The sequence below is a fragment of the Podarcis bocagei genome (assembly GCF_964188305.1).
Source record: "Podarcis bocagei genome assembly, chromosome: 2".
Lineage (NCBI taxonomy): Eukaryota > Metazoa > Chordata > Lepidosauria > Squamata > Lacertidae > Podarcis > Podarcis bocagei.
Genome location: NC_138126.1, coordinates 26,161,430 through 26,286,105, shown reverse-complemented (window position 1 = coordinate 26,286,105; position 124,676 = coordinate 26,161,430). Strand labels below are relative to the sequence as shown.

General features: G+C 44.9%; 4 protein-coding genes across 7 annotated transcripts; 2 read left to right on the top strand and 2 right to left on the bottom strand.

Moving 5' to 3' along the window:
* Positions 1–18,433: 18,433 nt before the first annotated feature.
* Positions 18,434–33,867, bottom strand: SLC25A20 (solute carrier family 25 member 20). The gene is made up of 9 exons (XM_081184340.1): positions 33,638–33,867; positions 28,102–28,194; positions 26,513–26,640; positions 24,042–24,132; positions 22,214–22,331; positions 21,525–21,597; positions 20,443–20,552; positions 18,933–19,057; positions 18,434–18,838 (listed from the first exon to the last, which is right to left on the bottom strand). Exons 1-9 carry the CDS (start codon positions 33,752–33,754, stop codon positions 18,776–18,778), a joined length of 918 nt encoding a protein of 305 aa, XP_081040466.1. The 5' UTR covers positions 33,755–33,867; the 3' UTR covers positions 18,434–18,775.
* A 21,251-nt stretch (positions 33,868–55,118) lies between these two features.
* On the top strand, positions 55,119–91,782 carry ARIH2 (ariadne RBR E3 ubiquitin protein ligase 2). Of its 4 annotated transcripts, none has more exons than XM_081184253.1 (15): positions 55,119–55,209; positions 65,146–65,492; positions 72,896–72,963; positions 74,904–74,967; positions 76,937–77,084; positions 77,782–77,903; positions 78,872–78,981; positions 80,959–81,076; positions 82,483–82,533; positions 82,649–82,670; positions 82,887–83,038; positions 83,898–84,041; positions 84,541–84,609; positions 86,352–86,435; positions 87,591–91,782. In XM_081184253.1, the coding sequence occupies exons 2-15, from the start codon at positions 65,244–65,246 to the stop codon at positions 87,660–87,662; spliced, it is 1,473 nt and encodes a 490-aa protein (XP_081040379.1). In that variant the 5' UTR covers positions 55,119–55,209; positions 65,146–65,243; the 3' UTR covers positions 87,663–91,782. The 4 variants fall into 4 exon arrangements, with proteins under 4 accessions (XP_081040379.1, XP_081040380.1, XP_081040381.1 ...); XM_081184254.1 differs by lacking the exon at positions 55,119–55,209 and adding an exon at positions 55,221–55,371; XM_081184255.1 differs by lacking the exon at positions 55,119–55,209 and adding an exon at positions 63,707–63,871.
* A 644-nt stretch (positions 91,783–92,426) lies between these two features.
* On the top strand, positions 92,427–121,333 carry P4HTM (prolyl 4-hydroxylase, transmembrane). The gene is made up of 9 exons (XM_081184175.1): positions 92,427–93,636; positions 95,534–95,615; positions 107,425–107,615; positions 108,295–108,391; positions 113,732–113,894; positions 115,603–115,788; positions 116,500–116,590; positions 118,393–118,516; positions 118,989–121,333. Exons 1-9 carry the CDS (start codon positions 92,929–92,931, stop codon positions 119,204–119,206), a joined length of 1,860 nt encoding a protein of 619 aa, XP_081040301.1. The 5' UTR covers positions 92,427–92,928; the 3' UTR covers positions 119,207–121,333.
* Positions 97,222–104,069, bottom strand: LOC308581680 (secreted frizzled-related protein 5-like). The gene is made up of 4 exons (XM_081184428.1): positions 103,674–104,069; positions 100,135–100,304; positions 99,276–99,362; positions 97,222–97,823 (listed from the first exon to the last, which is right to left on the bottom strand). The coding sequence occupies exons 1-4, from the start codon at positions 104,015–104,017 to the stop codon at positions 97,507–97,509; spliced, it is 918 nt and encodes a 305-aa protein (XP_081040554.1). The 5' UTR covers positions 104,018–104,069; the 3' UTR covers positions 97,222–97,506.
* Positions 121,334–124,676: the final 3,343 nt, after the last annotated feature.

Here is a 124,676-nt window from a genome sequence, read left to right as displayed (position 1 = left end):
CATGTTTGTACTCAGTTTGAAGGTAAGGAGGTTTAAATAAAAGAGAGCGAGAGGTTGCACATTTTGGGAGGAGTGTTTTGTAAGCATTGCTACAACTGTCTGAAGCCTGTGCTGTCACCTTACTAATCCCCTGATGATGATAAAACACTCTCTGAGAAGTCTGATGAACACACACACAAAACAAAGCATCAGAGCCAAAGAAAACAATTTAGAAAGGTGAGGGAGGTCAGGGTACAAGCTCTGTTCTCTTGACATCGTCTTTGAATTCATATATTAAGTTTGTGACCAGGGGTGTTGCTAAGGCAGCTGACATGCTGCCTTGCATATACGTTTGGACTCCAACTCCTATCATCCCCGAGCACTGGCCATGCTGGCTGGGGCTGATGGGAATTGCTTGGTTGGGGATGGCTAAAAGCAGCAGCAGAGAAGTTCTACAATGATGAACAAGCTTAGGTTCTCCCTCTGGGACCAGAGAGAGGAGAGTTTACTGAACAAAGGACTGAACCCCATTGCTTGCTTGCAATGTATTACTTGTAACATTTATCTTATTGTAACTATTATTTAAAGTTGTTCTGCAGTAAAGATTTGAAGCACATTCTTGTGGTGGAGAGAATTCATTCCTACACAAAGTCTTGATCAGGGATTCTGCTGGACAACTCTTAACAGTCCCCAATCTGCGTCTTTTGCTCTGGGCCCTAATCCTGCTGCCCCTTCCCTCTTTTTAATCAAAGAATAAATACATTTTCCTTACCGGGCATCTGGCTGTCAACCACAATGCTGGTGACCAAACTACCGTCCATCTTAATTTTCGGGGGTGGGTGAGAGAGTGATAATGGTGAAACTTTTTCGGGAAACCATAGGTCAATATAGGTCCTGTACCCTACGTCCACAGCAATGCTCCTGTTTCTAACTAGTTTGCTGCTGACATTTTAATCCTAAACATCTTAATACTGCTTGTTCCGTGTAACAGCATCATCAGGCGCTTATCTGTAATATTTGATATCTTGTGGAAATTCAACAAAAATACTCCTTGCAAAATAATAATAATAATAATAATAATAATAATAATAATAATAATAATAATAACAACAACAACAACAACAACAATAATAATACTGCTTGCTCAGAAGCCTTCGGGGAAGTACCCTGGAGTTTTCAACCTGAGCTTGCTGGAAGCATTTCAGTCTGCAGCCTCAGGAAAAAAGCAGAGGTTTTCATTCTAAAGAGAGCAAATTGCTTTCTCCATCCAAGTCTCTTACACAGCAGCCAGACACTTGGCCAACTCTAATGTCTGGCACCAGCCCCGTCTTGGTCCAGTTTTGCTTGTTTGTTGATTATTTCTATTTGTATTTTGTATATAAATCTGGTTATTTATACAGGGAAATAGACATGTTGCCAGTAAATATGAGCAAGGCTCTGAAGAATTGTGCAGTGTGCTCTTTCTGTGTATATGTCCATACATGGAGAACAATGAGGTACGCTAAAGCAAAAGGCTAGAGCATAAACATCACTTTTTCTGTTGTGTCCTTGAAGGTCATTTAAACACAAAGCCAAGCCCACATTTTATTCCTCTCCTTTGGTCCCCTTGTTAACAAGCATTACTGCAAGGGTGCTAGTGATGTGCTGAAATCTGTCCTCCGGTTTCTCGTAAGTTTCCCCCCTGGGGAATAAAATACTATTTTTTTCCCTGCCACATTCTCAGAGCACTTTAGAATGTCTTCAGAATTGTACTGAGTGCAGAAGTTTGAGCTTAGCTTAGCCTTCTGTAATGGTCGTGGGTAATTTTTTTCTTTGCAGTTAAAAAATATTAATAAAAATCCTTGTGGCCTCCTTGGCTGCCCATGCTTCCTGGTTTGAAAAAGTTCCATTTGAGGAACTATCTTATGATATATTCACCCAGGTATTAATTGAAGCACAAGCCCCCCAGAAGGCTCTAGAGTGTAGACCACTGGTGAGATGATTTGCAAAATGCAAGGAAGGACGCTTGCGAACACCTTTCAGACTCCCCAGAAGTAAGGCAGGCATGAGATGAGATTTTGATCAAAGTTTTCTCTCCACTTTAGTAATTTTTGGATGTGATTTCTTTTATCGATAGACACGCACACAGAGAGAAAGAGAGATGTGGGAAGAGGGGAGGGGAGGAGAATAACTTTTTAAAAAATGTTTTTATTACATATTTTCTTGGGTTATAAAAGTACATACAGCGTCTCTATTTTCAGATCGTAAAGTCCATTCAACAGATCAGTTATATTGGATGTGAGTCACTAATGTAGACAATAGACAATATAAGGTTGGGGAAGAAGAGAGGTGGGGAGAGAGAAAGGGAGATAGAAAACTTTCATTCTTTTACATAGTATAGTAGTGTCAGGTTTTTGAGTCAGTGTAGGTTCTATTTCTATTCATTTATTAGTTTTCCTTGGTGGTGAGAGAGGTTGGGGACCCCAGAGCATGGCTGGTTGACTTCAGTTGGCTGCAATGAGTTTTGTTTGCCTGTGTGAGGCAGAGGGGTTCTTATGTCAAGTTAGCTATACCCTCCAACTTTTCTCCGATGAAATAGGCATGTCCCATTCCATAATGATAATTTTACTATTTATATCCCACACATTTTATTGGATTGCCCCAGCACTCTGGGCAGCTTCCAACATATATAAAAACAGAATAAAACATTAACATAAAAAAAAAAATCTTCCCTATATAGGATTGCCTTCAGACGGCTCGGGTTGGATAACTCCATACCCTCCAGCATTTCTCCAATGCAAATAGGAACATCCCAATGAAAAGCGGGACATTCTGGGATCAAATCAGAAACCAGGACAGCTTCTCTAAATCAGGGATGTCCCTGGAAAAAAGGGACAATTGGAGGGTCTAAATTAGCCATATCAATTCAAATGCTGTTGGTGGGTTCTTGTTGTTGTTGGGCTGTGTATATAATGAAGGGAAACAAGGGTGAAGGTGTCCTCTTTTGTTTGTCCCCATGATAGTTTCAGTTTGTTGCCCAGCAGCAGTCAAAGCAGCTTAACCCCAGGCAAATCTCCCATCCTGACAATTTATGGGACTCAACTTCCTTAGCTTCAGCAACAGAAATGGGTGTACTGTTAGGCCACATGCACAAAAATTACACCTTTGTTTGCCAGAATAACTGTCACTTGATTTCATACTCAAGTCACATATGCAACCAAGCACCCTCACATATGTATTCTATTTGGGGGGGGGTATATGTTTTTTAAAATACTGATTTTATAACAGTAGCAAAAAGCCATTATGAGTTAATGAATCCCTGTGTCCCTGTGTATGGATTCCTGGAAATGTAATTCTGAAATCTCCAGTCAGGCCTTGGTTTTAGCTCCAGGACAGGCTGCCTCTGCTATTTGAGTGCAAGCAGGTGGTGATCTGAAGACCAATAAGCATTGTCAAAATCAAGATCAGGTAACTGATCTGGCAGGCAAGGAGCCAAGGGCCAGAAGCAACAGAGGTGGTCATAGATGAGCTGCAGATCAGGCAGACAAAGAGCAAAGGGCCAGGAGCAATGTAGTCATTTAGGGTAAGCTCCAAGACAGCAAGAGCAGGCTGAAGAGGCTGGGTGAAAACCTTTATACTCAAGACAAATTGGTCAAGCTGGTAAGCTGGCTTGGCTGCAAGGGCTTTATAGGGCCTGTTGTGTCTCAAATGGGTTAGAAAGCTGATTATCCGACTGCAGCCTTGAGGGCACTGTTCCCCTCAAGACCTTGTCTGAAAGTCCAGAATCGTGGGAGTGGAAGAGGTGAAGTGCTGGAGACAATCTGCTGGAGGCCTTGATTCAATCCCCTTAGCGTGTGGTTAGAATGTTGACCTTGAACCTTTGAGAACAGGCTTATTATCTCAGCTGAGTGACAAAGCACTACGATGCTATGCAGTCAGTTCTACACAAGGTCAAAGACGGAGGCATACTTCCCTCAGGGCTATGTGGAGTCTATTAAGAGGACTCTCTCTCTCTCTCTCTCTCTCTCTCTCTCTCACACACACACACACACACACACACACACAGAGAGAGAGAGAGAGAGAGAGAGAGTATATAAATGTTCCTGTTGTATCAGCTGAGGAAAGAGCAGAGACAACAGTCTAATTGGAAGGGATCCACTAGTGGGAGGACCCAGATAGAAAGAGTTGTTGTACAGTCAAACGCTAAATGAACCAAGCACCATAGCCCAGGCAAATGTGAGAATGGGGAACAAGAATGGAGATGCACATGCAAGAGTCGAAAAAGTCAAGTATCCTGTCTTGCTCTCCCAACCATAAGGGATGGCTGGCAAACATGTTGTACCATCTTCTGAGTGCTCCTCCTCCATGATCTGCCTATGACTAGCCTCCATTTCCACCCATGTTGTTATGTACTGAAGTTCTCACCCTGGGCCAGCAGGGGGATACTGTAGATAGTTTTCACTCAGGTCCACATATGCAAATAAGGGATTGAAAGTGACGTTCAGTGATTGGATAGTTACAGAAAGTTGTTACAGTTGCGTTGTACTGGAGCTCTATATAAGCAGGCTGGCTGAACCCTTCAGTTCAGTTCTGTTCTGGCCTGTGAATAAACAAGAGCTGTTTGAAGAATCACTGTGTCGTTTGATATGTTTACCGACAACTTAACACATGTGCTGTATTATTTTGTTGGTTGATTTATGTTATGCAAGGTCTGGTCTCATTCAGACTTTATTTCTCCCGTGTTGCCCGTAATCACTTTGCTATTTACTCCTTTCTGCTTGCACTTCATCAGTTTGCAAGAGCAGCCTTGAACTCCCTCTTCCATTTCTAATCTGTAGCACATCAACCGGCAATGACAGTAATCTTGGACAAAGTTAGCCTGCTAAAATCCCCTTGAGTCCACTGGAATTTCACTTGCCTAACTATGTGAAGGGTTATAAACAGACACCCCAACACAGCAAAGGAATTCTGCCCACAGAAGCAGACTTTCACACATGCATGTATGTCAGTATGAATATATGGATAGGAATTAACCCTGATTCCTGCATTGCAAGATGTTGGACTAGACGGCTCTTTAGTTCCCTTCCAACTCTGCTGTTTTATGATACTATGCATACTGAGTCAGACCATATAGTCCAGTACTGTCTATTCTAATTGGTAGTAGCTCTCCAGGGTTTCAGACAGGATGCATTCCCAGGCCTATTTGGAAATACCAGGGATTGAACCTGGGACCTTCTGCTTGTAAGGCAAATGCTCTACCACTGAGCTGAGGTCCTTCCCCACCATCTGATCAACATTCAAAATTGCAGTTCTGTATGCCTCATTAAATTATTGCTTATATCCTTTAATGCGTTGGGAGGTTTTCAGCTGGAGATTATGCATTGCAAAATTCCAAAAAGTACAAATTTCAAAGGATAGCTGAATTTTGGTTCAGGAAGAGTGCATTAGGTAGGTATATTTAACATTATTTCCAGGTCCATATTTCCCGTCTACTCTGCCTTTTGGTTCCCATGCTTTAATCACGAAGCGGGAGACACTGACTCATTTCTATGAGGGAAACATTAATAACCTCGCAATAGCCAATGGAAAATTGGCAGACATGAAGCAGACTCAGTATAAAGTGCTTTCTGGGTGTTGTGTGGAGATTGTGCCAGATCAGGAAGAAGAAGAAGAGGAGGAGGAGGAGGAGGAGGAGGAGGGAGGAGGAGGAGGAGGAGTGTGTTTTGGGGCCCAATCCAGTCTGCCTCTCAGTTTAATCTGGCCCCTGTGGCAGTCTATCTCCTGGAGTAAAATCCTAAAAAAAGCTCAACAAGTTCAATCCTAAAAAAAAGTCAACAACTTTGGTCGGCCCTCACGCGTGTTCACTTCATCAAATCCAGCCCTCTTTGAAAAATGTTTGGGCACCCCTGCTAAGGAGTCTCAAAGCGGCTCACAATCTCCTTTCCCTTCCTCCCCCACAATAAACACTCTGTGAGGTGAGTGAGGCTGAGAGACTTCAGAGAAGTGTGACTGGCCCAAGGTCACCCAGCAGCTGCAGGTGGAGGAGCGGAGATGCGAACCCGCTTCACCAGATTACGAGTCCACCATTCTTAACCACTACACCACGCTGGCATGTGAGAAGTTGCTGATTTGTCAGTAGTTCTGTCCCCACTATTTCCTTTGAGCCATAGCCCCCTGGTAAGCTCAGCAGGAAATCCCACAGAGAGTACCAGGGGAAGACAGATGAGGGCGGAAGCATCTGCCAGCAGCAATTCTCTCTTTTCTGAGACACAAAACAAGTCCTCCCTTCTTTAGCTGCTCACAGCCTATGCATGCAGCATGTGAAAGAGGCAGCCTAGCACATGAGTGAACAGTTCCCCTGTGCAAAGTCCACCCCAATTAAGGAAGATTGATTTAGGATCAGAAAAGAGGAGTTGCATCCAGTTTAAACAGGTAATAAGCAAAAATAAAACAGCATAAAGGCTTAAATGCCTTTTTTTATTTGTTGTTGTTTATAACGTTTTTATTCATCTTTAACTGTTTAACACAGTTGCATTGATATATATCTTTGTTTACATTGGAGCATATGACATTCAGCAATTACATAAAAATAAAAATTAAACAATAAACATAAAATCTTAAATCCTAACTAACCGAGAAGAGTTACAAGCAGCATCTAGATCCCCATAATACTCACACACATGATGTCACGCAGGGTTCCCAAAGGGGTTCAGTTAGATGATCCTCAGGGTCCCTTCCAACTCTACAATTCTATGATTCTATGATTCATGTGGGTGGTATTTTAAAATACAATTTTAAAAAATCATACATGTGGCACAGTGCATTACCATTGCTACAACAGGCAGAAAAATCCTTAGGTGGTTCTCCAAGACGCTCAAAAAATTTCAACTGGTCCATTGGTAGGGGTGGAGTTCGGGAACCAGTGATGTAAGGGAAAGCTTCAGGTATTCAGGAAAGTTGAGAGTCTGAATGTGGGAATATTCCAAAAATTGGAAGAAGTTATAGGGCCAGTTGCAGGGAAAATTGATGAGACAGAGGATAGACCTACCATTGTATATTGAATGGGAGGCAGCTTACCCATAATCATGTGGCTTCTTAAAGGTTTGACTCCTCCTCTGGTTTGGAAGGTAAGGTCAAACAGGAACAAGCTGGAATTGTTGTTGAGCCTGAAGAGGAGGGAACCTCCCACTACTTTTGACTCTGCCTTCAGTGAGAGAGTGAGGTTAATTCCGGTTACGGTATGTCACTCCTGTGGTTGCAACGGTAATTTTTTGGGTTTTTTTAATGCAGGCAAAAGTGGCTTCTTTTATCCTCAGTCATCAGCTGGATTTTCAACTAGGCTTAATATTTCTTAAAATTCTTCAGCTAGTCCCCCCTGTATTCCTTATGTTGTTTTTCAGAATTTTCCAGCCAGTTAAGTGATTTAAGTACCTGCTTTTCTTCTCCATGCTTCAGCTACATTTCTTAACGTTGTTTTGCTATACTTTAAAACAAACTCCGATAAAATGGATGTTTGTTTGCTTAAAGCAACTTCAGCCACTGAATTTCATGTACCTCTCCTTTGATTTTGGAGGGGCACATGTCCAATTCCAAGCATCAATTCCAGTATACCTGTTAGTACTTACTTTAATTACGCTTGTGGCACAGCTTGCTGTTCAATTTAATGATAATTTAGGAAGCACTTTTCTATCATTATAGCCATCCCCACCCTACCCTGAGAATATTAGCAAGTGTTCCCTGGAGCTTTGCTTCCAATAGCCACCACCTGCTGCGTTTTTAGCATACATAATAAATCAGGAGTACAGTATCTGTAGGTAAATGAATGGCTCAGAGGTTTTATAATGGAGCATGGAGCTTCTACTCCTTTGAATGCAGCTCAGGTCCCTAGCTAACAAACATCATTTCCATCCATCTATTATTCAAAGAAATGTGTTTAGAATCTAATTAAGTTACCTAATGAAGGAGGTAAAATATCAGTAACTACTGCTGATTGGCCACAATAGTCTGGAAACAGAAGCACAGGCTCAGAGCATCTCCAAAGCCATGAAAAGCTGGGAGAAAAGAACAGGGAGATGAATGAACTCATTTATATCCTTCCTTGTGTTCTGAACAGGCTTGCCATTATTAAGATGCAGAATACTGAATTAGACAGACAGTAGAAGTGATACTCAGGGACCGCCCTAGGGTTGGAAGCATCAGTCAAAAGAAAATGATGTTCACAGAGAGCACAGTAGGACCAGTTTGTCAACTGGATAAGCTGGTATTGGTGTTTGCAAGTACCACACAAAGCCTGGTGTTCTTGTTGTCTTCAACAGCCATAGGTGATCCATTGGCCTTTTCAAGGTTCACAGGATAAGGTTTCTTGTGGCTGTTAAGTAAGTGTAGAGCATGTCCCCAAACATTTCAGGTAGAGTGTAGGGTGAAAGAGGAGAGCGCAAAATATGGTTTGAAGCTCAACATCAAAAAAACAAAAGATCATGGCCACAGGTCCCATCACCTCCTGGCAAATAGAAGGGGAAGAAATGGAGGCAGTAAGAGATTTTACTTTCTTGGGCTCCATGATCACTGCAGATGGTGACAGCAGCCACGAAATTAAAAGACGCCTGCTTCTTGGGAGAAAAGCAATGATAAACCTAGATAGCATCATAAAAAGCAGAGACATCACCTTGCCGAGAAAGGTCCGTATAGTTAAAGCTATGGTTATCCCAGTAGTGATGTATGAAAGTGAGAGCTGGACCATAAAGAAGGCTGATTGCCAAAGAATTTATGCTTTTGAATTATGGTGCTGGAGGAGACTCTTGAGAGCCCCATGGACTGCAAGAAGATCAAACCTATCCATTCTGAAGGAAATCAGGCCTGAGTGCTCACTGGAAGGACAGATCGTGAAGCTGAGGCTCCAATAATTTGGCCACCTCATGAGAAGAGAAGACTCCCTGGAAAAGACCCTGAGGTTGGGAAAGATGGAGGGCACAAGGAGAAGGGGACGACAGAGGACGAGATGGTTGGATAGTGTTCTCGAAGCTACCAGCATAAGTTTGACTAAACTGTGGGAGCCAGTGGAAGACAGGAGTGCCTGGCGTGCTCTGGTCCATGGGGTCATGAAGAGTCGGACAGACTAAACAACTAAACAACAGCAACAACAACAACAGAGTGTAGGTACAGCCTGGAAAATCAACTCTCATCAACCCTTGCTAGCATAGCCAATGGTCAGAAATTATGGGTTGTAGTCCAACGGGAGGCTCAGGATAGTGCCTCCTTGCACTAGAGCATACCAAGGTTTTTCCTCCCTGTTCTTGCATGTTCTTTCCTGAGAGCTAGGCTTCCAGAGAACAGGGTGAGTAACTGGAGCTATAAAGTGAAACAGTGTAAAGAAAAGTGGAAAACATGGGGCATTGATGCTGTTGTGTGGTGTGTCTGCTTCGCCACATTCCCCAGATGTGAGCTAAGCACATGAGTTCAGCCTCTCCAGCTACTGGCTGCCCAGTGTTTACTGCTTTTTAAGCGTTAACAAATAAACCAAAATCGTGACATATGAATGTCCCCCTCGGAACAGAAAGCTTTTGTTACCTTGCTGATGTCTGGGTGGCGCCTCTTCTTAGATTTAATAAGGAACTCCAGTCTCCAGGCTTATTGGCCAAGTACGTTCTGCTGCCACAGAAACAAATACAAATAAATCCCTGTTTCTTCTCTTCTTAATGGTGTTGTGCGCAACCTTTAGTGTTGCAGTTTCAGTTTGTCTCTCTGTTGACATCTAGTGCCCTGTGCTGAAAGAGCTTCATTGAGGCATGTCACCCAAAGGCATTCCATTGCATTTGGCTTGCTTGTAATATTTACTTTTGCAAATCTTACTCAACAACTTTCCTTCTCTGTCACCTTCTATAGGCATTTGTCAGCAACAGCATAACAAAGGGTTATCTGTATAACTCTTTTTGTATAGTTTGCTGAAAATTATAGATAATCCGCTAACACAGGAGTAATGTAATAGGAGTACAGTGGTACCTCTGGTTAAGTACTTAATTCGTTCCGGAGGTCCGTTCTTAACCTGAAACTGTTCTTAACCTGAAGCACCACTTTAGCTAATGGGGCCTCCCGCTGCGCCACTGACACACAATTTCTATTCTCTGAACAGAATACCTGAAGCGTATGTAACCCAAGGTACCACTGTACTGCCCTTTATCAAAAGATCCCAGGGCAGTGTACAACATTAAGAACACATTTTTTGGAGCACAGTAATAAGAACATAATAAAAAGCATAATTATGTTCTATATCATTGACTTAGATGATATAGATGTGAATGTCAGTTGCTTACCATCTTGAACTTGTCAAGTAAAAAATTTCTGTCCCTAGAGGTGTTCATATGCTACATTCAACAAGTGTATGATCTGTGTTGAGCTGTGCATTTGTACAGCCTCCCGCTGCCGCCGCGCCACCGACACGCAATTTCTGTTCTCATCCTGAAGCAAAGTTCTTAACCTGAGGTACTATTTCTGGGTTAGCGGAGTCTGTAACCTGAAGCGTATGTAACGCAAGGTACCACTGTAATAGAAATGTCAGGTGAATTGGTACTCTGGAGTTCTAAATTCAGAAGGGGAGAAGGCTTCGTTTTAGCAGGAGTTTCAATGCAAACCCCTTGGCTTGATCATGAACTGATTTCATTCACTGAATTAAATCAGGCTGAGCAGGATCAAACTCCCTGCTCATCAGCAGATGAGTCCCTGTGAGGAACTGCTGCTTACAGTCAACACAAAAATTATTCCCGCCTTGCCCATTAGTTGACGTCACCTGCCCATTGGAGCATTATCAGCTGATTGGCAGGTGGGCCTGGTGTTGGGAGAAATGGCCTAATGGGCCGAATTGGAACCTCTGATTGTCAAGTTTGGCTTGCGGGCAGGAGGTTTCTTACCCATGCACTAATGCAGGGATGTCCAACCAGTAGATTGCGATCCTGGTAGATCACGGGATCCTTATCGTGTACAAAAAGGTACGGGGGGGAGCTAAAAAACTCTGGGTAATCCTCTCCCAAAAAAGCTCAACAACTCTGGGCAATCCAACCCCCCCCCCATGCATAATCTCCTCCCTCCAATGACAATGGGTAGATCACTGCCAGTTTTCTTATACGTACTGGGAGTAGATCACAGTCTCTTGGGAGTTGGACATGCCTCATGCCTGTTAATGGATTGCATAATGGCTGAACCTAATACATGTCCCAATCTACTTTGTGCATTAGGGGGGTTGTTTTTCTTTCTGCCACACAAAATATATACCGGTCTAACTACAGTGTCCTCTGACGTAGGCTTGGTTGTTTGGAGAAGAATTTTGCAACACCTTCAATCTGTCCTGCCCCAGTCTTTCCTTTAGCAAGCTTTTCCTGATTTATTTAAGATTAAAGCTAAACTAGATACACTAGGGATGGACATATTTCTCTCTCATTTTGCTAAGCTTAAGTTCAGTTTTCCACATCTTCACATCAGTTCAAATTTGTACGTGTTTGCAGGCACCTTTCTCCTAATACAGGCATTTCCCTACACATTTTTTTTCTTCATATATGCCTTTCTGCAAGAAAACTCCCAAATACAGCATATAGTTTAAATGTTGGCTGTTGACAGTGAGAGGGCCCTGTACCGTAGTCCCAACCCAACCCAGCAATTCCTGCATCTGCATTCTTTTGTTAAAGAAGAAGAAAAGAGGTTAGGAGTTCTGGTCATAGGATTCCCCTCTCAGATGAGAGATAAATCATTTTACCTACCTAATGCCCTCTTCCTGAACCAAAATGCAGCTATACTTTGAAATCTGTACTTTTTATAATTTTGCAATGCAACAACAACAAAAAATATGCATGCACAAAAGTGTATATTACGAGAAAGTGCACACACAAAAATGTATATTGGTGGCAACAATGAAAAAATCCATTGATTCTGTTGCCTTAGCTGCAAGTTGTTCCTGTTATGATTAACTGAAGGCTGATTAGCTATTACTGCCAGATTCCTAAGCAGAAACAAATGCCACAATATCTATTTTATGAGGTGGGGGAAGAGTGCTGAGACAAGAGCTCCAGCTACTACAATAGAGACTTCCGCCCTACAAAACTTTGGGGCCAATAATATGCTTCCCCCAAAATATAATGGGATAGGAACTAATATGTGTTCTGAAAATAGGCACATCAAAAGAGGGCTGCTCCATTTCTTACATGGGACCACATCTAAGCAGTAAAAAAAAGCACTGACTCACTTCTGGTCTCCTTGAAATACAGTTTTGTTTCAGGTATGTTGCTTTGCAAGTCTGCTTCCATCAATATCACAGGGTGTAGGGCCACCACTGAAAAGGCTCTTTCCTTGTTACCTGGAAACCTGATTGATCTTAATGGCATGGGAGAGAACATACTACATGAGGCACACCATAGTTCATTTCTTATTTTGATTTATGGGGTGCTTTGCCATATGAATATGCACAAAGTGGATCACAACAGAACTTTGTTAGTATTTATAACACAATGCTTCACACTAGATTTTTGAATTAAAATTGTAGCTGATCCGCAGATGTTTAGTGGAGATAGGTGAATAACAAGAAAGCTGAAATCCAAACAGCCAATTGGATCGTTCTGAACTCTGGGTCACTTGTCATTAAAGTCCTATAAACACAGGTCCTCAACACAATTTCCAGACTGGCGCTACCTCTTGTTTTTCTCCACCCCACATTCCAATATAGAACCGAAAGATCCCAGCAGATACTTATTCAATTGACTGAAGCAGCAAACAGTCAAGTACATCGTGTTGCCATGCAACTTGTGTCGGCTTCCCTGTGGATGGGTTTGGTTTTTTTGGTTGTTGTTACCTTGGTGACAACCAGCTGAATAGTCGCGGCACACAAAATTGTCTCTTTCCTCCCTAAGAGTGAACATGGGCTAATTCTGTTCTTCAGGGGGGTTCTAGAAGTGAGCAAAGGTGGAGGGATTTCCAGCATAAGATGATAGCAGGTACTTTGCTTCCCAAGTCAAGGATGTCTGTAAGCAACTTCACTCTCCCCTCCCCACTTTGAAATTGCATGTGGAAGCAGCATTTGGTGGAAAGAAAACTCTGCAAATCTTTTGAGCTACCGGAATCTTTCTCAAGGTCTGGAACGAACAACTGCACTGGAGAGCAAATTTCCCAGAGGCTATGGATGATGTAATACACGTCTGAGTGGAAAGAGCAGGCCTTTGCAAACCATTCCATCTGTATCACTGACCTACTTGGGCTCAGCCGAGTTCTCAGCGACCTGGGAGGAAATAAACTAGATGTAATGAATGCGCAATCACACCTGACTGGAGGGAACCAGATGGTGTGAGGTGCATTTAATTATTCACATCCATGCTACAGAAATGTGGGCTAAGTGACTGCCCCGGTCTTTCCTTGTTTTATCATCTAGGGCTGCTCTAACAGCGTCTTTCCTTTGCGGCAGCTGTCTGCCGCACAGCACAGTGCTCACTAATGGTGCTGGGACTTCAGCCATCAGGGCCACAATCTTATTATGGACTTTTGTGAGCCTGCTATGTGGGCATCCTAATGCTTACTGGCAGATGATGCATCATAAATGGAGCTTGGGGTCTTGGGCATCCTCAGGCTCTGCACATCACATCGCTGAGCCGGCAAGACTGCAGACAGTACCTTGTTTTAACTCTGCCTGGCAGTCTGAAGGAACAAAATGTTTACAGCGTGGAAACAGGACCTTGTTCTCAGAAGGCATTTGCTCCTCCCACATGCAAAAATAGGAGCGGCACCATGTTTCCTGGCAGAGCCGCAGGCAGAAACCAGCCAGGTAAAGCTTCCCTTCATCTTTGTTTCTCCGTTGCATCTCACAACTTCTCTACCAGAGGCAAGGTTTTTTAAAAGGAAAGGAATCTCTGTGTGATTTGTACTTTCATTTTGTACTTTCCTCATTGAAAATCGCTTTCATCCATCTCCAATTTTAGTATGAATGTATGACTATAGGATGGTGCTGGAGGAAACTCTTGAGAGTCCCATGGACTGCAAGAAGATCAAACATATCCATTCTGAAGGAAATCAGCCCTGAGTGCTCACTGGAAGGACAGATCGTGAAGCTGAGGCTCCAGTACTTTGGCCACCTCATGAGAAGAGAAGACTCCCTGGAAAAGACCCTGATGTTGGGAAAGATGGAGGGCACAAGGAGAAGGGGACAACAGAGGACGAGATGGTTGGATAGTGTTCTCAAAGCTACCAGCATGAGTTTGACCAAACTGCGGGAGGCAGTGGAAGACAGGAGTGCCTGGCGTGCTCTGGTCCATGGGGTCACAAAGAGTCGGACGCGACTAAACAACTAAACAACAACAACAACAACATGACTATAGGAAGAACCCTGCTGGATCTGGCTAAAGTCCTATCTTGTCCAAAATGCTATTCCTACAGTGACCAGGTATATGCTTCTGAGAAAACCCCAGGCAGGACAGGAGTGCAATAGTTCTCTCCTACTGTTTTTCCCTGGCAACTGCTATACAAGAACATACTGCCTGTAATCCTGGAGGGAGCACAATAGCCATTGTGGCTAGTAGCCACTGGCAGCCTTATTCTCCATGAATTTGTCAAAACCCCATTTAAAGCAATCCAAGTTGGTGGCCATCATCACATCTTCTGAAAGCGAACTCTGTAGTTTTAAAGTGGCACTTAAGGGGGGGGAAAACATAATTTGACTGGTGGATATGAAAATTAAACTGTAATATCAATTCCAATGCATGTGTTCATATCCTTTACAATTCCTTTTTCAATTCCAACATTAAGGAAAGACTATAATTTCAGCAGAACAAGAAGACTGAACCAAGAAACTGTAATCTCTATTAGACATTTGGAGACAGGTCCTGCTGTCCAAGCTTGCAAATGATTTCGAGCACGTCTTAAGAGACTGTCCTAACAGGCACAAAAACCTTTATTAACAGGTGCAAACTAGTTAACAGTATGCCTGTACTGCAAACTGGTTATTTCTCCACCCGCCTGCAGTGGTGAACTAGTACTGAGTTACTAAAATGGAATGTAAGAAATGGATGTAATTGTAATGAATGAAGCCTTAATGGGTTAATTTCATCAAAACAGAAGTTTTATATTCATTCATTCACCCAGAGTGCGACAGCAACAGCTCTGCCATAAACTGAGTGAGGCGACAACAGCAGACCATTTAGAGAGAGGGCTGGAGGTTAGCACTAGACAACCTGTTATCGGGAGCTAATTATGCACAGTTGGTTAATTTACATGCCTTTCTGGTTGGTGTACTTCCCACTTCCTTTTCCAGAATTCTGGGCAGCCCTTGCCTTCTAGAAATGGCTATCAGACTAATACTACATACAAAGTGATGGTGTCAGAACGAGCTGTTGTCATAGTGGACAGTTCTCTGAAGCTATGGGGGGGAGCATATTAAATGCTAGGAAAGAGAGAAAATAAAACAGCAAGCACCATTATGCCACCGTATAATAAATCTATAGCATGGCTACATTTGAAGCACCGTATACAGCAAGGGGTGGCTTTACACATGTCATTAAACTCCCAATTCTTATCAGCCCCAGCCAAGATGAGAGTCCAGGCATAATGGGAGTTCTGGTTCAGCAACATATGGCAGGCAACAGGTTAGGCACTTTTGGTATATGATACTGGTCACCCAACTTGAAAACGAGCACAGAGCTGGAAAAAAACCAACTATAATTATCAATGGAAATGAAAAGCTTCACTATAAACATTTCAGTTTTTTGGGAGGGAGGAGGGAGAGACTTAATAAAGAATATGGATGGAGTAGAGTGAGAGAATCCTTCCCACCACCATCACTTGCAATCCTAGAGACTCAGGGTCACTCAATGCGGTTGACTGGCAGCAGATTCAGGAGAAACATGTTCTGTGCCTTCATGTTCTGCTTGGGAGCTTGCAGGAAACTGTGACTGAGTGCTGTCAATAGCAAGGCTGGTGTCAGCCCCTAGCATCCTTGGGCAGGTGTGCCAGGGCCATGGCTCGCCATCAAGGCCCACAACCAATGCCTGCTCTAATCCCACGTTAAAAAGAAAATCCTCCGGGTGCTCCAAGCAGCCATTTTAATCCCTTCAATGGTATATTCCAGAGCAACAGCACTACAGAAAATTCAAATGGCAGCTCAGCTCTTGACGTCCGCAGTTGTTTCCTGCTGCTGCAAGGTTACCGGTAAGTGCATTAAGGCCTGCCAGGGAGCATTTTGAACAGGGCTTCCTCAAACCTGAAGCTTGCTTTAGTTGGAGCTTTGGTTTGATGCAGCAGGGCACAAAATCATAGAATGGTAGAGTTGGAAGGAACCCAAGGGTTATCTAGTATTTTAATGTTTGATGTATTACAGTATTTTAATATTTTTTTGGAAGCCGCCCAGAGTGGCTGGGGAAGCCCAGCCAGATGGGCGGGGTATAAATAATAATTATATATTATTATTATTATTATTATTATTATTATTATTATTATTATTATTACCCCCTTGCAAGACAGGAATCTCAGCTAAACCATCCACAACAGATGGCTATGTATTGTTTTAATTAGCAAGGCTGGTTCAAGGACTAGCAACCCTGAAGAGGGGATGTGTTTTGCAAATGTTCTGAGAAACCTAGCCCATTAAAGCCCCCACCCCCCAAAAAGTACTGTTCCGGGGACAATGAATTACTAATATTTAACCAAATGACCTAAGCACCGAATGATGCAATATACTGCAAAGGAAAGCAATCCTTTGTCTTAGATAGGAAGGAAATGACCAGCTTAATGTGTTAATGATGGGCACCATGAAGTAATTTATTAATGTTTTACAAGAGATGAAACCACCATCATGAAACTATGCACATGATCTTTATTTTTTTAAGGGAGCAGTTACTTTTTCAAAAGCTCATAGGCAGCTTGTGCAGGCTTAATTATCTTACTTTGGTAGAGGAGTATATTCCAGAGAGAGGATTTCTCTTTGGAATGCCTCAAATATACAAGACACAGTGAGAAATGAGCAGAACGACTGACAGCCAGACAGCCAATTTTTAGTTAAAGCAGGATCTCAACTGTCCTGAGGGAGACCTTTAGTCCCAGCAGAGTTAAAGTTCAATTTGTGTGTTTAACAACAGATTCTCAGAGACAGCAACAAATACAAAACTATACACCAAGAGAACACGAGCAGCCTTTTGGGGTTCCCTGGAGAAGCTAGTACAGGATTTGCATTCCAAAAGAATCTCAGCCATTACAACAAGACTCTGGCTCTCATGATGGCACAGACTATTTTTAAAATAGCCTGGCTGATGTCTATGAAAAGGAAGACAAGTCTCTGCCGATGGTGTAGTAACTCCAAAACGGAAAGTAAACAAGAACACCAAGACCAAATTCTGGCTGAGACTCAGCAAATGTATAGTCCTGAACAGGATAATTTTATCCCACTGAAACACTTTGCAGATCAATTGTCCTGCTTTTACTGCCTGAGCATGGGATGTGCTTCAGCTAAAACACACCAGGCATGCAATAAAGTCCTCTTGAGGTAAAACGGTAGTGGAAACAGTCACTCTGAAGTTGTCCCATTTCAGGCTCTTTCAACTTCCAGTTTTAAAACCTCTCTTGACTTTGAAACCACCGCAATACAAGCACAGGTACCACATGTACCAGAATTCATCATTTGGCACCTCAGATATAACCATGAGGTTGGCACTTGTGAAGCTGGTATCACCAGTTACCAGAAAGGACCTATTGAAAGAGTATTTTAGGGGGAAAGGGGGCTTGAAACACCTGTGTTTCTGTGCTGACCGCACTTTCTAGCCAACTGCGACAGCATCTCTGAAGAAACCTGGAAATTACTCCCTTATACCTGTAATTTATCAGTTTGAGTTTATTAAACATTAATACAAGATTCTGAAGCTCTGTTAATTTTATATCTGTTGCGTCCAGTTCTTGAGCGTTCAGTGTGTGAACTACCGTATTTTTCGCTCTATAACACGCACCCGACCATAACATGCACGTAATTTTTAGAGGAGGAAAATCCGTAGGCATGCCACCCATAGGCATTTCCTCCATAACACGCACAGACATTTCCCCTTACTTTCTAGGAGGAAAAAAGTGAGTGTTATGGTGCAAAAAATACGGTAGTTCAAACCAGCATGCTGCGCCACTGAGTGTGGGTCATACACCTCAAGGTAACAAACAAGAGACTTAAAACCAGTACCTGCCATGACTGAGTAATGTACAAGCCCCACTGAAGTTCCTGGGACTGCTGAAGTAACATCTGTGTTCATGTGCAAGTCTCATTCATTTCCATGCTGCTTACACAGGAACTTTAGTGGCAGACTGTGTAGTGTCTGTAAACCAAAGCTAAACAATCTTCTTACGTGATTGCATGCACTTAAGTGTGAAGTTTATCCTGAGAATTAAATGCACAGTGGCTAGATCTCCAACCCCACCCTCCACCTGGTACTATCGCCACCATCCATGCAGTTCTTTACTAAGATTAAAAAATGGGAAATTAAAATATTCCTTCTTTATTTCCAAAGGAGGCAAATTAGAAGAAATTTGACACCTATTAATAGCAGTAAGGTTTTCTACGAGCAGCTTTACCCCTATGGTAACTTTGGGTTCAGAAGGCAGGTTTGCATCTCAAACTCCCAACGGGGATGAGAACTGGCTCGAGATTCCGAATGGCAACAACAGCCTCCTCCAGAGGGAGCGAGTAAGGCAAAAACCGGTTATTAAAAAAATAAGTCATTTATACAGCTTATTTTGCTTCATCGTTCCATTTTGCTCTTCTAATGCGATTGCCTCCTTCCTCTTGTCCTCAGGTTCCCTTAGGACCACGTCCTTCCGGTCTTCACAGACTTGGAGCGAGCCAGTTAAGGAACTTCATGGCGACTTCAAAACCAAGGAAGCAGGCCTGGAGGAAAACACACAGAAAAGAATGAAATGATCCAAATGGGAACGGGGCTAAAAAAATCTACCATCTGTCGATGAGCCCACTGTTCACTTACTGCGTTGGCTGGGAAAGCCCTGATCATCACAGCGGTAAATCCCTTGTACAGTGACGCCACTCCTTCCTCTCGAATCAGCTCCCGCAAAACGTCTCTGAAGCCATTGGGATACTTTCCCGGAGGAGCTGTTGAGAAAGGTAAAAGCATGCAAGTTATGGTTTAAGTCATCTCATGAGCCCCAGTCACTGAGAAGCCCTGGCCTGCTAAGGCAGCCTTGTGCTCCCCCTTCCTCTCTGTTTGCCCAGCAATCACTCTCCCTCCTTTCTGCATACCCTCAAATGATAACTACCGCTATGGGAGCACATTTTCTGCAGTTATAAGTACTGAGTGGAGTTGAGGGTTAGGGAACCTGGCTCCTCCAGCACGGCCAGGAATGGCGGAAGCTGTAGTCCAGCAACAACTCAACATCTACAGGTCCCCATCTCTAGTTAGAGACCGTGATGTGAGCGACAATGTCCCTGCCTTGTGGGGTGGGGAGAAAGGGAGCTGTTCCTTGAAATCAGCCTTGAAATTAACCACTTGCCACTCACTCAAGGGCGAGTAACTTGGCAGATCCACTGTACAAGCCACACTGTGGCGAAGAGGCTCAGGCAGGCAAAACTTTCAGAACTTGAATGGCTTGTTGAGAAGGCAAGGCATGGCTGTGGTGAAGATGCTGAACCAGCTTTATAAAGGAGTCCAGGAACGTTCTGGCCCACTTCCCACCTGTCCCAGTGACTAACCCAATCTAATGAGAAATCATTAGAGGCATACCAATGGCCTGAAAATACCAACTTCCTTTATCAAACATGGATGGGGAAACTTGCATGATGCAACACCAGGCAAGCAGCTATTTGCCTCACCAGAAAGCCAGCACAAAAGTTTCCTCTGGAAAAAACTTAACAGAAAGCCTCAAGGAGGCTGCAAAGTGGGACCATACCCCATTTTGGTTCCAATAGTGAATAGAGTTGCAGCTGCAAAGCCAACAATTAGGAGGGGAGAAGAGTGAGAATTTGTGCCGCACCAGCAACCCAATGGCCACAATGGGAAAGGGCAGTCACTGCACAGCGAAGAAAGATGCAAATGTCTCATCAAGCTCCGGATTAAACCAGAGAGTGTGGCACGGGCTGTTGCTCAGGAATGATGCTCAGAGGAACTCACTGAAGAAGACAATGTGTAAATGAAACCTGAAAGAGCTAATCCTTCAATGTGCATTCTCTTCCTAAGAATATTGTAGAACTACAGTGGAACTCAGGGTGGGGAGAGCCATGGATAGTGTTAGCCACACCTCCATGGTTTCTCTAATTACTCCAAGGTGAAATTAGCAATGAGTCACTCAAGGTGCATGCAATTTTACTGAGCGCTCATTGTTCCAATTTGGTTTCCCTGCTTCATTCTCAGGCAGCCACCTCCCAAAAACAATTCTGACAGGGGGAACGACTGGATCTCTTTGAATCATGCATTTCAAAAGGTAATGGAAGACAAAATCTCCCAAGAGCCCACCTTTAGGTTAGAGACCAAGCTGACTCACCTGTCTGGAAACGAGACTTCAACACATCTGGAGGGATCGCAACAGCCCAATTAAAAATCCCTGCCATGCCACCTGCAAACAGAATCCTGGGTACACTGAGGTCACGGACACTGCAGAGAAGATTAAAAAGAGGAAGGGAGAAAGAGAAAGAGAGAGAGAGAGATTCTTCAGTGTCCTCCATCACCAATTCCTTCTGTTGTGAATGATCACAAGGTGCTTATTCTGCATAAATTTAAGCTTTATCTGCATTGGCACAGACCATGGTTTTTGTTGTTGTTTTTTTGCATTTTATCATTATTTAACACTATTGTTCACAGGGTGGTGGTGGTTCTCTGTTTCTGCATTCCAAGGGCAACATTTCACATATCTGTAACCCATGAAAGTGCAAACCGTAGACTTCAGGGGGTCACAAGACTTACTTTTCTTTTCCGTTCCTATTTATGAAGATCACAACTTCTTGGGACCAGAAACGCAACAGACACCAAGGCAGAGAGGATAGGCAGCAGGGAGGTTGGCATAGTGCAAGGGCACCAGTAGGGCCAATTCAGACTTTCCCGTTGGTGCACCTGCACCGCACCAGGCTCCCCACTACCTCACCCCCTGTAGTATCACAGTTCTGCTCCACCCAGCAAGCTGCTTTTGTTGTTGAGCTCCTGCAGTGCACTGAAAAAAGGAAAACTTTCCTGCTACAACTCAGGTCAGAGAAAGACGTTCTCTCATAATTATTATGTGGATTCCTGCACTCTGCCCCTGTGTCATACTACAAGGCACATACGACGACGAAGCTACTTAGGCTTACTTTACAGTAAAGTTTACTGTAACAGAACATGTTAAGGGTTTCGATCACTTCAAATCCTTTATAGAAATGTAATCTTTTTAGTAGTAGTGCATTTTTTTAAAAAAATGGTTTTCCTTGTAAACAAATGCAACAAAACTAAAGAACACATAACTAAGTATTTGAGCATTTCCCTGGAAACACTTGTCACTGGTGTTTTTGATAATTAAGAACACAAGATTATCCTTACTCAGCAGCAGGAAGAATTTCTTAGATGTACTGGTGGGAAACGTAGGGTTTTACTCACCTCTGCCCTTCAGGTGTCAAAATATGTTTAAGCCACTCATAGGTCATGAAGTACATCCCACTGGCTGGAACATCTGGTAAAACAAACGCAAATTCAGACTTAGAGAAACCAGAGGCGCAACCGGGGCCTGACTTGCAAGGAACATTCTCAAAGGAAGGAAATGGCACAGAACGTTCCGCAGGCCCCAAAGCAGAACAAAGTGGGCTTGACTCCTTGATTTGAGACAGGGGCAGAGCTGGGGAGAAGGGGCGGGGGGGGGGAGAGGATGGAAAGACAATATCATCTGTGATTATAAATCAGATTATAAACCAGACAGAGGGCCTTCTCGGTAGTGGCGCCCGCCCTGTGGAACGCCCTCCTATTAGATGTCAAGGAAATAGACATCTGAAAACTTCAGGGAAGTTTTTAATATTTAATGCTGCATTGTTTTTAACACTTGATTGGAAGCTGCCCAGAATGGCTGGGGAAACTCAGGCAGATGGGTGGGTATAAATAATAAATTATTATTATTATTATTATTATTATTATTATTATTATTATTATTATTTACAAAAGGAGCCATTCGGTGCCAACCACCCCCTCCCCCTTTAAAAATCTACTTTTATTATTATTTTAACAAAACTTTAAGAGAAAAAAACATTTACAACATTCCACAAACAGGGCTTTAGGGGCACTTGACCAGCAATTACCTCTCATGAGGGTGAGCACCGTTCCTTTGTAAACACCTCGAATGCCAGCCTCACGATAAAGCTGTTTGGCACAGTCCATAGGGCCTCCATATTTAATTTCACCAGAGGCTGCCTGGATCTAAAGGAATTAAAGAACGATTTTCTCATCAGCTATAACTACACGGTTGTACAAACGCCCCTAAGTCTAGAAGTCCTCAAAGGCAGCTCTGCAAATTTGATTCCTTCCTCAGAAGTCGACTGTGAGATATGAGCCGCAGGATGTCAAGTGATGATTGCGCACCAAAGTGGCGGAAATTGAAATCCACTTGAAATACGGTAAATATTTATTGCATATATTTATTCCATAGGCCATCACAATTGCATAAAAATACACAAACGAGAAGGATAAGACAAAGTCAGAATGAAAATCAACTTCAAAATTTATTGTGGTCGCTCTTAATTTTAGCGTGCTCAAATTAATGAGTCGTTTCCGCAAGCCTGGTGTGAACATTCCATTCAAAAATTCACACTCAAGTTGAAATTGAACAAACTATCAGCTGCTCTGCCTGTATCCTTCTTCCCCTTCCAGCTCTTTAACATCTAATTTCCTTACCTAATCCAAAAAGGGCCTGCAAAAACTTCCATAAAGTGTATCATTCATAACAGTAATCAAATGCAACATTTAGTGACTTCGCCTTGGGGGGTAGTCAAGCTGTAAACGGATGTATATTTGGAAATAAACTGGTAGACTTTTTATATGGGGAATGAGAAATGAACCTGCACATTCAATATGTTCAGATAACCACAGGCTGGATAATGAGTGTGCTACTATGGGAGCTTTCAATAAGGCCTGGAGGTCCAAGGCTCTTGGGAAGCCAAGAGCAGATATGCCTGGTGTGAGCTACCCCCATTTCCCTCCCTGATCCAGGGAAACTGATCTTGGGGAAAGGGGAAGAGACTATTCTGGTCTACAAGATAGGGCCCATCAGAAGTGAGAAGCCCTCTGGAGAGAGTTACTTGACAGCCAGGAAAGTGTCAGGGTGCACCGCAGGCCCTTGACTGTTGCCTCTCCAAGAAGAGAGTTCAGATGTAAGAGAATTTCACCGCAAGGAACTCCAGCAGGGGGGAAGGGGGCTGTAATAAAGTTGAAAAAGTGCTGTCACTGACACAGAGGCAGGTTGCTTCTTTAAGAAAGGCCACAGGCCAAAGCTGAAGCCTGAGGACCAAGGAGAGAATTACGTATCAGTGTCAAATAGGACAGCAGTAGGCATAGAACTCTGGCAAATATTGTAACAGGCCTGTCAACCCTACTGGGAGAACACTGTCCTAACCAGTTCAGCGTAAACATACTAGGAACCTCCTGCAAGCTAACGCAGGATGCACAAGCCTCTGGCCAGATGACTGGACCTCTGTTCTGCCCATTGCCATCCTCCTGCTCCTGCAGTCGTCACTGCACCCCCCCTTGTAGCACTCATATGAGCAGTATCATTAAGAAAATATTGCTGGTGGGAATGTGATGTGCCAACGGTTAGTAGTTAGAGGTGGGGCAGAGTTTCCTGGCAATTTTAGCATCCTGTCTCATTCATAGCTATACACACTTCTGCACATATGTCTTTTTACACACACACACACACACACACACGGATATGCTTAGACAAGTGGACTGGGGGACATCCAAAACATTTAGAAAACTTTATATTTACATGGTGTCCTGCTAACCTCAGACCGCAGGCTAGAGGAGGACACCCAGTGATAAGAAGGAAATATAAGGATGCAAAGCTTTTGCTAGGGCGCAATAGCCAGACAAGCTTCCTGAAAAGGTTGGGTGGCTTCCTGAAGCCCCTCTTACCTGTAAAAGGCACTTGATTCTCTCTCCCGGAGCCATGATTACGGTGGTGAACACCCCAGAAAGCATGCCTGCAGCAAAAAGCTGGGGATATCTGCATAGGGATGAAAGGACATTAATCATGGGCTTTGCATTTTCCTAAATACAGAGCCAGGAAGAGATGTAGTGATGACTCCCAATGTGGATGTTTTTTTAAAGTGAACTAGACCAGTTCATGGGGGGTAAAGGCTAATAAATTCATTTATCAGGCTACTGGTCATGATGGCTGTATCTAACCTCCAGGATTAGCGTCAGTAGGCCTCTGAACATCAGTTGCTGGGGGTCAGAAGTGGGAGAGGGCTATTGTGCTCATCTCCTGCCTGTGTGCGTCCCAGAGACATCTGCTTGGCCACTGGTCAGCCACCTGTAGGGTTCTTGAGTCCTTACTAGGCCTTGCCATGCCACCGTATTAAATCAACAACTGCTCAGTAACGCGGCATTTTAGACTCTGTTCTTTCAAAGCCCCTTCCATTTCCAGAACAAAAGAACTAAAAACGCCAGCCAACTATTAAAAATACCTGTGCATATTATCAGGGCTGTTCCCTGTCAACATTAAAAATTCCAATTATGTGCCAAGAAAACCAACGTTCTGAGTAAAATGTAATCATGTAATTAAATGATAATTTCGTCGTCTTTATTCCCCCCCCCCAATTTACATCTCACCAGGTGCTTCAGAAAGAACCTCAGAGCAGCTAACAACAATTTTAAAAAATAACAAAAGCCAATTAAAAATATAAAGGCAGCATGAGCAGTCATTACAGAACCATAGTAGCAGCAGATTCAGATAGATCGCTACAAATTTGGAACAATATTTGCATATTCCCCCACTTTACCGCAGGGGTGGGGGGAGCCTCAGGCCTCATGTAGGCCTCAGTCCAGCCCTTGGGACTCTATCACGGTCACATCTTCTCTCTCAAGATCACATACAGTGGTACCTCAGGTTAAGAACTTAATTCGTTCTGAAGGTCTGTTCTTAACCTGAAACTGTTCTTAAACTGAGGTACCACTTTAGCTAATGGGGCCTCCCACTGCTGCTGCACCGCCATGTGATTTCTGTTCTCACCATGAAGCAAAGTTCTTAACCTGAGGCACTATTTCTGGGTTAGCGGAGTCCGTAACCTGAAGCAGGGTATAAATAAATATGGGCGGGGTATAAATAAATAACTTATTATTATTAGGGTGGGGTTCAGTCCTGCAGGGAATGTGCTAGTGAAGGAGACCTCTTTCCCCCACCCCTGTGAGTCCACTATGAAGAAGAAGAAGAGTTTGGATTTGATATCCCGCTTTATCACTACCCTAAGGAGTCTCAAAGCGGCTCACAATCTCCTTTCCCTTCCTCTCCCACAACAAACACTCTGTGAGGTGAGTGGGGCTGAGAGACTTCAAAGAAGTGTGACTGGCCCAAGGTCACCCAGCAGCTGCATGTGGAGGAGTGGAGACGCGAACCCGGTTCACCAGATTACGAGACCACCGCTCTTAACCACTACACCACACTGGCTCCCCAGAAGGCAAGAACCTCCTGCCTACCTATCACCTGATATCATCACGACACCAGAGGATTAATAGGTGGGCGGCTGCACTCAGCTGTTAAAGCTGGCCCATGGGAAGCAGGGGGAGATAAAAGATCTGGCCCACCAGGCCCAAAAGCTTCCCCACCCCTGGATTGGACAAATTCATGGAGGAGAAAATTTACCAATGGCTACAAGCCATGATGTTACCTCCAGGGTCAAATGATCCTGTGTCAGAAGACCAGTTGTTGGGGAACGACTATCGGGGAGGGCAACTGCCCTCACATCCTGCTTGTGGGTTTCCCATGGTCATCTGACAGACCACTGTGGGAAACAGGTGCTGGACCAGGTGGGCATTTAGCAGGGCTGTTCTTACGTAAGTCTGCAAAGAGCTGAGGTATGAGACAAATTCTGGGAATCCAGCATGATCCGGATGCACTTAGCTATTTGGAGAACTGAGGGCGTACCAGAAAGATGTGTACGTCGCGGGAAGGTCGGGTTATGTACATCACCAAGTGTAGGCTCAGTGAAACAGTCGTCTCGGCATATAAATGGGGTTTATGTGCTCAGGCCCACTATTATGAGGAGGTGTTACAAGCCTGCCATTATGTAACACACACCACACTAATCTCAAATATAATCCTTCCTAAATAGATGCAAGTTTTGCCTGGGAAGGAAACTATGCAGCAACAGCCCACACAGTGTCTGTTTTCAGCCGGTGCAATCAATCCCACGCTTCCAGGAGCCTTAAAGCTTGCCAGATTTATTCATTTCGGGAAAAAAAAAAAAAACCCCTATGTATATTTATAACGGGGAGGAAAAAAATAACACGGTTCTTGGCTGCATTGCCGGAATGTGCAATTTTATACGTCACAGTAGCCTGGAATGCCTCGACAGCCTGTTGCTAGATTATCGGAAGTCACTCACGTCAGAACGTCATCGGGTGTTCTCTGCTGGAGTTTTTTCCCCAAGCCAAATCCAAAGAAACACACAGCAAACATGGGGGTCACACCAACAATCGGAGCCGCCATTCCTTTATACAAACCACGGACTCCCTGCAAGACACAGCAAGGCAGTGGATTACTTTAGCTTTTCTGCAGCCCTTCACAGGGGATGCTATTTCACCATCGGATATCAGCGGCAGACCCTATTCAAGACAGCACAAGTAGCTGCTGGGTTATTGTGAAGGGACGCTAAATTTATCTGCAGCCATACTTTCTTAAGAAATGTGTCAGAGGCTCTGTTCACGCATCATGGTAAGACATAAACCATGGTTCATCATGCATGAGCCGATTGCATCCGCTTTGTGCTGAGCTGTACAAACCGCACTATATCTGAGCCAGGGGTGGTGGTTCCTTTCACTCAAACAAATCACAATGGTGACCTAAGAACAAGGTTTGGCAGAAACAACTTCTCCCATTCCCAGTCTTAACCAGAACTTGGCATTCCCATCTTAACAAGGATTTGAAACAGATTAAGAGGGGATCTAGTTGGCATTAACCACGGCTAGAAGTGGTGCAGATGTAACATTCAACCACTGTTAAAGAGGACGGGGAAAAGAAGGGGAAATTTGCTGCAGAAATTGGAAGAGGGAAGAGGAGGAAGTAGAGCAGGGAGCTATAGATTTCAGAACTATAATTAATAACAATCCAGTAATGGAAGGGTTACGATATTCTTCCCTATTTTCTTCAAGGTAAAGGAATGGCAAAAGGATCCTGGGATATCATCCAGAAAGCCCCTAAAAGCACTGGTATAAATTACACATAAATAACCACACATGGCTACAGAAAAACCATTGCGTGTACACAGATTGTACATGTGTTGAATGTAGCAGCCATATTCACACATCAAATAAACCATAGTTTATCATGATGTGCATCAGCTGCAATGAGCTTTAGATTTCTGCACTCCTCCTTCCACCTTCTGTGTTGCTGGAAAGAAGCATTCAGGAGCATTTAATTTCACTTTTAGTAAGCCATTACTTCCCATTCCAGCCGAACCTGGGATTGTAGATGGACACGACTGTTTCAAAACAAGCCAAATCCATAGGTTATGAAGCTGGTTGGTTTAATCAAACCAGAGTTAGCATAATCCATGATCCCCGGTTTGGACAAAAAGGGGAAGTTGTGTTTTACCAAAAGCAAAATCCTTGTTCCAGTCACAGAAGACAAGGGGAGCAGGGAGGAGCCTAAGGGTCGCTATGGGTTGGGCACAACACAATAAACCTTATCATGAAGTGCAAACCAGGCCACTGTGCAAACAGCCCCGAAATGTAAGGTGTCACATCTTCACAATTATATGTGCTTAGGAGTTGGACAATTACTTTTTACCTTTACAGTATATCTAACTAGTTCTCCTGTCATAAATAATTTCCCACTGAGTCACTTCAGCATGAGTCATTTGGTCTGATAACCCAAGAAGCTCTCCATCTTCAGCAAGACATCATTCTGACACAATTTGAATTGGAGAAGCAAGTGATGTTTCTGACAGGCGTGACAACTGAACTGACACAATACCTCGGCGACGAGAGTCTTTCTGAAGCAGTCAAAGGTCCCAGAGTAGAGTGCAGGCTGTCCAGGCAAAGGTTTCGGTTGAGTCTGTAGCCTGACCTGCAAAAGAAGTTGAAGGGGGGAGGGAATGCCATGAATGCAAACAGTCTCTCTTATTACCAGGCCCTTTTTATTAGGAAATTGGTTTCTAATAGAGACGGCTAGCCACCCACCCAAAGCTCTGGTTCCCTCAGGCACCTTTCTCCTAACCCATCATATGCCCCTTGTGTTTTCTGTCTTCAAATCCACCCCTTACCTGATGAAATAAGAGTGCTGTGTAATGGGATTGAGGGGTGGGCAGGCCTAATAAATTGGGACTGACAGGCATTCGGCTAATTATACGGCTGAATATGAGCTGCAGAGAGAACGTACAAAATAAGCCAAAGAGACAGCCTTCCTCTGTCAAGGTTGGGCCTAAGGGCAGGATCTCCCGAAACTCAGACCTGGGAGATTAAGGATTCATGTAGATTTATTTCTGGATGAGGCGGCTAACATGTTCTGTATTACTGAGATCTAAGGTGGTGAACTGGGAGGAGATGATCTCTCTCAGCTGTGCTCACTTGGGCAGTATTGAACTAATACCAAAACAGGCTCAATGGTCAGTGAGAACCTAGTCCTCTCTAGGACTCCCATCTGTCTCACTCAGCTTCCTGTCAAGATGAGTGCCAGCTTTGAATGCCTGGTGTTGGGTAATCAGGGCAGATTAGGATTTCCACTGATGTACCAACAATCACTACGGGTTCAGAGTCCCCCAGCCTGACGTGATGCGGGTTAGTGCTGAGGACCCTAGGAAGGTTAATCATCATCATCATTATCATCAGTGCTTTTTTTCTGGGGGTACACATACCCCTAAACATTTTGTGAATCTAAGTTTGGCCTCACTGAGGGGCAGTATTTCAATATGAGGAGGAAAATGAGAGTACCGCTAAACATTTTTTTAAGAAAAAAAGCACTGATAATAATAATTTTATTATTTATACCCTGGCCATCTGGCTGAGTTTTCTCAGGTTGTCATCCTTGTCCAGGCTGCCTTAACTTGGTTTTTGGAATCACCACAATGCTTTCTGTTCTTTGCAACCATTGTAAGAAACTAGCTCATTAAAATGCCCGATTACAGTGAAACCTTGGGCGAAGGCACGTCCGCAACCCGCAACGTTCGCATCTTGAAATGCCGCGTCTGCACAGGCGCGATTTGGCACTTCTGCGCATGCGGCGAAACCCAGAAGTAACCCATTCCAGTACTTCTGGGTTTCCCGTGGTCTGCAACCCAAAAACATATAACCTGAAGCGGCCGTAACATGAGGTATGACTGTACTTTTGAGAATATTTGACCCATCTGTTGAAATGAAACCCCCCAGAGAAAAACTTCTTGAGAAAACAAGAGCTGAGGTTTTACACTTTCACTAGTCATTGGGCTTCCTGAGACTCATCCGCCACCCACCTGACGAGGTTATGTCAGGCAAATTCCAGAGCTACTACTGATCACTACTCTCAGCAAAAGGACTTGCAGCTCAATGCTTTGATTGCAAAAGTCCCCACGTTTAATCCTCGGCATCTCTGGGTAGGGCTGGAGAAAAACTCGTGCCAGAAAAGCAATTAATTAAGAAGCCTGCGAATGCACTGGTAAAACTGCATATTAAGATTTTGCAAACCCAATTATCAATGCTAATAAACCAGGAAGTTGAGTGGAAAATAAAATTGATAAAACAGAAAAACTTTGAATTTGCTAACAAACCAGGGAAACTAATGGTGTGGTAATTAAAAGAAGAAGCAAGGTCTAATTTATTTAAAAGACCATTGTAAACAGTTAAAATCTTTGGCAGGGATGTAAGGATACTTGTAATGTGGAATTGTTTTAATGATAATTATGGTTATATAATAGCTAGATAAGGGTAAAAGATGCAGTAAACTTAATCTTAAAAAAGGAACCTATGGAGGGAGGGAAGGTGGTCGAAGGGTTCAAAAGAACTCAGTATTTTAATGTTTAATATGTACAAAAAATGTTTTTAAAAAACTTAATATTTTCTTTTTGACAAAAAGAGAAAGACTCATGCCAGAAACCCTGGACAGCTGCTACCAATGGTCTGATTCAGTATTATGAAGCTTCCTTTGTATTAAAACTATTGATTTTGCCTGGGCTAGGGCAATGTATCAGTTCAGTTTGTGGAAGTTCTGGGGTACAAGAACTCCTCCACTGGTCACATTCGTCTCAATTCTGTGTGTGACCAAGCCAGCATACAAAGGGCAAGTCCTCCACGCTCCTTTTGATATCTGCCCTGTTTAAAACAGTATGCTAGAATCTCCTGGTCTAATGATTAGCAGGAGGACGCATACAAAGGCAAAGTCCATTGTCCTTGGTTTCACAAGGATCAAGAACTTCCAACTCATCCGATTAAGACATAAGATACATTGGAAACGGGACTATAAAAAACAGGATTAAAGAGGCTTCATCCAGGTTGCAAACCGGCGAGGAGGAGAGACAGAACATTATAAACTGGTAGATGGGAAGGCACCGTGACACTGCAAGCAGAAATATTTTGCTGTTAGCACAAATCTGGACTAAAAAAAAGCTGGAAAAACCCATTTGCACACATTTGCTTTGTGCACACAGGTCATGGGGATGGACGCCGGGAAGCTATGGAGAGCACAGCCTGAAAATCCTACTTATTACCCACTCATACATTTATCTCCTCTAGAGACCTCAAGGCTGTATGTGCAGCTCTTCCCTGCCCTATCCATGGTATTTTCACAACAATTAGGCAAGGTTGTATGGCTGAATAGGGATTTGAACCTGGGTATCTCCTGCCAACGTAGTATTTTCTGCCAACCTAGCAGTTTGAAAGCACGTCAAAAGTGCAAGTAGATAAATAGGTACCACTCCGGCGGGAAGGTAAATGGTGTTTCCATGCGCTGCTCTGGTTCACCAGAAGCCGCTTAGTCATGCTGGCCACATGACCCGGAAGCTGTACGCCGGCTCCCTCGGCCAATAAAGCGAGATGAGCACCGCAACCCCAGAGTCGGTCACGACTGGACCTAATGGTCAGGGGTTCCTTTACCTTATCTCCAGGTTTAATCCTGCACAAACCATTATAATACAGTGGTACCTCGGGTTACAGACGCTTCAGGTTACAGATGCTTCAGGTTACAAACTCCGCTAACCAGGAACTGGTTGCTCCAGGTTAAAAACATTACCCCAGGATAAGAACGGAAGTTGTGCACCAGTGGCAGCAGGAGACCCCATTAGCAAAAGCACGCCTCAGGTTAAGAACGGACCTCTGGAACGAATTAAGTTCTTAAACCGAGGTACCACTGTACTCTTCAGCTGCCCTCTCCCAGTTTCTGTGATCTCAGCAAGCATTACCCATATACTTTCAAAGCCTATTTTCACACCTGTAAGGGTTAGAACTTTAGTTAAGAAAAGAAAAGCGAACTAAAATTCTGAGAAGCTGCTGCATTCAGTACCCTGTACCAAATTCTCCTCTACTGTAGAAATCCCAAGGTCTTGCAAAATGACTGGCAACAAATATCTTTATCAAGATTGGCCTCCCTAATGCTTCTCCTCCCAAGGCAGGCCACAGTATAACCCATGACCACATTTCAGAGAACAGGTATATCTTGTTCTACCTCCATGGTTTGTAAAATAACTAGGAGGACCAAGCTGAAAGATTTCACCATATGCCCCATGCACCCAGGCTACATGGTTAAGAGACCTCTAGTGCAATGCTATGTTGAGCCATGCAAAACAATTGGTAGGATATTTTTTACTAATTTTTATTGATCTGCCATTGGCTCCCAGTACGTTTCCGAGCACGATTCAAAAGTGTTGGTTCTGACCTTTAAAGCCCTAAACGGCCTCGGTCCAGTATACCTGAAGGAGCGTCTCCACTCCCATCGTTCAGCCCGGACACTGAGATCCAGCGCCGAGGGCCTTCTGGCGGTTCCCTCATTGCGAGAAGTGAAGCTACAGGGAACCAGACAGAGGGCCTTCTCGGTAGTGGCGCCCGCCCTGTGGAACGCCCTCCCATCAGATGTCAAAGAGATAAATAATTACCTGACATTCAGAAGACATCTTAAGGCAGCCCTGTTCAGGGAAGTTTTTAATATGTAACGCTGTACTGTTTTTAACACTGATTGGGAGCCACCCAGAGTGGCTGGGGAAATAATAATAAATTATTATTATTATTAAAGGTATGTACACACTAACACATAAACATGTGAACAGAAACAGAACCACACACAAAGCAGATTCTCTCTCTCTGTGTATGTGTGTGTGTGTTAATAGATAGCAAAGTTTTCAAGATCAGTCTGTATAACCCAACCACTTGTTGCTGTTGCCAGTTCACAGTTGCAGTGTTCAGCAGTATTATTATTATCTATTGAATCTGTATACCGCTCTTTATCCAAATATTACAACATAAAAAGACAAAATGAGAACACAAAACGCACAATAAACACCCATGCTGTATCTGCTGGGAAGTAAGGGCCCATGAATTTCATTGGAACTTACTCCCAGGTCATGGGGGGGGGGGGGGACTGCAGCCTAAATGAGGGAGGAAGAAAATTAACTATGAATATGGACCACAGATCTTACCACTGGTATTTTACTGGTTGCCATTTTTATTGCTTTTTATGACAGGCTTTCACAAGGTTGCCACCCGCCCTATCACAAGTAACCAGCTTGCAAAATTACAACTGGCATGTAGACAAGGCCCTACCTGCGTGCAATTAAGCTGGCACTCCTAGCAGAGGCCAAGACGCATCTTCCCTCCCCCTTGCAAAGGGCACAAACATTTCCACTGCAGTTCCCAACACCAGCAATGCTCCATTACTCTTCTAACACTTTAGGAACTTTAGGAAACGTCAGCAGCAGCAGCGGCTCATACTGTCCATGTTGCTTTCATAACTTTTTATTTAGGTACTTTTGCATTTTATTTACTAAACGCACGAGTTTTGTAAGCCGCTTAGAGGACTTGATTGGTGGTACAAAAAGTTGTCATACATTTAAAAAATAAATATTGCATTGCGAGGAGGCGAGCCCGAAAGCCACCACATTGCAACTTCCAACATTCCCCTAAGAACTCCCTGTAGCCTCAGTGCAGGGCGCGCTGAGCGAAATAGCGAAGTTCGAAACTTCTCCGCGGTGCATGCTGGGAGTTGCTTCCAAGTCTCCCCCTTCTGCTTCGCGCGATGCATGACGGGGGCTGGAGTTCTTTTGAGCCCGCGCCGTTCGAAATGCCATTCATCCTTGGGGTGGGGGTGCAATACCGGGGGTGGTAATCCATGGACCAGTCTATCCGAGCCTTTCTCAAACTTGCATCCCTAGACGTTGTTTTTTTATGGACTACAACTCCCATCATTCCCAGCCAGGACGGCCAGCAGCAAGGGATGATGGGAGTTGTAGTTCAAAGACAGCGAGATTACCCCTCCCTCGCGAGCCTCCACCCGCGCGGTGCGCCCTGGGGCTTGTAGTCCCCAGGTCCCTCTCCTTCGCCCCGCTCCTCACCTTGATGGTGTCCAGTGGGTGTCCCACGAAGACCAAGCAGACGCCCCCGAAGCCGCCTGCGAAGAAGTTCTTCAGGGGGCTGATGGGCGCCTGGGAGGGCCCCTTCTTCTCCGCCATGGCTGCTCCGGAGGCGAGGTCGCCTGTCCTGCCCCGTCCTGCCCTGCCTCTTGCTTAACTACTCCGAGCGACCTTTACCCTCCTTTTCCCTCCCGCAGCCCGTCCGGACTCAGAGCACAGAGAGAAGCCTCCGGCGCGCCTAGAGAGGCCGCAACTGTTCCGGCTTCCGTCGCCAACAGCAGCAGCAGCAGTTGAACGTAGAGATAGCAAATGTAGAGTAGGGGCACTCCCAGCCCCGCCCCCCAAACTTACTGGCGTTGTTTTGAACGATCCTGTATTTTGTAGAACTGCCATAGAGTTCAGTAGGATTACTACTACAGTGGTACCTCGGGTTACATACTCTTCAGGTTACATACACTTCAGGTTACAGACTCCGCTAACCCAGAAATAGTACCTCAGGTTAAGAACTTTGCTTCAGGATGAGAAGAGAAATCGTGCAGTGGCGGCACGGCGGCAGCAGGAGGCCACATTAGCTAAAGTGGTGCTTCAGGTTAAGAATAGTTTCAGGTTAAGAACGGACCTCCGGAATGAATTAATTACATAACCCGAGGTACCAATGTATACGGGATGCGGGTGGCGCTGTGGGTTAAACCACAGAGCCTAGGACTTGCCAATCAGAAGGTCAGCGGTTCGAATCCCCTCAATGGGGCGAGCTCCCGTTGCTTGGTCCCTGCTCCTGCCAACCTAGCAGTTCAAAAGCACGTCAAAGTGCAAGTAGATAAATAGGTACAGCTCCGGCGGGAAGGTAAACGGCGTTTCCGTGCGCTGCTCTGGTATGCCAGAAGTGGTTTAGTCATGCTGGTCACATGACCCGGAAGCTGTACGCCAGCTCCCTTGGCCGATAAAGCGAGATGAGCGCCGCAACCCCAGAGTTGGTCACGACTGGACCTAATGGTCAGGGGTCCCTTTACCTTTATCATGTATAGAAGTGGCTGTGGCACAATTCTCACGAATCACTCTGCCTCCGTCCTTAGCCTTCTCCTCCCACTCCCTGCACAACCACACACCACAATATGAAAATAATAACAGACAACTTTGCAGGGAGGCTTGACATAACCCTTTCACTCCCAGCTCCAGCCCCACTTCCCACAGTTTAAAATGTGGAGGCAGTAACATCTGACAACATTACAGAGTTGTAAAACATATCAGTCTTGTCACTCCTCCAATTTTGGGGAAAGGCCGTTGTGGTTCGGGACTTATCCACACTTAAATTTCCTCCGCATTTTCCCTAGGACGTTTTAAAACTCCATATCCAAGTGCTTTTCTTCTTCGTTTTCCGATGGAGCTTTTCAAACCCGTTACTTGCTGCTGAACAGAGCAAATGACAATCCACAGAAATCCCAAATTGCCGTTTGTTGTGCTTCAGCTTTAAACAGCAGGCGTTTGTAGTTAAAAGCTCTGGGGCAGGGGTCAGCAACCTTTTTCAGCCATGGGCCGGTCCATTGTCCCTCAGACCATGTGGTGGGCCAGACTATATTTTGAAGAAAAGGGGGGGAGGGAGAACGAATTCCTATGCCCTACAAATAACCCAGAGATGCATTTTAAATAAAAGCACACATTCTACTCATGTAAAAACACCAGGCAGGCCCCACAAATAAGCCAGAGATGCATTTTAAATAAAAGGACACATTCTACTCATGTAAAAACATTCTGATTCCTGGACAGTCTGTGGGCTGGATTGAGAAGGTGATTGGGCCGCATCTGGCCCATGGGCCTTAGGTTGCCCACCCCTGCTCTGGGGAAGAAGAAGGAGAAGAAGAAGAAGAAGAAGAAGAAGAAGAAGAAGAAGAAGAAGAAGAAGAAGAAGAAGAAGGCAATAGGACATGAAGCAGACCGGTTCCTGGAAAGTGTGGGGCAAAAGGTAAATGTGGATCAGCGCTCAGTTGCAGAGCAAATGCTTTTGCATGCAGGAAGGTACCAGGTCTGATTGAAGAGGAGGCCGTTCCTTCTCTTCTTTGCTCCTGCCATGCCTTGTTCACTTGGACAGGGCAATGAACAGGCAGCAGTGGCAAGTGGGCATAGCAAGCTGAAGAGGCTCAAGAGGTCGTCCTTAAGGCTTTGGCAAGTGCCCAACAATGCTTTGTAATCTCGTGAAAACTGGGAACTCTTTTCCTTATACTCCCAATATTTGTTTTACATTGGTACCTCGGGTTACAGACGCTTCAGGTTACAGACTCTGCTAACCCAGAAATAGTACCTCAGGTTAAGAACTTTACTTAAGGATGAGAACAGAAATCGCACGGCGGCGGCGGGAGGCCCCATTAGCTAAAGTGGTACCTCAGGTTAAGAACAGTTTCAGGTTAAGGTGAAGTTCTTAACCCGAGGTACCACTGTATTTTATTTGGAAAGCATATTCCCTCCCCAACCCTTCCAGGGCATCTGAGTTACTCAGAACAGCTTACAATAACTAAAAACAAAGCAATCCCATAAAATAAACGAAACAGTCTAAAAAGGGAGGCATGCTCAGCACATGAAAAGACTCCAGAAATGAAGCTCTGCAAGGCAAATGTTTGCTGGAACGGAAAACTTTTAAACAGTTGGCAGAAAACAGGATTTTTTCAGGCTGCACGGCAAGGTTCTGGTTTGTAAAGCTGACTGCATATTTTATCTCCTCCAGGGAGTCTTTTCCTTCCTCATTTCCATGGCTGCCAGCTGTCCCTGCATCACAAAATATTCCTATAATATTTTATGCAACTTTAATTTGCACGGCTTAACAGAACACATGCATATCATTTGCCTGTTGCATTTATTGTGTTGGTATCTGCCGTTCCACAAAGGAGTCTAGGACGACAAAAAATCTGTTCCTTCAAAAATAGGGTAGATTAGAGATACTAGACAGCATCTTAAAAAGCAGAGACATCACCTTGCTGACAAAGGTCTGTATAGTTAAAGCTATGGTTTTCCAAGTAGTGATGTATGGAAGTGAAATATACTCACAGTCGAGAGTGGATTTCATGCTCTTTATTCAGCTCATAGTGGTGAGGAGGAATGGAATTTTCCCCAAAGTGTCTGCTTTATATACATTATTTACACAATGGGCTGCACGTGATTAGCTAATTCTGGAATTCTCCTGTAGGCCAATCAAGTTGTGGATTCACTTCCATCTGGAGCTGGATTGGGTGGCTCCTGCAGACCAATCATACTGCTGCATTGTTCTAGGACCAATCAGACTGCTGCATTTTGGATCCTATTCAACTCAGTACATAACAGGAAGTGAGAGCTGGACCATAAAGAAGGCTGATCGCCAAAGAATGGATGCTTTTGAATTATGGTGCTGGAGGAGACTCTTGAGAGTCCCATGGACTGCAAGAATATCAAACCTATCCACTCTGAAGGAAATCTGTCCTGAGTGCTCACTGGAAGGACAGATCCTGAAGCTGAGGCTGCAATACTTTGGCCACCTCGTGAGAAGGGAAGACTCCCTGGAAAAGACCCTGATGTTGGGAAAGATGGAGGGCACAAGGAGAAGGGGACGACAGAGGACGAGATGGTTGGACAGTGTTCTTGAAGGTACCAGCATGAGTTTGACCAAACTGCGGGAGGCAGTGGAAGACAGGAGTGCCTGGCGTGCGCTGGTCCATGGGGTCACGAAGAGTCGGACACGACTAAACGACTAAACAAAAACAGAGATACTAGCTAGGCTAGCATTCCCTCCAGGTGCCCTCCAGATGTTCTAGACTCCAATTCCCATCAGCCCCTGCTACATGGCTAGCAGTCAGGGATGATGGGAGTTGTAGTCCAACAACAGCTGGAAAGCACTGTGCTGTGGAAGGCTGATAAAAGGCAATTAGATCAATGTAAATGCAAAATAAGAGGACACTGACTCCATTTCTGTTGGATTATCATGCATCTAATATTCATTTCAGTTTTATGTCCTGCCAATGCTCTGCTTTAACTTCTGATGTAAATTGCCAGTTGTGCGGAAATACAGTCCATAAATGTTGTAGCTAAGATGATTGAAAATAAGTATCGTATAGTTTCCTCTGGGATCATAGCTATAGCCATGCTAGGAGGATGTGGCAAGTCTATGAACTATGTATTTTTGGCTAGAAGAGGTACATAGGAAAGATATGTGGGTACTTATGCTGAAGGGCCTCTTATTGGCAGATAAGGAACATTGTAGTTGGCACCTGTAGGGGAATAAATTACAGAGTGGGAACCAAGGCCAGCCCGAAACTTTTTGCTGGATGCTAGCAGAGAAGAAGAAGAAGAAGAAGAAGAAGAGTTTGGATTTGATATCCTGCCTTTCACTCCCTTTAAGGAGTCTCAAAGCGGCTAACAGTCTCCTTTCCCTTCCTCCCCCACAACAAACTCTGTGAGGTGAGTGGGGCTGAGAGACTTCAAAGAAGTGTGACTGGCCCAAGGTCACCCAGCAGCTGCATGTGGAGGAGCGGAGACGCGAACCCGGTTCCCCAGATTACGAATCTACCGCTCTTAACCACTACACCACACTGGCTCTCTCACTGCAGAGCAGTGAATGTCCTGGTTCAATGCATCTCCAGCTAAAAGCATCAGGAGCTGATGGTAGGAGAGGCTTCTCTGTCCCTAGAGAACCACTGCTACTCTGGCAGTATAGCCCTGGGAGGCCTTCTTCTACATTGTGCCATCATGAATCATATGCATAGAACGGGCCTTTTCTGTGGTGGCGCCCTGGCTTTGGAACTCCCTGCCCTAGTCTGCAGTGTTGTCATTTCGATGGCAGACCGAAACATGGTGTGTGTGTTTTCTTTATACAGTTTTACGGATATTGAATATGTTGCTGGTGTTCGGTGGAGATATGTATGATCTGCTGTAGTTTTTATGTTTTTTAATTGGGATTTTTTTATTACTGCCCTATTTTAATGACAGTGTTGCTCCCATGTCTGTGATCTTCAGATTAAGGGTGGGCTATAAATAATAATAAACAAACAGACAGACACCACTGCCTAGATCAGCCTTAACCAACTTGGGGCCGTCCAAATGTTTTGGACGGCAATTCCCTGCAGCTCCAACTGACTGGGTTGATGGGCATTGTAGTCCAAAATATGTGGAGGCCTAGACAGACGGATAGTGGGACCTGGTTGGCAGAAAGCAGCGCTCGATGGTCTCTGTTTTAGCTTTTTCAAAGGTGCGAGTGCTTCATTTCAGCATGGCCCCAGAACTTACAAAACATGCTCAGCAATGGAACGTCTGCACAGAGAAACACACTTAATTTCTAAGATTGTTCTCATGGACATTTATCACTTTATAACAGGAGAAATGCCAGGCCTCAAGCTGAAAGCCACAAACTTAGACCTGGAGGTTCTATGCCTCAATAAATCACACAGAGATGTGTTGTTCAACAGTAAGGGAAAAGCACTTTGTACGTGCTTAGAAATTTACTGTATTTTTCGCTCTATAAGACGCACCAGACCATAAGATGCACCTAGTTTTTGGAGGAGGAAAACAAGAAGAAAAAAAATATTCTGAATCCCAGAAGCCAGAACAGCAAGAGGGATCGCTGCGCAGCGAAAGCAGCAATCCCTCTTGCTGTTCTGGCTTCTGGGATAGCTGCGCAGCCTGCATTTGCTCCATAAGACACACACACATTTCCGCTTACTTTTTAGGAGGGAAAAAGTGAGTCTTATAGAGCAAAAAATACGGTATTTATTTTATTCCCCCCTGCCCCGTTGAAAAATGCAGGAAGAGACACAATACTCTTTAAGCCTTGCTTCCAAAAACAAGATTAGCAGCTGTAGGGCTCTCCACTAGCTGTTCTAAAATTTATCTTGTCCCAGTCACGTTGGGAGCTGGTAGCAGCAGGAGGAATCTACGTGTGGGCAAGGCCCCTTCTGCTTTCTCCACTTTGGGTGGATTTCCAGGAAATGCTCTTCCAAGCAGCTGATGCTGTTGCAACTCACAGCCTACAAGTCAGGAAGAAAAAGCTCCTTTTGTAAGCACCAAGTTGAGCCTCTTACTAATGGTGGCTTTTCCCACCTGTTTAGTAAACTGCTGCAACCAAAAGGCAACCAAGAAATATTTTCAAAACACCACACTTTGAACAGATTGATTAGACACAAAAGAGGATAGAAACTCTGGAATCTTTTATAGTTTGTTTCTTAAAAGCTTGTCTTTTTTTAAAAAAAAAAGTTAAATATATTTCAAAAAAATCTTCTATAGTTGAGGGTTGGTTGTTTTTTGTTTGCTTTTCTGCTGAGATTCCTTCTTCCTGCACCCATTAAAAGGTGCAAGAGTCCCGTTAGCCTTTCAGGGCCAGTCCTACCATTAGGAAGGTGGCAATAATGGCAGCCTCCCCGGCAGTTTTTCCACAACTAATTCACCACCTCCCTAGTTCTAGTCAACTTTACCCCAAAATTGTCATTTTCCTAACCGCAAAGTCTTTTCCTCTTTTTAAGGTTTGTTGCACTAGAGCAATGAGGTAAATCGGTAATAGCTACAAGATGGTTGAGGAATTCAGTTTCACGAGTCAAAAGTGTGGGAATGGTGCATCCAAAATACAGTGGTACCTCGGGTTACATACGCTTCAGGTTACAGACTCCGCTAACCCAGAAATATTACCTCGGGTTAAGAACTTTGCTTCAGGATAGGAACAGAAATCGTGCAGTGGTGGTGCAGTGGCAGCAGGAGGCCCCATTAGCTAAAGTGGTGCTTCAGGTTTAGAACAGTTTCAGCTTAAGAATGGACCTTCGGAATGAATTAAGTTCTTAACCCGAGGGACCACTGTACTATGCAAACAGTTAATGCTGTAGCATAGAATCATGTCATATACTGAGGCAGTCCCCCCCCCCTTATTTGAGTTTTCAACTGTGAGCAAGTTTTAACCATGAGAGCAGCGAGTGTGAGCTATTATGCTGCCGCCTGCCTCAGAGCCAGTCTGTAAATATTAGTCGGATACAAATTCATGTAAATATGTTTCAGTAACATAAGTATTACATACCTCTCTTGTACATTCAATCTGACAAGAGCAAGTATGGCCCATAGAAGTAATATGTTATCATTAAACTTTACAAGCAAGTGTTGTGTGGTTTTTCTAGGAGGAAAAGAACTATTAAAAGGGGCAACTTCTGCACAACTCTTTAAAGTACAGTGGTACCTCGGGTTAAGAACTTAATTCGTTCTGGAGGTCCGTTCTTAACCTGAAACTGTTCTTAACCTGAAGCACCACTTTAGCTAATGGGGCCTCCCGCTGCCACTGCACGATTTCCGTTCTCATCCTGAGGCAAAGTTCTTTTTTTTTTTTTTTTAATAATGATTTTTTATTGCGTTTCTTTTCATAGGTTAACAGATTTGTTTACATGGCAACATACAAGAAACATTTTTTATATATATATATATGAAGAAAAATGAAAAAAGAAAAAATATTAAGAAACTTTCCTTAACGTCCTTCAACAGTTCACTTTTGGACCTCCTCACATCCTCTCAGCATTGCATTCATTGTTCTAGCCAGTTCAGCAATTTGTTATCTTGTTTCCCATCTTATTATACCTTTAAATATATTATGTTACCAATTTCAAAAATTTATAATTTAGTTTTAACACTCTTAATAAACATAATATTTTGTTTCAAATATGTCTCGTTTTTTTTTTCCTTCAATGCTTACTTTATCATTTGCTTAAAATAAATTGCAGAAGCATAACGTTTCTTAATCGTGCGCTATCTTAACATTCAAACAACTTATAATGTTTTTGCAAATAGTCCTTAAATTTTTTCCAGTCCTCCTCCATTGTTTCTTCGCTCAGATCTCGGATTCTGCCAGTCATTTCTGCCAACTCCATGTAGTCCATCAACTGCGTCTGCCAGTCCTCCAGTGTGGGTAAATCTGGTGTTTTCCAGAACTTAGCGATGAGAATCCTAGCTGCTGTGGTTGCATACATAAACAAGGTTCTGTCCTTCTTTGGCACCTTCCGGTCCACCATGCCCAGGAGAAAGGCCTCTGGTTTCTTAGAAAAGGTATATCTAAATACCTTTTTCAACTCATTATGTATCATTTCCCAAAAGGCCTTTACTTTCGGGCAGGTCCACCAGAGGTGAAAGAATGTCCCTTCTGCCTCCTTACATTTCCAACACTTATTATCAGAGAGATGATATATTTTAGCCAACTTGACTGGGGTCATGTACCACCGGTATACCATTTTCATAATGTTCTCTTTCAAGGCACTACATGCCGTGAATTTCATACCGGTGTTCCATAACCTTTCCCAGTCCTCAGACATAATGTTGTGTCCTACATCCTGTGCCCATTTTATCATAGCAGATTTAACTGTCTCATCCTGTGTGTTCCATTTAAGCAGCAAGTCATACATCCTCGAAAGTACCTTAGTCTTTGGTTCTAGTAACTCCATCTCCAGTTTCGATTTCTCCAACTGGAAACCCACTTTTTTATCTATTTTGAATACCTCTTGAATTTGAGCATAATGCAACCAATCTCGCACCTTACCTTTTAGTTTGTCCTGGCTTTGGAGCTTCCAATTATCTCCAACTCTTTCAATCAATTCCCAATATTTTGGCCAGTAGGCCTCCATATTGGGCCTTTTTTTAGAAATCTTGGCTTCCACAGGTGATAACCACCTCGGGGTCTTACTTTCTAATAGGTCCTTGTACTTCATCCAGACGGCAAAAATTGATTTTCTGACAATATGGTTTTTAAACAATTTGTGAATCTTCGCCTTGTCGTACCACAAATATGCGTGCCAACCATACACATTATCAAACCCTTCCAGATCTAGGACATCGGTGTTTTCCAACAGAAACCAATCCTTCAACCAGCAGAAGGCTGCAGCTTCGTAATACAACCTTAAATCCGGCAGGGCAAACCCCCCTCTATCTTTTGAGTCAGTTAGTATTTTAAATTTTATTCGGGGCTTTTTGCCCTGCCAGACAAACTTAGAAATATCCTTCTGCCATTTTCCAAAGCATTCCATTCTGTCCACGACCTGAAGGGTTTGAAATAAGAATAACATTTTTGGCAAAACACACATCTTTATAGCTGCGATTCGGCCTGACAAGGTAAGTTTCAATCTTGACCATATATCCAAGTCTTTTTTAATTTCCAACCAACATTTTTCATAGTTATCTTTGAAAAGATTTAAATTTTTAGTGGACAAGGATACTCCCAGGTATTTCACTTTTTTAACCACACTTAACTCTGTCTCTTTCTGATACCCCTCTATCTCTGATACCCCTCTATCTCTTTGTGCTAGATTCTGGCTCCTGTAATGTCAAAACTAAGTCATCTGCGAAAGCTTTCAATTTGTATTGTTTCGCTCCGACCACTATACCTTGCACCAACTGGTCCTCCCTAATCATATTCAGCAATACCTCCAGAACAGAAATAAATAGCAGAGGGGATAGAGGGCACCCCTGTCGTGTCCCTTTTTCAATTTGAAGTTCCTCCGATACCACATTGTTCACTATCAGTTTAGCTTTTTGTTCTGAATAAATTGCTTCTAATCCATTTTCAAACCCCCGTCCCACTCCCATCCCTTTCAAGTTCTTCTTCATAAACATCCAAGAAATGTTGTCAAATGCTTTCTCCGCATCAATAAAGATTAAAGCAGCCCTTGTGTTTCTAATTCGCAACAGCTCCAATATATCAATAATGTTCCTGGTATTGTCCGACATGTGTCTACCAGGGAGAAAGCCTGCTTGGTCCTTATGAATTACTTCATTTAATACATTTTTAAGTCTACTTGCTAAAATGTCTGCAAAAATTTTGTAATCCACATTCAGGAGTGAGATGGGACGGTAGTTCTTAAGCTGAGTCTTTTCCCTTTCTGACTTGGGAATCAATGTGATAAATGCTTCTTTCCACGTTTCCGGTGCCCTCCTCCCCTCCATGATCTGGTTACAAACCTCCAACAACGGTTGTATCAAGAAATCCTTCAAAGTTTTATAATATTTGGAGGTGAGTCCGTCCGGGCCTGGAGATTTGCCCAGCTGCATGTTTTGGATGGCACCTTCAATTTCCTGTTGAGTTATTTTGCTGTTAAGAATTGATCTTTTATCTTGACTTATTTTAGGTAGTCCATTTGTTTCCAGAAATTGGTCCATTTCCGATTCTTTCTGAGGCCCCTGTGCGTAGAGCTCTTTGAAATATCTGTGGAAGCACTTTCTTATTTCTTCTGGTTTCTGAACTATTTTTCCTTGAATCTCCAAATTTGTAACCGTATTTAATTTTTGTCTTTTTTTCAACTGCCAAGCCAGCAACTTTCCACATTTATTTGCTGATTCAAACGATCTCTGCTTCATTTGTTTGATTTTCCACTCAATCTCTTGATTGATCAGTTTCGAATATTGTGCTTGATGGAATTTGATCTCTCTTAGCACCTCTTTTGACTTCGGTTTGATTCTCAGCTTTTTCTCTCCTTCACTTATTTTCTCTAAAATTTTTTCTTTTTTTCCATTCCAATATTTTCTTTTTATCGAATTCTGTTGAATCAGAAACCCTCTCATTACAGCTTTACTTGCATCCCAGATTGTTCTTTTCTCCACCGTAGTGTTCAAATTTATTTCAAAGTAGTCCTTTAGTGTTTTTTGGGCCTTCTTCACAATCTCTTGATCTCTTAACAAGGTGTCATTCATTCTCCATCTGAAGGATCCAGTTGGGAAAAGTCTCAGTTCCATTTTTAAGGCATTATGGTCGGAGCAGGTTTTTGGGCAGATTTCCACTTTTCTCGTTTTCGGAGCCAGCCCTCTAGATATCCAAATTTGGTCGATTCGTGTCCATGACAAGTGGGCCTCAGAAAAGAAGGTTCCTTCTTTACCCAAGGGGTTCCTTGTCCTCCAAATGTCAATCAAATCCATATTGTCTGTCATTTCAAAGAAAGTTTTAGGGAGTCTGCCGTCTGTTGTTAAGTTTTGATTTTGGGATTTGTCCATATTTGTAGACACCACCCCATTCATATCTCCCATCACAATAATATTAGCATAGTCCAAATAGTCCATCATTGTCTCATGCAGCTTCTTGTAGAATTCTGATTTTCCATCATTTGGCGCGTAAACTCCTAGTATCAAAATCTTTTCCCCTTGTGTTTGGATTTCAATTGCGAGAATTCTTCCATGATCATCTTTAAATAAAAATTTTGGCGACAGGTTCTCCTTTGCATAAATTACAACACCTCTTTTTTTAACTTTGTCTGATGAGATAAATTCTTGGCCAAGTCTTTTATTGATTAATACTTTCCTGTGGAGCCTAGTCACATGTGTTTCTTGCAAACATATTACATCCAATTGTTCTTTTTTTAGGATATGAAATATCCTTCTCCTTTTTTCCGGAGAATTCCCGCCATTTATGTTCCAACTAAGTAGCTGCAGAGACATCCTGTTCTATTTAAAATGTTCTTAAGATGGGGTGTCTTCCTTTTGCTCAGATCCCGAGGGTGTAGGCGTTGGCCCACTTCCGGGCGGTATTGGTGCTGGTAAAACTGGAAGCCAATCCGCTCCTTTTTGGAGATCTTCTCCGTGGTCGTGAAGGAACTTTTGGTTATCTTCAGGTGTTCTTATTTTAACCTTCCTTTCTTTGTAGGTGAAGGATAATCCCTGTGGAAACTCCCACCTATAGGGAATTGCGTTGTGTCTCAGCAATTTTGCTAATTCTGTATAGGTGGCTCTAAGGTCCAGCAACTGCCTCGGGATATCTCTGTAAATTTCCACCCTTTTGTCTTGTATTTCAATTGCTTTTTTGAAATGAAGGCCTAGGATCTTGTCTCTCTCTTCCTTTGTTCTTAAAATTATCAAACAGTCTCTGGATCTGTCTTTCCTTACCAGTCTTCCCAGTCTATATGCCGAGACAATCCTGAAATCTGTATCTTCCTTTAAACCCCAGAACTTCGAGAATTCCTGTGTTAAGTATCCAATCAAGTCTCCTTGCTCGAGTTCCGGAATACCTCTCAATTTGATGTTGCTCTCGCGGTTTTTCAGTTCCACCATTGACAGATAGACTTGTTGTTCACCCACCTGTTTGTGCAGGGGCCTGACTTCTCCTTTTATTTCTTCAACCTCTTTTTGTAGAACTCCCACTTTCTGGATTGCTTCTCCAGCTAGTTCCCGATTTTCCGCTGTTGCTCCTTGCAATTTCTCTATGGCTTGCGTGTGCTGGGAAACTTGGTCAGTCAATTTTTGAATCGAGGAAGTTGCTTTATCTATCTTCACAGACTGGTCGTCCACCTTCTGGTTTAGACTTGATAATTGCTCCAATATTTGTTTTAATAGTGTATCTGACCCACCTGCTGCCATATCTTCCTCAGTGGACTTCTCAGTTATTTCCCCTTGTTCCCTTTGGGTCACCAGTACAGCTGGAACCGACGAACGGCGTCCTTGGGTCAATGTTGTTTGTACAAATTGTGCTGGTCTTCTTTCCTTTTCTTTTTCCTTAGCCTCTTTAGTTTCCTTTGCTTTAGATGCTCTTGTTCTCCCTGCACCACTCATTACACATCTGTCAATGTTCAAGGTCAAATTGTCTATTGTTCCATGGGAAAGACAAATTCAGGAGTAAACAACCAGTGAGATGGAATTCAAAACAAAAGTCAGTTCCCAGGATTTTATAATCCGAAAGCCCTGTAGGGGGAGTACCACCAGGTTTCAAAGACAAAGAAGGAAGTAATCCGCCATTAAAGTTCCAAATTGTTTCAAGACAGTAAATTCATTAGTCCAAAAGTCCCTTCATAAACTCAAAATTTCCCAAAGCGCCTTTTATAGATCAACAAAGTTTCACGAAAGGTGCTTGTAACAGTATCCCATTCAGTCTTTTCTGCTCAAATATAACAGTTACGTTCCAGCAAAGTTTTGCAACTGTTTCCGCAGTTTGACACAGTCTCTCTCTCTGGCAGCCCGACAATCTGGCTCTTTAGAAATACAGCCCAAGGGAGAAAAAAGATAGGAGGAAAGTCACCATTTACTACTTCTTTTAGTCAATGTCCATTTCCACCTTCAGCTCAATAAAATAAGCAGATCTTATAGCACGAAAAAGTTTAAGCTTCCCACAGTCCCGTTTCAAGCGCTTCCGTTTTTAAAAGCTTTGCTTTGATCTTGTCAGCAATGTCGGAAGACGGACTTCCCTTTTCTCGTCTCCCGCTTTCAGCCAAATTTACCGAATTTCTTTTGCCAAATTTTAAACCCCTTTACTCACGGGTATGTTGCTTGCAGTTTAGCGTTGATTTTAGGAAGAAGGATCAGCGCTCATCTGTAACAGCCGCGCGGCTTCGCTTCCGCGGAAAGAGCGATGAACTCACAGCACCGCTACCCCTCCTTCACTCCGGGTCTCCTTACGGGGTCCCTTCTGTGTTTTCGGAGCAGCTTCTGGTGCCCGCCGAGTCCCACGGCCACGGGCTCACTCTACCCGTGGTTTATCTTGATGGGTCGTCGCTATGCCGCAGCGAACGACCCTTTTCCGCGGAGCCCCTCTTCAGAGCTCGAAGAGGACCGCCATTACAGTTTCGCGCCGCCCCCGGAAGTCCCTGAGGCAAAGTTCTTAACCCGAGGTGCTATTTCTAGGTTAGCGGAGTCTGTAACCTGAAGTGTCTGTAACCTGTGTAGCAGGAACCCCACCCCCACCCCAATCATTCTGTTTGTACAAACTTCACACACACTCACACTTTACATATGCCACATTTCTGTTATAAATTCATAGAAAAATCAACCATACACCGGATTTGCACTGTTCCATTTTTATTTTACTCCATATGACAAAGGGGGGTGGTGGCTTGGTTCTGGTCAGCCATAATCCCTTCACCATCCCAGCACATCCACAGGAGCCCTGCCCAGTTGCTATGTCAACCCTGATAATCCCAGACAGAAGACAATCAAAATCACAAAGAACCTGCATACGGTAGTGGATTCAGCATGGACTGAAACAAAGGACAATAATCAGATCTTCCCTCTGGGGGCAGGAAACTGCAAACTCCCCTTTGTCTCCTGGAAGTGACTCATGGGCAGGGGGAAAGGAGGAACCAGCCAGGTGACAGGACACTCAGGTTACCACCACAACTCTTCCCTCAACCCCTCCTTTCTTCAGTGTATCTGAAGAAGTGTGCATGCACACGAAAGCTCATACCAAGAACTAACTTAGTTGGTCTTTAAGGTGCTACTGGAAGGAATTTTTTTTATTTTGACCCCTCCTTTCTGTAATGTATGCATGATGTCAGTCCCTTCAGTAATGTATGCATGATGTTTCTGGGGGTGGGCTTGACCTAGAGGATGGGAATTTCAAAAGTTTTTATAAGGTCTGGCACACCATCTTTCTGGGTCTTTCCTCTCTCTTGCAAGTGAGGGGAACACCCTGTTGCAACAGTTCAATAAAGGCCAAGCCTACAGGCTGCTGTTTTGCTCCAAGTTATCCTGGTTGGTGTCTTTGTTTTTGTCCAAGGGAGCCCTCGGATTTTTCCGGTAACACCTGAAGCGTCTGTAACCCGAGGTACCACTGTATAATTACCACACACACACACAAACTCCCAACACTGTTGGGAGAGAGTGGCTGTTGCGCTCAGGTCCAGCTGACAGACTTCCCTTGGGCATCTGGTTGAGCACTGTGAGAACAGGATATTAACTAGACACCAGCCTGAGCCAGCAGGGCTCTTTTTATGTAAAGCTGTATTTAAAAAAATGAATACACTCCACCATGTGGCGGAAGCAGAAAGTGCAGAGAAAATGTGGTATCTGAACCCGGCATACCGCCCTCATTTGCATGTTGGATAGAATCACACTTTATGGGGACAGTGGCATAGCATGGGTTGTCAGCACCCGGGGCAAGGCAAGTAATTTGCGCCCCCTAACCCGTGGATTTGAGCCCCCTAACCCGTGGATTTGCGCACCCTAACCCTAACCCCCAGATGTTGTGCCCGGTGCGGCCGGCCCCCCCTGCACCCTCCACGCTACGCCACTGTATGGGGAGGAAATAAACGTAGCACTATGGAGATCCTTCCATTGCCGCTTATTTAATGGAGTGATTGCCTCTCTCCTTCGTCTGTATGCTTTTCTGGGGGGTGGGATGTCTCCAGACTCCCCCACCGAGGTGGTTGTGGGGCAGAGCAGAAGGAAGTGGAAGCCCCATGGCCCTAGCAAAGGTCCTTGCACAGGCTTCCACTAGTGCAGGCATAGGCAAACTCGGCCCTCCAAATGTTTTGGGACTACGACTCCCATCATCCCTTGCTAACAGGACCAATGGTCAGGGATGATGGGAATTGTAGTCCCAAAAACACATCTGGAGGGCCGAGTTTGCCTATGCCTGCACTAGTGGGACCAGTTAGTTGAATCTGGTCCTATGTTTTACTGCTAATCGTTGGAATAAATTAATGAACAGAAGGTTGACTGGGCTGTACTTTCTTGCTAGCTAGTTACCCTCAGTAACTGCCAGATGCTGGTTTTCCCCAAACACAAGTGGCCTCAGGAGAGCAGCGGTCAATATATGCAGTCAGGGAGAAGGATTCCCTTTCTCTTCGCAAACAGGGGAGAAGACTGGAGAGCTGAACTTTTTCTGCAGAATGCTTGAAAAGGGCAAATGGCATATTCTCGCCTTTCCACCCTTTGGCTATTAGTGAATATACCAACGAAATTGGAATGGCAGGCGAAATTATCGGATTATGTAGAATTGGCAAAAAATGACAGGGAGAATCAGGAATCAATCTGATCAAAGGTTCAAAAGAGAATGGGATAAATACAGATTATAATTAAAAGAACATTGTAATCATATGAAATCTTTGGCAGGCTTGGAATGACTCCTGCAAAGTTATATAAATTATGGATATTGTGGATAAACGTAAGGTAGATAATAAATAATATGCAGTTGATAAAGAAAACTTGGAACCCGTGATGGGGAGAGTGGAAGTCATTATAGGTGGAAGGAATATTTTATGTATGGAAATGTTTTCTTTCATGTATGTTATTTGTTTTGTTATACTGTTGACTGGTGATATTAAAATCAATTTAACAGAAAAAGAAAAGAAGCCAAATCACGGGTGGCTAAAATCACACCTAGAAGGAGAAGTGTCGGGCTTCCCATAGGACCGTAGACTTGTCCAGGTACAGTGGTACCTCGTGTTAAGAACTTAATTCGTTCTGGAGGTCTGTTCTTAACCTGAAACTGTTCTTAACCTGAAGCACCACTTTAGCTAATGGGGCCTCCCGCTGCGCTGCTGGAGCACGATTTCTGTTCTCATCCTGAAGCAAAGTTCTTAACCCGAGGTAATATTTCTGGGTTAGCAGAGTCTGTAACCTGAAGTGTCTGTAACCTGAAGCATATGTGTGATGGCCTGGGATTCCGAGTCTGAGAGTGAACCGGAGGAATCCCAGCCGGCACAGGAGTCCCCGCCTCCAGGGCCGGCTGAACTGGGGCAAGGCCTAGATGCTGAGGAGCCTGCACCTGTGCCAGATCCTCAGGGGCAGGCACCAGGTGAGACCATTCTGGCCCCAGAGGTGCTGGAGGACTCAGTGGCTACAGGTGAGCCTCCCCCGGGGCCCAGTAACCCTTCGGCCTCTCCTGAACTGCAGAGGCTTAGGGCAGAGAGGCGAAGGGAACTGGTCTCTCCCAGGAGGAGTGCTCGCCTTAAGGCCAGGAGAGGTGGGGCTCCTGGGGGCCGGGACCGCCCCCGGCCTTAGAAGAAGATAAAGGTCAGGCAGCCCGGTCCCAGGTTGCGGGAGCAACGTCGTTGTGGAGTACCTGCTTTTACCCAGACCTAGATCTGCACTCCCGGTGTGCCTGTTCCTTGCCCGGCTTCCTGCTCCTGACTCTCCGGTGTTCCTGTTCCTCGCCCGGTTGCCCGCTTCTGCCCTACCAGTGTTCCGGTTCCCCGCCTGGCTTCCTGCTGCTGCCCTACCAGCGTTCCTGTTTCCCCGCCCGGCTCCCTGTTTCAGACCTCGCGTCTCATCTAGTGATCGTCTACCCTGCTAGTGACTCTGGACTGAACCTCGGCTACGGTATTGGTACCTTTCCCCCCGGGACCAGCACAATATGTAAGCCGAGGTACAGTGGTGCCCCGCAAGACGAATGCCTCGCAAGACGGAAAACCCGCTAGACGAAAGGGTTTTCCGTTTTTGAGCTGCTTCGCAAGACGAATTTCCCTATGGGCTTGCTTCAGATTTTTCCCCGCTTCCCCCCTTTTTTCTAAGCCGCTAAGCCGTTAATAGCTGCTAATCCGCTAATAGCGCTAATCCGCTAATCGGGTTGCTTCGCAAGATGAAAAAACCGCTAGACGAAGAGACTCGCGGAACGGATTATTTTCGTCTTGCGAGGCACCACTGTACCACTGTAATTTGCATTGGCTTAGAGCTGCAGAGCCACAGTAGCCTCTCTGCTGCCACCTGCTGGAGTTTGCTCTTGCAACGCACCAACTGTTGCCGCTGCAGCCTCTCTGCTGTCACCTGCCTGGGGTTACATTTATGTACAGTGGTGCCCCGCAAGACAAATGCCTCGCAAGACGGAAAACCCGCTAGACGAAAGGGTTTTCCGTTTTTGAGCTGCTTCGCAAGACGATTTTCCCTATGGGCTTGCTTTGCAAGACGAAAACGTCTTGCGAGTGTTCCGATTTTTTTTCTCTCCCCCCCCCTTTTTCTAAGCCGCTAAGCCGCTAATAGCCTTTTAGCCGCTAATCTGCTAAGCCTTTAATAGCCGCTAAACCGCTAATAGCGCTAAGCCGCTAATAGGGTTGCTTCGCAAGACGAAAAAACCGCTAGACGAAGAGACTCACGGAACGGATTAATTTCGTCTTGCGAGGCACCACTGTACTTCAAATCACTCAGAGAGCTAGCAGTTTATCCTGGTTTGCCACCTGCTACCTATGTTAGAGAGAGAGAAAGAAAGGGTCAAATGAGTGACAAATAAGGAAAGTGCAGCAGGTAGCCAAGAGCTCAGCAACAAGGCTGTTGTACCAGCTCAGTGTTAACGCAAACAGATGTCTTAAATAGTAGCTTTCAAACTTCCTGACTTTTCATGGATTTGTCAGCTGAGGATCTTCTGCAGAAGATTTCAGGGCAAATCCTACTTTCTTAGTGGAGGGGGGCCAGGCAGGCGCACAAGTGTAACTATAGTTTGCATAAACTAACCCCGTGCTCTGGAATACACTACACTCTCCTCAGACGAAGCAATGAAGATGGTGGATCAGCCATTTAAATGGTGGGTAGCACACGTCAAAAGCACATGGCTTTCTCCCTAAGGATCCTGGGAACTGTAGTTTATACCTCACAGAGCTATACCGTATTTTTCGCCCCATAAGACGCACTTTTTCCCCTCCAAAAATGAAGGGGAAATGTGCCTGCGTCTTATGGGGCGAATGCAGGCTTTCGCTGAAGCCTGGAGAGCGAGGGGGGTCGGTGCGCACCGACCCCTCTCGCTCTCCAGGCTTCAGGAAGCTCTGCGCAACCCTCGGGAGACCGGCTCCGAGGGTTGTGCAGAGCTGCCTGCAATCCCGGGTCTACGCCGCCATCCCGAGCGGTGCGCTAAGTCCTGCCCCGCTCGGGATGGCGGGGCAGAGCTGCCTGCCGTCGCGGGACTGCAGGCGGGTCTACGCCGCCATCCCGAGCGGTGCGCTAAGTCCTGCCCCGCTCGGGATGGCGGCACAGAGCTGCCTGCCATCGCGGGACTGCAGGCGGGTCTACACCGCCATCCCGAGCGGTGCGCTAAGTCCCGCCCCGCTCGGGATGGCGGCACAGAGCTGCCTGCCGTCGCGGGACTGCAGGCGGGTCTACGCCGCCATCCCGAGCGGTGCGCTAAGTCCTGCCCCGCTCGGGATGGCGGCACAGAGCTGCCTGCCCTCCCGGGACTGCAGGCGGGTCTACGCCGCCATCCCGAGCGGTGCGCTAAGTCCTGCCCCGCTCGGGATGGCGGCACAGAGCTGCCTGCCTTCGCGGGACTGCAGGCGGGTCTACGCCGCCATCCCGAGCGGTGCGCTAAGTCCTGCCCCGCTCGGGATGGCGGCACAGAGCTGCCTGCCCTCCCGGGACTGCAGGCGGGTCTACGCCGCCATCCCGAGCGGTGCGCTAAGTCCTGCCCCGCTCGGGATGGCGGCACAGAGCTGCCTGCCTTCGCGGGACTGCAGGCGGGTCTACGCCGCCATCCCGAGCGGTGCGCTAAGTCCTGCCCCGCTCGGGATGGCGGCACAGAGCTGCCTGCCTTCGCGGGACTGCAGGCGGGTCTACGCCGCCATCCCGAGCGGTGCGCTAAGTCCTGCCCCGCTCGGGATGGCGGCGCAGAGCTGCCTGCCTTCGCGGGACTGCAGGCGGGTCTACGCCGCCATCCCGAGCGGTGCGCTAAGTCCTGCCCCGCTCGGGATGGCGGCACAGAGCTGCCTGCCTTCGCGGGACTGCAGGCGGGTCTACGCCGCCATCCCGAGCGGTGCGCTAAGTCCTGCCCCGCTCGGGATGGCGGCGCAGAGCTGCCTGCCGTCGCGGGACTGCAGGCGGGTCTACGCCGCCATCCCGAGCGGTGCGCTAAGTCCTGCCCCGCTCGGGATGGCGGCGCAGAGCTGCCTGCCCTCCCAGGACTGCAGGCGGGTCTACGCCGCCATCCCGAGCGGTGCGCTAAGTCCTGCCCCGCTCGGGATGGCGGGGCAGAGCTGCCTGCCCTCCCGGGACTGCAGGCGGGTCTACGCCGCCATCCCGAGCGGTGCGCTAAGTCCTGCCCCGCTCGGGATGGCAGGGCAGAGCTGCCTGCCCTCCCGGGACTGGTGCACTTCTCCCCATCGCCAGCCCCACAAGCTCGGGGGACAGCGGGGAGGCAGAGCGTGCCTTCCCTCTGTTCCCCGACCTGGTTCTTCCAGCCCCGCACCTGGGGGGGGGGAAATAAAATTTTTTTTCTTTATTTCCCCCCCAAAAAACTAGGTGCGTCTTATGGGCCGGAGCGTCTTATGGGGCGCAAAATACGGTAATTGCCAGTATCCTGAGCAAAATGCGGTTCCCAGGATTCCTTGGGGGAGGAAGTAATAATAATAATAGTAATAACTTTATTTATACCCCACCAGTCTGGCTAGGTGTAATAATACATCAAACATTAAAAACTTCCTGATACAGGGCTGCCTTCTGTTCCCAATGAGTATTGCCTATTATTGCACCCAGGGCACATACAGTGGTACCTTGGTATATGAACTTAATCCATTCCGGAAGTCCATTCTTAAACCAAAGCATTCTTACACTGAGGCGTACTTTCCCACAGCAGCGGGGGACTCAATTTACACACTCAACAGGAAGCGGAACATGTTCTGCTTCCAAGGCAAACTTCACAAACCAAAACACCTACTTCAGGGTTTGCAGCATTCTTAATCCAAGTTGTTCATAAACTAAGCTGTTCTTAAACCAAGGTCCCACTGTATTCCCAAAGGGTCTTTAAGGCAGTTAACAGGTTCTGTTGAGGTCTGGATCAAATTAAACCTTTTCAATGTGCTGCAGAAGTACAGTGTGGATATTATAATGTTCTGGGTTGCTGGGGAAGTATCTAGGGTGAGATCTGGGGGGACAGGCATGGGATACAGTCCTTTGCACGCGTTCTTGGGAGAGGGGTTGACAACTTTCCCCCCTAACAGCCCCTGTCACTGTGCCAGTAAAGGCAGCTTGATCTCTGCAGGTATTAAGAACATAGGAAGCTGCCTTATACTGAGCCAGGCCATCAATCCATCTCGCTCAGCGTCATATACCAATGTTATATATTTGATGTTAGCCGTCCTGAGCCTGGTTTTGGCTGGGGAGGGCAGGATATAAATAAAAGTTATTATTATTATTATTATTATTATTATTATTATTATTATTATTATTATTATTATTAACTAGTGGCAGCCAACATTGTGTGTGCTCCAGATGTTGCTGGACTACAATTCCCATCAATCCCAGCCAGCCAATGGCCAGGAATGATATGTGTTGTCGTCCAGTGAGAGGAAGGCACCAAGTTAGCTGCCCCGGTCTACCTTGACTAGCGGTGGCTCTCCAGAATTTCAGACACAGAGTTATAATCTAGTCCTTCCTGGGACCGTGTGCACACGAAACAGATCCTTAGCCATTGAGCTGGCCACCCCCCTCCCACGCCAGTCAAATAAAGATGCATAAATTTCAGGGATTTAGGATATTATTATTATTATTATTTTAAAAATCCTGTTCTTCAGCCAAAAGAGTCTCCCCAGAGCAGCTTACAAATCACTAAAAGGGAAATGGCAGCGGTGGGAATTGCAGAACTGGTGACTCTCCCATGTTTGCAATTCGTGGAGCATGAGACCAATTTATCACGAGGAAAAATTGGGCGAGAGTGGAGAAAGCGCCCTCCCCCTCAACCACCCACGCTAATGGTTCAGCCCACGGACACCCCCCTCCTGACTTCGCACAACGGCTCGTTCCCGCCTTTAGTGTTTTTTAAATCCCCTGAGGGGCGCTCCTACGTCACGGACGCTCGGCTCCGCCCCCGCCCCCTTCTTCCCCGGCGTCGGAAGTGACGCCACGCCGGAGGCTGGGGCTTCCGGTGCACAGGCCACAGTGGCCCGGCTACCAATGGAGGAGCCCGCGGGGAGGTGATTTTTCCTTCTTCTTCTTCTGCTTCTCCTCCCCATTTCCCTCTCCCTCCCCGGCTCGCTTCCGGCGGCCCCCCCGCCTCGCTCGCTGCCGCTGCGGGAGCTGCTTTCCCCCGAGTCCGCGGCCGCTGCGGCCTCTACGCGGCCCTCCCCGCACTCTGGGTGAGCGCAGAGGAGGAGGAGGAGCGGGGGGGGCGCGGTGAGCCGGGCCTTGTTTACATGGAAGGGGAGGGCGAGCGGGGAGAGGTTCCGCCTTCCTTTGAGGGGGGGGGACTGAGGGTGAGTTTCAGGGCTTGGGGTGCGGGGTTTTTTGGGGGGTCCTTTCCCGTTAGACCCACAAGGGGTGGGAACCAGCGAGGGGGTCCCGGCGCTCTCCCCACTCCAACAGGCAGGCGGGTGGGTGGTTGGGGGCAATGTTGTGGGCGAAACCTTTGGGACCAGCCCACTTGGCCCTGCCAGCTTCATCATATTTTAATGTTGCATTTTAATCTTGTTTTTAAGTGGTATTCATTCAACTTTTTATTATTGCTTCTTAGCCGCCCTGAGCCCGGCCTTGGCTGGGGAGGGTCGGGCTATAAATCAAAATTATTATTATTATTATTATTATTATTATTATTATTATTATTATTATTATCCAAAGAATGTCGGCTATGCACTCGGGCGCTTCCTGAGCCTTCCTAGAGAAAGGGAAAATGGGGAGGGGGATGGTGGGAGAGGTCCGTTGTAGGCTATTGGTGCCGGAGCTGCCTCTTTGTCCATGCACTGTGTTCCTTCCCACCACCACCACTCGCATGCGAATTGATTCACACACCCCCTCCCTGCACCTGCCTCCGCATCAGAGTGGCTGCTCTAGCGTTAGGTATTACTGCAAGTGGGTGCTAAACGTTTTAAGTTGGCCTCCCTCAACCTACCGTAGTCACCCACGTGTGTCCAAAACATCTGGGATGGCAGCAGGCTGGAGTAGGCTGAAGCTTAAGTAGTGCCACCTGCGTGTGAGTCTGCGTACAGGTTATGCAAATACAGTGGTACCTCGGGTTAAGTAATTAATTCGTTCCGGAGGTCCATTCTTAACCTGAAACTGTTCTTAACCTGAAGCACCACTTTAGCTAATGGGGCCTCCTGCTGCTGCTGCGCCGCCGGAGCACGATTTCTGTTCTCATCCTGAAGCAAAGTTCTTAACCTGAGGTAATATTTCTGGGTTAGCGGAGTCTGTAACCTAAAGTGTATGTAACCTGAAATGTATGTAACCCGAGGTACCACTGTAATATCTTTTGGAAGGAAGCAAAATGTGTGTATTGCAGTAGACATACAGTCTACATTTAACTGTTCATAAGATGGGGGAAGGATATCACCACAGAGTATTTAGCAGCAGATGAGGTCTGTGTGGAAAATTATGTAACTTTTATGTTTTGTGTGTACAGGTAGCATTTGCAATGTGGTACAGAAGGCACTTCTAAGTGGAAGCCTTTGCCTAGGCAGGTTTGAATGTCTGAGCTTCGCTTCTTGAGCATAGTTAACTGCCATACAGACATCTTTGTCAACTTCAACTAAGTCTGTGGTCCCAGCCACATTTGCATAATTTGCTGGGACTTGAGTAGTTAAGGGATAGGTTGCTACAGAGCAGGCCACTTTGCTTTTGTTATGTTAGGTGGTCCCTATTCTGAAAGGAATACTCTTGATTTGGTGAGGAGTTATTTTACAGGGGCGGGGGAGAATCTATGGGTTTCCAGGTGTTACTGGTCTGCTACTCCCATAATCCCTGGCCATTGGCCATGCTGGCTGGAAATGATGGGAGCTGAAGTCCAACATCATTTGGAGAGTCACAGGTTCACTGTTTCTTCTCAAGAGTTATGTAATTATTTGCTTCTGGTTGAAATTTTCCCTTGTGTGTGGCTATTACTTAAAGTAGCTTTGGACTAAGGCTCATAATTGTAGCAAATTATTTCTGGATATATATCGTATTCATGGGTAGTTCTGTCTCCTGAAGGCGTTGTATAATCTTCTTTTAAAACTGGGCATTTCATACTGTAGATAAGTGCTCAACACAAATTTCTTACATTCTCCAAGATACATTGAGCTGATCTTGTATGTCAGAGCTGTGTCAAAGCATCCAAAGGACCAATCACCTTTCAAAAAACGAAGTTTCTCTGTAGTTGTTTCACTATCCGAGTCAAGTTGTTGTAGCAAAATAATTGCAGTAGTCTTAATGTCCTAATCTGGCATACCTAGGTTTGGGAACAGATATTGAACTACTGTTACCCATGTGGATAATAGAATTCCTTGGTCCAATTCATGTCACACTACAGTTTGCCTAAGACAACTGAATCTAGTACAGAGTTAATCAGTTCCTAGCGGCTACTGTTGACAGTAATGAAAACAAGCAGGTGCAGGACAAGAGACTGATTTGGAGCAGGGGGAAGTGCCTGATCCCAGAATTCAGATGTGAATGTATTGGGCATCCTTCTCCAATTTGGTGCCCTTCCAGATGTTTAGTATTACATCAGGTTGGAGAATGCTGGTACAAGCAACCCCTGATTTGAGTGGGAGTTGTGTTCCTGGCCCCTGTGTGCACCAGGGGAGTGCACATAAGCCTGTTCTGCCCTCTTCTGGGTCCAAAACAACCCCTCTGCCAGTGGTCACACATCAATTGAATGTGTGCTAAATAGTTGCCACCTGTATTGGGCATCTGTGTCCCCTTACACTGTGTTGACTGTCTCTCATGTAAATAAACATTGGGTGTGATTTTTAGTAGAATCCTGTGGAATCTACAAAACCTGTAGAATCCTGGAAATTTACTTAAGACATTTATTCACTTCCCTTTAGCCACAAAGGCTCTTAGAGCAACTGACTTAACCAATGATAAGATGATGCCTTCCCTAAGGCTTGCAATCTAAAAAGACATGGCATAGGAGGAAAAAAGAATGTGAGAGAGCAGGGAAAGCAAACTCAGGCACAAGCTCTTACATGGTTCTGTCTGTGAAGATTCTGGATGTCCAGAAGAGCAGCAACTTCTTGCCTATGCCAGCTGTCTTGCCCTTGATAAAGAGAAGTCCTTCCCCAGGAAGCACTCTTCCTCACCCAGCTCAGATGTGGGAGCAGAGCAGGCGACAGTGTCCACGCCAAAAGATATGGATGGCGCACAGTTCCTCAAGCAGCTGACTTAATGGCATTGGAATCTTCACATGAGAGGGCTTGATGGAGCCACCATCCTCTCTTGCCAAAGGCGGTGGCAGTTCTGGCTGTCTTGGCCTCAACAAACAACAATCACACCTTGGCAGTACCTGTCTCCCAGATCAGATCTGGAAGCAGAGCAGCAGGAGACAGTGTCCAGGCCAAGAGGACGGGGGCTGTTCCTGCCACACCATCCCAAAGACTACAAAGACAATGTGGTTGCTGTAGTCGTGTATGGGTAGCACTTTGCAGTACTTCAGGCATCTTAAATGTATTACCATTCCAAGGATCAGGGCACTATGTGAACTAAAGAGTGTGGCATAATGAGTTTTTATACAACAGAATTTTATTCACTAACAAAGGATTGAAAGAGGCTTGGATTCCGAAGGGAGAAAGCATCCAAATATTCTTTTACTAGAAAATGAGGATTGTTGAGGATTGTATTAAATACTTGTTCTCCCAGGTAACTGACCTTCCCACATAACATTTCCATGTTGACTAGTTCCTCTGGCAGTTGCTCTAATTTTTTTCAGAGTGCCTGCCTCTGGAAAGCATATGTAAGTTGGCCTTTTTAGTAGTGTGTTAAAATTTCAGGTATAGTATTGCCGTTGTTGTATGCTCTAGACAAAAAAATAATAATCAATATTCTACGACAGCCTGAAGCCTGAATAGAAATTTCTCTCATGTTTCCCCTTTATATTCCATTAGTTTATACCAGGGGTGGCCAACTCCCAAGAGACTGCGATCTGCTCGCAGGATTAAAAACTGGCAGTGATCAGGGCGAAGTTGTTGAGCTTTTTTTTTTAGGAAGGAAGAAAGCCCCGTGTTTTTTGGAGAAAGAAAGAGGAACAGCCACTCGCCAACGGATCGCTTGGGAGTACAGTGGCACCTTGGGTTACATACGCTTCAGGTTACAGACTCAGCTAACCCAGAAATAGTACCTCGGGTTAATAACTGTGCTTCAGGATGAGAACAGAAATCGTGCTGTGGCGGCAGCAGGGAGCCCCATTAGCTAAAGTGGTGCTTCAGGTTAAGAACGGACCTCCAGAATGAATTAAGTTCTTAACCCGAGGTACCACTGTATATTCTTTCTGTGGCTCCCCTCTGGGGAAATGTGCTCCGAGCCTCAGAAGCCCAGTTATGTCACCCCTTGCTTGCAGAGCTGGCAGCCCCAGACCCATTTTCAAACACTTCCCCTTGTGGAGTGTTCCCTCAGCCTCCCCATCTCTCCTCACCCTTGGCCAGCCCCAGGGGAACCATTTGTCTGGGGACCTTGTAGCCAGGGCTGCTGCAACAAACAGCCCCTCCAGCCTTTGGAAGGCAGAGATGCGAGAGGGCATCAGAGGAGGGATGGGAGGAAAGAGGGATGGAGGCCAGTGTTGCCTGCGGCACCCCTGGCCATCATTCAAGGCACCCCTGGGTGCCACAACACACTGGTTGAAAACCACTGCTGTAACTAATGATTGCGAGTGATACTAAAAGCTAGTAATTATCCATTTCCTTCTGCTTTCTGACAAATATCTACTGCCACAGAGAAAGAGTAACATATGCGCTTGATGTAATGCTGCTCTCCTATGTGTAGTTCTTACCTATGTGTAGTTCTTTAGCCTTAAACCACGGGTGGGGAACTAGCAGTGGGTAGAACAACAAGTGTAAATGTTAGGTCTGTACAGTAGGCCATGCTCTCCCTCTGCCTGGGGCAAGTCCTGAGGACCAGATAGGGAGGCTTGGAGGGCTGCATTTGTTCCCTGAGCCTGAGGTTCCCACCCCTGCCCTTAAACAGAACTAGTTATTCCTTAAAGGCTAGGCGAGAAACAGATCTGTGCTTTTAAAAAAGAATATTGTAGAGCTGGGGAAAGTTCAGAAGAGGACAACCAAGATCAAGGGGCTGGCGCAACGCTACTATAATGAAAGGTTACATACAACCTTTGGGGCGGCTTTAGGAAAGAGGTGTACAAATCAGACACAATGCGTAGTGTCTTTCATTACGCTAGAGTCCCCAGATTAATCTCGGCAGCTAAATGGTGGAAGATTCCAGGCAGGCAAAAGGAAAAACAACATCACACCACGCAGTTGAACTGTGGAATCAGCTGCCACAAGATGTAGTGAAAGGGGGAAAGCTTTAAAGGGGGATTAAGCAAATTTCTGGAAGATAAGGCTATCTGTGGCTACTAAGGATGATGGCGGTGCACTGCCTCCAGTCTTGAAGGCAGTACAGTGGTACCTCGGGTTAAGTACTTCATTCATTCCAGAGGTCCATTCTTAACCTGAAACTGTTCCTAACCTGAAGCACCACTTTAGCTAATGGGGCCTCTCGCTGCCGCCACTGCCACCGGAGCACGATTTCTGTTCTCATCCTGAAACAAAGTTCTTAACCTGAGGTACTATTTCTGGGTTAGCGGAGTCTGTAACCTGAAGCGTATGTGACCCGAGGTACCATTCTATGCCTTTGAACACCATTTGCTGGGGTCACAAGCAGTGGAGTGCTTTTGCATTAATGTGCTGCCTATGAGCTTCCCATAGGTGCCTGGCTGGTCATGCTGAGAACAAAGCTAGGCTAGATGGGCCTTTTGACCTATTCCTCCAAGGCTGTTCTTAGGTCGTTATAGGGTATGTGTGTGGACTTTTCCCTCTTCACCTTTCTCACATGGAGTAAGTCCACAGTTTTATTCCTAGGCAGGTATATGGGGATAACCCCATAGGGCATGGGTAGGCGAACTAAGGCCCGGGGGCTGGATGCGGCCCAGTCGCCTTCTAAATCCGGCTCCCGGATGGTCCAGGAATCAGTGTGTTTTTACGTGAGTAGAATGTGTCCTTTTATTTAAAATGCATCTCTGGGTTATTTGTGGGGCGTAGGAATTTGTTCATATTTTTTTTCCAAAATATAGTCCAGCCCCCCCCCCCAAGGTCTGAGGGACAGTGGACTCTGAAAAAGTTTGCTGACTCCTGCCATGGGGAATTGATTAATGGTGGTTGTAATAATGGGGTGGAAAAGAGAAGGAACTTGGATGAGTGGGAGTGAGGAAGTGGACTGATAATAATCTCCTTAGTACTGTTTGCAAGACTGATATAAAGGATTTGGCTGTGGCACATTTTGAGGGTACTTGAACAAATTTGTGGTCGTTTAGCATTTATCTTTTGATCTTCATTCTCTTAAGCTGAAGGAAGCTGGCAGAGCTCAGGACAGGGCAAATCAAAATGCATGTTGGAGTGACCGCAATACCTACCTAACATACCGGTACTATAAAATTAAGGGATGGGAAATACTATGAGTTAACTGAAATTTTTCTCCCCATGATATGCATTCTGGAATTTTATAGTTATATTTCTCACTGTTACTGGCTAATTTACAGTTGTGAATTTAAAAGAATCATTAAAATAGAGGTGCAGGTTCTACTGTGTGTGTGATGGACTAGCTTTTATTTAGGCAAATATAATAGAATATTACTGCCTTGTATAGGAAAGTCCCTGCTATGGTTTTATAGTCAGATGGGTGCATTATGTTCTCCAGTGTAACTTGTTAAGTTGCCTTGAGGATTATTGGGGATCAGAAGCCAAGAAGTAATATGGAGTTTAGAGCAGTGTTTCCCAAACGTTTTTGGGCAACGGCACACCTGTTTATTGAAAAAAAATCTCGCGGCACACCACCATTAAAGCCCCGCCCCGTGACGTCAGCGCGCAGCGTCACGTCGGGAGGATTTCCCCTCCGGTCCCATGCCTTCGTTTGGGGCATCGCTCCGGCTGCTCCCTCTCCCGCCGCGCAGGAGCGATGCCTCTCTCTGGCTCTCCCTCCGCGCAGGCTGAGGGAGGGAGGGAGGGGCGCGTGTGACTCGTCTCTGCTGGGAGACCAAACCCAGCGAGGCAGAGTCGCGCGGAGGCGCCCAGGCAGCGCTGCCGGCTGCGAGGAGGAGCGCCAGGCAGCAGCAGGAGGCGCGGCCTCTCCTCGCCGCCGCCGCCCCGCCTCTCGCCGCCCGACTCGCCCGCCTCCCTCCAGGCATCTCGCGGCACACCAGCCGGTGTCTCACGGCACACTCGTGTGCCGCGGAACACCGGTTGGGAAACACTGGTTTAGAGAGTCTCTGGAAGCAATCATAAGGACATTTTCCTGGTCTAATTGAAATAGCTGATATTTATTTCCAAGTAAACATGCATAGAATCAGATTGTGTTTGATATTTGACTGTGTTTCCTGCAGCTAAACAGGTGATTTTTTTTATGGATGTTAACCAACTCTGAGGCTGGAGCTGAGTGTATACTCCACTAGACCAGTCTGAGAGAAGTGTAGTATTTAATTCTGGCCTATTGTATGCACCTTAATCAGTAATTCTGATTTACTTATTGTGTTGATCAGAAGATGTAAGTTGCAGCTTGCTAAAGCCGTGATTTGCTCATTTTGCTGATGAGCTCTTTAGAGAATGCTTCTAGTCATGGTTGCTAGCAGTAATCATATGTAAATAGACAAGTAAGTAAGTAAATATCGGTGTAGATAGAATTCTGCCGTTAGCTATTCTGATATCTCCTAAGGATTAGTGTGCTTTTAAATAGATAATATTAGGGGCTAAGTCTAGGTCTTCATTAGTTGCTTTGCTAATAATTTCCTGCCTTCTGAGCTTGGAATATTTGATGTGTTAATGTGATAACTTTTGGTGTGCTTATCTTTTAGTCCTTGGGCAAGAGGCAGGCATATCTCTCCATTTCACCATTCAGCTATTAATTCAGCCAGCTTGCTTTTCAGCTGTGAAGCAAGGGGATGGTGACACTTTAAAAGGTCATGGGAACCTGAGTTATGCACTGTCACTGCTTCTGCATAGAATTTAGTACCATTAGTTATACAGAGGTGCAATGTTTGCCAAGAAAGGTTATCATCCGGATGAGGCAAGTAAATGGCAGATGCGAAAGTTTGGGGAGGGTAAACTGGTAGTGGGCAGTGTGAAAAGGGGTGGTACTTTGCAGAAAAGTGACTTTTGGAAGCAGGCGGTAGAGAACAGTCGTTTGTGTACAGAACACCATGGAGAGGAGATGCAAAGAAAGTAAAATGAATTTTATTTGAACAGTTGTGAGATACTGGAATCCTTACGTATAGCAATATAGAAAGGTGGTATACAAATTAAAAGTGAAATTTTAAAAATGAAAAATAAATCCTGGGTCCAGCCCTGTGGTCAGATCCAGTTTCCCAATGCTGCATCAAACTGAAGTTCAGGCCATAGGGATAGGGGTGTAACCAGTCGACTTGGAAGCATGTGGACAACCTGTCCTGGGTAGAGTTGCCTTCCTCCTAAAGTACAAGCCATCTTTGACTGGTTGCCTTATCTCCTCTCAAGTAGGCATCAACAGGTTTTCAGCTTGGAGGAGCTCCTTGGAGTCTGCGTTTCTACTTGATGCACACTTGGCAGCTGTCATCAGGATTTCCTTATTCAGCTACACCAGCTCTGCCCCCTAGGAAGAGTCAGCCTGGCAAACTGTAATGGACTTGACACAGGGCTGTCTTTGAAGGCTCTTGAGGAACTTCGAGTACTCCAGCATGCAGTGGCTAGTTTGTTAACGAGATTGGGCCAAACGTGCCATATTGCACTGATTGTCAGTGAGCTGCACCACTTATTTTTGAAGCACTACTCAAAGTGGGTTAAACCACAGAGCCTAGGAATTGCCGATCAGAAGGTCTGCGGTTCGAATCCCCGCGACGGTCCCTGCTCCTGCCAACCTAGCAGTTCGAAAGCACGTCAAAGTGCAAGTAGATAAATAGGTACCGCTCCGACGGGAAGGTAAACGGCGTTTCTGTGCGCTGCTCTGGTTCACCAGAAGTGGCTTGGTCATGCTGGCCACATGACCCGGAAGCTGTACGCCGGCTCCCTCGGCCAATAAAGCAGGATGAGCGCCGCAACCCCAGAGTCGGTCACGACTGGACCTAATGGTCAGGGGTCCCTTTACCTTTACTCAAAGTGTTAATTTTGATCCATAAAGTTATGCGTACATGGCCTGAAGGAATGCTTTCTTCGTTGTGTTCTCGCCCCATTTTTGCAGACCTTTTGATGAGAGACAGTTGAGGGTGCTGCTACCATCAGACGCATGGCCCCCACTGTGCCTCTGGTCAGCCCTCTCCACTCCTTTAGAAGGATCAGAAGTGGAGTTAGGTTTAGAAGACCTTTAGAAGGACTTTTTGTCCTTTGTGAAATACTTTAATGAGAGCTGGAATACTGGAAACCCTTAACACTTCTAGGTGAGCAATTTGAATGTCTGCTGTTAAGATTTGTTATGTTTTGATTATTTTAAATTGGGCTCTTTGCATCTGTATGGTGTAGTGTACAGTTTTTAATTTTTGTAAGCTGATTTTCTCCCTCTGTTAGAAAACAAGGAACAGACTGAAACAAATAGAAATTAGCACAATTAAAACAGAAGATGGATATATTTCTGTGGCACTTTTCAGAGTACAAAGTCTGTTGCAGTTCTTTTCCCACTCAGATTTGCAGCAGCTGGAGCCCTGTGAGGTAGACTGAATAGGGGGAGTGAGGCATGGAGCAGGAATCTGAACATGACTCCTGAAGCGACCTGGGCATAGGAATAATAAGCATTCAGTGTCTTACAAAAAAAGTGGTCCGCCTTCATTGCGTATGAACATCGCTACTTACTGTTTTAACTTTCTTGAATTCCCGCCCTGCCCCCCATATGAATTCTGTTGTTCTTGTCAGGCTATTTGCAGGCATTTTGTGGGCATTAAACTTACTCATATATTTTCCTTTCCCCCACCCCTTCCCCTGCCCCAAATTTAGGAGGCAGAGAAGTCAAATGAAGTCAAAAGAGCGATAAGAGTTGTTGAAAAAGAAAACGGACGTTACTCTCCTGCTCTGCGGTTTGGCTGAGCACTAAGATGTCTGTGGACATGAACAGCCAGGGCTCAGACAGCAACGAAGAGGACTATGATCCAAACTGTGATGAGGAGGAAGAAGATGAAGAACCTGGGGACATTGAGGATTACTATGAGGGGGTGGCAAATGACGTGGAGCAACAGGGAGCAGATGCCTTTGACCCTGAGGAATATCAGTTTACCTGCCTGACTTACAAGGAATCGGAGAGTACCCTGAATGAGCACATGGTCAGCTTGGCCTCTGCATTAAAGGTGAGCAGCACTGTGGCATGCGATGAAGGTGCACCTTTAAGGCTGCAAAACGGACAAGGAAAACTTGAACCGCTTGGTCTGCCATCAGAGCTGTAAGTGAAACATGACCAAAACTGCTGTGGATCTGGGGTGGCTGTGTTTCCAGTTTCGCTTTGTGTGTGTGCCCCTTTTCACAGAGCACAAGTACTTTAATACTCGTGGGCACCAAATATGGCTGAACTCTCCTTTACTGACTTCCTAGTACTTAACACAGGCATAGGCAAACTCGGCCCTCCAGGTGTTTTGGGACTACAATTCCCATCATCCCTGACCACTGGTCCTGTTGGCTAGGGATGATGGGAGTTGTAGTCCCAAAACATCTGGAGTTTGCCTATGCCTGACTTAACACTTCTTGTTTAAAAAAGTTTCTAGTGCTCAGTGCTGTATATTTTTGTGGTGGTGTCTGTTCCAGGCTTAAGGTCAAATGGGATTTGGGGTAGGAGTTCTCTCCTTTTTAATCACTGTTCATACTGTGGCTCCCCTTTCTTCCCATGGTCTTTCAATGCTAATCTCCTTATGTGTAGTAACATCTTTGCAAATGCATCTCCTCTTCACTTGCCACTGCCGTTTAAGTCCTTTCTAAAATGACTGCTGTAAAATGCAGTATTGCAGTTGGTATAAACTCTGGTGAACTGCTGACATAATTATCTCTTTCATAGACCCCTTTCTTTTGCAAAGCATCTCAAAGGAGAAAGTCAATTGCACTTGTCCTAAGAGGATGAAATCTAGAATAAATAAGGCAAAGTGTTCTGCTGTGCTAGCTTGCATTAAGCAAAATGGTAGCTCTTGATCTGAGCTTCATTTTGGGTTGCTTAAGACTTCTCAGTGCAACTGGAAAGCACTGTATTTGTAATTCTTTGTTGCATCATAATTGGGTCTTACTTCTGCAATGCACATTTGGCCCCAGAAGTTATTGCAAAAGAGGAAGCCCAAGATGATATGCAAATAACTGAGGAGCTAAAATAGATTCCAAGTGAGTACATGGAGAAAAGACACATTAAAAGTTCCAGTTCAGCAATTTGATAATGTGTTGTGCATCTTAAGGAGAAATAATCATAGACTTCAGGAGAAGCAGACTGGGTCTCCTGAAATCCTATAATTACCATGACAAATGGATTGTTAGAGGTAGGCGCTGTTGCCTGCTGCTGTACCAGTGACTAATTGCTCCTGGGGGGGGGGGGGGGAGACAATTTCTATGTGTGTTGAAGGGAAGAGAACAATAATCTGTAAGTATTTGGTTAATACTGCTTGGGCAGTAGCCTTGATCTAGAAGCTTTCAAGCCCTTTTGCAGATGCTCAGAGACAAGTTCAATTTCTGAGCAGAAGCCAGCATTTGACACTTGGTGCAAGGCATCTGGCATAATCGTGACACATAGTAATGAACTGCCATGAACTTAAACCACTAACAAATCTTATCACCAAGAAAGTAATGCACAGAATAGGTTTCTGTTGCTCATCTTTTAACAGCACTATAGACACTTGAAACCTCACCTAATATTCACCAGGCTGAGTTATGAACCAAATGAAACTCTGGACACAATAAATTCTGTGAAGCTTAAAGGTAAAGGTACCCCTGCCATTAGGTCCAGTCGCGGACAACTCTGGGGTTGCGGTGCTCATCTCGCTCTATAGGCCGAGGGAGCCATCAAGACATAATTGAGAACGGCAGTCTTGTTCTGTATGCGCACATTAAGTGCCTGATGTTCCTGGAAAGGACGGTGGAGCTCTGAATTCTCTGAAGGTGTGCTAATAGATGCATGGCCCACTTCCACACTTAAAAGTTCATAGCTTCATTGTGGAATCTTACTTGCTCTTTAGAAGCTGTTTTTTTCAGGGGTCTCCTTCCTCAACTTTTGAACTGCCATCTAGATTTGACAGCAGAAATAACCTAGATTCTTAATTGGCATTGTGCTCTTCAAATGCATTGTCAAGCTGCATTCCCTTCGGCAGGAAAGAGGATATATTTCTCGGCTAAGCCAAGTTTGAGGCAATTCACGGCGAAGAAATCAAGCAGTTGTAACTCTGGGAATGGTTTTAGTGTGCTGCCTTGCTTTTCTCCAGCCTGCCAAAAAGAGGTGAAGGCAAAGCCTCTATTAATTGGAGTTGGTGCTTTTTAGCCAGGCTCACTTCCCATTTGGCTAAATGATATTCTGGATATCATTATATGAGCAGCCTCCACTGAACCCCGGGAGCCTTCTAATTACAAACGTGTCATGCTTTGCAATTACCGCTATGTCACCTTAGATACCTTGAGCAATTATTCTTAGCAGTGCTTAAACCGTGCTGTGATTATGGCCACCTAAACAGCTTTGATAATCCTGAGCTAATCCTTTTGTGACTGCTTCTAGTGTGTGGTGCTGCCAAATTGGTCCTTCAGAGACCTGCCTTGGTTGGCTGCTTTATTTGTCACGTTGGAAACAGGGTCTGCATCAGCATCTTGGCAGGTCTGGCCAACAGCTACCACCAATGCTTTGCTGCTGCTGCTGCTCAGTGCCCTCCCTATCTTTCTCTTTGCAGCGACAGAGCCAGCTCATTATTCCCCCCAACACTGCATCCCAATTCCTTTTGCTTCCCCCCCACCCCTCTTACTTAAAGCTTTTTCTGCCTCTTCCTCATAACATGGACTCTGAGAAAAGGCCAAATAAGTGAGGTGTTCTGGGATAGGTGACCACAAGAATGTTTACTTGGGGACTAGGAAGACTTTTTAACCTGGAACTTTTAAAACGCAGAATGCAGAGCCCAGGGAAGGCAGCAGGAGAGAAGGTCGATGGTCACCCAAGCTCTGCACACGAGAGCCAGGCTTCCCTCACAAGCAGTGAGCACACATTGGAGCTGGAGACACTGTGTTTCACTATACCTTTTAGGCAGAAATCAAGTTAGATAAACTTGCTTAAGGGTCCTTGTTGAGTTGGCCTCCCCTAAGGTCAACAATTAAGGTAAAGGTAAAGGGACCCCTGACCATTAGGTCCAGTCACGACCGACTCTGGGGTTGCGGCGTTCATCTCGCTTTATTGGCCGAGGGAGCCGGCGTACAGCTTCCGGTTCATGTGGCCACCATGACTAAGCTGCTTCTGGCAAACCAGAGCAGTGCACGGAAACACTGTTTACCTTCCTGCCAGAGGGGTACCTATTTATCTACTTGCACTTTGACGTGCTTTCGAACTGCTAGGTTGGCAGGAGCAGGGACCGAGCAGTGGGAGCTCACCCCGTCACGGGGATTCAAACCGCAGACCTTCTGATTGGCAAGTCCTAGGCTCTGTGGTTTAACCCACAACACCACCCGCGTCCCTCAAGGTCAACAATTATCCTTGTTCTAACATTTAAAAGAGATCTGTTCTTTCCTTTTTCCATTATCTTAGTCCTTGTTTTGGTATGCTGTCATCACTCTGCATAAAGAAAAAATTAATGTCTCGTAAGGCAAAGTATCAGGATGTCTGGTCTGTTTCCTTGGCAAGCCTGAATATAGTGCTATCGGGAAGACCTGAGCCTCTTCCTGGGGGGTCACCACTTACCCGGCAATCTTGCGTAGCTATATTTGCACAAAGGCTACTTTGATACCTTTCACTTCCTTCTTGTTTGACTGGGGAAATGAGCCACAAGTGTACAGAGGCAGTTCAAAATCCATCCTACTTCTCTTTTGATTTATGGAACCCTAAGGCTTGTGGATTTGCAAGAAGTAAAAATCTTGTCTCACAGCAGTTGGATCTTGGCAACATGTGGCGAGCGGGGGAAGCCCAGGAACATATTTTTTGACAAACCTGGGAATTTAACTTGATTTTATGGCTAGGCTAGGTAATGGAGTATTGATAACTGTGTAACACAGTTTCCAGCGGGGTAGCTATTTTTGTATCTTGCATCACTACCATAACAGTCTTATGGCACCTTTAAAGTCTAGGGGAGAGATCAGAAGGCAGTGGATGCAAGTTCTTCCCCTGTAGCTTCCACAACTGGCTCTGAGCATCTCTACAGAGCATGTTTGGGGAGCTGCAGGAGGGAAAGGAAGGGGAAGTCCTCCATGCACAAGCAGAATGCCAAACTTAGACTGTATTGCCCTAGCTTTTGTTATGGCACAAGCTTTCTTACACACACATGGCTGGGGTTTTTTGTAGTGGAATGCAGAAAATGACAGACTGTGTTAATTATGTTATTAATGGCCGCCATTCACAGAAAGCAGCGTTTAACAACAGGCATCTTGGCATTGGTAAGCCAATTAACACATGCAGTGTGGTTTCAGTCCACAAGTGACAGGGCTGAACCTCTTGATGTGCTGAATTCAGTAGTCTCTCTTTTTTGGGGATAAATATTTATTAAAGTTTTCACAATATTACAAAAAGAAAAAGAAAAAGGGAAAAATACAAAATAAAAAGCAGTTAAAAACAATTCCAACTTTTTGTCACTTATCTTTCATTTACTTGTTTCCCATACCTCCTCATACCTCCCTTTTTTGTATTCCAGTTCAGTTTATTAGTTCAGCAATTCCTTTCCCTCATTATTTTATCCTGATCTTTAATCTGAATATATTGTAGCATTAAATTTTTACCTGTTAAAAATCCAATATTTTTTTTCATATTCTTTTATACCATTACAGCTAGAAACCACTTAACCTCAATCCGACATCATTCTAACATTCATTAATTTTGCAATATTTCTGTAAATAGTCTTTAAATTTCTTCCAATCTTCTTTCACCGTCTCTTCCCCCTGGTCTCAAATTCTACCAGTCATTTCTGCCAGTTCCATGTAGTCAATCACTTTCATCTGCCATGAATTCAGTAGTCTCACATTGCAGTTTCCTTCTGAAGTTCCTTTGTTCAAGGCTGGTCACCTTAAAGTTGGTGACATTATAGCATCCAGGGAAATGTTCCGCTGCTGGGTTTAAAAAAAAATAAATCCATTTCTGTTTAAAGATTTGTGCCTATTCATGCTTTTACATAAAGTGGCCTGGTTGCCCTACATAGAATGCAGAGGGGCATTGTCGGCAGTTGACATATTTCATGTCATTTTAATTTTATTTATTAAATTTATATTCTGCCCTTCCTCCCGAAGAAGCCCAGGGCAGTAAACAGATCCACAATTAAAAAACTAAAGCATTCAGAAACAAACACATATTTTTCCTGCTGTGTGTCAAGTTAGGGCGTACAATTACATTAAATACATACACTTCAAAGGCAGCAGACCTTTTGTGCATGAAGCAAAACAGGACAGAATGGACCTATGATTGAATGCCGATGAAACTGAAATGAGAACCCATCTCTACTCTGAATTAATAGGCTGATGAGCATTTGTGCACAAGTGGTCAAACTGCAGAAATGGTTGTCACGCTGACATTTAATTTGTTCCATGACGTATGGACTTGGGTTCAGAAGGAGCGTAAGCAGCAGCTGGAGTAAAAGCATCTCCATCCCTGTTTGTTGAGACCAAGTGGTCACTTCATTTTTTGCATTTTTACTATAGTACTATACTCAAATATGGTTTACAACCCATAGAAATAGGCTGTACTGCCTTTAAAGTTTTTTTTAATACTGTTGTGATGTTTTGTGAGAGGGTGATGTAAATACTTCCATAAGTTAAAATTATAAAATTGCATTTTATTTATTTGTTTGTTTAATATCCCACCTTTCTTCCAGGGCAGGACTCAAAAGCAAGGCAGCTCACAGCATACATTAGTTTAAAACCAGGCACAACTAAAAACATGCAAGAAATATAAATGTTTAAAAGCAGGTAAATAAGTAACCCTGCATAATAAAATACATAATACAGATGTTGCCATCTTTTTTAACAATTCAGAATCGATCTAAAAACAAGCAAAAAAATTTTTGTCATTCACTTATAAATAGTATTTGCATATATTTTGTTGATTTTATCCTCTAACAAGAAAACAAAGCCACCTGCTGTCAACTGCAAGAAACCCAAGACAACCTCAGCAAAAATATCATGCACAAATGCCACGGAAGCCATGCAAAAAGTGCAACTTCTGAATCCCTCCCTATGGAACCTGTCTGCACAACAGCACCCAAACCACCAGACTAAGACATTTCTATTTACCCAGACTTTTGGTAGTTAAGGTAGCCTCTAGGGTGGGGTAGGACCTGTTCTAACTTATTGTGCTGTTGCTTGAGCATTTTAGGAGTTTTGTTATTGGAGATTGTGTTTAAAAATTTCCAGCTTTTGCAGACTTCCGGAGGCGGCGCGAACGGCAATGGCGGTCTCCTTCGCTCTGTGATATATTTTGTATAAAGCAACTGACAAATGGTGATAGTAGTAGTAGTAGTAGTAGTAGTAGTAGTAGTAGTAGTAGTAATAATAATAATAAACCAACACATGTCCAGTTGCTCATCTTTATTGCTGCCCTTTTCCCACATAGTCAACAGTTTGCAAGTTAATCTCTAGTTTTGAATTGTGAATTGCTGTTGATAGTGGTTACAATTTAAAAAAGTATTTTCATACCAATGGGTTGTATTAAATGGAGTAATTTTTAGTTACTCATTCTTCTGAATGTCACAACATCCAGAGAAACCGGGCGGAATGGCTTTGAGCATGAAATTGAGGTGCAAGTTGTGGGGTGCTTTTCTGTAAGGAGACTGAGGAACTAAAAGACGCCACAGTGACGTTTCTCAGGGCCCTGTTCCTGTTTCAGTGCATGAGGAAGAACCTGAAGAAGCAAAAACTTCTTCCATTGCCTATTAATTCCTGCTAATCAGTTTTGCAGGCACCTACCTCCTATGAGAGGAGCTGGGTCCCAAATCTGTGCAGATGCAACCCTGCAGGTACACTTTGATATGAAGCCTGTTTAAAAACACCCATTACAAAGTACTTAATTCTCCCTTGAATGTCACTTGAATAATGGAGTCTTGGGCAGAGCTATTAAGTTAGCTTGGCACGGTCAACCTTACGAAATGCTTTCTTCAGCTTGCATAATTCTTCCAATATTTCAGTTATCAAATCTGGAGTAAGGAGCTTTCACTAGTGCAGGATTTCCCAAACTTGGGTTTCCAGCTGTTTTTGGACTACAACTCCCATCATCCCTAGCTAGCAGGATCGGTTGTCAGGAATGATGGGAACTGTAGTCCACAATCAGCTGGAGACCCAAGTTTGGGAAACCTTGTGCTAATGGGACCCGTTAGTTGAATCCTGCCCATGCTTTTGTTTTTGGTCTTGAGACATAAGTAGAAAACTAAGTAACATGGTGGCTAAGGGGAAGAACATTTGAGAGGGGTAGATATTTGCTTTTCCTCGGGAATGTTGGTACCATTGTGAAAATACAAATTGGCCTTGTTTTGTAGATATGGGCGGTAGATATGTCCTTTCACAGGGATGTTTGACACGTTAATTTAATCTGGTTTCTCCCCTTCCTTTTCTTCTTTAGGTGTCCCATGCAGTTGCTAAGCTTGTATTAGTTAGCTTCCACTGGCAAATCTCAGAAATTTTGGAAAGGTAAGCACGTCTTCAAGCTGTGGAGCATCATTACTGTGGTTTTCTTTTCACTGCCCTTGGAGTATCATATTTTCTTTTTCTTTGAGCTGTTTCCAGAGTTGCAATCCTACGAACACTTGGTATTGCACACTGGGGTTTAATTTTCAAGCAAGCAGATGTTGGCTACTTTGAAAATTGACAAAAGGAATAATGATCCATGGCTGATGAAGAATATGGTTCATTGGCCGGCCTTGGTTTGGACAAAAAACAAGGGGTACACATGTAGGCTGAAGCAAAAAAATCAAAAATGTGCACAAAAACGCTGATTTGAAAATTTTATGTGAATAGTAGTATCTAGCATAAAACACCCATTTCCAAATATATCCTTCATCAGTGTATATACATTTTGCTGTAAGGCCAAACAACAAAACAATTAACATCTGTTCAATATACCGCCTATAAACATTTTAAAACCATAAGGCCCTGCTGATATAAATAATAAATTTCATTAATACAATAAAAGTTATATAAAAATACTCCAAAAGCTACTACAGCCATAATATAATCACTTCAGCTAATAAAGCACATAAATAATTGTTGCATACCAATCTTATGATCATACAAGCCTCACTGAAACAAAAAAAAACTTTCCTGGTGCCCTGATCTTAATGCTAAATCCTTTTGTATCTCAAGCTATACTTCTACACAAATTTAATTGGTTGCAACTCTGTCTGTTTTTGCGTATTAGCATTTAATGCTGAATACACTACTACAGTGGTACCTTGGGTTAAGTACTTAATTCGTTCCGGAGGTCTGTACTTAACCTGAAACTGTTCTTAACCTGAAGCACCACTTTAGTTAATGGGGCCTCACGCTGCCGCCGTGCTGCCGAAGCACGATTTCTGTTCTCAACCTGAAGCAAAGTTCTTAACCTGAAGCACTATTTCTGGGTTAGCGGAGTCTGTAACCTGAAGCGTATGTAACCTGAAGCGTTGCCGAAGCACGATTTCTGTTCTCAACCTGAAGCAAAGTTCTTAACCTGAAGCACTATTTCTGGGTTAGCGGAGTCTGTAACCTGAAGCATATGTAACCTGAAGCGTATGTAACCCGAGGTACCACTGTATTCACATAAATTGAATTTTTCAAATCAGCCTTTTCATGCATAGCCTTGGTTTGGGACAGGATTTCCCCCCAACCTTATACTTTGTTTATCATAATGACCTGCCTTCCTTGGTGGCTGTGATGCTGAATAAAATTATGAATGTAATAATAATAATAATAATAAAATATTTATACCCCGCCCTCCCCAGCCAGAGCCGGGCTCAGGGCAGCTAACTCCAATAAAATCACAGTAAAAACAATAAGGGGGAAAACAAAAAAAACCCCAATTTAAAATACAAGTTAAAATACAATTTAAAATGCAGCCTCATTTTAAAAGTAGCCGATAAATCAAGACCATAAGGGGAGGGAAACATAATAGTCAGACTGAGTCCAAACCAAGCCAGGCGGAACAGCTCTGTCCTGCAGGCCCTGCGGAAAGATGTCAAGTCCCGCTGGGCCCTAGTCTCTTGTGACAGAGCATTCCACCAAGTCGGGGCCAGTACTGAAAAGGCCCTGGCCCTAGTTGAGACCAAGCTAACCACCTTGTGACCTGGGACCTCCAAAATGTTGTCATTTGTAGACCTTAAGGCCCTCCGCGGGGCAAAACAGGAGAGGCGGTCCCGTAGGTACGTGGGTCCTAGGCCGCATAGGGCTTTAAAGGTCAAAACCAGCACCTTAAACCTGACCCTGTACTCCACCGGGAGCCAGTGCAGTTGGTAAAGCATTGGATGAACGTGATCCCGTGGCAAGGACCCCGTAAGGAGCCTGGCTGCGGCATTCTGCTGAAATATGTAGCTCTTGTTTCATCAGCTCTGCAGCTATGGTTCTGTGTTGATCTGAAGTTTTAACTCTTCCTTCAGGCACAAGTCCAATTCTGTCCAGTTGCTAGTGGAAGCACGAGTTCAGCCTGCCTCATCCAAACACGTGAGTAACGGACTGTTCCGGCATGCTTGATGCTAAAACTCCTTGTATAGTTCCCCAGAGACTAGCTCTTGCCTCCTTGCCTGCTCTCTGCTGGCTCATGCAGTGCTGCTCTTGTGGGTTCAGTAATAAAATTCTGGCATAAAGCTATGATCCTGACCTTTTGGATCTGGTCGGATCTGTCAGATTTTGCCGCAGAAAACAGTCAAATGCACTTCATCTGCCGGTTGTTGTACAGCAGTGGTGGCCAGGATCTGTAGGGTTTAATCTGCATAGTAAAGGATTAGTTCTCTGTTGTTATCATCATCAGTTCTTGAAAGTTACCCTGAACTGTGTTGTTTTAAGAGTATGGCTAACCAAGCTACTAGCTCTGGAAAGAGGTTGCTTTTCACTTTCAAGAAGAAAGGTCTTGTGTATCCAGAAAGCTCTCTGTGATTAGGAAAAACCTGGCCTAGTTGACTTGGAAAATGGATTAGATAAGCTTCTGGTTTGTAGATTTAACCTTTTTTACAAGTGCGGTTGGGACATTTGCACATCTTGGGGAATTCTGTGAGCAGAAAGTTACCTCTCTTGTGCTCTAAACAGGATGTGCAAGTTGGAGGGTTCTTTTGAGCTACATTCCAAACCATAAATGCGTTTGTTGGCAATGTATATAATTGCCCTGAGATCAAAACCAGCCTCGCTGCCCTACTGTCTCACAGAAAGTACCCAATACTGTGCTGAGCAGCTTGCTCAGCTCTTCACTATCCGAAAGATCAGGCCTTGTATTGCTTTTCCCCTTTTACTTGAAATATATTTAGTTGCTCTCAACATGTCTTACCCTGTAGAGATGGGGGGGGGACCTGTGAACCTGCATAGGTTGCTGGACTACAACTCCCATCATCCCTGAACATTGTCTGTGCTGGCTGGAGTCGATGGGAGCTGAAGTCCAAAATCAGGGAGGGCCAAAGGTTCCCCAACCCTGATGTAGAGCAATATATATTTTTTAAGAACAGGGTGGTATATAGTTGTTGCAATAGCTGATCTATTGCCCACTTGCTACCCTGCAGTATTGATGTAGTTAAGGTAACTGCTGAAAACTGCAAATCCAGAGACTCTTGAGAGGAACAGCTTCTTTTGCCATTGGCAGATAAGTGGGCCTAACTTGTACAAGTGTCTCCACAGATCACAATTAGATTCTATGTACTTAAGCTCACTTAACATACATTGCTGTCAATAAAAGTGTATCAATATGTAGAACCCCATGTATATTATCCAGTGCTGGAGACCTGTTAACAACAAAATATAACTGGGCACAAAGTGTCTCAAACTTGAGCTGGAGATGTGTGGCTAATAAACATGCATTTAATATAGGCCACATAACTTTAATGAATGAGTTGTCAAATGAATGAGTTGGTGGCTCTGTTGATATGCTTGTTTACAACTGTTTCTCCACTGTTTTTATCTGATCCAATTATCACTGCTGCAATATTCACTCTTTGATGATCAAGTCTGAGTTTGAGGATTAGCTAATAAAGGAATACCCCCTTCTAATCATTCTTGCTGCTGATTTATTCTGTAATATGAGCAACGTAAAGAAATGGCTCCCTCTTTGATCTGACCACAGAGTGAAACCTAGTTTGTCCTCCTCCCTGATTTTAATCCATCCTCCCATTTGGCCAAGCCCTTGGGGGATAGCTGTTAAATTGATTCTGAAAAGAACAGCGAGAAGCAGTTGTCAGAAGCTCAAAGTGACATGTGAACAGCATAAATTAAATGGGTGCAGTAATCTACAAGCCAGCGAAGTCTGAATGCATCCCAAGAAACTACAATGTGTTGCATTGCATTCTATTCTTGCTACCAGTTCCCACGTAGGATGAAACGAGAGAAACTCACGTCGCAACCCATCCAGGCTGTTTGTGCAAACTGCAGTTTGGGCTCTTGTCAGTAATTTTAGCTTTCTCTCCCTCCCTTCCCCCTTTTCAAATCCCAGGCCATGGTACATTCCTCCCAGCACTGTGCGGTGTGTATGCAGTTTGTCCGAAAGGAAAACTTGTTGTCTCTGGCTTGTCAGCACCAGTTCTGCCGCAGCTGCTGGGAGCAGCACTGTACAGTTCTCGTCAAGGATGGAGTCGGAGTTGGTGAGTTCAGAGCAATGTACCCCTCCTGTACCCCTTCACGTATCTCTTACCACCTATCTTCTTTCACCTTTAAAATCTTTTCATAATCTTACTTGAGCAGAGGTGGGGAGCCTGTGACCCTCCAATCCCCGATACATGGAGTGTGGTTGATCCAATGCCTTAAGTTGCATTTATGTTTTTCACCCCATCAGTTACAGAACTTGTTGTGGGACATCGGTCAGTCCCACGCAGCCTTTTCTGTAACTTCCTGATCTCCACCCACAGATTCAGTCATACAGTCAACTGTCTCAGTCTTCTCTGTTCTCTTGGTTCAATACTTCTGGTGACAGAGAGAGAGAGAGAGAGAGAGAGAGAGAGAGAGAGAATATAAACATAAGCCAGTATGGTGTAGTGGTTAAGAGCGGTAGTCTCATAATCTGGTGAACCGGGTTTGCTTCCCCGCTCCTCCACATGCAGCTGCTGGGTGACCTTGGGCTAGTCACACTTCTCTGAAGTCTCTCAGCCTCACTCACCTCACAGAGTGTTTGTTGTGGGGGAGGAAGGGAAAGGAGAATGTTAGTCACTTTGAGACTCCTTCGGCTAGTGATAAAGCGGGATATCAAATCCAAACTCTTCTTCTTCAGCATCATCTTCTTTGTCGCTGGTGACACAGTAATGAGGTCGTCACATGCAATAGCTCCTCTGGCTTTTTAAACAGGTGTCTCCTGCATGGCTCAGGACTGCCTGCTCCGGACTCCAGAAGATTTTGTGTTTCCATTGCTACCTAGCGAGGAGCTGAAAGACAAATACAGACGCTACCTCTTCAGGGATTACATTGAGGTATTGTTTGTTGTTTTACCATCAGGGTGTTCTGTGTGTTCTTCATTGCCATGGAAATGCACATACTGTGGTACCTCGGGTTAAGAACTTAATTTGTTCTGGAGGTCCGTTCTTAACCTGAAACCGTTCTTAACCTGAGGTACCACTTTAGCTAATGGGGCCTCCTGCTGCTGCCGCCACAGCTGCACAATTTATGTTCTCATCCTGAAGCAAAGTTCTTAACCTGAGGTACTATTTCTGGGTTAGCAGAGTGTGTAACCTGAAGCATCTGTAACCCGAGGTATCACTGTAATACATTTCTGTGAATTAGCATCATTTCATTAAAACTCATTGTCCTCTATCCTGACAGATTCACTTAGCTGCCAAATGCTCCATTTTTACTCAATCACTATAAAATATAAAGTTATCCAATCTCTTTATTTTATCAAGGCTTCCTTATATTTTTAAAAAATTCCTTGTTTTTTTCTTAAAAAAAAACCAAGCCACTGATGTACATGAAAAAAGCAAATACAGTGGATCTATACCCCTACAAGAGATTTAAATACTATTTCTTGATTATTTCTTCCACTTGATAAAGAGAAGAATTGCAGTTGTTTAAATCAGTTTAATTTCTTGAATGAATTTACAACTGACCTGAAGGGATGCTATATAAACAACTGTAGCAAGAAATGTGGGCATAATATCAGTTTCATAAAGCAGTTAGAAGAAAACAGTGTAAATATAATGTATGGATCAGACTGGCTGCCAGGGCACATTAAAAAGCTTTTTATCTTTCTTGGAAGTCTGCAGGAAAATTTTCCATCCTTTTTTTCCACAAGGATAACAAGGACCTACATTGGGTCTTCCATAGGTTAGATTTCCAGTATGATATGATTGACCTTTTTACACATGATAAATCAGAAGTAATGGTTCTTTCCCTCTCAGCTGGGCCAGTTTCTAATACATGCTTGTGGTTGGTTTCTTTGCAGAGCCATTTCCAGCTGCAGCTCTGTCCCGGCGCAGACTGCCCTATGGTCATACAGGTACAGGAGCCCAAAGCTCGCAGAGTGCAGTGCAATCGATGCAATGAAGTTTTCTGGTAAGAAAATTAAACTTGAGTTGTGAGCAGAGGACAGCAAGGCATGAGTTTTCCTTAGTCAAGGGACCGGAATAGTCCAGAGAGGGAGACTTGAAAAAAGCTGCTTAGGCCATCCAATGCAAAGTATATGAAAATAAAACTTGGTGAGATCAAATTACCCATGCCAAATTGCTTCTCCAGTCGAGCTTTGGAAGTGTCCCTCGTGGCTGAAGAAGCTTGCAAACACAGCTATACACAGCTACCTCTAAGGCAGAATTCTCAATGGCTGGCCAGATTGATGTATTAGGGATACGGGAAACTGCCTTACACCAAGTTGGACCAGTGGTCCTTCTAACTCTTGTTATTGTTGACACTGGCCGGCAGCGGCTCTCCAGAATGGAGTCCTCCTCAGCCCTCCCTGCAGATCCGTGGATCGAACCTGGATCCATTTTCATGCCAAGTTCGTGCTCTGCCACTGAGCTACAGACAATCCCCATTAAAGTTGTGAGCGTTGAATGAACATCCAAAGGAGATGCTACAACAGGTGTATGGACCTTTTCTCGGCTCGAGGGCCACATTCCCTCATGGTAAACCTCTTGGGCAGGGCCAGGAGCAAAAGTGGGTGTGTCTCCTGTCTTTTGTACCACATTGACTACGTTCCAGCCCCCAAAAGTCCACACATCTTGTCAGCCTCCATCCAGACAAGCGGGAGGCATTATGGCAGCTCAGTAACACACTGTACGCAGGCAAAAGCACTCAGAGAAGCCATGGAGCCAGGGCTGCTGAGGGGTGTAACCTGGGAGAGTCTTGAGGACCAGGCAGGGCTGTGTTTGGTTCTCCAGGTCAGAGGTTCCCCACTCCTCTGCTACAGTAGAAATAATTTGCCAGGAGTGCTTATTGGCTATTCACAATCAAGCCTCCCTGATTGGATGGCACAGTCTTCAAATAACCTATCCTAAGTGAACTGTCACCAGAGGGATGGAAGAAGAGTAGGGAGAAGAAGTGCTTATAAGGACTTTGAGGAAGACAGCAGTACTTTACTACAATACAGTCGTACCTTGGATCCCAAATGCCTTGTTTCTTGGACGTTTTGGCTCCCAAGCGCCGCAAACCTGGAAGTGAGTGTTCCGGTTTGAGAACGTTCTTTGGAACCCAAATGTCCGACGGGGCTTCTGTGGCTTCTGATTGGCTGCAGGAGCTTCCTGCAGCCAATCAGAAGCAGCGCTTTGGTTTCCGAACGTTTTGGAAGTCGAACGGACTTCCAGAACGGATTCCGTTTGACTTCCAAGTTACGACTGTACGTAGTGACAAATAGGTAAGGCTGTGAATACACTGCAGAAAAAAAACAGAACACTGCCGTCAGAGGATGGAGTAGGGGTGAAAGGACTTCTGCTAGTGCGACAGGGCTTCCCTCCCCCCCCCAAAAAAAAATTCCTTGTTGGGGGCTGCAGGTGAACCCCTTGAACAATGCACAGAGTGAAGCGAGGTGGAATTGTTTCATCTGGCAAGCTGAAACGCTTGCACAGACTATATGATTGCCATAGCGCTGCAATGAATTCCTCCCACTGTTTTTTTCTAATTGGTCAGGGTGGAGTGTGTGCATGGAGTGAGGAGGGTCATTGTAGCCCTAAATGTCTGGCTCCTCGAAATTTCACTCAGCCCTTCCCCAGAGCTTACATGATACATGATACTGCTCACATAACCTGCCCCAAGCTTACCTTGGCATAAACAAGAGCTAAAAATGTATTTTGAGTTTGGATTGCTTCATTTTTTTAAACTGAGATTTGCAAGATGCTAAGTTTTGTTGCAGTACCAAATACAGGTCTTTCATGGGATGTGTTTGCATGCACCCTACCAGGAGTCTGAACAGTGCTTATGCAGCATTACAGAGAAAACATAACACTGTGTACGAGTCCCTTCTCTGCTACTTTTTTTTTTTTTGGGGTTGCATGCAATATGATTTCTGGAAAGTGGACATGCCTTTCTCTTTGTTTTAAGTTTCAAGTGTCGGCAGATGTACCATGCTCCCACAGATTGTGCCACCATTCGAAAATGGCTTACCAAGTGTGCAGATGACTCTGAAACAGCCAACTATATCAGTGCTCACACTAAAGATGTAAGTGTGTGTGTGTGGGAGTGACCTTTCCGTTTATAACTTTGCTCCTTTTGAGGTTTTTTCGGTGGGGGGTTGCAGCCAGCTGCTCTTACATGCTAGATGTTTGTTTATAGTTTTCTCTGTTTTCAAACCAGTTTCTATAGCTAATGTTCGCTGTGTTCTAAACAGAGAATGTTGAGTATAGAACATTTTGCCCCCTATCTAGTGCTGTCCCTTCTTTCATTCTCATCTCCATCTCCTCCTAATACATGACTCCCCAGTGCCCACCAAGCAGACTAAAGGCACAGTTACACAAAATGGAAAGAAGGTGAAAGGGGTGGGTGGGAAGTATTGGTCTAAGCTTCCTCTTGGCCTACCTGATGCCTATCACTTCGATCTCCCAGAAAGGAGAACCAGATCTTATTTATGTTTTTCAGATCACACCAGAGAGGAGTTAGACAAGTTAGAACAGGGTTTTCCAAACTTCGGTCGCCACCTATTTTTGGACTACAGTTCCCACCATCCCAGATCACTGGTCCTGCTAGCTAGGGATGATGGGAGTTGTAGTCAAACAACAGCTGGAGACCCAGGTTTGAGAAACCCTGAACCCTAGAAGAAAGGAAGTGTGAGCAGAAGGTAAAAGTAATCTGAAGGCATTTTAATTTTAGTGTTGGTGAAGAATGTGCAAAGTGAATCGAATGTAGTCTATCCATTGCTCCATCTAGCCATGTAGCATATAACATAACTGTCAGTAGGTCTCCAAAGTCTCAGGCGGAAGTTTTCCCTAGCATGGATCTGTGGCTTCTTTAACTGGAGATTCCAAGACTCAAACCCTAGTAAAGGTAAAGGGACCCCTGACCATTAGGTCCAGTTGTGGCTGACTCTTGGGTTATGGCGCTCATCTCGCTTTATTGGCCGAGGGAGCTAGCATATAGCTTCCGGGTCATGTGGCCAGCATGACTAAGACGCTTCTGGCGAACCAGAGCAGCGCACGGAAACGCCGTTTACCTTCCCGCCAGAGCAGTACCTATTTACTTGCACTTTGACCTGCTTTCGAACAGCTAGGCTGGCAGGAGCAGGGACCAAGCAACGGGAGCTCACCCCGTCGCGGGGATTCGAACCGCCGACCTTCTGATCGGCAATTCCTAGGCTCTGTGGTTTAACCCACAGCGCCACCTGCGTCCCTCAAACCCTAATACCTACATGCAAAGCTTGGTGTAAGGCAGCTTCCTATGTTCCCAAGAAGAACAAGACTGAAATATAATAGCGTCCAAGCAAAGAGAGGGGAAAGAGATTGACGACATAGGCAGGCCTAAGAATTCTTGCGCGAGAGAGGAATATGAAGAGTTGTCAAAGACCAAACTCCTGATTGTTGAAACACATGGGACAATCTAAGGTGTGTTCTCTCTTTTCCTCTCTCCCTCCAGTGTCCCAAGTGCAATATCTGTATTGAAAAGAATGGAGGCTGCAATCACATGGTGAGTAGATTGTGGACAAGATCAGAAATCCTATACTGCTTAATTTTAGGCGAAATCTTTGCCTGCTTCTTATTAATGCCTTCTCCCCCCCCCCCCACCTTTCTCTCTCCTCCAGCAATGCTCCAAATGCAAACATGGTAAGTAGACAGCACCAGGTATTTTGTGTTAAAGTCGGGGGAAATGTGTATCCTTCTGATTTGGATACTATCCCACACTAGCTCTTCTAGTTAATGTGCAAGCTCTTTGGTAGCATCTTTGCCCCTTAGAGGGAGAGGTGTCGATCTTGTTCCTCAAAGAAGCATTGCTTTATCTATTGCCTTGGGCAATAACATTTCCTCTCCTGTCCTCTGCAGACTTCTGCTGGATGTGTCTAGGGGATTGGAAGACTCACGGCAGCGAGTACTACGAATGCAGTCGGTACAAAGAGAATCCTGATATTGTAAACCAGAGTCAGCAAGCACAGGCCAGGGAGGCCCTTAAGAAGTACTTGTTCTATTTTGAAAGGGTAGGAGACATCTCCTTGGCTGGAGCTAACCGTAGCCTTTTTCATGAGCCCCACCTTCTGCAAAGGGCAATGCTGATGATGATTGTGAGAAAGCCCTCATTGAACAAAGCATTCTGTAGCCACAGATCAAGATCATTCCTCATGGTTATTCTTCCAGAAGCAAGCTCCTTTTCAGTGATAATCTCTGCCAGTCCTGTAATGAGAGTGCTCTTTCCTTGAGCAAGCCAAGAGCAATAGGCTGCTTTAAATTTTCTGGTGCTGAACTGTGCTCTGCAGTCGAATCTTCCTACGAGTGTACAGTTTGCCTTCTGTAAATCTGCGTAACTCTGCACCAAAACTGCTTAAAGCTGCTTCTTGGCTTGTAATTCTTAATCCCTATATAATAAACTATCTGCATTGTGTAAACACCTAGATTGTCCCCTCCAAAATACATTATGGAAATAAGATTTTTGCATATATGTGTGTGTTCCACATAACATATTAAAAAAAAGAGCATATATGAAAAACCTTGCTTTCTTCAGACAATGCTTCAGGAAGCTTTCCTATTTAAAACATGGCAAAACCTTGCTCCAGTTTGATATTGCTGCAGATTTGAAGTGGGAATGCTAATGTGAATGGAATTGTCTTAGCTCTTCTGGAGTCACTTACCGAAAGATAATGTGGTAATATTTTTTTAGAAAGCAGCAAGGATATGTTTGCTTTCTGGTACATCTTGCCTTTTCCGAAGGAGGGGCTTTGCATTCTAAGGTGCTTCTGTGCAGTCTTTTCCAATGCGTTGCTGTGGCCTGCTGTTTCACAGCCTGTCTTTTCCTCCCCTTTCTTCTCCTTCGTCGTCTTACACCTTACACCATTTTCACAGTGGGAAAACCACAACAAGAGCTTACAGCTGGAGGCACAGACATACCAGCGAATTCAAGAGAAGATACAAGAAAGGGTGATGAACAACTTGGGAACGTGGATAGACTGGCAGTATCTACAGAATGCAGCAAAGCTGCTAGCTAAGGTGGGTGTGCCTAGCTGTTAATTGTAAGATGCTTTCTACTGTGTGCAGAAAGACGATGGGGTGGGGAGGGTGGGCAATGGAACCTGCCGGTCTTAAACTGTGTTGATTGTGAGGGCTTAAATAGTAATCAGGTGCCTGGCATCAACTGCAAGCTGCTGTATTTTAATATTCTGTTGGAAACTGCCCAGAGTGGCTGGGGAAACCCAGCCAGATGGGCGGGGTATAAATAAATTATTATTATTATTATTATTATTATTATTATTATTATTATTATTATTACTACTACTACTACTACTACTATTACTACTGTCTGCTCGCCGTGTTGCATGATGGCACTGTATATCGCACATTGGGCGGGTTTAGCTGCTAAAGGTGGGCACAGTCTCCACAGAACTGACAAATGGGCGTCTCCGACATTTGGAAGACACACAGACAACTTTTGTGCAGGCACACGACATTAAAAAAAATCTGCCTTCCTTTCATTCTCTTTTCATTGTAGTGTCGTTACACGCTGCAGTACACATATCCATATGCCTACTACATGGAGTCTGGCCCCAGAAAGAAACTGGTAAGACCTGTGGCTCTGTGTTTAATGGTCACCTAAATTTCTTGCAGGACTGAGCTGGGAAATGTCAGGCCTCCTGCCAATAGCTGGTAACAGTCCAGAGTCACGTTATGGGAACTGCAACTGCAGTAGCTCAGCGGGTTCTGACTGCAGGGCTGGCATGGAAGACCACCTGGGTACCACATGTAAACCACTGTTGAGTTCTACAGAGGAAGAACAGTACAGAATGTAATAGATTAAGTAGTGTCTGCTTAATTACTTAGTGAGTTGTTAGCTACCGTATGCTTTTGACAGCAGTGGTGGGATATACAGTTTTAAAACTATATAGATCAAACCCACTTTCCATGGTTATTTTTATTTACAGGGAGATGACTCGCTAATTCATATTCTTCCTAGTCACTGTTTAAGCTTCCTAGTTTTGTATTCTCCTCTTCTTCAGAGTTGCATAGCTGCTTCTGTCAGCTGCTTTGCTTTTGTTTTGTAAGGAGGGGGATGCAAAACAAACCACATTTGGCAAGTAAAAGATGAGTCAATGTGCTATTTAAGCTTTGTTTGTTAATCTTCCCAATTTTACCAATTTGGAAAAGCAACGGAGACTTCTAAAGGGGGCAGGGTGTTCTGTGCTGGTGGAGATGCTGTGCCACTTCAGAATGGGGATGGGGAAAGGTGGCAGCAAGGTAAGGGGAGCTCCAGGTTGGTGGCAGTGGCAGCCCCAGTAGCTGCCACTCTGCAGCTCCATCAAAGCACCGCTGCCACAGCCCTATAGGAAACCTTAAATTACTAGCACATCTTATGTAGCTGTCGAATAAGAGCCGTCCTCATTTTGAACAGCCTTCAGCGCTTGATTGGTTCTTACATCATTGCAGTCTTAACTTACAAAAGTCTTACACCCTCTGTGTGGGGCTACCTTTGAAGGTGACCCGGAAACTACAACTAATCCAGAATGTGGCAGCTAGACTGGTGAATGGGAGTGGCCGCCGAGGCCATATAACACCGGTCTTGAAAGACCTACACTGGCTCCCAGTGCGTTTCCGAGCACAGTTCAAAGTGTTGGTGCTGACCTTTAAAGCCCTAAATGGCCTCAGCCCAGTATACCTGAAGGAGTGTTCTGCCCGGACACTGAGGTCCAGCTCTGAGGGCCTTTTGACAGTTCACTCACTGCGAGATGTGAGGTTGCAGGGAACCAGGCAGAGGGCCTTCTTAGTAGTGGCAGCCACCCTGTGGAATGCCTTCCCATCAGGTGTCAAAGAAATAAACAACTATCTGATGTTTAGAAGACATGTGAAGGCAGCCCTGTTTAGGGAAGTTTTTAATGACTGATATTTTAATGTATTTTTAATCTTTTGTTGGAAGCCGCACAGAGTGGCTGGGGAAACCCAGCCAAATGGGCGGGGCATAAATAAATTGTTGTTGTTGTTGTTGTTCCTGGATTCTGTCATCTATGTAACCATTGATTAATATCCCTCAGATTATACATAGGAAGCTCTGAACTGGAAACTTGCCCAGCTTTGAATCCATAAGCTTTCTGGTGCTCTTGTACTGTTGCACATCAGAAAGTGCGAAATACTGTGTTGTTGTGACTTTGCATCTATTGAACGTGCTTCAGTTTTTGCTTGTTGCATTTCATGCTTTTCAGAAGCGCCTCCTGGCGTGAATGGTAATAGCAGATGTAGGGTAGAATGAGGATGATAAGAAGCTGCTGTTCCTGTATCTCTTTTCCTCAACAATCTGTTTCATGTTTTCAGTTTGAATACCAACAGGCTCAGCTGGAAGCGGAAATAGAAAACCTCTCATGGAAGGTGGAGAGAGCAGATAGTTATGACAGAGGGGTGAGTAAACAAGCCTTGTTCTACCTCCTGCCACCTCATCTTCTCATCCCAGGAGCTCATTACGTGCACAGAAGGGCTTAAAGAAATCCTATAAGGAAGTAGAGGAATTGGCATTGGACTGGAGGAGATGGCACTCCAGATCCCTTGACGTCATTTTTCTTGCCACCTGGAGGTTCTGTACAGTTAGCGGAAAATGCCCACATATTTTTGGATCGATCTTGGCAACTGAGATAGGCACAACCTAGAGCAGGGGTCAGCAAACTTTTTCAGCAGGGGGCCAGTCCACTGTCCCTCAGACCTTGTGGGGGGCCAGACTATATGGCCAGACTATATTTTTTGGGGGGGGGAATGAACAAATTCCTATGCCCCACAAATAAGCCAGAGATGCATTTTAAATAAAAGTACACATTCTACTCATGTAAAAACACGCTGATTCCCGGACTGTCCGCGGGCCGGATTGAGAAGGCGATTGGGCCGGATCCGGCCCCCGGGCCTTAGTTTGCCTACCCATGACCTAGAGTGCTCCTTCCATGTATGGGAGGCCACTTTCTGTTTAGAGACTGAGATCCAGTGCAACTTCCGTTCTGAGGAAAAAGAGGGGAGACAGTTTTCACCAGTCCCCCCCCCACAACCTTCCCAAGTGCACTGGGGGGCTCCCGCATCTAGACCAGCTTTTCAGTAGGCAGACTCCTTCTGTATCTTCTTGGCGGAGTTCCAGTTGTTGGAATTCTAGATCCAAGCTGGCGCATGTGAATTTTTTAATGGATATTCATTTTTGGCTTCTATAAGGACCACCAGTTAGGTGTTATTTTCTTAACTACTTGATGTAATTAATGGAGCGAGGCACTGGGACCAGGAAGTTTTGAGTTCCTATTCTAAACCACACACATTTTTCTCACAACCTTAGCCCTATTCAGGTGTTCATCCTGGATATGCCCCCTGACTCCTGACTTTTGCTTATCAAACTACCACACTATTCCTGATCTAGACTTGAATACCTGAAGAGGGCTCGTTTCTGTGAGGAGACTGGGACCACAAGGGATGGCTGGTGTTCCTTCCCTCCTTTCAAGATCATTCAAGTCTGTGGGTCCGTTTCCCTGCCACCACAAACTAGAAACAAACCTGATTTTACGCCCTCTTTCTCTCCCCACCCAGGACTTGGAAAATCAGATGCACATAGCCGAGCAGAGGAGAAGGACCCTGCTGAAAGACTTCCACGACACATAAAGTAGCAGGAGATGTCAGGGCGCAGGGGTGAGCGCAAAGAGCGAGGTGGCGGTGAGAGCAGCAGCAGAAGCAACACGAGAAGCTGGCCCCCGCCCCCACCACAGAGAAGGGCTGAGGACAACACTGCTGCCTCCCCTTGCAAGCCAGACACGAGCTAGCACCACAGCTTAGTCTTCTGTTTTCTCTTCTCTTTCTGCTTTTCGTTTTTGCCAGGCTAGAGGCTGGAGTTCAGATTTGGCACCTTTTTTTCTGGGACGTTTTCCTCCCCGTCTCTTGGATTATTCTGGGAAGGAATTCTTTTATTTTATTTTTCTTCTTCTTCTTCTTCTTCCTCCCCCCGAATGGCTGTTAATAGTGTTAGATCATTACAAGCATATGTAATTTTCAAACGGTTGTACAATTATACAAAACAAACCCTAGAATAACACACAACCCTTTTTAAAAAATAAATTGGAATTGGAGTGTTTCCTTTTTAATAAGCTGCTTGTAAACTAAATGGCTGCTTTTCTTCTTTTCCCTCCAAATCCTCTTTTGCGCTGAAAGCTATGAAATAGTCCAGCTGTCTGTTTGGCACCTCTTATGTGTGCTCTGCTGCTTGCCCTGTGACTACATGAGGTGAACCGTGCTAGCCTAGGAGACAACAGCAGCGGCCAGAGGTCAGCGTACGGTCGAGTAGCTCTCCTATTCTTCCCTGGCTATGCAGGGGCAGTCAGGCAAAGTTCAGGCCAGCATGGGAAACAGTTGTGGTCCTGCTGTCCCATCAGCTTTAGGTTGTCTCCTGCGTGGATTAGTCGCTTTGTTTCTCTGGGCTGATCTCATCTGCCAAAACTAAAATCATTTGAGGGGCTATGGGAACACACAACCTTGCCTCTCGATAGCATTGTTAGCAGGCACTGGCTTTGCTTGGAGGCAAAAGGACAAGCCACGTTCCATCCATGCCTTGCGTATCTTTGCAGTCCAGTCATACACAACCTGATCCTTGACATGGCTGTAAGGTGATACGTCAAGTCTGGCCCCGTCTTGCCCTGACAAGACCAGACTTCCTCACTGTGTATCGAGGGAAAGCTGTTACACTTAACATGATGCTTGGTAAGGGAGGGGGGTGGGGTAAAAAAATATATTGGCAGCCTAAGACAAGTCCTGAGAAACATGTGCCAATGGTAAACTTACACCACTGTCCTAGAAACTACAGCTAGCTGAAAAACAGCCAGCAAAATTGGTGAGAATGAAGCTTAATGAATATTAAGGAGTTGTATCTACCACTAGTCCTGCTTGAAGTTGACCGTTCAAATTGATGGGCCTGATTTAGTCCCATTAATTTCAGTAGAACTTGGTCAGATACAAACCTATGTTCACAGGTGGCTTCTTATTATTAGGGGGACTCTGAACACTTGAATGTGTAAAAGGTCAATTTCCCCCCCTCCATTTATGTGGGAGGCCAGCTTCGAAACAGTAAAAAAACTGCAGCGTAGGGTATGTACAGTGCATGGTCAACATGCTTGCTTAAGTTGATTATCCACCTAGAAAAGAAGACGGAACAGCTGGCCCTCTCCTGAAGTTACTCTGATTCGATTTGAAATAAGAACACCTTGCTACCTGTTTACAAAAAAAAAAAAATGTTGCACTGAACTTTTGTTTGTACATTGATGATCTTTTTGGTTTGGACAAGGGAGGACTGGCAAGCTAGGATCATTATTCTGTGCTTCATGCACCTACCTTTCTGGCCTTTCAGCGGGAGCTATTTTATTAGCATTTCTGGATGTTGACCTAGCTCTTGGGGAGGCAATCAGCCATGCCACCCTTTCGCCCTTCACGTGCTGCTAATACTACCTCAAGCACTTCAAGGAAAATGATTATACACACTACCTGCTTGCTTCCTTAGTAAATGACCCAGGACCTTTTTAATATTACTCTCTTCCTACCCCATTGCCAGTTAACCACAGATTGCGTAAGCAGGACCTTGGGGGGTGTACTAGGCTAAGAAAAAGTACCGTGAAGAGAAACTCTTCTCTCTCCCCCCCCCCCCCATTTCCTGCTCTGTTCACCTTTTCTCTTCCATTGGCCATTTTATAGGTCTCTTGTAGCTGATGCGGCACGATGACTTCATCAGGCTTGCTCCTTTTAACCCATGTCTTACCTGCTGTAAGCGGAGATCATGTGATTGTGTTCTCTTGGCTGTAGATGTTTTCCATTTCTCTGCATGAAGTCCAATCTGGGCCTTGATATATAGAAACAGACGAAAACCTTTTAGCAAAGTGCAAGAAGTTCAGCGTGTGTGTGATTTTAATTGCACAGTATGTTAGCCTTCATTTTGTTATTGTTTTGATGAGGTGTGGTGCGTAAAGTGCTAGCACGGGATTATTTCATTAACCCAGCTGCAGTTGGATACAGATAAGCCTTGTGGCCAGAAGAGCTGTGGGAAGGTATGGCTTACGACTTATTCCTGTGAAATGCTGACCTCATCTCCTTGCTAGCTTAACACAGTGTTCAGCCTTTGAAGGACACGAGGATCTTTTTATCTTTAAACTTTGCATTCAGACTGAGCCGGTCGGTCTCATTGAATCAGAGAAGTTAAGTCACACATGTTTTCTGTAGCTCAGAACTGTCCAGTGCAAAAGGGAAGTGATGTGTGGTTTGCACTTACATCTGACATCCAGTTGTAGCTGGTCAACTTGATGGTAGCACATTGACAACTTTCAATGTTAAAAAGTCATGTTTTCTAAACTTGTAGCCTCCACATGGCTGGCACCAACCCCGTACAGTGCTTTTAGATGTGCTATATTAAGCCAGTATTGCATCACGTATTAATAGCTGCCTCCCAGTTTAGAGCAGGTAGCATTCATATATGTATAAACTAACACTTTTAAGTCGCAGACAGTTGACAGATCAGCATTTTTATTCTTCCCCCGATACAGGCTTCCCTGTATTAGAATTCCATCATGTTCAGACTTTGCCAGAGAGGTTTTGCCACTGATAAGAATAGGCTGTGCTATAGGAAAGTATCCTCTTCACTCTGGAAAAAGAAGCTAATGGTTCTAAAGCAGAACTCAACACCGTTTGTTGCCTCAGAAAATCCTTGCCGTTCTGCAACAAGCTGGTAGCAATAGCAAGACAGCAATTAAGAATTAGCGGCATCTGAGCTCAGAGTATAGGTGCATTTCCCTCATACCAGGCGAACATCCTAAACTGGGAGCTCTTTGTCTCTTTCTGTAAGGCTTGACTCTCAGCCAGCCTGGCAGCTGTTGTCATCCTATTACTCTTATTTTTTAAAACTTGGCTTGATTCACCTTCAATGCTGACTTTGTTTTGGTTTTCGCTTACATTTAGTATTACCTGCCACAGTTTTCTATATAAAAGAGATACAAAACTGTCTTTGCACAACTTCTGATACTGAACAAACCGAGCTCTCAAGTTACACCACATCTCCTGGCAAACAGAAGTCTCTAATTCAAAAGCTTGCATACATACACCAAAAGAGGCTGTTTAGTAGAAGAGAGATCCTCTAATCCAGAGATGAGAAACATTTGGCCTTGCAGATGTTGCTGCTCACACCATCCCTGACCATTGGCTGTGCTGGCTGAGACTGATGGGAGTTGGGAGTCCAATAGCTTCTGGATGGCCAAAAGTTCTCTATCCCTGTTCTAATCAAGTTTTATACTTGCTCTCTCTATAGCACTCCTTCCTCTGCAGCAGCGACCAGTTTTCTGTTGACAACCTAAATTTATGTCAGCTGTGTGCCATGCGACTTCTTCAGGAAGAACTGGAGAGTTCTCTTATTATTGCACTGTCTCAGTTCATTTTTGTTTCAAAAACCAGATTTCATTTCTCAATAGCTTTTTCTAGGAAAGTTCTTATGTGTGCTCACTCAAGTCTGGACTGTTCCAAGTTTTCAGGTAGTAGCTTCTGCTATGGGAGCTTTTTATTATTATGCAGAGTGCGACATTATCATGGCTGCCTTTGCTCTGTCCCTCACTGAGGTATGGGTGGGGGGGAAGCAACCTCAAGAAACTGCCAACACTTTTCCGGCATTAGGAGGGGAAGGGGCAAAGGAAAGAGCCCTTGCAGTTTCCCTCTCCTGAAATTGTTTATTTGAAATAAATTGTGAATTTCTAATTTTAAATGTGCGTAGTGTCTTTTTTTCCGCCCTCCCTTGCTGATGCAGCATTTCCCATTATACAGTGAGAAAGGGGAAAGAGGAAGAGAAACGTTTAGAGTTTTAGTATAAACTGGGAGCTGCTTGAACAGCAACCTATTAAAATAGGTTCAGCCTTTCACATGCAAACAAGTCAGTCCCTCAATCCAGTTTTTTGTTCTCTCCAAAACATGGTTTTGTGTTCAACTTCCTCATTTTTTTATTCAAAACATTTATAGCCTGCTCACTAACTTAAAAAGGTTCGTAGAGTGGCTTACATGTCAAAATAGCAAACCTGAAGGCATGGAATGTGCTCTGTAAAAAAGACACTGGTACAAAAGGAAAAGGGAATGGAGAGGGAAGTTCTTTACCAGCTGCCATGTTCTCTCATTAAAAAAAAAAAAAGCCTGTGAAGTTGGATCTCCTTCAAGATGTACAAGTTTTTGAGGAAATAATCTACATGGAAAAAATATGAGAGACATTACACTTACTTCTGTAAAACAAGAAAATCTTTAATAATTTTTTTTAAAAAAAATAATCTGGGCAAAGGTGTTGCCCTTCCTCTTTAAAACAAAACCTGAATGTGTACTGTTGAATCTACTTCATAATCCTGAAGTTAAGTAAATCTCACAGGTAGAGGATTATGCAAAAGCTCCCAGTAGCTCCCAGGCACTGGTTGCATAAGGTGTGGGGATGATATCAAATGCTGGTTTTACATAATCAACACGGGCTTTACATGCTGTTCAACTGCCTTTCATTACTGAAATTGAGAGCAGCTGTTCTATATTCTATTTTATACATATAATTGAAAGGCAGGAGCTTTTAAACCTTTATGTGTCTCAAGAACCAGGTGGTGGCCTTAGCCTACCAGCTTCTTTAGCAAAACACCCTAGACCTACGATGATTCATTACGACTGAAAAAGGCACTCTGTACATGTCTAGGAGCACTTTACTCGAGTTCCAAAAAAGCGGGGGGAAGCTCAGGCTAAAATGTCATGTGTGTTTTTTAATAAAAAAAGTATTAGTAGAACTAGCTAATTCACTTCGCTTAAAATAAGCCTTCAAACCAGCCACTGCTCTGTCAACAAAAAAAACTACGTCAGGACAGCGCTGGACGTTCTGCCCTTATCAAAAATGGCTGCAGTTTCATATTCATCCGTAAGGGGGGGAAGCCGGTGCCCTTCCTCAAAATGGCTTCCCATCACTGCTAGAGGAGGAGAGGCAAAGTTGCCAGGACCTAAAATGGCCGGCAGAGATGCTGAAGCCAAAACACTTTTTAAAAAATCCCTTATACGGGCCAGCACCCTCTCGGACTTCGTCCCGGCCAGCGCCGTCCGGTCGCCTTCCCTCCGCTCTCCTCCCCCCCCCCACCTCCAGGCCAAACTAACGGGCCCGGCCGCGCGCTCTTTCGCCGTGCGTGATGACGTAAGGGGAGCCCGCCCGGAGAAGCCGTTCAGCTGTTCGCGGGGTGGTTGCCGTGGTAACGGTGCCCAGCTCCCAGGCCGGAGCGGGCCGGGCCTAGCCATGGCTGCTGCGGCGGGGGCAGCTGTGGCGGCGGCGACGGCGACGCCGGACGAAGACCCCCGCCCGCTGCCGGGGCCTTCCTTCGGGCGGAGGGCCGTGTGCTCCCGACCCTACTTCGTGGTGCTGATGGTGTTCGCGCACCTCTACGTGCTCAACGTGCTGGGCTTGCTGCTCTTCGTGCACATCAGCTCCGACGACGGGGAGACGGAGCCCGGCAAGGAGGGACCCCCGGGCCCCGCACAGGACCCGCCCGCGCCGCCCTTCTCCCCGGGAGGAGGCTCTCGCCCTCACAGCCTGCCTCGCCTCGAGGGCATCAAGGCAAGTAGCGTCCCGAAATCTCCTTATTGCGCGAGGGTGGAAACAAGCACTGCTGTTCTCGGGGGGGTCATTCAAGAGGGCAGGTCTCCCTTTTGCGGCTGTTTTTAAAGTTTCAAGGATCGGGGCGAGTTTCCCCCTTTCCTCGACCCTTCAAAAGAAAAGAAAAAACTTCCCTCCTCCCAAGGCTTCTGTGCAAAAAACAGCAGTTTCGGGGGCGATTACCCCCAAATTATTTCTTGCCCTCCCAGCTTTCAGCTGCCATATATCCGTATTTGGAGGTGTGCAGCAACATCCTCGTCTCATGGTGATTATTACAATCTTTTTGTCTCCTTGGCTTTTTTCTAGAGTTGCCCCTTAGGGTGTAGTGGGTGTTGTGTTTCTGTTTGTAATGGGGCTGCAGGGGGATTTTTTCAGGAAATCGACCAAGGGGTGTCAAGTCAACTCTGTTCCTGTAGAAAATGTTACCCTACAAAGGGGGGGGTCTGGAAATATACATTATTTTATATAATATCCCTGTCCACTGCTGCTGCAGCCCCGACAGGGGCCGGCTCCTTCTTCGGAGGCTGCTAGTTCTGTTAAGTGGCAAGCCCTCGTGGATCTTTAAAAGAAGCATAATGGGCTAAGCATAATGGACTAGCCCCTCCATGGTGATGCTTTCCCCAGCACGCTGATGCAGTGATATGAAAACTTTTTGCACTTGCTGAGTTTCTGATTTTTATGCGGCTCTTAACTGTGTCAGGGGAAGGAAAGTGTTCGCCTCTGTCCCCCGCCCCATCCCTGTTACTTACCCCCCCCTCCAGTCTCAAGGGACATCATTGCACAAGTCATTTAGGGATAATAGGCATAGCGAGGGGGGGCAGTTGCCCCCCCGTATTTTATTTTATAATGGAGTTATTTTATTTTTTAAAACTTTTTATTGCCTTTGCCTTTAAATAATTTGAGCAGTTGTGCATTATTGAGAGAAGTACTTAAACTGTGGGTTGAGTTTGTCTATTTGTGACGGCTAGGATTGATCTACATTGGTACATCTTGGTACATAATGTGATGTACTATAGACTGGCCTGATTGATGTGGTCTGTATTGATGTTGGGTTGGCCTAATAAAATTTAGCGCAGTATACTAAATTCTAGAGTGGAATAGTAGGATCTAATATGAGCAACATCAATATGACTTTATTGTAAATTCACTAGGCTGCAACTTTGTCTGTTCCTTGGTCCAGATTGGGATTGCCTGCCTTTTAAAACAAAAAGCACCACCAGCAGCAACAGCTAGAATTTATCGATGGACACGTTCCCTATGCTGTTGCAATGGAGGTTAATTTTGCTGCCAATATCCATTCTTTAAGGAAATAAAGCGCCTATATTCAATTTGCACAGCAAAAGAATTTCAGTAATTTAAAAAGTAAAAGTTTAAAAAAATACTTTTAAAAATCGTAGTCAAAACTGTGCAGGTGGGTCAGCAGTAACCATTCTCTTGTAGTACCTTGTGGAATTTTCAGTTAGATGCCAGGGAACAGAGTGTTAGTTAATGAATTTTGAGTGCTAGCAAGATTGTTATTCTCTCGTGCACACACTGTGACGGCGGATGAGTAAACTGTGCATTTATTGTGCAGAGAAGTGATAATGCAGAAGAACCCTAAACCTTCTGTGATGAGTGCTGCTTCCACACTGAGCCTAGAACTGTATCCTGTATTTGCTAGTAGCTGATGCCATATAGTTTTGAACCATGTAGATGAGCTTTGTGATGTTTTGTATTTCAGAATTTGCCATGTCATGATTTAGCAGGCCATTGTGTATGTAAAGATACTGACCACAGGCCTCCAATGATACCATATACTGGAGCTAACTATATTTGGTGTATAGCAGTTAAAATTAATTTATTTTACTTTCTTTTCAAGGTGGGCCATAAACAGAAGGTGGAGCTGATTCCTAACAAAATCCATGTCATGAAAACTCTCAGCTTGAAACCACTCCTTTTTGGTAAGAAAAAGAGGCTACTGGAGATATATCCAGATGACCTATTGGTAGAAGAGGAAATGAGATGTACCATATATCTAAGTTTGGCAGCTTCTTATTGCCTCATCTTTAGTTGCCTTTGGGCACAGAAACTCTGTCCCATTCATGACAGTAATTATTACTGTGGCTCCCGAGCACATGTGAACATCCTTTACAGCAGTAGTCTGTTAATTTTTCAGACCCAGGATCTATTTCTTAACCCCAACTGATATTGATTTTTTTTTACTATGTACTATGGTCTTTCACCTGCTCTCTCTAGAGCAACCAGGTGCAAAAGAAGACAAGATTCCTTTGCCTTTAACCGCTGTGTAGTAGAGCAGATTTTGCCTCTTTCTCATGCAGGAATGCACAAAGTGTCAACAGCTGAAATTTCGTAAAAACTCCACAGTTCTCATTGCCCCTCCCTTCATTGCTCCTTAAGAGAAAGTGGGTGGATGGGGGTGGGTACAAAGATAGAAAATGGTGGTGTGACACATGCTTGACTCCTCTTACATTGGTGCCTGACTAATCCATTTCCACCAGTTGTAGATCAGTCTTTACTGGATTGAACTGGTTACGTCAGGGAATAGTATTAATTGAGGGTTTACAAATTGCAGTTGAGCTTAATAGGCAACAATAATTTCTGTAGCCAGCAAGAAAATACACACACACAAACACACATTTTTCATCCTCCTCTTGGAAGTTCTGCTGTTGTCAGCTGTTGTCAGCATTGCCTGATGAATTAGTTGTTTCTGAACCACAGCATTGCCTGAGGTTCAGAGCCAGCAGCAATATGACAGGCACTCCACAAAAACACATTGAACTTGAAGCGGGAGCTCCTAGCAAGCACAGTTATATTCCACAGGTTTTGTTTTTGTTTAAAAAATCTGTATAAAAGATTCCTGTGTTGTTAATTGTGTTTTTTCAAAGGAAAGTCTTAATGAGAAATTAAACAACTTTCTTGTTAAATCCTTTTAATGCAACCAGCATTTTTAAGGAACACACACTGCTGTCATTAGTTTCTAAATACATAGTATTCATAGCTTGCAGATCGCAAGGGTGTCCCTCAGGCAGTGTGTGGGGTTTTGTTTTGTTTTTACATATTTTGTGTAAAACTGCAAAATAAAATGTCCTGGAGTGAGGGAAGGATGGGTGATGGCAAAAGCCTGATGGGTAGAAGATGAAGGGGAGTCAGGAGCGGCTTGACAGGTCAGGTGGAGTTGCCACAGTAGCTTAGCCTGTGACAGCTGAGCCTAGTCATTGCCACTTACCAGTAGTGGGAGGAGGTGAGGTAGCAGCAAGGTCAGGGCTGTGCAGGCAGACTGCTAAAGCCAATCGTGCACCCATCAGTGTACCCATTCAGCCCCAGCCTAGCTGCCACTTCAGCTCTCCCAGGAAGCCATTGCAACACTGCTGCCACAAGATTATTGTTGAAGCTCTGGTTCCACCGGGTGAGCCATTCCTGCATGGTATGGATGAAAGAAGTGGCCAGGAAAGTGGGTTTGCAGGAGATGAAGTGAACAAACCAGCCTATTACTATAAATACTTGTGATTTGTTTCCTGGTTGCTGTGCTTCCCATGCAGCAAAGAATCCAGCACTGCAGAATATCTGCAATGGTGGACAAACTATCTTTCAAAGAAGTTTGTGAACCATTACTGACTTTCTCGTTGAGAAGCCCCAATTAGGCTTGTAGAAAACTCCAGGGCTCCTCAGAGCAGTTTGAAAACTACTTTCTTGGTGCAGTGGTGTATGATTTTTACTATGTAGACTATATCTATTACTTTTTAAACTCTGCTCCAGGTATGCTGAAGAAGACCTTTCAGATACAAACAAGAGAGCATCTTTCTATCATTTCATACCAGAGCTATAAGCAGTTCAGGCCCGACACTTGTAATGTTTCCATCGCCGCACAGCAGCCTGTAGATTTCGGTTCCTCTTGTGCCATGCATAGGCCTTGTTCACCACCACAACTTTGTCATTCTGCACCTCACCACAGATCAGATAGACGCCTGTGTTTGTGCCTCTCATAATGTTGTGTACACAGGTAGCATCTAAGTTCAGCCACTGCTGGAGTTTGGAGTGGGTTTCAGTCTTCAGAAGGGGGCCATGCTTCAGAACTTCCAGCCTGGAGTCAAGGTCAAAGTCAGCAATGGTGGAGGTCTTGTTCTTCCTGGAAATCCTTATTTTCACAGCTGGAACAAATGCACATTAGACTAGAGACATCAAACTGCCAATAAAATCGGTAACTAGCTGCTTCCTCACTGTTTTAGTGATGCAAAGAATGGATGCCATCCACTGTTTTGCAACCTACACTAGGGTTGGGAAACTTTTGACCCACCAGCAAGCATGGCTAATGACCAGGGATAATGGGAATTGTAGTTCAGCAACCGCTGGAGAGCCAAAGGTTCCCCTCCTGGTGATGTACACCTTTGTTCCGCACTTCTTGTAGCAAGCTTAGACAAAGGTTCTAGTCCAGTGAAATTCTCATATCTCCAAAATTTATTACCCAGTTTCTGTTACAAAAACAAGTTCATTTTAGGAAGATTAGTTTAGCTGATGATCACTGATAACAAAGATGTCCAAGCATCTTCTCTCTTTCTTTCTCTCTCTTTCTGTCTCACACACACATGTACTTTGATAATTTGCTTGATTTTTAAAGCACTATGTAAGATCGCCCCGTGTTTTCTGTGTATTAAAATAGTGCTAGACACTACCACAATGCACTTTTAACTTCAACCATTAACTTTTCATATTCATGTTTTAATAGGAAGCAGGTGGGTGTTCTGCTGGAATTTAAGGAGCCTGCTAATTTTGTGAAGGTTTTCTGGTTGTCCTTTGCTATAGTCTGCATAAAGGAGAAAGGTAACTCCCTCTGACCAGCTTGGCATTTCTCAATAGCTTTAAGGTAGGGGTAGCCAGTGTGTTGCCCTTAAGATGTTACCGGACTCCAGCTCCCATCATCCTTGACTATGTTGGCTTGAGCTGATGGAAGCTGTAGTCCAGCAGGCTACTCCTGCTTTAAGAGAAGAGTGTGTGCAAATGACAAGGGGCAGGTGGAGAATGGGTCTGAGCAGGTATGAAGGAACTCATAGTTCCAAACAGTTCCTGCAAATTTCAGAGCCGTGCTAGACAACATGCTAGAAATCCAGAATCATACTCCCCACCTCTTCAAATTTTAGCAAGTAGAAGTCAGGAATCGGGAGAGTGATCCATGCTCAGATTGTGATGCTGTGAGAGCTAACTCTCCCCACCCCATGTTCCCACTGAAAGTCCCCCTCCAGCTGCTATTTCTCCTATTAGATAAAATGTGTGTGTACACAGCCTGTTCCCATAGCTTCTCCCTAATGGAGAAAATTTTAGCTTGTGAGGAGTGCACATTTCCATTAGGAAAATGACATGGGGCCAGAGACTTAATTCTCGCCCTCATCTGCTTCCACTGTTGTAATCCCCTCTCCCCTAGCAACTGGTATTTGCCAAAATTTATCGAGAGAGGAGAACCAGTCATGGATCTTTGTTCTCTCATCCTGTTTTGCCCTTTCTACTGTAGCTGAAAATGTGGTGATCCAATGGACTTGTATTCTGAGACTAGAGGACTGTTTTCTCAGACCGAGTGGTTAAGAGGCAGAGAGCAGTGGTTTACTCACCAAAATCATTGGTGCAAAGGTTTTCCAGGATCTCCTTGGGAGAGTTGGGTTCTTCAAGTTCACAGTCCCTGCAGCTGGCCTGGGGCACTGCTGGAACACATAGTAAGTTACTGAATTCATTTGAGCCTAATGTAACCCAGAGAATTTTGGGTTCTCTACTCAGGGTTGCAGATTTTGTGGGGTTGGAGTAGATGACCCTTGTGGTCCCTTCCATCTCTGCCATTCTATGATTATAGAACAGACATAGGCAAACTCGGTTCTCCAGATGTTTTGGGACTGCAGCTCCCACCATCCCTAGCTAACAGGACCAGTGGTCAGGGATGATGGGAATTGTTGTCTCAAAACATCTGGAGGGCCGAGTTTGCCTTTGCCTGTTCTAGAAAATAGGTCAGTAGCTTGCTATCTTGGTGGCTTCATACACCGTGTTCAACTCAGATGTGAAATAATTAGTGTGACTTTGGGTAAGTCTTTATCTCTCAACTTTAAATAGGCAATTTTTTTTAAAGATATAATTATTACCTCCCTCAGGTGTCTGCCAAGAGCCTTTGTAATAGGGGAGGCTATGAGGAACTAACTTCAGAGGTTACTTTTCCAGCTCTAACTGTAAAATCTATGTTCAAAACCTCAGTACAGTTTTGAATGGTTTTTTCTCAGTTTCCTGATTAAAAGATGTTGGTACTTCATACGCTTTTTGGCTCTTATGGGTTCCTCTGAATTGAGAAAAAGCCAAACTTAAGCTTTAGCACATAGACTCCAAACACCCTCCCACCTTCCCAGCTTTGTGGATTTCTGTCCAGATTGTGCGGTTGTGTCAGGGTATATGTGTTCCATGACAAGTACAAACAGCAAAGAGCCTTACCTCTCCTGCTCGGAGCACTTTCATCAGTGATTGAGGAGATGCACAGCTCATGATCTTCAGGGAATTTGTTACAGTTCAGGATTTCAGGCCAAGGGTAGCCGTAGCAAGCCATGACTGGGGCACAGCTATTCCTGACAGCTTTGCACAAACTTTGGCAAGGGTAGATGAGCCTAGAGAGAGAAAGATGAACTTGTTTCAAAACTTGGTGAGCAAAGTTGGACGAGAAGACCCTTGGGGTGCCATCCAGTTCTACAATTCTATGATTCCAACATAGGCGCTGACTCCATGGGGCTTGAGGGGGCCCGAGCCCCCTCAAAAATTCGTTTGGCGGGGCTCCGCCCCCCCAATAATCTCCGGCGCCCCTCCAGCAGAGCGCCATCGCCGTCCCTCCCCCAGCCCAAAATGCACAGGGTCGGGCTGCATGCCTCCTGCCCTCCCTCCCGAGCAAAAGCTCCACCCAATTTCCTTCGGAGCTGATTAATAGGCACAGCACGCTCTCCCCTATTCGCTCACGAGGAGGCGGTGCCACTTTATTTGCATATTCATGAGCTTATTTATTATTCATGAGCTTTCCCGCCCCCCCCCCCAATATTTTTTATAAGTCCGCGTCCCTGGATTCCAAGTGCCTGTTAAGCTACCCCAGAGCAACCACTAGCAGCTAAGGGCAAGCCAGAGGTTCCCCACCCTGCCTTAGTCTCTGTTTACCATCACTGCTTCCGCAGTAGTGCAGGCAGGGCTGAGTTGCTGACCTGGCTTCCCAACACTTGTGTCGCTGCCACTTAACTAGGGACAGGGAGGCAACAGAGAGTGCAGTGTGAGTGCAGCAGTGGAGACAGTCTGATGCTTCTTCCACTGCGCTCATACCAAGCTCCCCACTGCCTTCCCTTCTCCCTCTCAGTAACCTGCTGTGACGTGTGACTTTGGGAAGCTAGGTTGGTCACACAACCCTCTAGTAAAACAAGAACAAAATTGTTTGCATTAGTTAGAGAGTATTTCAGTGTCAGCCTTGATGGGTTTGTTTCAGAGAGCAAAGCATCATTTTAATAAAACAAGTTTGAACATTAGGATAAATTTCTTCATGATTAACAGTAGGCCAACACTGGATCCAGTTACCTACAGCAGGTGGGGAGGGGTTCTCCCTTGCTGGAGTCCCTCAAGCAGAGGCTGGACAGCCACCTCTTGGGGATGCTCTAGCTCTGGATGTTCTGCATAATGGAGCAGAGATGGGAGCAGGCCCCATCTTGCTCCATGATTCCAAAATCAGTTGAAGACTTGAATAGTTTTGCATTTTCTAAAAAATTTAAAAAATTGACCAGTAGTACCTTAGAGACCAACTAAGTAGTTCTGGATCTGAAGAAGTGTGCATGCACACGAAAGCTTATATCCAGAACTACTTAGTTGGTCTCTAAGGTGCTACTGGACAATTAAAAAAAAAAAAATTGACTGCGTCAGACCAACACAGCTACCTACCTGTATTTTTTAAAATTAGCATTGATTGCTTGACCCACTGCAATGTGGCGTCATTGTTGTTCATTCTGATAGCAACATTCTGTTGTTTACTAACAGCAATCAGCTATGCTCAGATTTGAGTTAAGGGTTACTCAGGTTCCCCATATGTTTTGTAGACCATCCCCGTGATCCTCATTGTGATTACCCTTGTACCAATTTGCACTGAATGGAAACACTTGGGACATATCAGATGCCCTCAAGCTTAGAAATTTAAGGAGCAAGCATCTTGCTTAGTGTATTGAAGGATGAAGCCAAATTCCACAGTAGATGGGGATAATTCTTTCCCCTATCTTCCGGCATTATGCGTTATGTTACGTTACGTATTCCAATGCAATATTGTTACTGAGTTGATAAATGTTCATTTTCTTCCAAAGAGGAGCACATTGTTCTAGCTTTTGTGACTGTCATCCTTGTGCAGGCAGAGAAACAGAGCAATTAAGCATTACAGAGTTTTAGCTTGGTTTTGCTGCTGTAGTGCTTGAACCTTTAGGAAGGTGCCTTATGTCCAGTCATACCATTGATGCATATAGCTCAGCACTGTGCACTGCCTGGCAGTCCGTCTGCATCTGTATAAGCATTTCTGAATTGAAGAATCAGCATCTGAGGCCTGCTCTTTGGCCTGTTGGTAAGATGCATAAAGTTGCCGGTGGCGTCACATTTATGGAATTCTCTCTCAGGAAATAGGTACATCCCCATCTTTGTTTACCTTTGAGAGAACTCTTAAGATTTTTTTTTTAATTTTGACTATGTTTTAAATCCTTGCTTTTCCTCATTTTAAAAGGAGCAAACCGCTTTCTAAAAATGCCCCCATCCTGGTGTTACATAAAGATGTTTTGTTTTGAATCTCTTGTACACCACCTTGTTAGAGCAATGTGTCCTTAGTGGGGCTTTTAAGTCCTTTACTTACTTACTTACTTACTTAATTAATTAATTAATTAATTAACAAACAAACAAACAAACAAACAAACAAATCTAGCTCAGTGTTGTCTGCAATGACTGGCAGGGTTTCAGAATTTCCAGCTGTGTGTGCATGGATCTTTGGAATCTGTTTTTTCAAAACACATTTTTCTCTTGCGAGAAAAGCTTGTTCATCTAACACCATTCCAGATTTGATTGATTGATCGAATGATCGAATCCTGGGCAAACTGATCGGTCTTGTCTTAGTGCCAAAACAATAAAAATGTTGGTGCAAATTGCACTTTGGGCATTCTTCAAGTAGTAATCTATTGTAGAGCAGACAGCAATGTCTTGTGCTTGTCTTAGATTTATTGAGTTAGCAGATTGCAAATCACACTGTGATTTTGAGAGGAGCTGAGTCATCAGCAAGACAGTTGCTGACTCTATTCACAGAGTGGCTGAAGTGTTTACATATAATATCCATGACTTATTATGCCAAATACTGCAAATGTGGAAGAGGTATCAAATGTAGCTAATACTGCATTTACAGTCTCATTGCAGATTGCTTGAAGCCAAAACTGATTTAAGTCAGCATATGGGAAAATAGCCAGAGCATGTAAAGGTAAAGGAACCCCGGACCATTGGGTCCAGTCATGACCGACTCTGGGGTTGCAGCGCTCATCTGGCTTTATTGGCTGAGGGAGCCAGCGTACAGCTTCCGGGTCATGTGGCCAGCATGACTAAGCCACTTCTGGCGAACCGGAGCAGCGCACAGAAACGCCGTTTACCTTCCCGCCGGAGTGGTACCTATTTATCTATTTGCACTTTGACGTGCTTTTGAACTGCTAGGTTGGCAGGAGCAGGGACCGAGCAACGGGAGCTCACCCCGTTGTGAGGATTTGAACCACCAACCTTCTGATCGGCAAGCCCTAGGCTCTGTGGTTTAACCCACAGCACCACCCACGTCCCTGGAGCATATAAAGCAAAGGGCAAAAGGGAGATCCAGGATTGGGGATGTGGGAGATGGGATGTCCATGCAGCTATCTCAAGGTCAGAAGCTGGTTGGGGTAGAGGAACAAGATAGAACGAGCAAATGAAACTATACTTAACAGTAAACTCTGAAATGCCCTTACCTGTCCAGGCAGATTGGGGCAAAGAGGGAGCAGAGGAAGATCCTGGCATCCGGATGGCACTCTCTGGCTAACAAGGGCAGCCAGCTGGTGGATTGCTGGATTGCTTCAGCCATAGTCTCATGGTCCAGCAGGTTGGGGAGTCTCATCTCGGTGTACCCAATGTCATAACACAAAGCCATGCTTCTTGGAATCGATGTGCATCTGGAAGAGCTTCTTCTGTAGTTTCCAAAACCCCCCGGGAAGTCCCAGATTAGCAGATAACCCAAAAGGACAAGAAGCGGCTGTTGTGTGCCCAGCATCATGGGATGGTGGTGATGTGCTGTTTTCCTCATCTCTCCGAACATTGCCCCTCCCCAGCAAAATGTGACCGATTAAAATTCTGCCTTCCCAAAGGGGAATCTAGACTGAGGGGTTTCCTGGTCGGGTTGTGGTTTATTATAGCAGAGAGGCCACCCCTGTATTCGTGCATTCTCATTAAGCTCCCCTGTCACTGGGTTTTTGTTTTCTTCTCTTTGCCAGTGGCCCTTGATTGTTTGCCTTTTTTCAGAGGTTTTGGCTTAGGCTAGCAGGTGTTGAAATGAGGGCAGTCAAATCAGCTTGAATGGTTCCCCCCTACCAATATCTTGGAGTTCTGATTGAATCATTGTTTGAGACTCCCTCAGGCCCACCCCCTTGCCCCTACCCAGGGATTAGTCATTATTTTCTAAACACCGCTTGTTTTCCTCTCTATTGTGTTTTGTGGCAAAGCAATCACAAAGTTAATTAAGAGACATTTGTTGAGCTCTAGCCATTGTTTAAAGAGGCAAGGGGGTGGGGAGTTCCAGCCCCACGGATTCTGGTTGTTAGCTCTTTTGGAGGCATTTCCCCCCAGTTTGGGTAGTTTTAACATTGGGGGTCATTGTTTACACACAGGATGTAATTGGCAAACTTTTTTATCTTCTAACCATGCCACAGGAAATTAATTGTGGATGGTGGTGTACTTCTTATTTTGGCATGAAGTGAGCTGCTGTGAAACACGAGTGGATAGCTCTATTCCTGGGTAATTGTCGAAAACGTTTATTGTCATCTCATTGGAGTTTAATGTAGGTCTCCTAGAGCCTTAGGGGGCATTGCTTGTTGTGTTGGCTCATTGTTAATTTGTTTTATGCCACTCTGACTAATAGCTGGGGGTAGCTGAGGAGAGGATTACACGCGTTCTCTTTTAAGGGTTAACGTGGCCATAGCCAGTTGCGTGCTCTGCTTTTCTGTTTCCCATGAGGTAGGTAGCAGTCTTTCAACTTTCCTAGCTCGGTGCCAAGTAAAATCTCAGTTAAAATTTTTATCAAGATGCACGAGGAATTCATTGTTGTGCATCTCACTTCTTCGAATGTAGATTAGGAGACAAAATGCTTGGTTTAGATCTGAGTTCAATTTCTGCATCCATCAAGGAATTGCAGAAGTTGCCACCCGCAAGCCCCACTCACCAAGTGGGAATACAGTCACACCTCGGGATAAATACGCTTCAGGTTGAGCATGTTTGGGTTGCGCTCCGTGGCGACCTGGAAGTAATGGAGTGCGTTACTTCCAGGTTTCGCCACTCGCACATGTGCAGATGGTCAAAATGATGTCACATGCATGCACGGAAGTCGTGAGACGCGACCCGCTGCCGTGTCTTACGTTATGTTCAGGATGCAAATGGGGCTCCGGAACGGATTCCGTTCACATCCCAAGGTACCACTGTAGTTACGATCAGGGGTCAGCAAGGTTTACCTCGCCTGGGCCGGTTCACTCCAGCAGAGATCCCTCTGTGGGCTGGATTGTGCGCGCGTGTGTGCACTACCGCGATTTCAGGCGTCTGCGTCTCCACAGATGCAATTTCTGGCATCGTAGAAGTGAGTCCCTGCACCATGGGGCGCCGGTTTAGTGCAACATGCGGGGACTTGCCGAGCGGCCAGCTCAGATCAGGGGTGGCTCGTGGGCTGGTTAAATGACCCCCCGTGGGCCACTTGTTGCCTACCCCTGGTTAAGATGCATTTCATGGGATAGTCTTAAGGATGGACAAAATAAAAACAGCAAAGCAATAAAAAGTGCCAAATTTTAGTAGTGCCTCTTGTTTCAATCTTAATACCAGGCAGAGGAATTCTGTATATGCTCTTGGAACATGCAGTGTGCTTGCTCAGTGCGAGAGGGGAAAATACAGAACACAGGATATCCAAAAATGGCTTTAAAATTCCAAGCAAGCCCCCAGTGTTCTTGGAAACACTGTCAAAGTTCATCAGTGAGCTAGTGATGATGCCCACATGCTGCCTACACGGGGAGAGTCAGAGAACCTCTTAACATACTCCTGCATTACGGAGTGGTATTCACCCAGACCTTTTGAAATTAATGCCCCTAACTTAACCATGTTCATTAATTTCAGTGGTTCTCTCTTGAGTAAAACATAGCTGAATACCACCCACAGTGCAGCACCCAGAATCCACCAGCCCTGTGACTCAGGCAGCAGCAGCCTTTACCACTGCCAGTCCCCAGGCATCCCTTCCCTTCCAGAGAGGAGTCGGATTCCTCTTGTGCTGCTTACAACAACAGCTTGGGGGCACAAGGCAAGGCTGGGATGGCGAACCTTTTCCAGCGTGGTGCTGCATTCCTTCATGTGTGGGGTGGGAGCAGCCTGCCAATGACGCACATGGCCAGAGGCAAAACACTGGGCAGACCACTGGATGTGGCTGTTCTCTGTACAGCAAGTTGCATTCTTCCAGCCATACAGTACAGTGGTACCTCGGGTTAAGAACTTAATTCGTTCTGGAGGTCCGTTCTTAACCTGAAACTGTTCTTAACCTGAGGTACCGCTTTAGCTAATGGGGCCTCCCGCTGCCGCCGCCCAATTTCTGTTCTCATCCTTCACCAAAGTTCTTAACCCGAGGTACTATTTTTGGGTTAGTGGAGTCTGTAACCTGAAGCGTCTGTAACCTGAAGCATCTGTAACCCGAGGTACCACTGCAGTTAGAAGATTCTGATCACACATACCATCTCGGGACTATTTAATTGCTCGTCGTCTAATATTGTGTATGCCATCAAATGCCAACAGTGTCCTTCAGCTCTCTATATTGGACAAACAGGCCAAACCTTACGCCAAAGAATAAACGGACATAAATCTGACATCAAGAATCACAAAACAGAGAAACCAGTAGGAGAACACTTCAATCTCCCAGGACATTCTATACAAGATCTCAAAGTAGCTGTTTTACTACAAAGGAATTTCAGAAATAGACTGGAAAGAGAAGCTGCTGAATTGCAACTCATTACCAAACTTAAAACCATGGAGAGACCGGGTCTGAACAGGGACATTGGATTCTTGTCTCATTATACATGACTTGGCCATTTCTCACCTTCTCACCCCTTGCCTTTTCCTGTAAGACCTATTACAGTCGTTAAGAGTCGTCAACAGGCTCATCTCAGCTATCTGCCAATCTCCCATTCCCACCACCCTTCTGAGTAATACCCCTCCCCACCTTCTCACTATATAGAAGGATCTGGCAACTTCTGTTTCAGTGTATCTGAAGAAGTGTGCATGCACACGAAAGCTCATACCAAGAACTAACTTAGTTGGTCTTTAAGGTGCTACTGGAAGGAATTTTTTCATTTTGACGGTGGCTATAGGTGTATTAGTTTCTTGTTAATATTTTTCCCTTGCAATGCGAAAATGTTAAGAAAGCTGCTTGTGTTTTTTGGTGTTCACCTTTTGATAAACAAATTCACTTTTCTCTCCTGGTAGAAATTCCAGACTTCCTGAGTGAGGATGAATGCAAGTTAATTATCCACTTGGCTCAGCTGAAAGGGCTGCAGAAAAGTCAGATTCTGCCCACAGACGACTATGAGGAAGCAATCGAAATGATAGATATCAGCCAGATGGATATATTTAATCTACTCGACCACAACCAGGATGGACAGCTGCAGCTCAAGGAGGTATTGAGAAGAGCCTGGGTTGATATTCTTGATTCATAACGCCTAACATTTATTCTCCTTATTGGCAAACTCTTAGCTGTCATATCATTGAATCCCAGCTTTTCAGCATCTGTTCTTGTTTGTTTAGGTTTCTTAAATGCGCTATTAACTTCTTGCTCCCGTCATTTCTTTGCCAGCTTTCTTGGTTTTCAGTTACTTTTCCAAGTTTTTGAATATTAAAGTTGGACAATTGTTAGAATATATAAAACTTACGCTCGCTTATATGTGGATCTTAAACCTTTAACAACATTTAATTAAACACAGCTGGATTGATTGCCAAATCAGGCTGGAAAAAAATAATTATCTGCGCCCTTACCAATCTCCAGTACTTTATTGTCCTTCTGGAAGCCCACCGCATATGGCCAGATGTAGTGCTAGTGTGCATGCACACGAAAGCTCATACCAAGAACTAACTTAGTTGGTCTTTAAGGTGCTACTGGAAGGAATTTTTTTATTTTGCTAAACCATAGTATAAGTTCTATGAGAATAAGCATAGGCTTCCCCTGGACTTTCACCCACCTACCCTGCAACACAGTACAAGTTCTCCCAAGTACAGTATTTGTGTGTGTGGATGTACACTGGATTCAGTTTTACATTCTCACCCATAGTTGCCAAGAAAGCAAACTCTTTGTAATTTCAGGTACTGACACACACCCGTCTAGGAAACGGCAGGTGGATGACTCCTGAGAGTATCCGGGAGATGTACTCTGCCGTGAAAGCAGACCCAGATGGCAATGGTGAGATTAATGCTTCCTTCTGATAGACTGTGCATTGTAGCTGTCCTAATTGTTTGTTTGTTTTGTTGTGTATATTAAGGATGCTTAAATGCCCCAATGGATGTGTTGCTGTGTATTTTAATGATGTGTTGATTGTATAGTTGTAGGCCACTTAGAAGCCATTTGGGCATCTAAGCAGTATATAAATTAATAAATGATTATAGGCATGTGCAGATCGGGGCTTTGGTTTCTGCATGAAGGGGGATTCCGTGTCATTGGAATTGTGACCAAGAAGGCCCTGCTGCATCTTTCCACCCTGCCCCATAAAGGTAAAGGTAAAGGGGCCCCTGACCATTAGCTCCAGGCGTGGCCAACTCTGGGGTTGCGGCGCTCATCTCACTTTATTGGCTGAGGGAGCCGGCGTACAGCTTCCAGGTCATGTGGCCAGCATGACTAAGCCTGGCGAACCAGAGCAGCGCACGGAAATGCCGTTTACCTTCCCATCGGAGCGGTACCTATTTATCTACTTGCACTTGGGTGTGCTTTCGAACTGCTAGGTTTGCAGGAGCAAGGACAGAGCAACGGGAGCTGACCCCATCGCGGGGATTCGAACCGCCGACCTTCCGATTGGCAAGTCCTAGGCTATGTGGTTTAACCCACAGCGCCACCCCGCCCCATAACACACCACAAATAGAAAGAAGCTTCCTATGGAGGGAGAAAGGCATTGCCTGAGGCAGGCTGGGCAAGGTATAAATGCAGCGGTAATGTGTACAGAGTGCGTACAAAACCATATATTTGTTTTGCTTCAATAGTAAAAGAGTTGCCTGGAGATGTAGTATGCTTCTCAGCATGCACTCCACCAGCACAGAAGGTCCACTCTTTTGAGACAGTGCCTTTTTGTCTGCTTCTTGCTGGGCAGTTGGAAGCAGAGGTCAATTTTCTCCATCAGATTTCCCTCCAGCCCCTCAGCTTTAGGCTAGTGGTTCGGTGGTTCCAGGAGCCTTCCAAGCATCCCGCTGGCCTCTTCAGACCTCCTGCTGCCCGGATGTGCACTGCGATCTCTCCTGCTCTAATTAGAGTGCCTTCAAGTTGAACGCCTCTCCGTTTCCTAATCAAATTAAGTCAGCGGGCAGAGTGCACCCACTCACTGCCAGGTTGCCTGATGATCTGCACGGCCCTGGAGAGGTTGCTTTGGAGTGGGAAAGAGCACTTTGGTGAATGGAGGACGGGGCTCCAAATCCGGTGTGTAAGCCCTCGCCCTGGTGCCCTCTGGGCTTGTGACGTCTTTGGCAGAGACCAGGGAGGATGCACTGTTTGGTTTTTTCAGCACTGTAAACACCACTGAACTAAAGAGCTTCAATTAAGGTCTCGGTGCCCCGTCTAGGGTGTCCTCACTTTCTGAGGGCTGCTGTTTCCATTGTAAGCAACGTGGCAGCAAGAAAGCCAAGGGTCATAACCTGGATGTGGTGATAGATCATGGAAGGCTGAAGCTGATGGTGGAATAGTGGGTAGAAAATGTGTGCGTGCACTGGAAATAAAGGATGAACATGGCTGTCCTAAGCTGACCTCTCCTCCCAAATCTATTCCCTTTGCTTAAGGGAATTAAGTGTAGACTAGGACTGTTGTTCTGTTAGTGTTTGTGTGTACATGGCAATTTGCTTAGAGTTTAGCGTCTAGAACAAAATTGGGGTTTATGTTTGTTTTTAAAACCTTTAGCCTTTCTGGTGGGGAGGAAGCTGGAACAGAAACATGGAAGTGTCTGTAGGACTCTAGCGCTCAAGGCCAGTGCTGCTATAACCTACATTGCTGTCCTGTCATGTAAACCTCTAATCATATCCCTTTTTCTCCAAAATATCTATTGTGCCCCCAGTACTCCCTAGAGAGGCATATTTGTTTGCCCAGTACACAGAGAAAGCATTTGGGTGCTCCCTATACAGTGGTGCCCCGCAAGACGAAATTAATTCGTTCCGCAAGTTTTGTCGTCTAGCGAATTTTTCGTCTTGCGAATCACGAAATCCCATAGGAATGCATTGAAAATCAATTAATGCGTTCCTGTGGTCAAAAAAAGTCCAAACAAAGCCAAATTTGGTACAACAACAGTTTATTAACTGCTCTTTAAAGTCACACATACTGTAAAGAGCAGTTCAAAAATTGAAGGGAAAATAAATTAACTTTATAAACAAAACATGTCTTTGTTTTTAGACAAAGGAAACAAAGTCGCGAGACGTTTTCGTCTTGCGAAACAAGCCCATAGGGAAATTTGTCTTGCGAGACAAATCGAAAACGGAAAAACCTTTCGTCTAGCGAGTTTTTTGTCTTGCGAGGCATTCGTCTTGCGAGGTACCACTGTATATGATGCTCCAATTATAATGCACATACAATGGTAGTTAGTTAGCCGGAATTGAAGCTTTCAGTATTTCTCATTCATTGTTAGACTTGCCAGTTTCCTATATTAGTTACTCATGTGTGCACAGCATTTGAGCCACCAATGCCAAACTTGCAGTACTGAAGTATAGGACCAATTCAGATATCTAGCTTATTATGCCGAGATACGCACAAGTCTTGTGCCTGAGGACTCTGGAGTCCCTTCTCGCCTCCCTTCTTCATGTGCTGTGGTTGAACACACACACACACACACACACACACACAGATTGATTAGCCATATTTTCCTATTATATCTGAACCAGGAAGTGATGGTTACCAGGTTCAGAATAACCAGAAACTTAAGAACATCAGAAGAGCTTTCTGGATGAGGTCAGTGCCCCATCTGCGCCCTCCATCCTGTTTGCACGGTGGCCAAACACATGTCTTTGAGAAATCTGAAGGCAGGACCTGAGTGCAGCAGCACTCTGCCTGCCCACTTGTGATTCCCAGCAGCTGACATTCAGAGGGATGCTGCCTCTGACTATAGAGGTAGAAACAGCCTGGTTGGTTTATGATCCCGGTTTGTTTTGAGCCCTATAACCATAGTTCCTGGTTTGGATGCAATGGCTCATTATGGTTACTTAATCCAGGACGCGTTCAGTCACAGTGCACTGAGAAGGGAAAGGGGCAGCTCTACCAGAGTGACCTATGATGCCAGCCTGTGCTAGCTGGCTCTCTCACCTAGTCACCTTTTCCTGATGTGTCACAGACAGTGAGAAAACAGGCAAAGAGGCAAACTGTCAAGGCCATGCACTCCAGCAGGAGAGCACATGTCTCTCCTTATGTGACTCATGCACACTGGCAGCTTTTGCTTGAGTGGACAACAAGCAGTGGTGAGCCCCCTGCCTCCCCAATCCATTCTGAAGGGTCCCCCGTCCCCCAGGAGCACATTTGGGGAGTGTATGAGAGGCTGCTGACCAGAAGGGGGAACGATTAAAAATTGCTTCTCTCCCTGTTTGGCTGACAGAAGCAATCAGCTGAAACTTTTAAGATCATCAGTCTCTCAAGGACCATCAGATAGATAGATAGATAGATAGATAGATAGATAGATAGATAGACAGACAAAAAAATTCCTTTCGACCATGTGCTATTTTAAATTCAAGTATTGGTACAGTGGTACCTCGGGTTACATACGCTTCAGGTTACAGACTCCGCTAACCCAGAAATAGTGCTTCAGGTTAAGAACTTTGCTTCAGGATGAGAACAGAAATCGTGCTCTGGCGGCACAGCAGCAGGAGGCCCCATTAGTGGTGCTTCAGGTTAAGAACAGTTTCAGGTTAAGTACGGACCTCTGGAACGAATTAAGTACTTAACCTGAGGTACCACTGTAAACAGTTTTCCCAAATGAGTGTTTTGCCAGTTTTAAAATATATTTACAATACAATAATCTTTATTGTCATTGTCCCATACAGAACAACGAAATTGAAAAATCTACATAAGACATGCAAAAACCAACAATCCTGCTATCCCAGCTATCCCAACCTGGTTAACCCCCTAAAAACTCTGATACCCCATTTTTAAATACAATATACTCCCATACAGACTCCTTACAATGTGTTTAAAACCAAAATCGCATTTGGGAAGAAACTGTTTCTCAGGTGGCTAGTCCTAGTCTTTATAACTCTGTACCTTCTTCCAGAAGGCAGAAGCTGAAAGAGATCATTTTCAGAGGTACCACAAGCGAACATTGGAACAGGCAAACCTTTTCTGTCCTTCATATATTTTTCATGTCAGAAGCATGGCTTAGTTTCATTACCTTGCAATACGCAATGGAGAGCCAGCATGGTTCAGTGCCTTATGTGTATGTCTTGGTGTCGTCGTGATTTTGGGAGCAGTCATAATGCAAATGATTCCTGGGCATGCACTGCTGATCTTCAGTTGTGTTTTTGGTCCCTCAGTGCTCACCTGTAGTATTTGTAACCTGGAAGCTGTGAACTAGGTGCCAGCCTCTTCATTTGGAAGGGCAGTCTTCTCCTTCGGTGGTCTTTCTGCAGTCAAGCAATGCCTAACTAAACTGCCATTCAGAACCTTCTAGACCTCTAGCTGGGAAATCGGCACTCTGGCTCCCCTCAGCTAAAAAGTCATGGTTGTGTTGTCACTTTCCAAGGGGAGGGGAAAGAGCCCTTCCACTCAGTTCTCTGCCGACTGCTGTGACAGCAGCAGTAGGAATCTTTTTCTTTGTTTGATGGGGTTTTGTCTTATTTCCCCCCTCAAGTTGTTGGATTTAGTTTTTCACTTGGCTTTTTTCTTCTTCTGGTGTCATAATGTCTTTGCTAAGGCACCTGTTTTTCCCCCAGTCAGAAATAGTTATTGCCCCTTCAGGAGAGCTTCCCTGTGGCATCTGTGGTGCATTAGCTATCATTTAAAAGGTGCCATATGTGTGACACATATCCAAACTGGTATACTTTCCTCCTGCTAAAGGCAGAGCGGGTCATGGTAGTGGTTGCTAGAAGGTTGGCTCTGATTTGGCATCAACCGTTGCAGAATGTTGACAAATACCTGAATGCTCTGCAACACCATCATCATCATCATCATCATCATCATCATCATCATCATCATATAATAATAAATTTTATTTATACCCCACCCTCCCCAGCCAAGACCGGGCTCAGGGTGGCTAACAACCAATAATAAAAACAAGTTGATTAAAATACAACTTAAAAAACAAGATTAAAATACAACATTAAAACATTAAGATGCAGCCTCTTCACAGGAGGAGAAAGGAAAAAGAAAGAGGGAGAGGGAATCAAACTGATTCTAAGCCAAGGGCCAGGCGGAATAACTCTGTCTTACAGGCCCTGCGGAAAGAAATCAGATCCCACAGGGCCCTGGTCTCATGAGACGGAGCGTTCCACCAGGCCAGAGCCAGTGTTGAGAAGGCCATGGCTCTGGTTGAGGCTAATCTAAGCCTGTGCTTTCTTCTCATTCTTCCATTAGGTGTGCTGAGTTTGGAGGAGTTTAAGCAGCTGAACATTCGGGATTTCCACAAGTATATGGGCAGCCAAAAAGTGAAGATGAGTGACCTGGTGCGCAACAGCCAGCACACATGGCTGTATCAAGGCGAGGGAGCCCACCACGTCATGCGCTCCATACAGCAAAGGTAAGAGGGACTCACAGATATTTAAAACAGAGAGAGGTTCGGCATTCCTTGCAGCCATACTTGGATCCCACTCAGTTTTATTATATTAGAGAGTTCTCAACTGATTAAAAAGCATTTCTGTATTATGAATTGCCTGTTGTTGTTTTTTAGTTATCAATTAAAATTTAAACACGCATGGGCTCCTTTAAAGGTGCTAAAAGAATGTGATTACTGATAAGGGCATAGTAACTTGAAAATGCTCAGTTACACTTTGAAAAGGCTTTTTTAAAAAAATCTCATTCCCTGACCACGTAACCACACGGTGATGCAGCCAAAGTGAGGCAGTGAGGCAGCTCAGCGCCAAACTACTAGACGGTGTGTTAAATGTGTATGTGCATTCAACAGGTCTTGTCTTTACTTTAAGATAAACCAATGTAGGAGGACGGTGGTGCACAGGTAAGGTTTTAACCCTTTCCTCCTGTGCTGCAGTTCCAGTGCAAATCTACCCCCACCCCTGCCCAGTAGGCATTTGCCCTGGGAAGAAAATTGGCACTAACACCAGTAGAACCCTCTTCCTATGGAACTGGGAGTGCAGTCCCAAGCATGTTTATTCTAAAGTGAGTCTCATTGACTTCATTGAGACTGCCTAGAAAGCCTGCTTAGGACTGGAACCTGAAAGCACCTGCTCCTTTTGGGGTTTTTTTGGGTTTTTTTTTTTTTGCAAAAAATGCTTAGATGATAGCGAAAGTGACTGCCCTTCCTGAGGTTAACTTCCATGCTTCTTTATGTGTGAGGCAGGGTTTTCTGCATTCAAAAGAAAAATGCTTCTCTTCCCTTTGATCATACAAGTGATCAAATCCATTGCCAACTGGCAGTTCTTATAAAAAAGAATCTCAATTATGTTTTGTAAATAAACATTGAAAATATCTCTCTGTGTATGTTTACACAAACACACACACACGCCACAGGAGGAGCAAATGTAAATATGATGATGATGGTTAATTCAATTTATATACAGTGGTACCTCGGGTTAAGTACTTAATTCGTTCTGGAGGTCCGTTCTTAACCTGAAACTGTTCTTAACCTGAAGACCACTTTAGCTAATGGGGCCTCCTGCTGCCGCCACGCCACCAGAGCACGATTTCTGTTCTCATCCTGAAGCAAAGTTCTTAACCTGAAGCACTATTTCTGGGTTAGCGGAGTCTGTAACCTGAAGCGTATGTAACCCAAGGTACCACTGTACTGCCCTTTATCACAAGATCCCAGGGCAGTGTCCAACATTAAGAACACATTTTTTGGAGCACAATAATAAGAACATAATAAAAAGCATAATTATATTCTATATCATTGACTTAGATAGCTGCTGTGAATGTGTCAGTTGCTTACCATCTTGAACTTGTCGAGTAAAACATTTCTGTCCCTAGAGGTGTTCACATGTTACATTCAACAAGTGTATGATCTGTGTTGAGCTGTGCATTTGTACAGTTGGTAACATTCAACACGTATACAGTCTGTGTACTTAAGTGCACAGTGACAGCCGTACAAACCCACAAGCGCACACTCTTACACTTACATGTGTGGAGACAGCTTATACCTACGTTCAGTGTAATGTGTGAACACGTACCCTATCCCAGGGCAAAGGGGATGACAGCGGCATGTGGGGACATTGGTTGATTAGCAATTATAGTTTAATAGTTCAACGGGCATGTCTCTACTTCTCCTCCTTTAGGGTGATTCACTTAACCCGTCTGCCCTCTGAGATTGTGGAGCACAGTGAACCCCTGCAGGTGGTGCGATATGACCAAGGCGGGCACTACCATGCCCACATGGACAGTGGACCGGTGTTCCCTGAGACTGCCTGCAGTCACACCAAACTGATTGCCAATGAAACTGCTCCATTCGAGACCTCGTGCCGGTTAGTCTAGAGCCTGAAGAGAAAACTACCCGTCTGTAATCTGTTCTTTCCCTGTTACTCCATGTTTTGTTCTGAAACAGAGACTCCATCATGTTTTTAGGGACATAAACATTCAAGTGCAAATCAGCTGGCCTCCCTTAACCATGGAGAGGTCAGAGAACAAAGCTTGCATGTGTGCTTTCCAGTTATAAGTTAATGAAGATGAATGCTCAGACAAATATTCCTCCAGAACATCATGCTTCTCTATGTGGAGGCTTTTTATGCACCTGAAGACTGTTGGCGATAGGCAGGGGCAAAATTTCTCTGAGTCCTACTCTGCGTGTGACGTTATTATTTGAGTCTATAGCTATAACCATAACCATGGTTCTGCTCTAAACCTGAGGTTTGTTTTGCTGTTGCTTTGCTGTTTGTTGTATACATTTGCTCAGGGTGGGGGCACAGAACTGAGCATGTTTTTACTTTCTGACCTGTGAGTTGGCCCGAGAAACTGATGTAGGAATTATGGGATGTCAGTCCCACTGAATTCATATAGGATTGCAGCCTAGGTCACAAAAATGGGGGATTAATTTGTGAGTAGATGGGCATAAAATTGTAAATTCCAAGTAGATGTGCATAGTATTTTACTGTTGCATTGCAAACCTGAAGGGGAGGGCTAAGCAATTTCAATAACTTTGAAGCCTAACCTGTGCTAATGGCCCCTGCCTTTCACAGCTACGTGACAGTTCTCTTCTACCTAAATAACGTGACCGGAGGAGGAGAGACCACTTTTCCGATAGCTGACAATAGGACCTATGAAGAGCTGGTAAAGTCCTGTCCTTCTTTGTGGCCTGTTTTTCTTGGAAAACTATGTTTTCTTTGAGTACTTGTGTTAAACATGAACACCTGGTAGATGGCTGAGAAACCGTACCTTTCCATGTATAATACACCCCCATGTAAAAAACGCCCCCTATTTTGTGCGACTCAAATTTAAGATGGCTCAGAGTTGTTGAGCTTTTTGGGGGTAGGATTGCCCAATTGCCGCAGCGTCAGCCAATCAACACCAGCCCTTGATACAGCAACCAATAACACGCCCAATAGTCACTGACAGCCGCGGCAGCAACCAATCAAACATCCACCCTGTGCACTACCCATGTATAAGACGACCCCCACTTTTTAGCATCATTTTTAAAGAAAAAAACCTACTCTTATACATGGAAAAGTACGGTAATCTGCAGACCTTTTGTTAGTGACTGTGTTACAGATGCATGCATGGCATCTTCTGCTGTTGCCCCTTTTTTTTCAATGCTCTCCCTGATACCATATAGGAAACACCAGCAGTTAACTGCTTCAGACATCTTTTAAAGATGTTTCCCCACTCCCGGTTCCCCTGTTTGTTAAATTGGATCCTGTCTTTTTGATACTACAATGCTTGTTGCACTTTTGCTGCTGTTTTAATGGTTTTATGGTATATTTTTAGCATTGCCCATAGATAAAGATCAGAGCTTTCCAAACTGTGTGTCGTGACACGTTAGTGTGTCGGCTGCAGTGTGTAGGCATGTCGCATAAACGCTCCCCACGCTCATTCCAGGGCTGGAAAGGGGTTAGTTTAACCTCCGGTTTGCTATTAAAACTGAATTACTGTGTCGCAAAATGATATAAAACTGAATTACTGTGTTGTGAAATGATGCATGCCTGAAAAGTGTGTCACTAACATGAACAGTTTGGAAAGCTCTGCTATTAGATATAGGGCACCTTTTTAGTTAGTTCAAGATTATTGGAAGTGTTTAGTCTGATAGGGGAAGTCCAAGGATGCCTCCAGGTGTGTCAGTTCATGGCACAATCATTGTGCTGTACTAATATGTTGTAGGTGGGTGGGGATCCAGATGGTTTTATTCAAGATAACACCCCGTTACAAGGAAATCCCTTCCTCTCAGCATTCCATTAACAACATTTTGTTTCTAGAAAAATTGCAGCTTATTATATGGCATATGGTTGCATGAATGTACTGGCTATTTTGTGCTACAGATTTTGGATGTGCAAATCAAATCCTTGCTCCACCCTCCTCCCCACCAGTCCATGTTATTTTCTGAACTCCTAAAAGATTCCCACCCCTTTTTTATTCTCCAGAAGTTGAGGTTAATGCTCCCTTACTATACCATGCAAACATGAGAGCACTGAAGTAGCGCTTCAACTGCTGAACACCACCAAGCACTGTGTCTTAGCACTGTGAAATACACACACACACACACACACACACACACACACTCTTTTTAAGGCCAGATACTTTATTTCTTATTTCACCCGCAATGCACACCTCCCCATTAATTTCAGTGGAACATACTTCAAAATATATGTACTTGAGCATGACAGGTGAAGTATGCAAACATCCTATAGCTATAAAATGTACCATATGGTTTGTTTCATTTCTGAGGTTTGTTTTTTTTTAAATCCCACCTCCCCTTAGAATCAAGACGGCTTGAAAAAATATGGAACTGTTCTATGTAAATGGGAACATATGTAATGCTAGTATAGGAGGTCCTGTGCCTTGATTTATTTATTTGTGGTTGATTTGTTGAGTTCCTGGCACGCAGCACAATAAGCATTATTTCCCTTTTTCTCTTCTAGTCTCTCATCCAGAATGATATTGACCTACGCGACACTCGTAAACACTGTGATAAGGGAAACCTACGTGTAAAACCCCTGCAAGGCACTGCTGTTTTCTGGTACAATTACCTGTCAGATGGAGAAGGTAATCTGTCCTCTCGTGGCAATCGTCTGCCAGGATGTCTGAGCTGCATTGCCCAGTGTGGTGTAGTGGTTAAGAGTGGTAGTCTCGTAATCTGGTGAACTGGGTTCGCTTCCCTGCTCCTCCACCTGCAGCTGCTGGGTGACCTTGGGCCAGTCACACTTCTCTGAAGTCTCTCAGCCTCACTCACCTCACAGAGTGTTTGTTGTGGGGGAGGAAGGGAAAGGAGAATGTTAGCCACTTTGAGACTCCTTCGGGTAGTGATAAAGCGGGATATCAAATCCAAACTCTTCTCTTCTTCTTCTTCTTCTTCTTCTTCTTCTTCTTCTTCTTCTTCTTCTTCTTCTTCTTCTTCTTCTTCATGCCGATTTGCCAGCCAAGGGTCAATAATTGGAGGAATCCCAGGGGTTGAGCTGTTGTCGTGTGATACCTGGCTTCTCTCAGGAGTGGTTCATGGGTTCTTATTTCCTTGCAGGCTGGGTTGGCGACCTAGATGAATATTCTTTGCACGGAGGCTGCTTGGTCACTGAAGGAACCAAGTGGATTGCCAACAACTGGATCAACGTTGATCCCAACAAGAGGCGACAGCTCCAGTTCCAAGAGGAGATGGCTCGATATACAAACAGTGCGGACGAGGACCAAAGCGAGTGGACTGTGGACAAATCCTACAGCAACGTACATGTGGAGCTGTAGTGCTTGGAGATGCCTTTTCGTGGACTTGGACGAAACTTTTTTGCACTAGCCATTTTCAGCCCTCTTTCTCCCACTTTCCCCCCATCCCCGCATATCTCAGCAGAGATTGCTAGCTGCGCTCCAGCCTAGACTGGAGAAAACAAGAGGTATGGTCTGGAATGCACTGTGAAAGAGAACTGGTGAGGCAGGAGAAATGACCGTGGCTGGGTTGTTAGGGTGCAGTTCTCACCTGCATCTTTTTTTTAATGTCTGGATTTGGTTCTAGGTCTCTGAGCGAGCCTTCCCCATGGCATGTGCAGTCAGTCAGCCTCCAAGTTTGTTGCTCTTCTTCATCCTGAGCCATTTTTCCCCGCTGGAATGCAGTTCTTCTCCTTGAGCTGGGTTTGCAGCTCTGTTCCTGGCCCCTTCCCACCTGCTGTCACAAGATCTCCTCGTAAAGCAGCAAAACTGATCTCAGAAAGTGTCTCTTCTCATTCTAGGTGGTTCTCTATGGGGCAAAGCTGTCGCTCCTAGCACTCACAGGCACAGGTCATCATAAGTACATAATAATAGGTAAACTTTATGTAAGGGGGTCTTGAGCAGCTGTATGTTAAGGAAGATGCAGGGGTTGAAGGTGCTGGAGTCATTCCGGATGATTTCTAATGCTCATCATGGAGAATTTTTCTCAGGGTCAGACTTGGTTCTGAATAAGGACATGGTTCTGAAATATTTATTGTGTTGATTATCGGGGGGGGGAGTGTTCAAGTGTGCAATAGCAGCTGGTGTGCTGTGTTTGTTGAGTTTTTCATTTCAGTAACTTGATTTGTGTGCTCAGTTGGGTTTTCCCCCTCTGTGAGTCTGTTTGGAAGGAGTTCTCTCCCAGCCCCAGACATGGACCACTCCATTTAGAGTCTGCTTTGGGCCAACAGCATACTCACATCATGTTCCTTCTTGCAGATGGATATATACAATCATGAACGTAAGAAGATTCCTGTTGGATCAAACTAAAGGCCCCTGTGTACCAGCAGCCTGCTTTCCACAGTGGCCAATCAGATTCCTCTGAAAAGCAGGACATGAAACTGATGGTCCTTTTCCATTGTTGCTGCTCAAGAGACAGTAGGGACGCGAGTGGCGCTGTGGTCTAAACCACTGAGCCTCTTGGGCTTGCCAATCCGAAGGTCAGCGGTTTGAACCCCCGCAACGGGGTGAGCTCTTATTGCTCTGTCCCAGCTCCTGCCAACTTAGCAGTTCGAAAGCATGCCCAGTGCAAGTAGATAAATAGGTACCGCTGCAGCGGGAGGGTAAACGGTGTTTCCGTGTGCTCTGGTTTCCGTCATGGTGTTCCAATGTGCCAGAAGCAGTTTAGTCCTGCTGGCCACATGACCCAGAAAGCTGTCTGTGGACAAACGCCAGAAAGTGAGATGAGCGCCATAACCCCATAGTCGCCTTTGACTGGACTTAACTATCCAGGGATCTTTCACCTTAACCTTTTTGCTCAGGAGACACATGGCATCTGAACATGGAGAGCGGGATTCAGCTAATGAGTCCCATCAAGGGAAGCCCTGTGCAAGGACTGCCGCTTTGCACCCTCTGAAATTAGTTCTGGGGGAATTGGGAGAACCCCTGGAACAGCATGCGGAGGGAGAAAAGGAGGGATTATTCCACAAGGCAACCCAAAATCCTTGCCTTGATGGAGTAATCACCTAAGTGCAATGTTGAATTCCTCCCTTAGCTTTCATATAGCCATCATGGGTAGTTGTTGATTGCCTTATCCTGCATGAATTTGTCTAATCCCCTTATAAAACTATCTAAACCAGTGGCCATCATCTTGAATGCCATAAATGTATTATTCATTGTGTCCAGAAGTACTTCCCTTCAGTTTATCCAGAATCTCTTCTGCACCATGCATAATTTTACAAACCTCTTTCATGTTTCCCCTTACTCAATTCTCTGCTCCCCAAACTAAAAACAAAAACAAAAACCCAAGCAACAGTCCTTTTCTGCACCTGTTCCAGCTCTACAATATCTTTTTTGAGATGAGGCTAATCAGAGAGGCTTTCCCCCTGTAATTGAACTTGAAGCGTGAGCCAGAGTTGGCCCTTTTCCCTTCTGTGTTGGCCTGAGGATATATTTCTTTCTAATAGGTGTCTGTAATAAAAAGGAAGTGGTGTTGGAAAAGGAGATGAATTGGAAAGATACAGTGGAACTTCAGTAAGATACAGAGAAGATTCCTGTAGCATTCAATGAGACCACAGGAAGCTTGCAACTGTAGACAAACACTTTCATCGCTGTTAGGAAAGCTGGGATTAATTGCGTGGCGTTTTTAATATATAATTGAAAGATAATTTACAAAGATAATTTACAATTACAAAATCCCTCACTGTTCAACATCTTGACATAAGGCAAAATGCAGGGTTTGGTTGTAGCCATCACTGTAGAGGCTTTGGCCTTGCAGCTCATAATTTGTAATAAGTTGTATCCTTTAGGAAAGCTATCCACATTTAACCCAAAATATATGGATCTATCTGCCATGTAGCTCTCAGTGCTGGTGTTGGAAATCCCAGACTGGCTGCTCCATCCTGATGAGCAAATATATAATTGTCTCATCCCCCCCCCCGCCCGCACAAATATTTTTATTTTGACATGATTGTTTCCTCCTGATGCCTTGAGGTTCTGAAGTAGACAAAGCTGCCTTTAAGGTGGCCGTCTTGCAGCTAGTTATCTAGCCGGGTGCCTCCATTGCTGTCCAAAGGATGCTAAGTTGTATGGCATTTTCCTTGCTTTGATAAGTTGCCATTCCTACACGGTAGCTCTCCCTGAAGACAGAAACTGATGTTATTGTGGAATGTTGATTGTTGTATATATTGAATCAGTTTATGTCGGCAGCGAGTGAATTTCCATTCCAAGGAATGAGTGCATCCCATGCATCCCTTTTTACTGGGGTCCTTGTCCATTGCCTTAGTTAGAGACCTGTGCAGCCTGTGACCTTCCAAGCCAAACACAGCCCTCCAACCTGGCACATGCTTAAAAACCTCCCCACTCTGCCACCTTATTTTTGTAGTCCCAGGCAGGTCCCGGTTGCTTGTAGTCAGCTTGGTGGGTCACGAGTTGTGTAGATCAGCCTTAGTAGTGTGCTTTATAACGCAGAAAGGTTAAGGCTTGTGACCACTACATGGCCCTGCCAGATGAAAAAATGCCACCCCAGTCCTCCACAATATCCTTGTAAGCTTCATTGATTTTGGTGCAGGTTATTTTAATGAAATAGGCCTAAGGTTGCAACTTTTCTGCAGTCCCGCTGCAAGGTTTTGTGGGGTGAGGAGAGTGAAGTAGGTGTTCTTCAGATAGGATACAACGAGGATTCAGTATCCCTGAAGCATCTTGCTTTCCCTGGTATGACTTTGGAAATTTAACCGCATAGCAGATAGTTTACAAGCCAATTTAAAGTTCTTAGCGGTCCCCTTTAGGAACTGTTTAATAAGAAGAGTCTAGACTCAGCTCAAAGGTCCTGTCTCATTTAGTACTTATGAAATGCCAAAAGGCTGGACATGAAATAGACCTCCTATTTTGCTGTTCATTCCAAACTAGGACTTGTTTTGAGCAATCTTGTTTTGAGTGTGTTCATGCGTGTGCTAGAGAGGCTATTCACCTCTAACTTGAGATATTTATATTTTACTAGCAGAGACTTGAAGTGTAGAAGAATGTAGGGCTTTGATAGAGGTTTAAGAAGCCATGAATTGGATGAGGATGTGATGCCACCTTTTTCCAGTTTGCAATCTACAAAACCAAAAACCCCTGGGCCACGAATGGGGAAGCGCTGCAAGCAGTTGCATGGCCTGTGGATTGTGCAGTATCCCACACCCAGGACCGCATGGATGTTTGCCTGGGCTCAGCTACCTGTACTGGAGTGGGGGGAGGGTGGTGTTAGCAGAGAGGTTTGCTTTGTGAATCATGTCCTTAATTGCCCCAAAGGCATGACATGCGTATCCAAGCCCACAGCTGAACCCTTTGCTAACCTTAGCTAATATAAGTGACTTGATGTTGCCGGTTGCATTGATAGGTAACTGGTCAGCGTTGGATTTTGTATTTCTGTGTGTTCCCTACACTTGTGTGTTTTGCAAAAAGTTGGTTTTTTTCCTTATTATTTAATATTTATTTTATTTATTGTTTTCCACACACAGATGCCAGGTAGCTTGTCTATCCTGCAAATAAAAGTTTGAAACCTAGCTGTTATCTGTACATTTTCTTTGCGCCTCCCATTCCTCATTGGGGTATGAAGTTATGCATTCCACAGATTACTATTTTCTACTCTTAAGAACTGGGGCACCATCTAATTTTGTAGTGGGGCCCAAAGCAAGTCTCTGTTCATTAGTCTCTCGGTGCCTAGAATTTCCAGGCTTGGCGTTAAACTGAAAGCAATCCCCCCACCCTACTCATCTATTTATTTTCTGCTCTCTCTGACTGTAAGTGATTAAAATGTTTTTTCTATAAGCATAAGATTTTTATTTTTTTAAAGTGATGATGTTCTTGCCCGTTTTCCTTTATATCCAGTGGTGTTATTCCTAAAGCATTTAAAATACAAAATTAAGATAAAGCCAGATGCAGCTTTTTCTGGGAGTTTACCTTAGTGAAGACCTCACTTGGAAAAACAATATAACTCAGGTGGTTAGGAAGGCCCAACAGAGACTCCATTTTCTCAGGGTCTTGCGAAATAACAATGTTAAAGAACAATTGATGACCTCTCATATTGTATCATGGTGTGGTACGTTGACTTGACAGCCACGGACAGAAAGTCTTTACAGAGGGTGGTGAACACAGCCCATAATATCATGGGCTGTCACCTGAGCCCGCTAGATCAGTGTTTCCCAAACTTTTTTGGGCAACGGCACACCTGTTTACTGAAAAAAAATCTCGCGGCACACCACCATTAAAGCCCCGCCCCGTGACGTCAGCGCGCAGCGTCACGCCGGGAGGGACGCACGAAAGTGAAAGTTTTTTCCCTCCCCCCTCAGTCCCTCGCTCGGAATTCAGCTCGTTTGGGGCATCGCTCCGGCTGCTCCCTCTCCCGCCGCGCAGGAGCGATGCCTCTCTCTGGCTCTCCCTCCGCGCAGGCTGAGGGAGGGAGGGAGGTGCGCGTGTGACCCGTCTCTGCTGGGAGACCAAACCCAGCGAGGCAGAGTCGCGCGGAGGCGCCCAGGCAGCTCTGCCGGCTGCGAGGAGGAGCGCCAGGCAGCAGCAGGAGGCGCGGCCTCTCCTCGCCGCCGCCGCCCCGCCTCTCGCCGCCCGACTTGCCCGCCTCCCTCCAGGCATCTCGCGGCACACCAGCCGATGTCTCACGGCACACTCGTGTGCCGCGGAACACCGGTTGGGAAACACTGCGCTAGATGACATAGCAAGGGATCGTTGCCTTAGGAGAATGAGAAAAATTCTTGGACGATTCACACCCCGGCCAGCACCTCTTTAATCTTCTACCCTTGGGCAGGAGATATGGAAG

Excerpts from the sequence above, each read along its gene's own strand:
- LOC308581680 (XM_081184428.1), bottom strand. The coding sequence starts at position 104,017 with ATGTTCGGAGAGATGAGGAAAACAGCACATCACCACCATCCCATGATG. Across the intron at positions 100,305-103,673 it reads GCCCCAATCTGCCTGGACAG|GCTCATCTACCCTTGCCAAA; the intron begins GTAAGGGCATTT and ends TTCTCTCTCTAG. Across the intron at positions 99,363-100,134 it reads AAGTGCTCCGAGCAGGAGAG|TGCCCCAGGCCAGCTGCAGG; the intron begins GTAAGGCTCTTT and ends GTGTTCCAGCAG.
- SLC25A20 (XM_081184340.1), bottom strand. The coding sequence starts at position 33,754 with ATGGCGGAGAAGAAGGGGCCCTCCCAGGCGCCCATCAGCCCCCTGAAG. Across the intron at positions 22,332-24,041 it reads GAATCAAGTGCCTTTTACAG|ATCCAGGCAGCCTCTGGTGA; the intron begins GTAAGAGGGGCT and ends TAATTCCTTTAG. Across the intron at positions 18,839-18,932 it reads GGGCTTTCCCAGCCAACGCA|GCCTGCTTCCTTGGTTTTGA; the intron begins GTAAGTGAACAG and ends GTTTTCCTCCAG.
- P4HTM (XM_081184175.1), top strand. The coding sequence starts at position 92,929 with ATGGCTGCAGTTTCATATTCATCCGTAAGGGGGGGAAGCCGGTGCCCT. Across the intron at positions 108,392-113,731 it reads AGCAGACCCAGATGGCAATG|GTGTGCTGAGTTTGGAGGAG; the intron begins GTGAGATTAATG and ends TTCTTCCATTAG. Across the intron at positions 113,895-115,602 it reads ATGCGCTCCATACAGCAAAG|GGTGATTCACTTAACCCGTC; the intron begins GTAAGAGGGACT and ends CTCCTCCTTTAG.
- ARIH2 (XM_081184253.1), top strand. The coding sequence starts at position 65,244 with ATGTCTGTGGACATGAACAGCCAGGGCTCAGACAGCAACGAAGAGGAC. Across the intron at positions 74,968-76,936 it reads AGCCTGCCTCATCCAAACAC|GCCATGGTACATTCCTCCCA; the intron begins GTGAGTAACGGA and ends TTCAAATCCCAG. Across the intron at positions 78,982-80,958 it reads CGATGCAATGAAGTTTTCTG|TTTCAAGTGTCGGCAGATGT; the intron begins GTAAGAAAATTA and ends CTTTGTTTTAAG.